Consider the following 144179-nt stretch of genomic DNA (forward strand, 5'->3'; position numbering starts at 1 on the left):
ATGGTGTTTAGCCCTACTGCTATAAACACAGAAGTCATCCATAAAAGCTTTAACACAACTACCAATGAATGGTTCCAACACCCAATTTTCTCTCTCTTGATAGAAGGACGGTCCGTTTGACAACCCAAATGGCAATACTGTGTAGCAATAGCAGCCCCATGGCGTAATAAAAGTGGTCTTTGTGCGGTCTTTAAGAGCAATCTTCAATTGAAAATAGCCTGAAAAACCATCACACACACTGTACCTCTCATAACCTGCCACTGAATCTAAGATCTCATCAATGAATGGAAGAGGATATGGGTTCTTCTTAGTGGCTGCGTTTAAGGGTTTAAAATCTACACAAATTCTCAACTTCCCATCCTTCTTTGGACTGACTACAATTGGACTCACCCATTTTGTGGTCTCCACAGGGACTATGAACCTGGCCTTCAATAACTTGTCCACCTCTTCTCGCAAGGCTTCCATTTGCTCTTGACCCATCCTTCTTAGCCTTTGACGCACTGGCTTAGCACCTTCTTTCATCTCTATATGCATCTCTTCGCCCTTGAACCCTCTGATGTCTTCATATGAAGTAATGAACAAATCAGGAAAACTAGCCAGCATGTGCAAATATATATCCTTCTCCATAGCTGAGAGGTCTCCACTGATCATTTGTGTCATCAATTCCTGCTTCTTTGACAACTCAACCTTGGTTTGCATCAGCCCTTCAATCATTTCATAAGGCCCTTCACTTTCATCTTCAACCTCATTCGCAAATGCAACTAAACCAAACTCCTGGATTTCTTTGTCCATCAAAAGAAATGCAACATCAGCATCCTCATCACTGCTGGTAGTGCTATCACTGTCCTCATCTGTCACCGTGGAAGAGTCTTCATCACTAGAATCATCCTCATCTTCATAAAGCTCCTCTAATCATTTCCTTGTGTCCATATTATAAAGCTTCTTGGTACCTGTCTTTCCATAGAGGCTAATCGTACCATGTCGCCTATCTTGAACAGCTCCCACTGCACGTAACCATGGTCTGCCCAGTATAATAGGATATGCTCCCAACCCTGCTGGAATCACATGAAAATCAACCACTGCCTTTGCATCATATGCCTCCACTTCTAAGATCTTTACAACACCCAAGCATTTTACTTTTTGATGGTTTGCCAATCTGATCCGAAAACCTGACACCCCAGCCACTGTGAGACCCATCTTCTCAATGCATGAGTGTGTTATGACACATATTTGGGCTCTACCATCCACATAACCTTGTCCCAAATTTTTCCTTTATGCCACACATCTACTATTGGACAAATGTCTGGTAGCTCATCCATTGCCAACACCTTTAGTGAACCTCTCTCTAGCTCTTTCTCCATTGGGTTAACCATCCTCTTCCACTGTCACTTTAGCTTAGGCACCATCTCTATAAGCTTCCCAAAAGTAACATCTGCCTTCTTGCTTGTCAGATCCTCCTTCAAGTCATAGCTTAATTGCCCATCCCTTAGTGGAAAATCTGAAACATGAAACTTTCGACGAGCTCTTCTTTTTCTCTTGGCCTTGACATCCTCGCCTTCATGGCTCTTTCCTTTCTTCTTACTAGGACCTGGGGCACTTCTTCCTTCTTTATCCTCTGTGGTCCTCTTCCCAATAGGCATCCCTAATGTATCCTCTAGCTTTGATGCCTTCTCCAAGGTGACTACACTTAGCACTTTTGTCTTTCCATTTTCCTCCTGGGTCAGTCCACTGGTTCCTTCGTCTCCCTTAATTTCAATGCCATAATCATTTGACCTAGTTAGCACCTGTCTTGGCAATGGATACATGTCTCCCCCCATCCTTGGTGGCTTATCACATTGCGGGCTGATGTGACCCAACTCTCCACAATTGTAACATGTGGGCGTCTGCCTCCAAAACCTACCATTGCTTTGTCCAACAACATTCCTAGGTATTTCTTCACCTCTTGGCTGATTTGCAAACCTCCCTCGACCTCGATTATTTCCCACTTGACCTAGCATATTTAGGCTTAGATTCTTCATCAAATCTACCACTTGCCTCATGTCTTGCCTTAGCCCATCATCTTGCACCGATGTAGTGACCACTGCTGGCATAACCTGAGTAGTAACATGAACCACTGTTTCATGATGAACTCCTGACATGCGACCTTGTAAAGACTCTATAGGTTGAAATTCAGACCTCATGGGCAAAGACTCCACCCCTAACTGGCTCATTTTCCTCAACTTCCACTCTTTGTTCCTTGCTACCTCTAGTGCATCTTCATATGTCCTAGGCTTCTTTAGCTCCACTCTCCAACGTATATTCTCCCAAAGACCAGCCAAGAACCTGTCCTTCTTCTTCATCATGTTAGGCGGGGGTACCTGTGGTGCTAAGGCCTTGCACATTCGCTCCCATGCCAATGAGAACTTACGTATGTACACATCTACTGGCTCACCTTCCTTTTGCACCAAACCTTGTACTTCTTGCCATACTTTGTCAGGATCTTCTATCTTCACAAACTCCACTTCCAACCCATGCCTTAGATTGTCTCAACTCAATCTTACAGGTGGATCCGCTGCACGCAACTCCTCTTCAAATGTTTTGGACCAGACTCGTGCATCACTCTTCAAACAAATTTGGAGAAGATGTAACATCTGCGCAGGGTCATGAATCTGGTTGCTAATGCAGGCAACCTCCATCTTTTCCAGAAAGTCTTCCACATGTTCATCACTTCTTCCATGAAACTCCAGATAAGAGAAAGCCATGGCTATCCAAGTTTCAATACTTTGAGAACCCCTTTGAACACACGTGCAAGAACCCAAAATTTTTGACTACCCAATCCCCAGAAACTTCAATGGAGCTCAACTTTAGATAAGGACGAACACATGCACATCAAATGAGTTTTCATAGTTGATCATTGGAATTACAACAGGCAAAGGACATTCCAAGATCTCTCGTAATCTTCTTGGGAACATAAAGACTATGGGCTGCTGGAAAAAAATCTTCCTGGACACATGAACATTTATCTGGATTCTTTGAGTTAAATGAAATGGAGTGAATTGAGGGCCATTTTGATCATCCATTAAAGCCAACCATGCAGCTCCCAAGAAAGCACACCTGTCTTATCCTCTGATTTTGCAAGAATTTCAGTAGCATAACAACATAAATGGCTCAAAAGACCAAAAGACCAGCCATCATAACTTGAAAAAATTTTGGCAGAGTTTCCCCAAAAGTAGAGCAGTAGGAACCCAAAATATAGACTGTATATGTATGCATAAACTGTCAACAATAGAACCCGAGCATCAAATAGGACTCACTAGTACATAGCCTATGGCGAGGTCACAAAAAGGGTGCTCCAGCTACCTGTATCACCGAAAGGATCTCCACATTTGAGAATCCCCCAGCTCAATAAAAACCTCACGCTATCGACCCTCACACGAAGGCTAGTGCAAATTGCGTATAGTCAATTCTCACAAGTGACTATCTTCCAGACCAAGTCTCAGAAATGGCTGGGACTGCCAAATACAACCAAGTATGGCTCCACAAATGCGTACAATGGAAGTTTCCACAAGTAATGTACAATCCAGCAGACAATGCGCTCAAAAAGGCGCCAAGTGATGCATACCCACAACAACTGCAAGTGACATCCTTGCTAGTATATCACTGTACTCCAGCTACTTGTACCTGTGTGAATCACCTGTACTTGTACCTGTCCCTGTAACCTATAATCTATAACTTGTAACCTGTAGTCTGCAACCTGTAATCCCGAATCTCAAAGCTTGAAGCTCGAAGCAGAAGGTACTAGAAGAAGATCCTCCGTGGGGGCGCCAAAAGAATGTGAGCGGGATGAAAACACACACAGCGCCTCTATAACGACTCGACACACACTCTTGGAATGATACACACACACACACTATGGGGCACCACTCGGCTTACACAACACACCTGGCCGAGACAGGGAACACACCTTTGGAGTGAGAGGAGAGAGACTATCCACTTGCCCACTCCACACAGACACACACACACACACACACCCAAAAAACTCAGCTCAAAAGAGGAGAATTTTTTATGTTTAGATACAATTGAGCTTGGGCCAACACCAATGCGGCAAATAGCTTACACAATATTGAAGAAATACACCAGATACAACCACAAAGTTAAGTAGAGACTTCACTCACCGGAGAAGATTACACAGAAAAATAGCAGAAAAAGAGTGAGGAATTTGGCAAAATGGACAGGTCCATTGCGTCCGAAACGGCCTAAAACCCTAGTCTACAATGTCAAAGTGCTCAAATCCGACCTCAGATGAGCAGTTTACGGTCAAAACAGGCTCCAAAAACCCCAAAAACACACCTGCGACTGTTCCTCCTCTCTTCTCCACGTTTTTTTCTGGTTTTTTCTCATTTTTTTCAGTTTCCACACTTAGCTTTATTAGTTGGGCACCCTTGGCTTTTTAGATGACCTCAAACGGACCCCGAATAGGCCAAAAACTGACCTCGCAATGCATAGTTGTCACCTTTTTGCATCATCTGCACACCTGACACTCATTTCTTTTCAATAATGTGTCTCGCAACCACGTGAAGTAGCCCCAAAAAGTGGTCCTATTGACCTGTACACATGTGGGCCCCACGTAACCACCTGGCTCTGAAAAATGGGCAATTCTTTATTTGATGCACCATGCATGTGTATGTACATATGCGCAATCCCTTTCTCAAAAAAACTCCTGACAACTTGCATACAAGGTCACATAGTCTCATATTTGCATAACCTTGTGGCTGCTACATATACATAGTTTTCTCCAAATCTCCATTCAAAAATGCAATATTTACATCCATTTGTTTCAACACCCATTTTGTGGCAGCCACTATAATAAACACATGAGTGGTAGCCATCTTAGCTACGGGCTTGAATGTCTCCTCATAATCAATCCCAAAATTCTGTGCATAACCTTTGGCCACAAGTCTAGCCTTTTACATTCTCACATTTCCATTAGCATTATGCTTTATTTTGTAAACCCACATACATCCAATTGGATTCTTATCCATTGGTAATGGCACCAATTCCCATGTTTCATTCGCATCAAGTGTAGCCAACTCTTCATCCATATCTTGCTTCCTTTTTTCATCCTTGACAGCCTTCTCAAAACATGTGGGTTCTACTTCCTCTATAATCTTAGCGATAAATGCACAATGACGAGCTACACAATTGTCATAAGTCAATCTTTGCACATGATTTCTTGCTCTTTTTGAGCTACATGGTCCGAGATCACTTCCAAGTGCCCTATTCCCTGCTTGCATTCTTCTTGCACCCAGAGTCTTCATAGAGATTGTGCAAAACACCTCATCCAAACTCTGCTCAAAACCATTGTTATCACCATCGTCATAACCAGCACTCGAATTTGGCAACTTAGGGGCATCATCAACTTTTTCCTTTCGTTTCCTTGATACATTTGAAGATTTTGCAAAACTCACATTTTCACGTAACCTGCAAGTCCATGGATTCTCACCATGACCTGCACTAGAGGACCCTTGTGGCCCACTCAAAACTTGTGACTGCACACATGTATTTTTTACAGCCACATTCTCTCTTACTTCAACCCCAAATCATCTTTTACATCAGCATACCAACTTGCCATTTTACAAAAAACGACATCCTTGCTTACCCTCACTTTACTCGTGATAGGATTGTAACACGTATATCCTTTCTGCTCAAGGGAGTATCCAATGAACACACATTTTTCTACTTTTGGATCAAGTTTACTTCTTAGCTCATCAATCACATGCACATAAGCAATGCATCCAAACACTTTAAAATCTAATACATCTAGTTTTTCACCATTGAACTTTTCATCAAGTGTCATATCATGTAGTGCAGTAGTAGGGCCCCTGTTCATAATGTAGACACCTGTAGCAATATCCTCAGCACAATAATAATGAGGCATATTCTTCTCATTTGTTGATGCTCTAGCCACTTTTCTAGTGTGCATGTTCTACTGCTTAGCAACACCATTTTGCTACGGAGTATACGTGCATGAAAACTGCATCTAAACTCCATGATTTTTTAGAGAACCATTGAATTCATTGGAGAAGTATTCTCCACCTCCATCTGACCTCATGCATTTTACATGTTTCCCAATCTGTTTTGCAACCGTAACTTTGAAATTCTGAAAATTCATAAACCAACCTCACTTTTTTGCTATATGAAGTAGACCCATGCCTTCCTCCTATGGTCATCAATGAAACTCACATAGTATCTACATCCACCCATAGATGTAGCCTTTACCAAACCCCATATATCTATATGCACTAAATCCAATGCATTCCTGCTTACATGCTTACCATGAGGAAAGGATGCTTTTCAAATTGACAAGCTTCACATACTTTGTGCATCTCAACAACTCAAAATGTAGGTAAACCTGTAACCATCTCTTTAGTTTACATCATTTTTAACCGCTGCAAATTTACATGAACAATATGTTTGTTCCAAATCTCTATATCTAGAACAACACCTGTATATCATGCAGGTGTTGTGCAAGCGTCCAAATATCTATATCTAGAACAATGCCTGCACATTGTGCAAACATGACAACATTCACCTCGGGCACGTTTACATCCAAAGTAAACATTCTGTCCACTTATTTTCCTTGCACAACAAGCCTTCCATCCTTCTTATGCTTTTTGACAAAGAGACTATCGTCGTTAAACTTGATCTGGAAACCCCACTCAACCATTTTCTTAATAGAAACCAGGCTCTTTGTAATGTTGGATACATGTAGTAAATCAACCAAGTACTTCACTTTACCAATATATCATAGACAATGGCACATTTCTTTTATGCATAATAAGATATGTAGTATCGTTCCCAATTTCTACATAACCAATATTTTGTAAAGTTTACATTTCCTTAAACTATTCACCATGGCTGGTCACGTGATTCGATGCACCAAAATCCACATACCTGACATTATCAATTGATTTTACCACATTTATAAACATAGTATTCAGCATGTGCTGCATCACAAACAATATCTTGAAATTGTCTACATTCTTGCTAGTGGCTGCATAATTGTTTTGCTGCCTCTTATCTGTACAATCACGTTCAAAGTGACCATGTATTCCACAACCCCAACATCTCCATTTATTTGTCTATTTGAATTATTGCACTATGTATTTACATGATGTCTTGGACTCCACTTGGCTTGAAAGTTTCCTCGACCACCACACCTGTGTTATGACCATGATTTTTTTTTCTATTGTGCTAGATGGTTTCCTCTTCCTTGGCATCATCCATGACCTATACCATGTCCTCTTCCTCTTCCTCTTCCTCTGTGTTGAAAAGAAATTGTTCAGAATTATTACCACCCTACATAGAGGAGTCTTCCTCAAGTTTCTTCTCTTTCACAACAATCAATAAGGACATTAAACTTATAAACAAGGAAATGTTCTCTCGAAGGTGGATTTCAGTTTTAAACTATTTGTACTCAGGACCCAAACCTCATAGAAAGACTCTTACTTTCTCATCATCATTCACTGTAACACCAATTGATGCAAGTGACTCACATATGTTCTTTATCTTAAAAAATAGTCATTGATGGACATGCTTTTCTTATGCACAATATTCAACTCAGTCTTCAATTGTTTCTACTTCCTTGCCAAGTTGTGTTGGTCAAATTGAATGAAAACAAAGTGTCCCAATCCTCCTTAGGAGATTGAGCATCTTGTATATGCTCAATACTAAGTGTCATATACTTTGAAAAAAGCTAGTACATGACCTTCTAAGCTCCCTAGTTCCAATCTTTAAATTTTTTTATTTGCACAACAATCGTACCTTCCTCTGGTAGTAGTGGTGCTACCTCATGCATTAATGTAGTCCCAATAAGCTTTGCCCATAATGAAATTGGTCATTCTAGACTTCCAAGCATGGAATTTGTTCTTGTCTAGCTTCTCACTCACAACCTAGTTAAGCCCATCATTGTTGGACGACATGTTTCCAACCCTTTACACAGTCTGCAAGCCGTCTGCTAAAAATAGTCGGTTATCACCTGTAACCACAATCTGCGTACATATACATGTTTCACCGTACTAAATAGTGGATGTGTATATTGCAGCCAAACCAAATCTTTCTGCAACACGTATATGTAGATGTGCAAAATCTTGAACCTTAGCATTTCTACATGCGAACGCACTCTAAATCCAAAACGGGGGTCGTAATGTGCTCGAAATGGAGAGTTGGTTGCAAAACACAAGGAAAAATACAATATAAATGTGGAACTAGTACAACGGTCTAGTGTGAACCTCTAGAGAATGAGGTTAGTAGATAAGTGTGCCATCAATCTAGTAGGTAGACCAGCTCGGTGTAGTCTAGCTATAATATCAATGGAAAAGATATGCGTATCCACCAAGGTGCCAAGTGATGATGATTGCCGGTGATAGTCATCCAAGAGTTGTACATGCCGAGCTTGACATCTCAACACTTATGATAATCCTTGCTATGCCTTCAGATGATTCTTTAACACCCTCAGGTGGTAGCTGAAGGATATGGGATTCAACATGAGCTTGTTGAATATGTGAGTTGAATTTTATTTTCTCATGAGCTTGATCTCCCACAAATTGCTTCAACATATCTCTTCTCTTATGTATTGCAAACTACCTCAATAGTTCTTCTATGGTTTATCAATGCAATCCTTGATACAAGTCCACATGCAAATACTTCAAGTACAACGTTATGCTTGTCATTGAGAGCTTTGATTGTAACAGTGAGGACATGATTCTTATTCCTCAATATGGCTCTTGTAACCCATTGATCTTCTTCAACATCTTTGTCAATGTCTTCTCCATCCACACTTGCATTGTCCAAAAGACAACGCTTCTTGGAATTAATTACATAGCGATCAAGGTTTACAAAATTATTTTGCATGCTGACTAGTGCTAACACAATGGAATGAGCTCAATATGTTCAAGCAACTATTCTAGGCTGGTAGTTAGAGTTAGTTCAGTCTAGATGAAGACATCGAATCAGACTTTGGTAACTAGAAGTCAAAACTAGAATTGGAAATATGAAACACACTAGAAACAACCATTGGAGCTAGCATTGTATTATTCACATTAGACAAGTGTACAATTAAAATCAATATTGAATGAGTATCTAGTCTAATGTGGATTCAATTGGAACTAGCATTGTATTATTCAGATTAGACAAGTGTACAATTGGAGTCAATATTGAATGAGTGTCTAGCTTAATGTGAATACAAAGTACATTAGCCAATGGATCAAGATATAGTTATGAGGCCTGGGATTAGGCCCTTGGATCTAGGTTCTAGGCTCGCAATATCAAGTCGAGTCATCAGGTACCCAAAATGAAGTAGTGGGTCCTAATTATAATCCTTGAAGTAGTGTTTGATTGACTGTGTAGTACTGTGTCAGTTAATCAACAAGAAAAATAAAAAAAGAGGATTTTAAAGACCACCCAAAAAAAATTTAAAAAGGAGAAAAAAAATATTGCTTTGTTTTGTTGATTGATTTTTTATTTGATTTTCTTTATTTTTATTGTTGTTTGTGTCCTTATAAACCAAAAATACTAATAACCTCAAAAACAAAAATTTGCGTTTTTCGCTCTCGATTTTCCCACTTGCTTCACACACTCATCAGACATCTTGTATATACCTTGTTTATGTGTATATGCATGATTAGACACATTAAGATTAGATATGCTAGAAGAGTTTTATTTTGCTAGATTATAGGATGCTATACGTAGGTTTCTTGTAATGAGTATATATACACATCCTATGGCCTTAGGTCCATTGGGCCCTATATGTAGGTGTTTCATGATGAATATATGTACATCCTATGCACTTTGGGCCATAGGCTGCTATATATAGTTGTTTCATGGATGAGCATATATACATCCTACGAATTTAGGGCCATAGGGTGTTCTATGTAGGTGAAAGTAAGGGCGTCACACATCCTAAAGATAGACCCTATGAACCTAGGTTCATGTGCTCATGTTTCATGCGCAAATATGCACACGTTCTTGCCCATAATGTCGTATATGTGATTTATGTTTGAATCAAAAAGTTAATTTTGTAAAATTTTCACAATGATTTCAGAAAAAGAGAGCACCAGCACATAAGAGGGTATGTAAGAGACGCAAAATGTGCCATGTGGTGCATCCACAACCATTGATCCTATGCCACATGTGTTAAGAAATATGATGTAGCTAAGTAGATAATTGAGTATATTACTTAATGGAGAGAGATAATTTACACACACAAGAGATTATAGAGTAGAGAGAGAGAAAGAGTACACACGATATATGTGGTTCACCCAATGTGGGCTATGTCCACGGGAAAGCAGCCACTCAATGGATTTAGTACTTCAAAACAAGAAGTAGTTACAAAGGGATTATACCCTTTTGGAGCTCCCGCCTTGCTTCACTCTCGTCACCTCACACCCACCTTGTTGCATCAACTTCACACTATGAAATTTCTATAGAAATGGCCTCCTTTTATAGGCCAAAAGGGCTGCCCTCTCTCATGAGAGGTAGCCATGTGTAGCCGCCCTTGTGTAGATAAGTCCAAATCGGACCCTCCAATCCACCCATGTGTGGCCGCCCTTTAGAAGACAAGTCCGCTTTTGAACTCGACCATCGGCCATTGAATTTGGCCACCGGCACTGGCCATTGACTTCCAACCACCGGCCAACCGACCGGTTGTTTTCCAGCCACTTTTCGGCCGCCATCTGACCATAATATTCCGACGAAAAGGAATATTCCGGTGAAGCCAGTCTTGAGCTTAGGCTCGATACTGGGCAAAAATTTTGGTTTCAGCTGAGTGATTTTATTTTTGCTGCGAGTTATTTTCTTCATGCACGATGGCTTATCCTCATAATGGGGGCCTTACAAATGTACGTTTTTAACACAGAAAATTACAAGGGGTAAATCAGGCTCCATACTTAACAATCTCCCACTTGGAGACTGATCTCCAAACCAAACATGTGACTGTTTTCCATCCTGGTTTCTTATCCTCGAATGCCGATTGAAGATGAGCAAAAGCTCAACTTCTCCTTGTTGACCACCTTTGTAAACATTTCTACTGTCTGTAGGATTTTCACTTGTATTTTCCTAGCTTTAGCTGTCCCTCTTCCAAAAGAGTGGATATGAAGTGATATCTCACCTCAATGTGTTTTGTCCTTGAATGAAAGGCAGAGTTCTTAGCCAGATGGATAGCGCTTTGGATATCACTGTACAAGACACAATTGTCTTGTTTGAATCCAAGCTCTTCTAAGAATCTGTGAAGCCACATAATTTCTTTCCTTGCCTCCATCATTGCTACATACTCTGTTTCCTTGGTAGAAAGTGAGACCACTTTCTGCAGCTTTGAAGCCCGGCTTACTGCTGTGCCTCCAATCGTGAAGACATAGCCAGTAGTTCTCCTTCGAGTATCTTTGTCACCTACCATATATCTGCATCATCATACCTTCTAGAAAAATATCAGTTCCTCCAAAATACAAAGCATTTGTTGTTGTCCCTTTAGATACCTAAGTATCCACTTCACAGCTTGCGAGTGCTCTTTACTTGGGTTGTCCATGAACCTACTTACAACTCCCATTGCATGTACAATGTCTGGCCTTGTCCAGAACATAGCATACATAAGAGAACCTATCGCTGTAGCATATGGAACTTTAGGTCGCTCATTGTCTTGGCATTTAAGAGATTTGACCCAACGTGATAGTTTCCTTGCTCTATCACCGGCAAGAAATCCTTTGCAACTTGTGTTGTACTCTATGGAAATGTACTTCTTTTGCAACATTGCTTTGCAAAATCTCAGAACTTCAAAGTTTTCATGTGGGTAAGCATTGGGTGGTTCTTTAGCCTGGATGCATGGAGTTTCTTGATGCCTTATTTTCAAGGTTTCATGTTGGAATTTCATGGCACTAATTAGATGCTTGGAGGCACAAACAAAGAAGAACTAAAATTTTTTCATGATTTGGGTTCAAGAACAATGCCACGAGCATGAAACAAACAACATTTATTATCCAGATAAAATGGGAGGGAAGCAATGTTGAAGCCTTTGCAATATGTCTCAAATCAACTCAAAGAGTTGTGTGTGAACACAAGGACTATTCTCATAAGATGACAGCCCTTATAATGGCTATCCAAATTCTATTGAGAGTCATATCTTTCCCAAAGCCTTTGATGTCAATCATGCAGATGTAGTTTTGATGGAGGAATTGCTATCATACTTTATTCTCTTGAGTGAAATATATTGATGCTTGTGGATTCATCAAGTAAATTGGCCATTATTCACAATCACCAGTTCAAAGTGGACATGAACTATATGCACAACTTCAAGTTGTGATTGATGAGTGGGATAAAAAGATAGATTATGTTTCATCTTCTTGCTCGTCAGTGGAATTCCAAAGTATTGAGAATCGGAACGGGAGATATATCCAACTCTCCACTACTTCCGTCTCATCAATGCAATCCAAAAGTCTTGAAAATTGGAATGGAAGAGAAATCCAACCCCCCATTTCTTCTTGTTGCAAAAGGCCTTCTACTTTACAAGGATTGACGTCATCAGATATTTCAACAAAGCACCCATATGTCCCTTTGAATACCTCACAAATTTCCAAGTTTTGGAGTATTCATATGCCCTTGACTATGAAAGATATGGAGGCAATGCATGTAGCTCAACTACTGGGCTATGACAAACAACATATAATTGGTTGCTCTGCTAGATATTTTTTACGAAGTTACAAGCCTTGTATTTACCTCCAAAATGACTAGAATACTCCGCGTATGTAACCTTTTTTAGATCCATCATTTTGTACTTAGAATGTTGATATCTATATCAAGAGTTGTATACAAGTGTTATAATGATTATGTCAATTGGTGATTGCAATGTTTATTGTCAATCTGAATTTTTGTTTCTTGAGGTATTCTCTTTTTTCAAAAAAAGTGATCCAATGGCTTGAGCCTACTTTTTGGTGTTTCTCAAAACCATCAAAATAAATGAGAGACTCTACTTTTCTTTGAGGACGCTTGCTACAACATATCTCTAGTATTTCTACTTTCATGTGTCCAGAAAGATACTTAGACCAGTTTATGTTTCCTTTAATACTCATTGACAAATACCTGCACATAGCCACAACATGATTATCTATCTCTTTTGAATTATATCAAGGAATTCTTTTTTAAATTTTAAGTTTCTCAAAAGTTACAAAGCTTTTATTTACCTTCCAAATTATTGGATTACTCCATGTATAGAACTTTATTCTAGCACCATCAATTTATCCTTTCAATGTTGGTATCTATACCAAGAGTTTATACAAGTGCTATAAATGATTATCTGAATCTATGATTACAATGTTTATTGTCAATCTGAAATTTTATTTCTTGAGGGATTCTCTTTTTTAAAAAAAATCCAATGGCTTGAGCCTATTTTTGGGTGTTTCTTAGCACCATCAAAATAAATGAGAGACTCTACTTCTCTTTTAGGACATTGTTACAACGTCTTTCTAGTATTTCAACTTTCATGTGTCAGGAAAGATACTTAGACAAGTTTATGTCTCCTTCAATACACATTGATAGATACTTGCACATAACCACAACAGGGTTGTCTTGTTTCTTTGAGTTTTAAAAAAGATTTTTTTATATAGTTTCAAATTTTTGATCAAACATTTTGATTAATGGGACACAAGTAAAATTATTTTATTCAACCTCATCATGGAATATCTAAAGAAGTATCTTTCTCTATATTCTATTGTCTTTATTTCTATTTAACCTCATGCATTTCATATAGAAGGTGGTTCATCTACTTGGGATCACAAATACCTACTACCTAAATGTCAATATTTATGGTTGCATTCTAAAATCATGAAAATGCAAGATGCAATTATATTTGTATCACTTAATTTCAAGCAACAATAATCAGTCTTTTTTGCAAGTCTTATCACATAATAACGTAGTTACAGCCTACAAACATGGCTCTTATCCATTTGACATTGTGTGTCATCACACTAGAGACAAAGAGGAATGACATATCTCTATGTACATCATTTTCATAGTTCACCACATTTTTATTATAATAGATTTCTTTTTGTAGTATTTAAATCAATGGTTGTAAAGAGTATAATTTTTTTTCTTAATTTATAAAACACATAAGTATATCGAGAATTTTCTATGTACTTCATTAAAGCTTTGCTCTTACTTTTCTAATATAGCACGACAATAGAGCTATTTTGAATGATAGTTCATGATTTTAGATTTAGTCTTATATAATGTGTTAGTAGAGCTACTCTAATCTCGAAAAAAAATGTGAACCATTTATAGAAAACTTAGGGCCTATATTCACCCAAAAATTTGTTCCTAGCTACTAGGCTACTAGTAAAAGTTTAGCCTTGATAGAGCATTATTATTTATTTAATGGACAAAATAATATAAAATTTTGAAAATGGGACTTGGAGATTTCCAAATTCTCTATTATCATGTTATACACTAATGCACATAAAATTGCCCAAAATTTGATGCACTTAATTTTCAATGAAGACTTGCACATAGATCAACAAATGATTGGGAACATTGTACTAATATTGCATAAAACATTGTACTTATTTACCACTCAAATTGATGCATACAAATATGTATGTATACTTGGCAACAGTTTCGCCGGCGCAAATCACTTACAAGCAATCAATCACCAAATACTTATGTGTAGCATCAAATCCATGGAAACTAATCACATAAAATTCATGCACACGCATCCAATCCTTGATTTATCTATATGTTGTTGTGTTTTGGCATGTGCAAAATGTGAAAAAAAACATTAATCTCAATTTTGACAACTTTTCATGCATGGAAATAAAACCAATCATGTACATATTGTGATATATGTTGAAGCGGCTATTGTGGTCGCTATCATGTGCATACCTATTTAGGGATTTGTGGGCCTGGATATGGAATTTTTTCATGGTCTCCCACTTGTTAAGATGATTAAATTAATTTTATAATGTATATACTACAAGTGTTTCATGGTGGCACACTCATCTCACCTACAAAGATTGATGCGGACAAAAATTGCAAAAATTAGCAACTAACAGGCGTCATTAAAAAAATCGCATGGATAGTGATCCAAATGGAATATTGATAAAAATTGATCCATGAGTACGTTTTTTTTGTGTATGCAAGTGATACCAGAGATGTGGGACGGGTTTCTAACCTCACTCCTATCTTATTGTAGACATAGCAAGAACCACGAAAATAATTGTCAATCCATGGGATGAAGCTGACTCGACTAGTGAATAGAGGCAAGAGGTTGTCAATCTCTTGGAAAACAACTGAAAACTTGCATCTAACTCAAGCTACACTCAAATGACCAAAATCACCAAAAGCTAGTCGTTTATTGACAAACAAATCATAGTCGTTGCATCATCAAACGATATCCAAACATTATGAAACTTCTAGGACATGTTTATAAGACCTAAGCACACATGTTTATGGTCTCAAATCTCACTTTAGGTCAAGTAAAAAAATCACGATTATTAACAGTAGTGAGTTTTTGATCTAGTCGTTTATTACCCAAAATGCATCTAAATGCTTGCAATGATGCCCAAGTACCCGGCCTATGCTAGTTTTATGATTTTCTAGCTTAAATTAATAGTTATGATGAAATTAGCTACAGGTCGATGACGCCAAAGGCTATGGATTACCTTGAAATATTTATGTCAATGCATAGAGCTCTTACCTGCGGTTGCAATGCAACAGACGGCACTGCAAAGTGACAACCACCACGGAGAGAGTAGGAAGCATGAGAAGGAGAGGAGTGAGTCCATTAGCTCACGTTGTGTTCTATTATCAAAAAAAATTACAAAATACTTACAAGAATTGGCTTTTATAACTTAGCCAAGGTTTCTTTGGTCAAAACTAATAATCTGGGAGCTCTACCTAAGGATAGGTTGATACAATCTGGAAGCTTGTAGCCCCGGCTCATCAATTACACTGTTTATCTAGACAATTGGAGTTACAACATTCTCGATTTATCAAAATAATAAGCTTTTTTATAATAAAAGCTCTGAAAGATGTTATTCGAGTTAGCTTGCTGCTAACATTTCCTCCCTCCTAGATTGTGTCGTCCCTTGACACAGCTTCATGGATTGAAGTAGTCTTTGGGTTGACGGCTGGCGAGGCGGTATTTAAGCGCATGTAGGGATTTTTCATATCTGATTCGTCTTTCTTTGTCGGGGACTTGCAAAAACTGCATGGTGACTCTGTTTTTAAGTTCAATAGTTGTAAGGTTACTGATCACTGGCCCAAATATCTTCGTACTCCATGTGAAGAAACCCGTATAGAATGCCTCTTCAAATGCCAACATATTGTTTGATGACAGAAACATACATCTGGCGTAGAAGCTGTAGAGGACCTCATCTGAATGCTGTCCACTTAAATCATAGCATAGACCTTTATTTCCTCCAAGGAAAGACATCCATGGTGCACCGACTTGTTCAAGCTCATGAAATGTTTGAATGCATGTAAGCTGCATTCTGCAGATTTTACAAAGCATTGCACATGAGAGGTTAGGGAGGCTCTTGAAGAAGTTCATGGCACCCGTTAGGGTTTTCACCATGTATTCTTCTGTTGTCCTGGTCCCTGCTTTGGAGTTGGTAATCTTGGGTAATTTAGCCATGTTGTCCTCTTCTTCTTCAATGCATCATGTGCCTGCCATGTCCTTACCCTTGGTACAAGATAGAATGTAGGGTTCTTATGTATGGCTGCAGCAGGTGCTCTTCTGAATAGAATTAGGTATCTAGAGTTCTTGCTCAACCAGTTCTTTCTCCATTTGGGGTGGATATCCTTTTCATGTAGATCCTTGTAAAGTATTTCCTTAACTTGCAATAGCTCCACATTTACCAATAGATAGGGTAGTGATTGCTTTTTTGACTTCATCTTTGTATTCTATTCTTCAAATGGGTTCTCTAGGCTGGCAACATCCAATATCTGTCAATTTTCTTGTCTCAAGTGGACTTTTTAGGTAAGGTGGCAACAATCACGATACTTGTCAATTGTGCCCATCTTTAGCATGATGTGTACCATTTGATTCCCCTTGATGTGTAGAGTCTATTTACACCTTGTATGGTCCATTTGAATCACTCCATTAGTCACCACTTAGTTTTTCCTCTTGTTCAGTTTGCAAAGCAAGCCCTAGTTATGGTTTTGTAGTTAGGTTTAATAGCTTCTTGTGGTCATTTATGTGTTTCTGGAGGGTTGGGTTATAAACTTTGCCCCAAGGGCTAGCCAATCTCCTTGTTTTTTAAAAAAATGCATTGAAAGTTCATATTCCATGATAAGTTGAATTTTGGCTAACGTTTTTCCTTATTTGTTATGGCATTGGTTCCTTATGGTTAGGTGGAGCTTATGATCCAAATATTTGAGGCTTTTGCACACGTTTTGCCTAGTTTTGCAATTTTTGGGCTATTGGACTTTGAAACCCGATAATCTTTGAGTGGAAATTCCTTGTTGGTCCAATTTGAGAAAATGAAGTGTCTATGTACTCCTCATCACCTATAGAATTTGTGATATCAAAATTTTCCTTGTCTGAGCCCTATGGTAGCAACTACGTTGGGTGTGAGTTCAGGCTATTTTGCCCAAAATTGACATAATTGGGCTCCCCATACTAAGGATATCTTGTTGGGGACTTGCACATGTAGTTTGATAACCTAGACTTTGTATGAGGGCCAAATTTGGGTTCCTAGGCACTTGGGTTGTTCCTGTTGATTTTAGGTGTCCATTTGAGGTGAACATAACCTCGTTAGGACCCTCTGGAGGTGGACTACATGTTGCTATGTTCTATTCATGATTTGGCTGAATGGGAGCTACCACGATAGCTTTCACTAGCACCCTCTACTCACTTGGGTCAAACCTTTGCATTCCCCATGCTTTGGGGTTTCTTTTGATGCCCTGCACCTATCATTTGGACTTTTCTACATTGTGTAGTGCTTAGTTTTCTATGTGAAGTGCCTATCCCTGTTTTTGTATTTTTGGTGAGTGGGTTAGTTTTTGACATGCATGCACATGTTCTATAAGCATCATAGAACATACCGCTAGCTCTGCTTGCCATGGGGATGCCTGATTTGTGCGAATGGGATCTCCAAAGTTCATGATTACTCACTCGCTCAGTCTCTCCCAAAAAGTCGCTATGTGGAAATGACTAGAAAAACCCCCTAAGATAGTATATGTGTCTAGTGCTTTCGGAAACTCATTTTCCTCTCTGATCTCATCATTCCCTATGCATACCTTAGATTTGTTATGAATCTTCAATTTTCACGTTTGGACTTTGTATGTGCCAGATACGACAGATTTACCTTTTGGGCCCCCATCATATTTAGGTCAAAATTTGACGTCTTCCATTTGCTTCCAAACTTTTCTATGAGTCCATTTTGTTATGGAGTTTTGTTGTTTGGCTTAAGATTCTCCATTTCTTTTTTGGATTTGCTATTAGAGTTTTTAGAAAGAGAATCCAAAAAGGTACTTACAAAACTACGATAAATTTCAAAAGTTAGCAAAATCAAGCCAATAATTATCCAAAAATTACCCAAAATTAAGGTAAATTATTCTTGGCTTACCAAAATAAGCGTTCCGATATGTAAAAAGTGTTTAAGCCATCATTGGTCTATTTTTGTGTCTTTTTTTAATTTTTTACGAAGGTTGACTACATAATTAGAAACAAAATACGAAAAGCTTTTATGTATGGAGTATATACAAGACTATGAGGTTACTTTTGGCCCTGTCATGACCTAATCCCCCTTTACTTACTTTTCAGACATTACATAGAATTATTTCATGAAAATCAAATCACAATAAAGCACAACAAGGTTTAAACAGTGCCTGGTAGTATATATAAATCCTTTTGATATGAGTTTTTTCATGTCTTTCCTCATGTCTCCCCCCTCTCGTGTCTAAGTCCTCGTGGACAAATTGGAAATTATGGGTTCAAGGTGGTTGAAGCCATCTTTATGGGCCCATATAGCTTTTGTTGGAGTAGTGCAACACGTGTTGTTATAGGCATCTGGAAGAATCAACAAAACCAACCATGTTGAAAACTTGCTAGGGGGTTTTTGGCCGGCATACTTGGTGTTTCTACACTTGCTTATCCTATCAATGGATTTGACAGTTGCCTTGTGTTTTTGCCACTATGAGCCAGATCCAAAGCTGATGTTTTTGTGTTAGTATAACTCTTTGGCTACCCTTACTTGCTTTGTTGACTTGGTTGGTCATTGGTTTCCCAAGTGGTGTTTGGTTGGTTTGTTTGGCTTTGTAGAGAGATTGAACTACTACACTTAGGAATCCAAATAAGCTTCTATTTTTTTGAGCGTGAACCGACCTTTTTGGTATCCATGTTGTTATTTTTGTAGGGGTGTTTCGTATGGGCATGTGAAATAATACTGAAGTCTTTGCTAGCTTAAGGGTTTTGAGTGATTCTTTTGCATATATTTCATATTCCCTTACCCAAACTTGCTTTCCTTTGAGATTGCTTTGGTATCCATCTCTCTCTTTTGTTGTTTTTTTTCTTGTTGGATTTTTTGTTAGTGTTGGTGTGGATTGGGATAATAACATCTTGATTTTGTGTGTTGGATTTTGTGAAGACACTTTGGGAGTCCGTTGCATAGTTTTCCTTTGGATTCCATAGTCTCCCTACATGCAAGGTTATTTTTCCCTTATTAGTAGTCTGTTCCATTGCTTGACTTTTTTAGTGACTTTAGTTAATGGAACCACTTGCCTCTCTGTTTCATTTTGAATTTGTGTTAGGTTGTACTTACAATCTATCTCAACATTGTACATCCTCTCTCATGGCTATCCTAGCAATAACTTGTGCTGGTTTTGATGGTCTTCTACCACATAAAATCTATGTGGATAGACATATTGATCGATTTAAACATATAAGGTTACCAAACCTAATGCTTTGATTTGGTGGTCAGTATAGCTTTGCATCTTATGTGATTTTGTTTGAAGCTATGTGTCTTGACCAAGCTTTTTCTACAAGCTAAGGGAAATGATATTTCCTTAGGCACTTGTATTGAGTAGAGCAATAGTTTCAATCTAGAGCATGATTTTGTACATCCACATTCATATTAGGCCAGTATAGTCCGAGTTTCTTTAAGCATTGGTGTTTCTTTTTTGAGAACAATGTAAGTCTATGTCTTGTACATGGGAGTCCATGAGATAGCACTTATACTCTTCTTGACTAATGCATAGTCGTAGTATTCCTTCAAAGCCTAGATTGTAAAGGCATAGATTATTTTTTGCTTATGGGTTTGTTTAGCTATAGCAAACACTTCATAAGTCAAAAGAGTGACTATCTCTTGGGACCACTTAGGAACCATCTCAATGTTGAAGAGTTAAGCATCAAATATATCATCATCCACTCCTTCGGGTGCTTTTCCATTGGGTAGCCTAGGGAGATGGTTTACCTTGAGGTGTGTTTTTTCCCTTCTTTACCACAACCATAAAATCAAACTCAAGAAATATGACAAACCATCAAACAAGGTTTCCTGTATTGCAAGGTTTGTCTACTAGATACAAGAGTGCTTGGTGGTTTGTGAAGAAGATGGATGTTTTAGCAAAAGGAAAATGCCTAAATTTCTTTTAGAATATATCATTTCTAACCCTTCTTGTTACGTGGTTGTGTAATTATTTTCTGCAATGTTCAACTGCCAACTAGCATAGCAGAGTGGGAAATCCATTGTTCCTTCTCCTTCTTGAGCCAAGATATAGCCTATTGCAAATGCCGAGGCATCAATGTGAACATGGAATATTTTATCCCAATCCGATACTTTGAGTATTGGTGCTGATACAAGTGTATCTTTAAGTTTTTTGAATGACTTCTCACACTCCTTTGTCCAATCAAAGACAATCGTCAGCCTATACAAGGGTTGTGCAATGACTGCATACATGTATATGAACTCTCGGTAGCAACCACAATGTCCCATGAAGGATTGTACATGTTTAACATAAGTCGGCCTTGGCATTTCCACAATCACCTTGACCTTGTCATGATTTGTAGTGATAACATTCTCAAAGACAATATGTCCCAAGATTCTACTCTGTCTTACCACCATGAAGACACATCTTGCATGATTTAGGTAGATTCTATAAGCTTTGCACTCCTCGAATACTTTTTTTGAGATACTCAATGTGATCTATCCTAAAGATAGATTGAACACTAAGGTTATCCATGTTAATTTTCAAGAATATATGCAAGTATTCTTTGAAAGCGTGAGTTATTAGCCTTTGTAATGTGATCGGTGAACTCGTTAAGTCAAAAGGCACTACCTTGTAAGCGTAGATTCCCCATTTTATATTGGTCTTCTATCACGATAGCCAAATGGTGGTATCCTGAGAACCCAGCTAAAAACAAGTAGGCTTGTTTGACGGCCACTTCTTTGAGCACATGTTATGTGATTGTTAAAAGATAGTTATCCCTTATTGTTGTAGCATTCACCTTTTAGAGACCTACACATCCACATTTTTCTTGGGGACACCCACAATGGGTGACACCCAATTAGTGTGTTCAATCTCATAAAAGAACTCCACTTATTTAAGCTTATCAATCTCCTCTTTAATTTGTTTGGAAAATGTTTCATTATAGGTATAGGCACATTGTTTGCACGATTTGGCATCAGGCTTCAAGGAAATCGTATGTTGATATTTGGATTTCTCTAGACCCTTAAGGTCCTTTTATGACCATGCAAACACATCTCTATACTCTTTGAGGAGTTGTATGAGTAGATCCTCTTCTGTGCTCATGTCCATTGCTCTATTGGTCTTGCAGGCTCTCTACATTCTACTAGGTCTATTCATTTTGTATTTTCTCGGCCATCATAGGATTCATTTCTTATTTTCTCCCTTATAGGTGGATTCATCACTATTTTGCGATCTTGGATGGTGATTTTCTAAAAGTGGGAAAGGACATCCATATTTTCTATCTCAATGCTCTCTCCTCCCTCACTTTCTATCTCTATTGTCCATACTTCCTTCTTCTCTTGAGTTCTTGGTATTTCTTTTTACGCTCAACCTTGGTCCATTTTGGTTCTCTGAACTCATTTGCCCCTGGCTCCTTTGGTTTATTTTGTTTTGTTTCTTTTTAGTCTTTTGAGATTGCTTTCTCAAGATCCTAATACCCTCTTTTGTTTTTTTGTCCTGTGTTTTTGTGAAATGGCTCAAAATTTTGTCTTTTACACAATCTCTTGGCTCTACAAGCATCAAAAATGTGTTTTTTCTTTTATTCTTGGCATCGGAATTTCTCTAGCCACGTTTAAGGCTCTTTTGTTTGTGTAGTGTTGCTGCCTCCTAGATTTTTTATTTGGAAAGTCATAAAATCTAACATCAGTTATAGTGTATTCTTAGTTATTGTGTATTCTTAGTCGCTCAGGTTGTTAGAGCATTCATCATCTGCCTCATCATCATACTTGAAATTCTCTGGAGAGTCGTAAAAAAACTTTTCCTCTCCATCCTTGTCTTGTTTTCTTATTCTGGGTTCATTTGAGGCTTGAATCTCACTCTCTTCCTCAACTACCTTGACCATGTATGTTCTTCTTGCCAAAATCAGCAATAGCAAATATATACTCATATTCAATTCTCCAAGATATGACAATTACTTTCTCTAGAAGTCCTAGGGCCTTCTCCATCTATGTATCTGCAAGCTCCAGTTTCATTTGTGTTTCTCTTAAAGCCGGTTTCCCCTATATTTTTAATATTTCTTTTGTAGAAATGGGCACTCAGCTCGATTGTCAAGAATTTCCATGGTGGTGATACCTTGAAATTCTTCAAGAAGATTTTTGTTTCCATCTTCTCCTTCACAATATTCTGCAACTTTGTTGAACACTACCCCCTGGTATTAAGGCGAGGCTTTTCAAGTTCTCAGATTCCCTTTTGAATTCATGATGGAGGGTCCTTCACACTAAAATTTTACAGATAGCCCTCTACCATCATCCACATGTTTGGTTGTATTTGTAACAATTAGTTAACATTATTGTGCAAATCACAGGTGCTGACAAAATGTCTATGAGCCCCTTAGTGTTGTGACATTTGACCTTCTTGGAAAATAGTCTCCGCGTGGTGATGGGACTACCAGTATATCTTATTTGGATGCATGTTCTCCCCTATAGGACAATATTGTTCTTAGTGATTGGGGCTGGGTGTCTATAGATTGAACAGATCCTTGGTCTCCCAATACAAGTGTACTTCTAGATTAGATCGAGCCTCAAATTGCTCTATGGATGGAAGAAACACTCCTCTCCCATCACTGGTCTAATTTACAGATTTTGTCAGCTCACTAGCTTCATTGATCTATTTGACTTGTTTCCACAGTTTGTTAAGGCCATCTATTTCTCTACACTCCTCTAGTATACCTATGTGGATCCCTCAAAAGTGTTACCCGTGGTATTTAACACTACCCTTGGGTCTTTTGCTAGGTCCTTGAGTTCTAGTCCATGCTCGTGACTAGAATCTAGCTCTATTTGCTCCTGGTTTGGTGGGATTATTGGTGCTGGTGGGAAAAGGATCACATCTTTTGGTTTCCCAACTAGAGGTTCTAGTAAAGCTTGGGTTGTCTGAATCTTTTTCTAGCACAATACAAGCCAAGCCTTCGCTTCTCTAGTTCCGTATATGGATATGTCAGCCACCTTTGTTCATGAGTCGTGCATCATAAGCCTTAAGGAGGGTGTCTAGTGGTTCATTAACCTGTTTAACCAAAAACCATTCTCTTGAACTAGCACTTTTGGGTTTTTCAACTATGGCTATCTTTGAAACTCCTCATGCATTCCCTTTTCCTCCTCGTTTTTTCCTACCGATTTTCTTAGTTTTTCATTTGTTCGTTTTAGCTCGTTGGCTAACACTTTATACTAGCCAAATTTTAACAAATTAAATGTCCACAAATGCGACCTTTGAGCAATACATTACTTGAAACCTTACAAATCTCAAAAACTATGTTGTTGATGAGTAGATACATTCTAGTCACAATGATATTATGAAAGTAAGTGGAGGTCATATTTATGTTTGACATTAAAATAAGTGTCACAACAGAAAAAAAACTCGACAATAAATGAAATCTTGATATTAATAACCTACATTTCTCAAAGACTACACAATTTAGAAAGGTAGCAATAGGTTTCCAAACCACATATTGCATTAAAGGCTACTAAACCTTATTAAAACATTTACGACATAACTTTGCAAAATATGAAGACTAAACAAATAGTATCTTCAAAGAAAGTTGTCAAGTATTACTTTAACAACAAGCTAACATGCGGATAAGAACTCCAATACTTTAAGAAAGTACTATTGCTAAATTACTAGAAGCCCAAATGAAAATTGGTGTTCATCCACTAAAATAATGTCTGTTGACTCAATCATATTCATAAAAAATGGTACATCGCCAAAACTTGGCTTATGCTTGTAAATTGATAAACAACACTCGCAAGTGAAGGCAATGAATTTGATGCTATTCAAGGAGACTAGTCCATTTAAGGCCCATCAATTGGACAGAGGCTTCATATGGCATTCTTGGTGCCTAAGTCAATATACTGCCTTTATATTGGGTTGGATCTCATCTTTCGTTGCCTCTTTGATCAGGACTTTGATATTATATTGTATACCAAGATCTTTGGTTTCTAAACATCTTTCTCAAAATCTGATCACACCCCATGGAAAGCAATGCAAATAGAAGAAGACTAAGACTCACAAGACACGACACTAGCTGCAATTTTGACGCTCAAAAGTGTTGGAATTAGGGTTGCAGAGAAATGCACACAGCTTGGAGAAGATGAAGGAAGCTCAAGGCACACAATAGAGAGTGTATTACTTAGTGTGCAGGGGAAAGATAGATAGCCCTGGAGTGATGGGAGTATATACAATTCACGGGGGAAAAAACCTCCTAAAGATGGAAAAAATGCCCCGGTGGTCTACCACATGTATATGGTAACAAATCCCCCCTAGAGTGATGCGATGAACGAGAGCCTGGCACATGAGTAAAGGGAAGTTCCATGCCTTGCGGACATGATCAGTCCTCCACAAAGGGGAGTAAGCCCAAATATTGTTGAAAGCTTGTCGCTTCTCACGAGACAATGCCTTTGTGAAAAAATTTGCAAGGTTGTCCTTTGTTGGCACACAAACCAAGCTAATCTCTCCTATTGAGAGGCTCTCCCTGACATAGTGGTAATGCACCTCAATGTGCTTTGTGGGAGCATGAAAAACTTGGTTCCTTGCAACTGCCAATGGGCTCTAACTATCAGTGTAGATAGTGTTGGCAATGTGTTGTCCAACACCCATATCATCCATAAGGCGTCTAAGCCATACACACTCAACCATAGCTATGAAGACTGCCTTGTACTCAGCCTCACAACTAGAAGTGGCCACAATAGGTTGATTCTTTCTCAACCATGATATACATGAACTACCAATCATGAACCAAAACCACTTGGGGAAACTCTTGTGTCAAAACAACCAACCCAATCTGAGTCCAATCGGGACGGAGGGTGCCCATAGTACATTTCGATACATTTTCAGCCATACCCAGAAATTTTTTGAATCACATAAAAAATTTGGACTTCGCTTTAGGCTATAAGCATGTTAACTTGTCATGCTTTTTTGGTCCTCCTGGACAATGCTAACTAGCACAATTTTGACATATGCTAACTAGTACAATAACATGAGCTACATCTCCAAGATCTATGACATATGATATATCAGTAGAAAGCTCTTGAAACAAGGAATCCAAATGTACAACCTCCGACAAATTTTGATACAAATTGTAAAAAATTTACCGGACGCCCAACTTTTTTAAAACATGCTAACTTGAAACTGCTAAGTAGCACAAAAGCGCGACACGTTAACATGCTTTCACCCTTTAAGCGGAAACACCCATGCATGCCTGGAGTAATCATGAATGAAAGTCATGAAGTAAAGGTAATTGCCCAAGGACAGGGTTTGCATGGGCCCGTAAACATCACTATGCACAAGTTGCAACCTTCATGTGGCCCTAATTGAACCAACCTTTGGAAACTTAGAACGTTGCATTTTACCCAAAATGCATCCTTCACAAACATGTTTGACAAGTTCTTCAAGAGGTGGCAAAGAAGCAACCATATCAGATTGCAAAATTCAAATGACCAAAATGTGCATGCCAAAGTTTTGCATCTGAATAGCGCTTGAATTTGCAACTGCATTTGCAAAATTTTGTCCACACTTGTCATACAAAGTGAGCTTATATAGCCAACAACACAAAAGGCTAGATGCAATAATCTTATCACCAAAACTGAGATCATGAATTGTACATCTATCATCCACAAATTTGACTACAAGTCCAAGTCTAGCAAGTGTAGATACAAACAAAAGATTTTTCTTGATCCCAAGTACATAAAGTGCATCAACAAGTGTGAAAGAACTGCCATTTGCAGCAGTTAGCACAATGTTTCTAACTCCCTGATCCGGATAAGAGGCATTGCTGGCACAAGTGACTGAATTCCCATGAGGGACAGACTCGAGAGAGGTGAAGAATGCCACGATGTGAGGTAATGTTCTTTGTAGCACACACTCTCAAAATACCACACATGTGAATTTATAGCAATTGACATACATGCATCATGGACAGCAGGATTAATAGGCACACTCTGCAATAAAAGCCCATTCTGCATCAACATCAGCATCATAATCTCCTTTCAAAGAAGACTCAACAATGGCTGCATTGGTAGTGGAACCATCATTTGCAGTGGAACCAGCCTCTTTGGCCTTCAACTTAGGACATTGTTTTGATCATTAACTTTATAATAATGGCAATCCATCTTCTTTTTTCCCTTATCACCAGAATTTCTAGAGGAAGTGCTACCAGCAGAAGCATTGGAAACAAAAATTTTGCCACTCGTAGCAGAACCATAAGAAGCGGCTGCATTGCTATTACCACCCTTTCTTTGAGAAACAATAAAAGCCTGTTCAAATGCACGTTGTCAAGTCCCTTTTTTTCTAAAAAGTTACTCTTGCAACAGCAATATGCATAATGCATCAAACTTGAAAACGTCAAGATATCCTTGGGTCATAAGTCTCCAAGTACTAGCAAAAGTCTGGTAAGAATCCGGTAAGGCATCAAGAATAGTCTGCACAAGGGAACTGTCTGAAATGACTTCACCTACAAAAATAAGTTGCTCATTGGTATCCTTGACACCATCAAGGAAGGTGTCCATATCATCTTCCTCATGCATAATCTTCGACTCCAGCTCTTTACGTAGCAAAGGAATTTTACCCTCATTGCGACATGCATAAAGACCAGTCAAAATATCCCAAGCCTCTTTTGCAGATTTTGCTGAACGGATGTGGGGAACAATAGTGCGCTTCACAGACAATGCATGAGCGTGCTTATCCTTTACATCCCAAAGAGATTGTTCTACCGTAGGCAAAACAAATCTAATAGCAACAATTCCTTGCAGCAAGACATGCCACATCCTTAACATCACCTGCATCCTCAAAACTAGGACGTACATCAATGCCCTGCACAATATTCCAAATGCCCTTTGACACAAGAACATGTTGCATCATGTAAGCCCACATAGGGTAATTGTCCCCATCCAATCTGTCCTCATCAGCAAATAGCTTGAACACATCTATGTTATTGTCAGCCATGGTAAATGCTGCACCTGATGCGAAAACTACCCGAAAAGAGGAGAAACGAAGCGGGAACAACACGTACTATATAGCACAAATCGTAGAAGATTGTAAGGCACCTGTTATGCAGAAAACGACATTGACAAAACTTTTGCACAAAATGACAAAATAGCCTATGCAGTACTCCCTGTAGTGGAAACGGAGGCCGAAATGAGTCCGAATCAGAAATCTAAGCAGACTACATATTTATCTATCAACATGACTATGTGTCTCCTTCTATCTCTATCCATCCACTATGTACATTATATCTACCAATATTTATCTATGTATCTAAATATCTATTGACATGTCAACCTTCTCTTAAACTCACTATATCTAAATATCTATTGACTTGCCTATTTCATGTATGATAATGTCTACATGCCTCTCTCTTTCTCTGTCTATTATCCATGTAATGGTCTATCTATGAATAATATGTATCAATCTTTACCTTTGTAGATGATTATATCTATTGGCATATTGACCTATCTCTATACAGTGACTTTCCTATGTCATGTTTTCTCTCTCTATTATCTATCTAATGGTCTATCTATGATATATTACATGCTGGCAAACATATATAGTGACCTATCTATATAATTATCATTATAGTAATATGTATCACTTTCATTTTTTTATCTATCCACTATTTATCTATGTATCAACATATTGTCCATGTATTCACCTTTTAGCACGATAAAAACGATCCCCAAACATTCATATATACACATAACATGCATACCAGACACATAAGGTATACATACACTACACACACACACACTTGATATATATATAATATATATATTCTTATGTTATAATAACATAAGAAATATATATAATATATATATATATCAATGTGTGTGTGTGTATGTGTATGTATACCTTATGTGTCTGGTATGCATGTATATGTGTATATATGAATGTTTGGGGATCGTTTTATGTGCTAAAAGGTGATACATGGACTAAATATGTTGATACATAGATAAATAGTGGATAGATAAAAAATGAAAGTGATACATATAAACTATAATGATAAATATATGATAGTCACTATATATGTTTGCCAGCATGTAATATATTCATAGATAGACCATTAGATAGATAATAGAGAGAGAAACATGACATAGGAAAGTCACTGTATAGAGATAGGTCAATATGCCAATAGATATAATCATCTACAAAGGTAAAGATTGATACATATTATTCATAGATAGACCATTACATGGATAATAGACAGAGAAAGAGAGAGGCATGTAGACATTATCATACATGAAATAGGCAAGTCAATAGATATTTAGATATAGTGAGTATAAAGAGAAGGTTGACATGTCAATAGATATTTAGATACATAGATAAATATTGGTAGATATAATGTACATAGTGGATGGATAGAGATAGAAGGAGACACATAGTCATGTTGATAGATAAATATGTAGTCTGCTTAGATTTCTGATTCGGACTCATTTCGGCCTCCGTTTCCACTACAGGGAGTACTGCATAGGCTATTTTGTCATTTTGTGCAAAAGTTTTGTCAATGTCGTTTTCTGCATAACAGGTGCCTTACAATCTTCTACGATTTGTGCTATATAGTACGTGTTGTTCCCGCTTCGTTTCTCCTCTTTTTGGGTAGTTTTCGCATCAGGTGCAGCATTTACCATGGCTGACAATAACATAGATGTGTTCAAGCTATTTGCTGATGAGGACAGATTGGATGGGGACAATTACCCTATGTGGGCTTACATGATGCAACATGTTCTTGTGTCAAAGGGCATTTGGAATATTGTGCAGGGCATTGATGTACGTCCTAGTTTTGAGGATGCAGGTGATGTTAAGGATGTGGCATGTCTTGCTGCAAGGAATTGTTGCTATTAGATTTGTTTTGCCTACGGTAGAACAATCTCTTTGGGATGTAAAGGATAAGCACGCTCATGCATTGTTTGTGAAGCTCACTATTGTTCCCCACATCCGTTCAGCAAAATCTGCAAAAGAGGCTTGGGATATTTTGACTGGTCTTTATGCATGTCGCAATGAGGGTAAAATTGCTTTGCTACGTAAAGAGCTGGAGTCGAAGATTATGCATGAGGAAGATGATATGGACACCTTCCTTGATGGTGTCAAGGATACCAATGAGCAACTTATTTTTGTAGGTGAAGTCATTTCAGACAGTTCCCTTGTGCAGACTATTCTTGATGCCTTACCGGATTCTTACCAGACTTTTGCTAGTACTTGGAGACTTATGACCCAAGGATATCTTGACGTTTTCAAGTTTGATGCATTATGCATATTGCTGTTGCAAGAGTAACTTTTTAGAAAAAAAAGGGACTTGACAACGTGCATTTGAACAGGCTTTTATTGTTTCTCAAAGAAAGGGTGGTAATAGCAATGCAGCCGCTTCTTATGGTTCTGCTACGAGTGGCAAAATTTTTGTTCCCAATGCTTCTGCTGGTAGCACTTCCTCTAGAAATTCTGGTGATAAGGGAAAAAAGAAGATGGATTGCCATTATTGTAAAGTTAATGATCAAAACAATGTCCTAAGTTGAAGGCCAAAGAGGCTGGTTCCACTGCAAATGATGGTTCCACTACCAATGCAGCCATTGTTGAGTCTTCTTTGAAAGGAGATTGTGATGCTGATGTTGATGCAGAATGGGCTTTTATTGCAGACTGTGCCTATTAATCCTGCTGTCCATGATGCATGTATGTCAATTGCTATAAATTCACATGTGTGGTATTTTGAGAGTGGTGCTACAAAGAACATTACCTCACATCGTGGCATTCTTCACCTCTCTCGAGTCTGTCCCTCATGGGAATTCAGTCACTTGTGCCAGCAATGCCTCTTATCCGGATCAGGGAGTTAGAAACATTGTGCTAACTGCTGCAAATGGCAGTTCTTTCACACTTGTTGATGCACTTTATGTACTTGGGATCAAGAAAAATCTTTTGTTTGTATCTACACTTGCTAGACTTGGACTTGTAGTCAAATTTGTGGATGATAGATGTACAATTCATGATCTCAGTTTTGGTGATAAGATTATTGCATCTAGCCTTTTGTGTTGTTGGCTATATAAGCTCACTTTGTATGACAAGTGTGGACAAAATTTTGCAAATGCAGTTGCAAATTCAAGCGCTATTCAGATGCAAAACTTTGGCATGCACATTTTGGTCATTTGAATTTTGCAATCTAATATGGTTGCTTCTTTGCCACCTCTTGAAGAACTTGTCAAACATGTTTGTGAAGGATGCATTTTGGGTAAAATGCAACGTTCTAAGTTTCCAAAGGTTGGTTCAATTAGGGCCACATGAAGGTTGCAACTTGTGCATAGTGATGTTTACGGGCCCATGCAAACCCTGTCCTTGGGCAATTACCTTTACTTCATGACTTTCATTCATGATTACTCCAGGCATGCATGGGTGTTTCCGCTTAAAGGGTGAAAGCATGTTAACGTGTCGCGCTTTTGTGCTACTTAGCAGTTTCAAGTTAGCATGTTTTAAAAAAGTTGGGCGTCCGGTAAATTTTTTACAATTTGTATCAAAATTTGTCGGAGGTTGTACATTTGGATTCCTTGTTTCAAGAGCTTTCTACTGATATATCATATGTCATAGATCTTGGAGATGTAGCTCATGTTATTGTACTAGTTAGCATATGTCAAAATTGTGCTAGTTAGCATTGTCCAGGACACCAAAAAGCATGACAAGTTAACATGCTTATAGCCTAAAGCGAAGTCCAAATTTTTTATGTGATTCAAAAAATTTCTGGGTATGGCTGAAAATGTATCGAAATGTACTATGGGCACCCTCCGTCCCGATTGGACTCAGATTGGGTTGGTTGTTTTGACACAAGAGTTTCCCCAAGTGGTTTTGGTTCATGATTGGTAGTTCATGTATATCATGGTTGAGAAAGAATCAACCTATTGTGGCCACTTCTAGTTGTGAGGCTGAGTACAAGGCAGTCTTCATAGCTATGGTTGAGTGTGTATGGCTTAGACGCCTTATGGATGATATGGGTGTTGGACAACACATTGCCAACACTATCTACACTGATAGTTAGAGCCCATTGGCAGTTGCAAGGAACCAAGTTTTTCATGCTCCCACAAAGCACATTGAGGTGCATTACCACTATGTCAGGGAGAGCCTCTCAATAGGAGAGATTAGCTTGGTTTGTGTGCCAACAAAGGACAACCTTGCAAATTTTTTCACAAAGGCATTGTCTCGTGAGAAGCGACAAGCTTTCAACAATATTTGGGCTTACTCCCCTTTGTGGAGGACTGATCATGTCCGCAAGGCATGGAACTTCCTTTACTCATGTGCCAGGCTCTCGTTCATCGCATCACTCTAGGGGGGATTTGTTACCATATACATGTGGTAGACCGCCGGGGCATTTTTTCCATCTTTAGGAGGTTTTTTCCCCCGTGAATTGTATATACTCCCATCACTCCAGGGCTATCTATCTTTCCCCTGCACACTAAGTAATACACTCTCTATTGTGTGCCTTGAGCTTCCTTCATCTTCTCCAAGCTGTGTGCATTTCTCTACAACCCTAATTCCAACACTTTTGAGCGTCAAAATTGCAGCTAGTGTCGTGTCTTGTGAGTCTTAGTCTTCTTCTATTTGCATTGCTTTCCATGGGGTGTGATCAGATTTTGAGAAAGATGTTTAGAAACCAAAGATCTTGGTATACAATATAATATCAAAGTCCTGACCAAAGAGGCAACGAAAGATGAGATCCAACCCAATATAAAGGCAGTATATTGACTTAGGCACCAAGAATGCCATATGAAGCCTCTGTCCAATTGATGGGCCTTAAATGGACTAGTCTCCTTGAATAGCATCAAATTCATTGCCTTCACCTGCGAGTGTTGTTTATCAATTTACAAGCATAAGCCAAGTTTTGGCGATGTACCATTTTTTATGAATATGATTGAGTCAACAGACATTATTTTAGTGGATGAACACCAATTTTCATTTGGGCTTCTAGTAATTTAGCAATAGTACTTTCTTAAAGTATTGGAGTTCTTATCCGCATGTTAGCTTGTTAAAGTAATACTTGACAACTTTCTTTGAAGATACTATTTGTTTAGTCTTCATATTTTGCAAAGTTATGTCGTAAATGTTTTAATAAGGTTTAGTAGCCTTTAATGCAATATGTGGTTTGGAAACCTATTGCTACCTTTCTAAATTGTGTAGTCTTTGAGAAATGTAGGTTATTAATATCAAGATTTCATTTATTGTCGAGTTTTTTTTCTGTTGTGACACTTATTTTAATGTCAAACATAAATATGACCTCCACTTACTTTCATAATATCATTGTGACTAGAATGTATCTACTCATCAACAACATAGTTTTTGAGATTTGTAAGGTTTCAAGTAATGTATTGCTCAAAGGTCGCATTTGTGGACATTTAATTTGTTAAAATTTGGCTAGTATAAAGTGTTAGCCAACGAGCTAAAACGAACAAATGAAAAACTAAGAAAATCGGTAGGAAAAAACGAGGAAAAGGGAATGCATGAGGAGTTTCAAAGATAGCCATAGTTGAAAAACCCAAAAGTGCTAGTTCAAGAGAATGGTTTTTGGTTAAACAGGTTAATGAACCACTAGACACCCTCCTTAAGGCTTATGATGCACGACTCATGAACAAAGGTGGCTGACATATCCATATACGGAACTAGAGAAGCGAAGGCTTGGCTTGTATTGTGCTAGAAAAAGATTCAGACAACCCAAGCTTTACTAGAACCTCTAGTTGGGAAACCAAAAGATGTGATCCTTTTCCCACCAGCACCAATAATCCCACCAAACCAGGAGCAAATAGAGCTAGATTCTAGTCACGAGCATGGACTAGAACTCAAGGACCTATCAAAAGACCCAAGGGTAGTGTTAAATACCACGGGTAACACTTTTGAGGGATACCACATAGGTATACTAGAGGAGTGTAGAGAAATAGATGGCCTTAACAAACTGTGGAAACAAGTCAAATAGATCAATGAAGCTAGTGAGCTGACAAAATCTGTAAATTAGACCAGTGATGGGAGAGGAGTGTTTCTTCCATCCATAGAGCAATTTGAGGCTCGATCTAATCTAGAAGTACACTTGTATTGGGAGACCAAGGATCTGTTCAATCTATAGACACCCAGCCCCAATCACTAAGAACAATATTGTCCTATAGGGGAGAACATGCATCCAAATAAGATATACTGGTAGTCCCATCACCACGCGGAGACTATTTTCCAAGAAGGTCAAATGTCACAACACTAAGGGGCTCATAGACATTTTGTCAGCACCTGTGATTTGCACAATAATGTTAACTAATTGTTACAAATACAACCAAACATGTGGATGATGGTAGAGGGCTATCTGTAAAATTTTAGTGTGAAGGACCCTCCATCATGAATTCAAAAGGGAATCCGAGAACTTGAAAAGCCTCGCCTTAATACCAGGCGGGTAGTGTTCAACAAAGTTGCAGAATATTGTGAAGGAGAAGATGGAAACAAAAATCTTCTTGAAGAATTTCAAGGTATCACCACCATGGAAATTCTTGACAATCGAGCTGAGTGCCCATTTCTACAAAAGAAACATTAAAAATATAGGGGAAACCGGCTTTAAGAGAAACACAAATGAAACTGGATCTTGCAGATACATAGATGGAGAAGGCCCTAGGACTTCTAGAGAAAGTAATTGTCATATCTTGGAGAATTGAATATGAGTATATATTTGCTATTGCTGATTTTGGCAAGAAGAACATACATGGTCAAGGTAGTTGAGGAAGAGAGTGAGATTCAAGCCTCAAATGAACCCAGAATAAGAAAACAAGACAAGGATGGAGAGGAAAAGTTTTTTTACGACTCTCCAGAGAATTTCAAGTATGATGATGAGGCAGATGAATGCTCTAACAACCTGAGCGACTAAGAATACACAATAACTAAGAATACACTATAACTGATGTTAGATTTTATGACTTTCCAAATAAAAAATCTAGGAGGCAGCAACACTACACAAACAAAAGAGCCTTAAACGTGGCTAGAGAAATTCCGATGCCAAGAATAAAAGAAAAAACACATTTTTGATGCTTGTAGAGCCAAGAGATTGTGTAAAAGACAAAATTTTGAGCCATTTCACAAAAACACAGGACAAAAAAACAAAAGAGGGTATTAGGATCTTGAGAAAGCAATCTCAAAAGACTAAAAAGAAACAAAACAAAATAAACCAAAGGAGCCAGGGGCAAATGAGTTCAGAGAACCAAAATGGACCAAGGTTGAGCGTAAAAAGAAATACCAAGAACTCAAGAGAAGAAGGAAGTATGGACAATAGAGATAGAAAGTGAGGGAGGAGAGAGCATTGAGATAGAAAATATGGATGTCCTTTCCCACTTTTAGAAAATCACCATCCAAGATCGCAAAATAGTGATGAATCCACCTATAAGGGAGAAAATAAGAAATGAATCCTATGATGGCCGAGAAAATACAAAATGAATAGACCTAGTAGAATGTAGAGAGCCTGCAAGACCAATAGAGCAATGGACATGAGCACAGAAGAGGATCTACTCATACAACTCCTCAAAGAGTATAGAGATGTGTTTGCATGGTCATAAAAGGACCTTAAGGGTCTGGAGAAATCCAAATATCAACATACGATTTCCTTGAAGCCTGATGCCAAATCGTGCAAACAATGTGCCTATACCTATAATGAAACATTTGCCAAACAAATTAAAGAGGAGATTGATAAGCTTAAATAAGTGGAGTTCTTTTATGAGATTGAACACACTAATTGGGTGTCACCCATTGTGGGTGTCCCCAAGAAAAATGTGGATGTGTAGGTCTCTAAAAGGTGAATGCTACAACAATAAGGGATAACTATCTTTTACCAATCACATAACATGTGCTCAAAGAAGTGGCCGTCAAACAAGCCTACTTGTTTTTAGCTGGGTTCTCAGGATACCACCATTTGGCTATCGTGATAGAAGACCAATATAAAATGGGGAATCTACGCTTACAAGGTAGTGCCTTTTGACTTAACGAGTTCACCGATCACATTACAAAGGCTAATAACTCACGCTTTCAAAGAATACTTGCATATATTCTTGAAAATTAACATGGATAACCTTAGTGTTCAATCTATCTTTAGGATAGATCACATTGAGTATCTCAAAAAAAGTATTCGAGGAGTGCAAAGCTTATAGAATCTACCTAAATCATGCAAGATGTGTCTTCATGGTGGTAAGACAGAGTAGAATCTTGGGACATATTGTCTTTGAGAATGTTATCACTACAAATCATGACAAGGTCAAGGTGATTGTGGAAATGCCAAGGCCGACTTATGTTAAACATGTACAATCCTTCATGGGACATTGTGGTTGCTACCGAGAGTTCATATACATGTATGCAGTGATTGCACAACCCTTGTATAGGCTGACGATTGTCTTTGATTGGACAAAGGAGTGTGAGAAGTCATTCAAAAAACTTAAAGATACACTTGTATCAGCACCAATACTCAAAGTATCGGATTGGGATAAAATATTCCATGTTCACATTGATGCCTCGGCATTTGCAATAGGCTATATCTTGGCTCAAGACGGAGAAGGAACAATGGATTTCCCACTCTGCTATGCTAGTTGGCAGTTGAACAGTGCAGAAAATAATTACACAACCACGTAACAAGAAGGGTTAGAAATGATATATTCTAAAAAGAAATTTAGGCATTTTCCTTTTGCTAAAACATCCATCTTCTTCACAAACCACCAAGCACTCTTGTATCTAGTAGACAAACCTTGCAATACAGGAAACCTTGTTTGATGGTTTGTCATATTTCTTGAGTTTGATTTTATGGTTGTGGTAAAGAAGGGAAAAACACACCTCAAGGTAAACCATCTCCCTAGGCTACCCAATGGAAAAGCACCCGAAGGAGTGGATGATGATATATTTGATGCTTAACTCTTCAACATTGAGATGGTTCCTAAGTGGTCCCAAGAGATAGTCACTCTTTTGACTTATGAAGTGTTTGCTATAGCTAAACAAACCCATAAGCAAAAAATAATCTATGCCTTTACAATCTAGGCTTTGAAGGAATACTACGACTATGCATTAGTCAAGAAGAGTATAAGTGCTATCTCATGGACTCCCATGTACAAGACATAGACTTACATTGTTCTCAAAAAAGAAACACCAATGCTTAAAGAAACTCGGACTATACTGGCCTAATATGAATGTGGATGTACAAAATCATGCTCTAGATTGAAACTATTGCTCTACTCAATACAAGTGCCTAAGGAAATATCATTTCCCTTAGCTTGTAGAAAAAGCTTGGTCAAGACACATAGCTTCAAACAAAATCACATAAGATGCAAAGCTATACTGACCACCAAATCAAAGCATTAGGTTTGGTAACCTTATATGTTTAAATCGATCAATATGTCTATCCACATAGATTTTATGTGGTAGAAGACCATCAAAACCAGCACAAATTATTGCTAGGATAGCCATGAGAGAGGATGTACAATGTTGAGATAGATTGTAAGTACAACCTAACACAAATTCAAAATGAAACAGAGAGGCAAGTGGTTCCATTAACTAAAGTCACTAAAAAAGTCAAGCAATGGAACAGACTACTAATAAGGGAAAAATAACCTTGCATGTAGGGAGACTATGGAATCCAAAGGAAAACTATGCAACGGACTCCCAAAGTGTCTTCACAAAATCCAACACACAAAATCAAGATGTTATTATCCCAATCCACACCAACACTAACAAAAAATCCAACAAGAAAAAAAACAACAAAAGAGAGAGATGGATACCAAAGCAAATCTCAAAGGAAAGCAAGTTTGGGTAAGGGAATATGAAATATATGCAAAAGAATCACTCAAAACCCTTAAGCTAGCAAAGACTTCAGTATTATTTCACATGCCCATACGAAACACCCCTACAAAAATAACAACATGGATACCAAAAAGGTCGGTTCACGCTCAAAAAAAATAGAAGCTTATTTGGATTCCTAAGTGTAGTAGTTCAATCTCTCTACAAAGCCAAACAAACCAACCAAACACCACTTGGGAAACCAATGACCAACCAAGTCAACAAAGCAAGTAAGGGTAGCCAAAGAGTTATACTAACACAAAAACATCAGCTTTGGATCTGGCTCATAGTGGCAAAAACACAAGGCAACTGTCAAATCCATTGATAGGATAAGCAAGTGTAGAAACACCAAGTATGCCGGCCAAAAACCCCCTAGCAAGTTTTCAACATGGTTGGTTTTGTTGATTCTTCCAGATGCCTATAACAACACGTGTTGCACTACTCCAACAAAAGCTATATGGGCCCATAAAGATGGCTTCAACCACCTTGAACCCATAATTTCCAATTTGTCCACGAGGACTTAGACACGAGAGGGGGGAGACATGAGGAAAGACATGAAAAAACTCATATCAAAAGGATTTATATATACTACCAGGCACTGTTTAAACCTTGTTGTGCTTTATTGTGATTTGATTTTCATGAAATAATTCTATGTAATGTCTGAAAAGTAAGTAAAGGGGGATTAGGTCATGACAAGGCCAAAAGTAACCTCATAGTCTTGTATATACTCCATACATAAAAGCTTTTCGTATTTTGTTTCTAATTATGTAGTCAACCTTCGTAAAAAATTAAAAAAAGACACAAAAATAGACCAATGATGGCTTAAACACTTTTTACATATCGGAACGCTTATTTTGGTAAGCCAAGAATAATTTACCTTAATTTTGGGTAATTTTTGGATAATTATTGGCTTGATTTTGCTAACTTTTGAAATTTATCGTAGTTTTGTAAGTACCTTTTTGGATTCTCTTTCTAAAAACTCTAATAGCAAATCCAAAAAAGAAATGGAGAATCTTAAGCCAAACAACAAAACTCCATAACAAAATGGACTCATAGAAAAGTTTGGAAGCAAATGGAAGACGTCAAATTTTGACCTAAATATGATGGGGGCCCAAAAGGTAAATCTGTCGTATCTGGGACATACAAAGTCCAAATGTGAAAATTGAAGATTCATAACAAATCTAAGGTATGCATAGGGAATGATGAGATCAGAGAGGAAAATGAGTTTCCGAAAGCACTAGACACATATACTATCTTAGGGGGTTTTTCTAGTCATTTCCACATAGCGACTTTTTGGGAGAGACTGAGCGAGTGAGTAATCATGAACTTTGGAGATCCCATTCGCACAAATCAGGCATCCCCATGGCAAGCAGAGCTAGCGGTATGTTCTATGATGCTTATAGAACATGTGCATGCATGTCAAAAACTAACCCACTCACCAAAAATACAAAAACAGGGATAGGCACTTCACATAGAAAACTAAGCACTACACAATGTAGAAAAGTCCAAATGATAGGTGCAGGGCATCAAAAGAAACCCCAAAGCATGGGGAATGCAAAGGTTTGACCCAAGTGAGTAGAGGGTGCTAGTGAAAGCTATCGTGGTAGCTCCCATTCAGCACCAAATCATGAATAGAACATAGCAACATGTAGTCCACCTCCAGAGGGTCCTAACGAGGTTATGTTCACCTCAAATGGACACCTAAAACTCAACAGGAACAACCCAAGTGCCTAGGAACCCAAATTTGGCCCTCATACAAAGTCTAGGTTATCAAACTACATGTGCAAGTCCCCAACAAGATATCCTTAGTATGGGGAGCCCAATTATGTCAATTTTGGGCAAAATAGCCTGAACTCACACCCAACGTAGTTGCTACCATAGGGCTCAGACAAGGAAAATTTTGATATCACAAATTCTATAGGTGATGAGGAGTACATAGACACTTCATTTTCTCAAATTGGACCAACAAGGAATTTCCACTCAAAGATTATCGGGTTTCAAAGTCCAATAGCCCAAAAATTGCAAAACTAGGCAAAACGTGTGCAAAAGCCTCAAATATTTGGATCATAAGCTCCACCTAACCATAAGGAACCAATGCCATAACAAATAAGGAAAAACGTTAGCCAAAATTCAACTTATCATGGAATATGAACTTTCAATGCATTTTTTATAAAAACAAGGAGATTGGCTAGCCCTTGGGGCAAAGTTTATAACCCAACCCTCCAGAAACACATAAATGACCACAAGAAGCTATTAAACCTAACTACAAAACCATAACTAGGGCTTGCTTTGCAAACTGAACAAGAGGAAAAACTAAGTGGTGACTAATGGAGTGATTCAAATGGACCATACAAGGTGTAAATAGACTCTACACATCAAGGGGAATCAAATGGTACACATCATGCTAAAGATGGGCACAATTGACAAGTATCGTGATTGTTGCCACCTTACCTAAAAAGTCCACTTGAGACAAGAAAATTGACAGATATTGGATGTTGCCAGCCTAGAGAACCCATTTGAAGAATAGAATACAAAGATGAAGTCAAAAAAGCAATCACTACCCTATCTATTGGTAAATGTGGAGCTATTGCAAGTTAAGGAAATACTTTACAAGGATCTACATGAAAAGGATATCCACCCCAAATGGAGAAAGAACTGGTTGAGCAAGAACTCTAGATACCTAATTCTATTCAGAAGAGCACCTGCTGCAGCCATACATAAGAACCCTACATTCTATCTTGTACCAAGGGTAAGGACATGGCAGGCACATGATGCATTGAAGAAGAAGAGGACAACATGGCTAAATTACCCAAGATTACCAACTCCAAAGCAGGGACCAGGACAACAGAAGAATACATGGTGAAAACCCTAACGGGTGCCATGAACTTCTTCAAGAGCCTCCCTAACCTCTCATGTGCAATGCTTTGTAAAATCTGCAGAATGCAGCTTACATGCATTCAAACATTTCATGAGCTTGAACAAGTCATGGTGCCCAACGGATGAACTCTTCAATCCCTTGTGCAGGAAATAAGGTCTAGCTATGATTTAAGTGGACAGCATTCAGATGATGTCCTTACAGCTTCTACGCCAGATGTATGTTTCTGTCATCAAACAATATGTTGGCATTTGAAGAGGCATTCTATACGGGTTTCTTCACATGGAGTACGAAGATATTTGGGCCAGTGATCAGTAACCTTACAACTATTGAACTTAAAAACAGAGTCACCATGCAGTTTTTGCAAGTCCCCGACAAAGAAAGACGAATCAGATATGAAAAATCCCTACATGCGCTTAAATACCGCCTCGCCAGCCGTCAACCCAAAGACTACTTCAATCCATGAAGCTGTGTCAAGGGACGACACAATCTAGGAGGGAGGAAATGTTAGCAGCAAGCTAACTCGAATAACATCTTTCAGAGCTTTTATTATAAAAAAGCTTATTATTTTGATAAATCGAGAATGTTGTAACTCCAATTGTCTAGATAAACAGTGTAATTGATGAGCCGGGGCTACAAGCTTCCAGATTGTATCAACCTATCCTTAGGTAGAGCTCCCAGATTATTAGTTTTGACCAAAGAAACCTTGGCTAAGTTATAAAAGCCAATTCTTGTAAGTATTTTGTAATTTTTTTTGATAATAGAACACAACGTGAGCTAATGGACTCACTCCTCTCCTTCTCATGCTTCCTACTCTCTCCGTGGTGGTTGTCACTTTGCAGTGCCGTCTGTTGCATTGCAACCGCAGGTAAGAGCTCTATGCATTGACATAAATATTTCAAGGTAATCCATAGCCTTTGGCGTCATCGACCTACAGCTAATTTCATCATAACTATTAATTTAAGCTAGAAAATCATAAAACTAGCATAGGCCGGGTACTTGGGCATCATTGCAAGCATTTAGATGCATTTTGGGTAATAAACGACTAGATCAAAAACTCACTACTGTTAATAATCGTGATTTTTTTACTTGACCTAAAGTGAGATTTGAGACCATAAACATGTGTGCTTAGGTCTTATAAACATGTCCTAGAAGTTTCATAATGTTTGGATATCGTTTGATGATGCAACGACTATGATTTGTTTGTCAATAAACGACTAGCTTTTGGTGATTTTGGTCATTTGAGTGTAGCTTGAGTTAGATGCAAGTTTTCAGTTGTTTTCCAAGAGATTGACAACCTCTTGCCTCTATTCACTAGTCGAGTCAGCTTCATCCCATGGATTGACAATTATTTTCGTGGTTCTTGCTATGTCTACAATAAGATAGGAGTGAGGTTAGAAACCCGTCCCACATCTCTGGTATCACTTGCATACACAAAAAAAAACGTACTCATGGATCAATTTTTATCAATATTCCATTTGGATCACTATCCATGCGATTTTTTTAATGACGCCTGTTAGTTGCTAATTTTTGCAATTTTTGTCCGCATCAATCTTTGTAGGTGAGATGAGTGTGCCACCATGAAACACTTGTAGTATATACATTATAAAATTAATTTAATCATCTTAACAAGTGGGAGACCATGAAAAAATTCCATATCCAGGCCCACAAATCCCTAAATAGGTATGCACATGATAGCGACCACAATAGCCGCTTCAACATATATCACAATATGTACATGATTGGTTTTATTTCCATGCATGAAAAGTTGTCAAAATTGAGATTAATGTTTTTTTTCACATTTTGCACATGCCAAAACACAACAACATATAGATAAATCAAGGATTGGATGCGTGTGCATGAATTTTATGTGATTAGTTTCCATGGATTTGATGCTACACATAAGTATTTGGTGATTGATTGCTTGTAAGTGATTTGCGCCGGCGAAACTGTTGCCAAGTATACATACATATTTGTATGCATCAATTTGAGTGGTAAATAAGTACAATGTTTTATGCAATATTAGTACAATGTTCCCAATCATTTGTTGATCTATGTGCAAGTCTTCATTGAAAATTAAGTGCATCAAATTTTGGGCAATTTTATGTGCATTAGTGTATAACATGATAATAGAGAATTTGGAAATCTCCCAAGTCCCATTTTCAAAATTTTATATTATTTTGTCCATTAAATAAATAATAATGCTCTATCAAGGCTAAACTTTTACTAGTAGCCTAGTAGCTAGGAACAAATTTTTGGGTGAATATAGGCCCTAAGTTTTCTATAAATGGTTCACATTTTTTTTCGAGATTAGAGTAGCTCTACTAACACATTATATAAGACTAAATCTAAAATCATGAACTATCATTCAAAATAGCTCTATTGTCGTGCTATATTAGAAAAGTAAGAGCAAAGCTTTAATGAAGTACATAGAAAATTCTCGATATACTTATGTGTTTTATAAATTAAGAAAAAAAATTATACTCTTTACAACCATTGATTTAAATACTACAAAAAGAAATCTATTATAATAAAAATGTGGTGAACTATGAAAATGATGTACATAGAGATATGTCATTCCTCTTTGTCTCTAGTGTGATGACACACAATGTCAAATGGATAAGAGCCATGTTTGTAGGCTGTAACTACGTTATTATGTGATAAGACTTGCAAAAAAAGACTGATTATTGTTGCTTGAAATTAAGTGATACAAATATAATTGCATCTTGCATTTTCATGATTTTAGAATGCAACCATAAATATTGACATTTAGGTAGTAGGTATTTGTGATCCCAAGTAGATGAACCACCTTCTATATGAAATGCATGAGGTTAAATAGAAATAAAGACAATAGAATATAGAGAAAGATACTTCTTTAGATATTCCATGATGAGGTTGAATAAAATAATTTTACTTGTGTCCCATTAATCAAAATGTTTGATCAAAAATTTGAAACTATATAAAAAAATCTTTTTTAAAACTCAAAGAAACAAGACAACCCTGTTGTGGTTATGTGCAAGTATCTATCAATGTGTATTGAAGGAGACATAAACTTGTCTAAGTATCTTTCCTGACACATGAAAGTAGAAATACTAGAAAGACGTTGTAACAATGTCCTAAAAGAGAAGTAGAGTCTCTCATTTATTTTGATGGTGCTAAGAAACACCCAAAAATAGGCTCAAGCCATTGGATTTTTTTTTAAAAAAAAGAGAATCCCTCAAGAAATAAAATTTCAGATTGACAATAAACATTGTAATCATAGATTCAGATAATCATTATAGCACTTGTATAAACTCTTGGTATAGATACCAACATTGAAAGGATAAATTGATGGTGCTAGAATAAAGTTCTATACATGGAGTAATCCAATAATTTGGAAGGTAAATAAAAGCTTTGTAACTTTTGAGAAACTTAAAATTTAAAAAAAGAATTCCTTGATATAATTCAAAAGAGATAGATAATCATGTTGTGGCTATGTGCAGGTATTTGTCAATGAGTATTAAAGGAAACATAAACTGGTCTAAGTATCTTTCTGGACACATGAAAGTAGAAATACTAGAGATATGTTGTAGCAAGCGTCCTCAAAGAAAAGTAGAGTCTCTCATTTATTTTGATGGTTTTGAGAAACACCAAAAAGTAGGCTCAAGCCATTGGATCACTTTTTTTGAAAAAAGAGAATACCTCAAGAAACAAAATTCAGATTGACAATAAACATTGCAATCACCAATTGACATAATCATTATAACACTTGTATACAACTCTTGATATAGATATCAACATTCTAAGTACAAAATGATGGATCTAAAAAAGGTTACATACGCGGAGTATTCTAGTCATTTTGGAGGTAAATACAAGGCTTGTAACTTCGTAAAAAATATCTAGCAGAGCAACCAATTATATGTTGTTTGTCATAGCCCAGTAGTTGAGCTACATGCATTGCCTCCATATCTTTCATAGTCAAGGGCATATGAATACTCCAAAACTTGGAAATTTGTGAGGTATTCAAAGGGACATATGGGTGCTTTGTTGAAATATCTGATGACGTCAATCCTTGTAAAGTAGAAGGCCTTTTGCAACAAGAAGAAATGGGGGGTTGGATTTCTCTTCCATTCCAATTTTCAAGACTTTTGGATTGCATTGATGAGACGGAAGTAGTGGAGAGTTGGATATATCTCCCGTTCCGATTCTCAATACTTTGGAATTCCACTGACGAGCAAGAAGATGAAACATAATCTATCTTTTTATCCCACTCATCAATCACAACTTGAAGTTGTGCATATAGTTCATGTCCACTTTGAACTGGTGATTGTGAATAATGGCCAATTTACTTGATGAATCCACAAGCATCAATATATTTCACTCAAGAGAATAAAGTATGATAGCAATTCCTCCATCAAAACTACATCTGCATGATTGACATCAAAGGCTTTGGGAAAGATATGACTCTCAATAGAATTTGGATAGCCATTATAAGGGCTGTCATCTTATGAGAATAGTCCTTGTGTTCACACACAACTCTTTGAGTTGATTTGAGACATATTGCAAAGGCTTCAACATTGCTTCCCTCCCATTTTATCTGGATAATAAATGTTGTTTGTTTCATGCTCGTGGCATTGTTCTTGAACCCAAATCATGAAAAAATTTTAGTTCTTCTTTGTTTGTGCCTCCAAGCATCTAATTAGTGCCATGAAATTCCAACATGAAACCTTGAAAATAAGGCATCAAGAAACTCCATGCATCCAGGCTAAAGAACCACCCAATGCTTACCCACATGAAAACTTTGAAGTTCTGAGATTTTGCAAAGCAATGTTGCAAAAGAAGTACATTTCCATAGAGTACAACACAAGTTGCAAAGGATTTCTTGCCGGTGATAGAGCAAGGAAACTATCACGTTGGGTCAAATCTCTTAAATGCCAAGACAATGAGTGGCTGGTATAATACAACTCATCTTTAAAGTCATTATAGGAGTTAGCTAGAATAGTCCAAGATATGATATTCTTCTATTTGATGTTAAATCCATAAGGTTTATTTGGAAGGAAAAACGAGCCTTTTATGCTTCAACAAGCAAACTCAAAAAACTAATGCTTCAATGTTTACAGCTTAACATTTGAGAAAAATGTATTTCTTTTATTAAAAAATTGTATGCAACCTTGGAATATAGTGAATGGCAATGTCTTTTTTCCATCTCTAAATTCTAAATATAATAGGTAGCTCTTGATGTTTTCTTGATGTTAACATGTGCTATGATAACTGCATTTATATGCCAAGCATCACTCAAAATGCCATAGCTTTGCCACTACAAGGGCCTTCATGAAGATATATGCAACCTAAACATCCATCACCATGTACTCCAAGTCAATGTCGCCTACTAAGACCCTCTTTGTGATGAAGTGGTAGTGCACCTCAATGTGCTTTTTCTTGGAATGAAACACTGGTTTTTGTGACAATTGTATGTTGTTGAGGTTGTCACAATAAATGACAACCAGCCACTGTACTTGTACTCCAAAGTTGTGAAGTACTAGTCCATGCCATGCTACCTCACAGGCCTCCATTACATCACCTATGTACTTTGCCTTATATTACCACAACTCTTGCCTCATTCTTCCACACATACAATGAATGGTCAGCATCAGACATCTCAAAACCCAATAAAATGAGGAATGCCACAATCCTCTCATACAAAGATCTAAGTACATACTTCAGCCCACACAATGCTTTCTTTAACGTTGTGAGCGAGATGAAAACACACACAGCGCCTCTATAACGACCCAACACACACTCTTGGAATGATACACACACACACTATGGGGCACCACTCGGCTTACACAGCACACCTGGCTGAGACAGGGAACACACCTCTGGAGTGAGAGGAGAGAGACTATCCACTTGCCCACTCCACACAGACACACACGGACACACGCCCCCAAAAAACTCAGCTCAAAAGAGGAGAATTTTTGATGTTTAGATACAATTGATCTTGGGCCAATCTTGGGCCAACACCAATGGGGCAAATAGCTCACACAATATTGAAGAAATACACCAGATACAACCACAAAGTTAAGTAGAGGCTTCACTCACCGGAGAAGATTACACAGAAAAACAGGAGAAAAAGAGTGAGGAATTTGGCAAAATGGACAGCGCCATTGCGTCCGGAACGGCCCAAAACCCCAGTCTACAGTGTGAAAGTGCTCAAATCTGACCCCAGATGAGCAGTTTACGGCCAAAACAGACTCCAAAAACCCCAAAAACACACCTACGGCTGTTCCTCCTCTCTTCTCCACGTTTTTTTCTGGTTTTCTCTCAGTTTTTTCAGTTCCCACACTTAGCTTTATTAGTTGGGCACCCTTGGCCTTTTAGATGACCTCAAACGGACCTCGAACAGGCCAAAAACTGACCTCGCAGTGCATAGTTGTAACCTTTTTGCATTATCCGCACACCTGGCACTCATTTATTTTCAATAATGCGTCTCGCAACCACGTGAAGTAGCCCCAAAAAGTGTCCCTAATGATGACCATTCTGCATAACTCTCACAAGAAAACACCCACGTTGTGTCCGTCCTCATCCGCGTGCAAATATTGACCCCGTTCGCACTCCTGACGCCACTAGATGCCATCTGACGCACCTGCTTACCTCATGTCTTCGGCCCGCAAATAGCTTCCTCGAGAAGTTTTACGCGCTACCAACTCCTCATTATTGTAGAAAAAACACACTGGTACTGATAATAGTGAAAATCGCTGCACTATGTACACATTGTCCTACCTGTACACATGTGGGCCCCATGTAACTACCTGGCTCTGAAAAATGGGAAATTCTTTATTTGATGCACCATGCATGTGTATGTACATATGTGCAATCCCTTGCTCAGAAAAAATCGTGAAATAATTTGCCCATCCCCTAGCCTGCTAGATCATTCATGATCAGCAGCAGCAAAGAGAGATATGAGACTCGCCGCATCACAGGTCTCCTCATCCTTCACCAACATTGCTTGATCCATAGACAGCTCATCTTGCTCCACCATCATTAACCTGGCATGATATAATTTAAGACGCAATCGATTTACCTGACTTATGTAGAATCCCATCCAGGTTAGCCAGCTGATATGTGCCATTTGGAAAACACTCCACTACCTTGAAAGGGCCTTCCCACTTAATTTGAAACTTCTTTTGGAAGGTGTTGTCCAGCTTACTGTTGTAGCGCAAAACCAAGTCATGTTTCTTGATACCCTTACTTTTGACCTTTTCATTTATCTTTGCCAAAGCCTTATCCTGCATCTGCCCATAATGCTCCAATGTGCTCATCCTATCCAACTGGACCTCTTGTAACTCCAAGAGCCTCTCTTTGAATGCATCACTAGGCGGCCCAAGCAACTTCTCTAACATCTTGACCGCAGGAAACTCTACCTCCACAGGCAATAGTGCTTTCTTTCCATACACCAAATGAAATGGAGTAAACCCTGTACCTGTCTTCACCGAAGTACGGTAAGCCCATAATGCACTAGGCAATTCCAAATCCCAATTCTTTCCTTGGTGCTCTGTCACTTTAGAAAGAATTTGTACCAACTCACCATTGAATCTTTCATTTAAGCCATTACACTGCGGGTAATAAGGAGTGGTATGCTGGTGCCTAATCTTCATCTTTGTGCATAAGAAGTCTAGCAGTTTAGCTCTAAATCCTGGCCCCTTATCTGAAAGTAGCTCTAATGGCACCCCAAACTTGCAACATATTTCATCATACACAAATTTTGCCACATCCTTTGCAGTGATCTGTTTTACTGCTATAGCCTCTGCCCATCTAGAGAGATAGTCCACTACCGTCAAGATATAGCTTTTGCCCCTGCTTGTGATAGGTAACGGGCCTATTGCATCAATCCCCCACTTTTCAAACACATCAAATGCGATAATGGTTTTTTGTAGCTCTGGCTTCAACACTCTCTTCCCAAATGCTTGACACCTATTGCAAGACCTACACCAATGTGAACATCCTTGTGCAAACTAGGCCATACATACCCCTCTTGCAAAATCTTATGCAAGGTGATCTTTACAGAAAAATGGCCACCACATGCACCTTCATGATTCTCTTCCAACACTCTGTAAAGCTCCTCCCGCGAAGGTACACGTCTCAACACGAGATCAGCCCCTTTCATGTATAAGACATCACCAATCAATTTGTACCTGTATGCTCTACGCACAAAGCCATACTTCTTAGACTTATGAATATCCTTTGGAATGATTCCTGTTAGCAAAAACTCCTCTTCTTGAGCCAAACTTTCCCGGCCATGATAAAGAGGTAAAGTGGTCCTCAACACAAATAGCTCCCCAATCATGCCTTGAGCTGCTTCATGTGCCTCTCCATTTAGAGCACGTTCAATGTGTCTGATGATCCATGCTTCGAAATTTTTTAACAGGCCTTTAATTCTGAAGCACATTTCCTTCAATAAGGTGTTCTTGCTCTTCCACACACCCAGCACTTGCTTCACTACTAACAAGGCATCACCTTTTATGCTCAACCTTCGAACCCCATGCTTCAAACAAATGTGTAATCCGGCTTCGAGAGTAGCATATTCAGCCTCATTGTTACTATGAGCATCCAATTTGAACCCTCTCTTGCATACTAGCTTCCCCTCTGGATCATAAAGTGCTATACCCCCTGAAGCTGCATCATGGCTCTTTCTGTATGAGCCATCAAAGAACAACACATGTGCATTGCTGATTTGTGGAACTTATTCAACTACCTTTCTCACCACATCTTCCTTAACAATAAGGGGATTCTCCTTGTAGGTCAACAAATGAGCTAGGGTAGCCCTTGTACTATCTTCCACGAGAAAAGAGAACTCAAACTCTTGCAGCTCAATTACCCATTTCTTCACCACATTTGACATGTTAGTACCATTAATTAACTCTGGCAAAAAGGCATAACTCGTCAAGAAAACAAAAGGTCGTGGTAGCAAGTAATGACGAAATTGCCGACAAGCAAATATTACACTGGCCATCACTAGCTCTACTTCCGAGAACTTTCTCTCTGCTACCAACTTCACTCGGCTTGCACAATACACTGGCCTCATATAATGGCTGCCCTTTCCCTTTTGCAATAGCATGGCTCCAATGGCATCATCCCTACTGATGGATTTACATAAAACACTTTCTCCCAATCAGGAGCTTGCATGGCTGACAACCCCCCTAACACCTCTTGAAACACTTCTTCACACTTGTCATGCCATTGCAATGGATCATGCTTTGCCACTTTCTGTAATGGATAAAGAAGCTGCGAAGACAATAGAATAAACCGTGCCATGTACTTCACTTTGTGTATAAAAGTTTCCAATTGCTTCGTACTCGTAGGTGATGGAAGAAGAATAATAGGCTTAACCTTATCTGGATCAGCCTCAATGCCATTTTCTGACACCATATGGCCCAATAACTTTACCCTTGGCTATGCTAGATGAAATTTCTTTGGATTTAGTTGTCCTCCACATTCATCATATCGAGCCAATACCATCTGCAGCTTCTCATGGTGTTTAGCCCTACTGCTATAAACACAGAAGTCATCCATAAAAGCTTTAACACAACTACCAATGAATGGTTCCAACACCCAATTTTCTCTCTCTTGATAGAAGGACGGTCCGTTTGACAACCCAAATGGCAATACTGTGTAGCAATAGCAGCCCCATGGCGTAATAAAAGTGGTCTTTGTGCGGTCTTTAAGAGCAATCTTCAATTGAAAATAGCCTGAAAAACCATCACACACACTGTACCTCTCATAACCTGCCACTGAATCTAAGATCTCATCAATGAATGGAAGAGGATATGGGTTCTTCTTAGTGGCTGCGTTTAAGGGTTTAAAATCTACACAAATTCTCAACTTCCCATCCTTCTTTGGACTGACTACAATTGGACTCACCCATTTTGTGGTCTCCACAGGGACTATGAACCTGGCCTTCAATAACTTGTCCACCTCTTCTCGCAAGGCTTCCATTTGCTCTTGACCCATCCTTCTTAGCCTTTGACGCACTGGCTTAGCACCTTCTTTCATCTCTATATGCATCTCTTCGCCCTTGAACCCTCTGATGTCTTCATATGAAGTAATGAACAAATCAGGAAAACTAGCCAGCATGTGCAAATATATATCCTTCTCCATAGCTGAGAGGTCTCCACTGATCATTTGTGTCATCAATTCCTGCTTCTTTGACAACTCAACCTTGGTTTGCATCAGCCCTTCAATCATTTCATAAGGCCCTTCACTTTCATCTTCAACCTCATTCGCAAATGCAACTAAACCAAACTCCTGGATTTCTTTGTCCATCAAAAGAAATGCAACATCAGCATCCTCATCACTGCTGGTAGTGCTATCACTGTCCTCATCTGTCACCGTGGAAGAGTCTTCATCACTAGAATCATCCTCATCTTCATAAAGCTCCTCTAATCATTTCCTTGTGTCCATATTATAAAGCTTCTTGGTACCTGTCTTTCCATAGAGGCTAATCGTACCATGTCGCCTATCTTGAACAGCTCCCACTGCACGTAACCATGGTCTGCCCAGTATAATAGGATATGCTCCCAACCCTGCTGGAATCACATGAAAATCAACCACTGCCTTTGCATCATATGCCTCCACTTCTAAGATCTTTACAACACCCAAGCATTTTACTTTTTGATGGTTTGCCAATCTGATCCGAAAACCTGACACCCCAGCCACTGTGAGACCCATCTTCTCAATGCATGAGTGTGTTATGACACATATTTGGGCTCTACCATCCACATAACCTTGTCCCAAATTTTTCCTTTATGCCACACATCTACTATTGGACAAATGTCTGGTAGCTCATCCATTGCCAACACCTTTAGTGAACCTCTCTCTAGCTCTTTCTCCATTGGGTTAACCATCCTCTTCCACTGTCACTTTAGCTTAGGCACCATCTCTATAAGCTTCCCAAAAGTAACATCTGCCTTCTTGCTTGTCAGATCCTCCTTCAAGTCATAGCTTAATTGCCCATCCCTTAGTGGAAAATCTGAAACATGAAACTTTCGACGAGCTCTCCTTTTTCTCTTGGCCTTGACATCCTCGCCTTCATGGCTCTTTCCTTTCTTCTTACTAGGACCTGGGGCACTTCTTCCTTCTTTATCCTCTGTGGTCCTCTTCCCAATAGGCATCCCTAATGTATCCTCTAGCTTTGATGCCTTCTCCAAGGTGACTACACTTAGCACTTTTGTCTTTCCCTTTTCCTCCTGGGTCAGTCCACTGGTTCCTTCGTCTCCCTTAATTTCAATGCCATAATCATTTGACCTAGTTAGCACCTGTCTTGGCAATGGATACATGTCTCCCCCCATCCTTGGTGGCTTATCACATTGCGGGCTGATGTGACCCAACTCTCCACAATTGTAACATGTGGGCGTCTGCCTCCAAAACCTACCATTGCTTTGTCCAACAACATTCCTAGGTATTTCTTCACCTCTTGGCTGATTTGCAAACCTCCCTCGACCTCGATTATTTCCCACTTGACCTAGCATATTTAGGCTTAGATTCTTCATCAAATCTACCACTTGCCTCATGTCTTGCCTTAGCCCATCATCTTGCACCGATGTAGTGACCACTGCTGGCATAACCTGAGTAGTAACATGAACCACTGTTTCATGATGAACTCCTGACATGCGACCTTGTAAAGACTCTATAGGTTGAAATTCAGACCTCATGGGCAAAGACTCCACCCCTAACTGGCTCATTTTCCTCAACTTCCACTCTTTGTTCCTTGCTACCTCTAGTGCATCTTCATATGTCCTAGGCTTCTTTAGCTCCACTCTCCAACGTATATTCTCCCAAAGACCAGCCAAGAACCTGTCCTTCTTCATCATGTTAGGCGGGGGTACCTGTGGTGCTAAGGCCTTGCACATTCGCTCCCATGCCAATGAGAACTTACGTATGTACACATCTACTGGCTCACCTTCCTTTTGCACCAAACCTTGTACTTCTTGCCATACTTTGTCAGGATCTTCTATCTTCACAAACTCCACTTCCAACCCATGCCTTAGATTGTCTCAACTCAATCTTACAGGTGGATCCGCTGCACGCAACTCCTCTTCAAATGTTTTGGACCAGACTCGTGCATCACTCTTCAAACAAATTTGGAGAAGATGTAACATCTGCGCAGGGTCATGAATCTGGTTGCTAATGCAGGCAACCTCCATCTTTTCCAGAAAGTCTTCCACATGTTCATCACTTCTTCCATGAAACTCCAGATAAGAGAAAGCCATGGCTACCCAAGTTTCAATACTTTGAGAACCCCTTTGAACACACGTGCAAGAACCCAAAATTTTTGACTACCCAATCCCCAGAAACTTCAATGGAGCTCAACTTTAGATAAGGACGAACACATGCACATCAAATGAGTTTTCATAGTTGATCATTGGAATTACAACAGGCAAAGGACATTCCAAGATCTCTCGTAATCTTCTTGGGAACATAAAGACTATAGGCTGCTGGAAAAAAATCTTCCTGGACACATGAACATTTATCTGGATTCTTTGAGTTAAATGAAATGGAGTGAATTGAGGGCCATTTTGATCATCCATTAAAGCCAACCATGCAGCTCCCAAGAAAGCACACCTGTCTTATCCTCTGATTTTGCAAGAATTTCAGTAGCATAACAGCATAAATGGCTCAAAAGACCAAAAGACCAGCCATCATAACTTGAAAAAATTTTGGCAGAGTTTCCCCAAAAGTAGAGCAGTAGGAACCCAAAATATAGACTGTATATGTATGCATAAACTGTCAACAATAGAACCCGAGCATCAAATAGGACTCACTAGTACATAGCCTATGGCGAGGTCACAAAAAGGGTGCTCCAGCTACCTGTATCACCGAAAGGATCTCCACATTTGAGAATCCCCCAGCTCAATAAAAACCTCACGCTATCGACCCTCACACGAAGGCTAGTGCAAATTGCGTATAGTCAAGTCTCACAAATGACTATCTTCCAGACCAAGTCTCAGAAATGGCTGGGACTGCCAAATACAACCAAGTATGGCTCCACAAATGCGTACAATGGAAGTTTCCACAAGTAATGTACAATCCAGCAGACAATGCGCTCAAAAAGGCGCCAAGTGATGCATACCCACAACAACTGCAAGTGACATCCTTGCTAGTATATCACTGTACTCCAGCTACTTGTACCTGTGTGAATCACCTGTACTTGTACCTGTCCCTGTAACCTATAATCTATAACTTGTAACCTGTAGTCTGCAACCTGTAATCCCGAATCTCAAAGCTTGAAGCTCGAAGCAGAAGGTACTAGAAGAAGATCCTCCGTGGGGGCGCCAAAAGAATGTGAGCGGGATGAAAACACACACAGCGCCTCTATAACGACCCGACACACACTCTTGGAATGATACACACACACACTATGGGGCACCACTCGGCTTACACAACACACCTGGCCGAGACAGGGAACACACCTCTGGAGTGAGAGGAGAGAGACTATCCACTTGCCCACTCCACACAGACACACACACACACACACCCAAAAAACTCAGCTCAAAAGAGGAGAATTTTTTATGTTTAGATACAATTGAGCTTGGGCCAACACCAATGGGGCAAATAGCTTACACAATATTGAAGAAATACATCAGATACAACCACAAAGTTAAGTAGAGACTTCACTCACCGGAGAAGATTACACAGAAAAATAGCAGAAAAAGAGTGAGGAATTTGGCAAAATGGACAGGTCCATTGCGTCCGAAACGGCCTAAAACCCTAGTCTACAATGTCAAAGTGCTCAAATCCGACCTCAGATGAGCAGTTTACGGTCAAAACAGGCTCCAAAAACCCCAAAAACACACCTGCGACTGTTCCTCCTCTCTTCTCCACGTTTTTTTCTGGTTTTTTCTCATTTTTTTCAGTTCCCACACTTAGCTTTATTAGTTGGGCACCCTTGGCTTTTTAGATGACCTCAAACAGACCCCGAATAGGCCAAAAACTGACCTCGCAATGCATAGTTGTCACCTTTTTGCATCATCTGCACACCTGACACTCATTTCTTTTCAATAATGTGTCTCGCAACCACGTGAAGTAGCCCCAAAAAGTGGTCCTATTGACCTGTACACATGTGGGCCCCACGTAACCACCTGGCTCTGAAAAATGGGCAATTCTTTATTTGATGCACCATGCATGTGTATGTACATATGCGCAATCCCTTTCTCAAAAAAACTCCTGACAACGTGCATACAAGGTCACATAGTCTCATATTTGCATAACCTTGTGGCTGCTACATATACATAGTTTTCTCCAAATCTCCATTCAAAAATGCAATATTTACATCCATTTGTTTCAACACCCATTTTGTGGCAGCCACTATAATAAACACATGAGCGGTAGCCATCTTAGCTACGGGCTTGAACGTCTCCTCATAATCAATCCAAAATTCTGTGCATAACCTTTGGCCACAAGTCTAGCCTTTTACATTCTCACATTTCCATTAGCATTATGATTTATTTTGTAAACCCACATACATCCAATTGGATTCTTATCCATTGGTAATGGCACCAATTCCCATGTTTCATTCGCATCAAGTGTAGCCAACTCTTCATCCATATCTTGCTTCCTTTTTTCATCCTTGACAGCCTTCTCAAAACATGTGGGTTCTACTTCCTCTATAATCTTAGCGATAAATGCACAATGACGAGCTACACAATTGTCATAAGTCAATCTTTGCACATGATTTCTTGCTCTTTTTGAGCTACATGGTCCGAGATCACTTCCAAGTGCCCTATTCCCTGCTTGCATTCTTCTTGCACCCAGAGTCTTCATAGAGATTGTGCAAAACACCTCATCCAAACTCTGCTCAAAACCATTGTTATCACCATCGTCATAACCAGCACTCGAATTTGGCAACTTAGGGGCATCATCAACTTTTTCCTTTCGTTTCCTTGATACATTTGAAGATTTTGCAAAACTCACATTTTCACGTAACCTGCAAGTCCATGGATTCTCACCATGACCTGCACTAGAGGACCCTTGTGGCCCACTCAAAACTTGTGACTGCACACATGTATTTTTTACAGCCACATTCTCTCTTACTTCAACCCCAAATCATCTTTTACATCAGCATACCAACTTGCCATTTTACAAAAAACGACATCCTTGCTTACCCTCACTTTACTCGTGATAGGATTGTAACACGTATATCCTTTCTGCTCAAGGGAGTATCCAATGAACACACATTTTTCTACTTTTGGATCAAGTTTACTTCTTAGCTCATCAATCACATGCACATAAGCAATGCATCCAAACACTTTAAAATCTAATACATCTAGTTTTTCACCATTGAACTTTTCATCAAGTGTCATATCATGTAGTGCAGTAGTAGGGCCCCTGTTCATAATGTAGACACCTGTAGCAATATCCTCAGCACAATAATAATGAGGCATATTCTTCTCATTTGTTGATGCTCTAGCCACTTTTCTAGTGTGCATGTTCTACTGCTTAGCAACACCATTTTGCTACGGAGTATACGTGCATGAAAACTGCATCTAAACTCCATGATTTTTTAGAGAACCATTGAATTCATTGGAGAAGTATTCTCCACCTCCATCTGACCTCATGCATTTTACATGTTTCCCAATCTGTTTTGCAACCGTAACTTTGAAATTCTAAAAATTCATAAACCAACCTCACTTTTTTGCTATATGAAGTAGACCCATGCCTTCCTCCTATGGTCATCAATGAAACTCACATAGTATCTACATCCACCCATAGATGTAGCCTTTACCAACCCCATATATCTATATGCACTAAATCCAATGCATTCCTGCTTACATGCTTACCATGAGGAAAGGATGCTTTTCAAATTGACAAGCTTCACATACTTTGTGCATCTCAACAACTCAAAATGTAGGTAAACCTGTAACCATCTCTTTAGTTTACATCATTTTTAACCGCTGCAAATTTACATGAACAATATGTTTGTTCCAAATCTCTATATCTAGAACAACACCTGTATATCATGCAGGTGTTGTGCAAGCGTCCAAATATCTATATCTAGAACAATGCCTGCACATTGTGCAAACATGACAACATTCACCTCGGGCACGTTTACATCCAAAGTAAACATTCTGTCCACTTATTTTCCTTGCACAACAAGCCTTCCATCCTTCTTATGCTTTTTGACAAAGAGACTATCGTCGTTAAACTTGATCTGGAAACCCCACTCAACCATTTTCTTAACAGAAACCAGGCTCTTTGTAATGTTGGATACATGTAGTAAATCAACCAAGTACTTCACTTTACCAATATATCATAGACAATGGCACATTTCTTTTATGCATAATAAGATATGTAGTATCGTTCCCAATTTCTACATAACCAATATTTTGTAAAGTTTACATTTCCTTAAACTATTCACCATGGCTGGTCACGTGATTCGATGCACCAAAATCCACATACCTGACATTATCAATTGATTTTACCACATTTATAAACATAGTATTCAGCATGTGCTGCATCACAAACAATATCTTGAAATTGTCTACATTCTTGCTAGTGGCTGCATAATTGTTTTGCTGCCTCTTATCTGTACAATCACGTTCAAAGTGACCATGTATTCCACAACCCCAACATCTCCATTTATTTGTCTATTTGAATTATTGCACTATGTATTTACATGATGTCTTGGACTCCACTTGGCTTGAAAGTTTCCTCGACCACCACACCTGTGTTATGACCATGATTATTTTTTTCTATTGTGCTAGATGGTTTCCTCTTCCTTGGCATCATCCATGACCTATACCATGTCCTCTTCCTCTTCCTCTTCCTCTGTGTTGAAAAGAAATTGTTCAGAATTATTACCACCCTACATAGAGGAGTCTTCCTCAAGTTTCTTCTCTTTCACAACAATCAATAAGGACATTAAACTTATAAACAAGGAAATGTTCTCTCGAAGGTGGATTTCAGTTTTAAACTATTTGTACTCAGGACCCAAACCTCATAGAAAGACTCTTACTTTCTCATCATCATTCACTGTAACACCAATTGATGCAAGTGACTCACATATGTTCTTTATCTTAAAAAATAGTCATTGATGGACATGCTTTTCTTATGCACAATATTCAACTCAGTCTTCAATTGTTTCTACTTCCTTGCCAAGTTGTGTTGGTCAAATTGAATGAAAACAAAGTGTCCCAATCCTCCTTAGGAGATTGAGCATCTTGTATATGCTCAATACTAAGTGTCATATACTTTGAAAAAAGCTAGTACATGACCTTCTAAGCTCCCTAGTTCCAATCTTTAAATTTTTTTATTTGCACAACAATCGTACCTTCCTCTGGTAGTAGTGGTGCTACCTCATGCATTAATGTAGTCCCAATAAGCTTTGCCCATAATGAAATTGGTCATTCTAGACTTCCAAGCATGGAATTTGTTCTTGTCTAGCTACTCACTCACAACCTAGTTAAGCCCATCATTGTTGGACGACATGTTTCCAACCCTTTACACAGTCTGCAAGCCGTCTGCTAAAAATAGTCGGTTATCACCTGTAACCACAATCTGCGTACATATACATGTTTCACCGTACTAAATAGTGGATGTGTATATTGCAGCCAAACCAAATCTTTCTGCAACACGTATATGTAGATGTGCAAAATCTTGAACCTTAGCATTTCTACATGCGAACGCACTCTAAATCCAAAACGGGGGTCGTAATGTGCTCGAAATGGAGAGTTGGTTGCAAAACACAAGGAAAAATACAATATAAATGTGGAACTAGTACAACGGTCTAGTGTGAACCTCTAGAGAATGAGGTTAGTAGATAAGTGTGCCATCAATCTAGTAGGTAGACCAGCTCGGTGTAGTCTAGCTATAATATCACTGGAAAAGATATGCGTATCCACCAAGGTGCCAAGTGATGATGATTGCCGGTGATAGTCATCCAAGAGTTGTACATGCCGAGCTTGACATCTCAACACTTATGATAATCCTTGCTATGCCTTCAGATGATTCTTTAACACCCTCAGGTGGTAGCTGAAGGATATGGGATTCAACATGAGCCTGTTGAATATGTGAGTTGAATTTTATTTTCTCATGAGCTTGATCTCCCACAAATTGCTTCAACATATCTCTTCTCTTATGTATTGCAAACTACCTCAATAGTTCTTCTATGGTTTATCAATGCAATCCTTGATACAAGTCCACATGCAAATACTTCAAGTACAACGTTATGCCTGTCATTGAGAGCTTTGATTGTAACAGTGAGGACATGATTCTTATTCCTCAATATGGCTCTTGTAACCCATTGATCTTCTTCAACATCTTTGTCAATGTCTTCTCCATCCACACTTGCATTGTCCAAAAGACAACGCTTCTTGGAATTAATTACATAGCGATCAAGGTTTACAAAATTATTTTGCATGCTGACTAGTGCTAACACAATGGAATGAGCTCAATATGTTCAAGCAACTATTCTAGGCTGGTAGTTAGAGTTAGTTCAGTCTAGATGAAGACATCGAATCAGACTTTGGTAACTAGAAGTCAAAACTAGAATTGGAAATATGAAACACACTAGAAACAACCATTGGAGCTAGCATTGTATTATTCACATTAGACAAGTGTACAATTAAAATCAATATTGAATGAGTATCTAGTCTAATGTGGATTCAATTGGAACTAGCATTGTATTATTCAGATTAGACAAGTGTACAATTGGAGTCAATATTGAATGAGTGTCTAGCTTAATGTGAATACAAAGTACATTAGCCAATGGATCAAGATATAGTTATGAGGCCTGGGATTAGGCCCTTGGATCTAGGTTCTAGGCTCGCAATATCAAGTCGAGTCATCAGGTACCCAAAATGAAGTAGTGGGTCCTAATTATAATCCTTGAAGTAGTGTTTGATTGACTGTGTAGTACTGTGTCAGTTAATCAACAAGAAAAATAAAAAAAGAGGATTTTAAAGACCGCCCAAAAAAAATTTAAAAAGGAGAAAAAAAATATTGCTTTGTTTTGTTGATTGATTTTTTATTTGATTTTCTTTATTTTTATTGTTGTTTGTGTCCTTATAAACCAAAAATACTAATAACCTCAAAAACAAAAATTTGCGTTTTTCGCTCTCGATTTTCCCACTTGCTTCACACACTCATCAGACATCTTGTATATACCTTGTTTATGTGTATATGCATGATTAGACACATTAAGATTAGATATGCTAGAAGAGTTTTATTTTGCTAGATTATAGGATGCTATACGTAGGTTTCTTGTAATGAGTATATATACACATCCTATGGCCTTAGGTCCATTGGGCCCTATATGTAGGTGTTTCATGATGAATATATGTACATCCTATGCACTTTGGGCCATAGGCTGCTATATATAGTTGTTTCATGGATGAGCATATATACATCCTACGAATTTAGGGCCATAGGGTGTTCTATGTAGGTGAAAGTAAGGGCGTCACACATCCTAAAGATAGACCCTATGAACCTAGGTTCATGTGCTCATGTTTCATGCGCAAATATGCACACGTTCTTGCCCATAATGTCGTATATGTGATTTATGTTTGAATCAAAAAGTTAATTTTGTAAAATTTTCACAATGATTTCAGAAAAAGAGAGCACCAGCACATAAGAGGGTATGTAAGAGACGCAAAATGTGCCATGTGGTGCATCCACAACCATTGATCCTATGCCACATGTGTTAAGAAATATGATGTAGCTAAGTAGATAATTGAGTATATTACTTAATGGAGAGAGATAATTTACACACACAAGAGATTATAGAGTAGAGAGAGAGAAAGAGTACACACGATATATGTGGTTCACCGAATGTGGGCTATGTCCACGGGAAAGCAGCCACTCAATGGATTTAGTACTTCAAAACAAGAAGTAGTTACAAAGGGATTATACCCTTTTGGAGCTCCCGCCTTGCTTCTCTCTCGTCACCTCACACCCACCTTGTTGCATCAACTTCACACTATGAAATTTCTATAGAAATGGCCTCCTTTTATAGGCCAAAAGGGCTGCCCTCTCTCATGAGAGGTAGCCATGTGTAGCCGCCCTTGTGTAGATAAGTCCAAATCGGACCCTCCAATCCACCCATGTGTGGCCGCCCTTTAGAAGACAAGTCCGCTTTTGAACTCGACCATCGGCCATTGAATTTGGCCACCGGCCACTGGCCATTGACTTCCAACCACCGGCCAACCGACCGGTTGTTTTCCAGCCACTTTTCGGCCGCCATCTGACCATAATATTCCGACGAAAAGGAATATTCCGGTGAAGCCAGTCTTGAGCTTAGGCTCGATACTGGGCAAAAATTTTGGTTTCAGCTGAGTGATTTTATTTTCTGGCGAGTTATTTTTCTTCATGCACGATGGCTTATCCTCATAATGGGGGCCTTACAAATGTACGTTTTTAACACAGAAAATTACAAGGGGTAAATCAGGCTCCATACTTAACAATCTCCCACTTGGAGACTGATCTCCAAACCAAACATGTGACTGTTTTCCATCCTGGTTTCTTATCCTCGAATGCCGATTGAAGATGAGCAAAAGCTCAACTTCTCCTTGTTGACCACCTTTGTAAACATTTCTACTGTCTGTAGGATTTTCACTTGTATTTTCCTAGCTTTAGCTGTCCCTCTTCCAAAAGAGTGGATATGAAGTGATATCTCACCTCAATGTGTTTTGTCCTTGAATGAAAGGCAGAGTTCTTAGCCAGATGGATAGCGCTTTGGATATCACTGTACAAGACACAATTGTCTTGTTTGAATCCAAGCTCTTCTAAGAATCTGTGAAGCCACATAATTTCTTTCCTTGCCTCCATCATTGCTACATACTCTGTTTCCTTGGTAGAAAGTGAGACCACTTTCTGCAGCTTTGAAGCCCGGCTTACTGCTGTGCCTCCAATCGTGAAGACATAGCCAGTAGTTCCCCTTCGAGTATCTTTGTCACCTACCATATCTGCATCATCATACCCTTCTAGAAAAATATCAGTTCCTCCAAAATACAAAGCATTTGTTGTTGTCCCTTTAGATACCTAAGTATCCACTTCACAGCTTGCGAGTGCTCTTTACTTGGGTTGTCCATGAACCTACTTACAACTCCCATTGCATGTGCAATGTCTGGCCTTGTCCAGAACATAGCATACATAAGAGAACCTATCGCTGTAGCATATGGAACTTTAGACATATAGGCTATCTCCTCTTGTGTCTTTTCACAAATATCCTTGGTTATTTTTTTAAAGTGACCAGCCAAAGGTGTAGAAACCATTTTTGCATTTTGCATTGCAAACCTTTCCAGTACCTTCTTGATGTAATCCTCCTGAGATAGCTTTATTGTCTTCTTCCTCCTTTCCCTTGATATCTTCATACCAAGTATCCTCTTTGCAGTACCTAAATCTTTCATTGAAAAAGATTTAAACAGCTCCTCTTTTAGGTCTTTGATGTCCTACATGTTAGCACTTGCAATCAGCATGTCATCAACGTACAACATTAGGACGATGAACTTCCCATCTCCTAAATTCTCGTGTAGACGCAATGATCTGAGTTGCATCTTTTGAATCCATGATCTAACATCCATCGATTGAACTTCAAGTACCATTGTCTTGATGCTTGGTTTAAGCCATAAAATATTTTCTTTAATATGCAAACCATTTTCTCCTTACCTTTTACTTCATACCCCTTTGGTTGAAGCATGTCAATTTCCTCCTCTAAGTCACAGTGAGAGAATGCCATATTTTTACATCCATTTGCTCAAGATTTAGATTATGAGAAGCCACAAGGCTTAAGACAAACCTAATTGAGTTCATTTTTACAACAGGAGAAAATATTTCATTGAAGTCAATACCTTTCTTTTGAGAAAACCCTTTTACGGCCACAAGCCTAGACTTGTACCTTTTCTTCCTACCTTCTTCTTCCTTCAGCTTGTACACCCATTTGTTTTGAAGTGCCCACTTACCTTTAGGCAACTCAACCAACTCCCATGTTTGGTTGCAATGTAGTGATTCCATCTCCACTTGCATGCTCTTCGTCTATTATACTATGGATTCATGTTGCATAGCTTCTTCGTATGATTCTGGCTCTCCAGAATTTGAGATCAAGAGACGGTTGAAGGAAGGAACAAACCTTTCTAGAGGTCTACCAGCTCTTGTAGATCTTTGGGGAAGAGGTTGAGGCTCCTCATTTGGTTGATGTTGTTGCACATTGTTACCGTTTGCAGTCCTTGAGTCTTCACCGTCCTCAAGCTCCATGTACTCATCACCCGTTTCTTTTGTTTGTTTTCTTTCCAAGTAATCTTTGTACATATTTTGTTCGTTAAAAATTACATCCCTACTCCTTAAGATTTTACCATCTTCAGGATTCCATAGGCAATACACAAAGTCACCTTCTCCATAGCCAATGAAGAAACACTTTTTGGACTTTGCATCTAGCTTTGATATTAGGCTTCTATCTATGTGCATGAAAGCCTCACACCCAAAAAATTTAAGAAATACATAATTCACCAGTTTACCTGTCCATGCCTCCTCTGGAACTCCCCCATCCAATGCTGTTATGAGTGACCGATTGATTAAGTACACATACGTACTTACAGCTTCCACCCAAAGCTCAAGTGGTAGGCATGCATGTAGTGGCATTCTTCGTGCTCACTCCATGATTGTCCTATTCATCCTTTCTGAAATCCCATTTTGTTGAGGCGTCCTTGGGGTTGTACTTTGTCTCCAAATGCCATTGCTAGCACAAAAGCTTTCAAGAGCTTGTCTGTAATATTCGCCTCCATTGTTGGATATGAGGCATTTAACCTTGATACCTGTTTCATTCTCCACAAAGGCTTTCCATCTTTGAAATATGGAAAATACATCAGACTTATTCTTCATGACATAAACCCATGTTTTTCTAGCCGCATCGTCTATGAATGTTACATAGTACAATGAGTCACCAAGTGATGGTGTACTTGCAGGACCCCAAACATCAAAATGAACCAACTCAAGTGTTTTGTTTTTTCGTTCATTTCCTGATTTTTGAAATTTTACCCTCTTTTGTTTACCATAAACACAATTTTCACAGAACTCTAAGTCCACTTCTTTCAAACCTGGCAGAAGCTTCTTTTGTTTACCCTCTTTTGTTTACCATAAACACAATTTTCACATAACTCTAAGTCCAATTCTTTCAAACCTGGCAGAAGCTTCTTTATTTGAAGGATTGCATTCCTTTGGCACTCATATGCCCAAGCCGGTAGTGCCACACCGCACTGTCAACTTCTATAGTTGCTGCACAAGCTGAAGGTTGTGTGTTGATAGTACACAAGTAAAGTGTACTGACTTTTTCTCCCTTGGCAACCACCAAAGATCCCTTTGAGATCTTCCCCTGTTCGTTTCCGCATGCAATGTTGTGACCTTCATCATCCAATTGTCCTGTAGAGATCAAATTTTCCCGAAGAGAAGGAACATGCCTAACATCTTTAATTTTCCATTTGTTTCCACTAGCAATTTTGACAAAAATTGTACCTTTGCCGACAATCTCACAAGATTCATCATCTCCCAAGTATACATACCAAAAATTACCTTTGGTGTAATCTTGGAAATGTTGTTTGTGTGGTGTCGCATGGAATGAAGCCCTGTAATCTACTATCCATGAATTAAACACATTGTCTTATGAGAGAATTAGAGCATCTTTCTCTACTTTACCTACCACATTGGCCTCCGATGTTGGCTTGTTGTCTTGAGACTTAGTCTCCTTCTTCTTCTTAGACCAACAATCCTTCTTGACATGGCCCTTCTTGTTGGAGTTCCAACATTCAAGAACTGACTTTGTGCGTGACTTGCTCCGTCTTGAGCGATCATGACCCTTTTGGTTTTTGAATCTCTCCTTAGGCCTTCTTCTTGTTTCCACTGACAGTGCAACACTTGATGATTCTCCTATGCTTTTCCTTCATATTTCCTTGCTTAGGAGAACACCCACAACATCATCAAACTTAATAGTATTTGTGCGAGAAATAGAATTACTTACAACCATCACTAGGGTGTCCCAACTATCTGGTAGAGATGATAGTATAAGGAGAGCTTGCACTACTTCGTCATCAAAATTGATAGTATAAGGAGAGCTTGCACTACTTCATCATCAAAATTGATTTTCACCGATCAAAGTTGACTTATGTTTGTGTTAAAGTCATTTAGGTGTTCAGTAACTAAACCATTCTCTACCATCTTTAGATTGAACAAGCGCTTCATAAGGAATACCTTAATATTGGATGCCGATGGTTTCTTGTAGAACTCGTCAAGTGACTTCATCAAGTCCTCCACGGTCTTCATCCTCGAAACATTGAAGGCCACCGTTGCTGCCAGGCTTAACCAGATTGTTCCCAGTGACTTTTGATCAAGGACAATCCATGCTTCATCTACCATTGTTGCGGGCTTCTTCGCAAGACCACCTAGTGGAAAATAGAGGTCCTTCTGGTAGAGATAGTCTTCAATCTGCATCTTCCAATGTTGGTAGTTTTTGCCATTGAGATTCTCAATCTTGAGCTTCCCTTCCTCCTCCATAACTCCCACTCAATTCAAGGAATCCTTTCCTTGAGATACTTTAGATATGAGCAAACCTTGCTCTAATACTAGTTGTTAGGAAATATGTCGTAGCTAAGTAGATAATTGAGTAGATTACTTAATGGAGAGAGGTAATTTACACACACAAGAGATTATAGAGTAGCGAGAGAGAGAGTACACACAATATACATGGTTCACCCAATGTGGGCTATGTCCACGGGAAAGAAGCCACTCAATGGCTTTAGTACTTCAAAACAAGAAGTAGGTTACAAATGGATTATACCCTTTTGGAGCTCCCGCCTTGCTTCACTCTCACCACCTCACACCCACCTTGTTGCATAAACTTCACACTATGAAATGTGTGTAGAAATGGACTCCTTTTATAGGCCAAAAGGGCTACCCTCTCTCATGAGAGGCAGCCATGTGTAGCCGCCCTTGTGTAGATAAGTCCAAATCGGACCCTCCAATCCGCCCATGTGTGGACGCCCTTGAGAAGACAAGTCCGCTTTTGAATTCGGCATACCGGCCACCATCCATTGACTTTTTACCACCGGCCATTGACTACCGGCCACCGTCCAACCGACCAGTTGTTTTCCGACCACTTTTTGGCGCCGTCCAACCATAATATTCCGGCGTGAAAATTTTGGTTTTCAGCGAGTGATTTTATTTTCTGGCCATTTATTTTTCTTCATGCATGATGGCTTCTCCTCATAATGGGGGCCTTACAAATGTATGTTTTTAACACAGAAAATTACAAGGGGTAAATCAGGCTCCATACTTAATAACATTGCCCATCCACAACCATTGATCTTATCCAGGGCTTCTGTCTCCAGTAGTCCCGTGGATGTATATCCATCTAATATGTTTACGTTTTTGAAGGGACAAAAAAAATGGCAATATGCACATATCGCATGATCAAATGTATGACTGCATTGCATATGTGCACCTTTGTAACCCTTTTCGTAGATGCACATCAGCACTACATGACCACTCTGTGTGTGTCACCACCACCGCGCTCTCTCCCACCTGCCACCCTCGGCCGCTTGGCCTGCACACTACCTCTCACCCCCTTGCAAACTCCCTCTCAACCGCCACTCTCTATTGGCATGCATAGTCCATCTCAACCATCACTCTCTCTTGGCTTGCACAATCCATCACTGTCCTCACTCCCTCTCGGCCCCCTACACACTCCCTCGCCATCAGCTGTCGCTCTTCCCCTTCACATGTTTGAGATCTGTGTTGCTCCTACACCGTTGGTGCCACCCTTTCCCATTCTTCTTTTCTTTTGGCACCAACAAGGCGCTATTTTAGTCCTCAAATGCAAGTATGTTTTCAAAACATATGTAATTAGGCTTGTATAGTGTAAGTAGACAGGTTTTTTCTTTTTCTTAAAGGTTTTCTATGTAAACAAGTTTTTGTTTCTGTGTAAATAGGTTTCTACTTTTGTGTAAACAATTTTCTCATGTAAACAGGTTTTTGTTTATATGTAAGGAGGTTTCTCTGTGTAAACAGGTTTTTGTTTCAACCTAATTTAGTCTTTCTCTAATTCAAACCCTCTCTAGTCATTCCATTAAATGAAATGAAAACAGACAAAACCAAATAAATACCTACCTGTGTATTGTTGTTAACGTGAGAGCAATTGAGGGAGAGGATGCCATTGTTGTGAGAGGTGGTATGAGACATGTCAAGCAAGAGGGCGATGTAGAAACAAGGGATGACAGTGTAGGTGATATCGTGGGAGGACAGATATGTTGGTACATCCGAACATGGTCGGCCCATGGAAGTGCCAATAGTAGCGGTGTGGAAATCAGTAGCCTGATGAGGAAATGCTTGGGTAGGGACTAGATGCAAAGAACAAAAGATGTTATCAAGAATTGTATGCCAAATGTGTTTTTTAGCAAGTCAAGCATGGTTTTTTCGACTCGGCTACTCGAAGTGCCCAAACGGCACCGCCTATCAATGTGTGCGGCTCCTCATGCTTTTTGTAGCATGGTTTTTATAGCTCTACATTTGAAACAAGTGGGGACAAGGCTATTATACCAGAGAGAAGCGACGTGTTGGTTGTAGGAGGGCAACCTTGATGTAATCATAGTCATGCTTCATTATTGCGGAGTTTTTTACGAGTTGCACTTGAGGTGGATATTGACACAAGGGGCTTCAAAGGAAGCAAAGAAGATGTATTTTTAAAAAGTGGAGAATCTTGGGAGTTGAAGGGTGTGCAGGCAGTGTGGTCAAGGGAAAAAAAAAATGTGTTTTTCTGAACTTCAGCAATTGCGGACATGGGAAAGAGAACCAGGTTGCTGAACATAAAAAATTAGCTTTAGGTTTTGGTTTATATACTAAACCTTAGAAAACCTAATTGACCAAAATGACCTGATTTGTCTGAGCTATATCTAAATATCTAGACTCATAGACCACAAAAAATATTAAGACATGAAGCTTGAGTTTGACGCTTGCTCATTTAGTGGCTCAGTTGCCCAACTCCTGACTCTTATGCCATGATTTTTATGGCGACTTGACTTACTCTCGGGAGCTTTCGACCAAGAATAGGTTTTGAAATTCAAAACTCCAATCCTCGAAGAGAGGATATGTAAAGGACCATACTGGCAATATTGGTTTCTTTGCCATACCTGGGTTGTCAAAATTTCTTTTTGTTGTTGTTGGTCCCTTGGTTGAGAAGATTGGCTCGCTCCATTATTCGTAACACTTTGTCTATCATGTCTTGACATTTCTTGAGAGCTAGAGATGACTTCAATCTTCTTCGTTATGTGTTGTTCTTTTGGCACCCATTTGTATCTGCATCGTGTGATTAGCGTGTCTTTGCAGATATCCTTTGACTTGAGTGTGACATTGTCCTTGGTTTTTCCTTCCGTGAAATTGCGAGTGTCTTCAAGCTGAAGTCGTCTGATTGAAGAATGTTTACCTGGCATCTTTGGTAGCCAGATTCTTCGATTTCCTTGATAGTAACCTTGCGCTTAAAGAATTGTAGATGGCGCTTCCCATGATGTTTTTGATGTCGTATTGAGATGTACAAGAGTGCCATTTTTGGGATTATTTATCGATGAAGTCCTATGTTGGTATGAAAGCCAGTTGGATTTGAAATTTCCTGCATCCCTTTGGCGAGCCTTGTTGGTTGGTCTCCTTTGGCGATATAAATATGAGCTTTGTTGCTTTTGGGGATGCTTTTTGAAACCTTTATCCACCACATAAGCCGAGGTCTGTGTTTTTGGTAACCAAAGTTTCTTTTGACCCTCATAATAGCCTTGCTCTACTAAGCTGTAGTGGGAGGCTATCCATCCCATGTGTTTATCTTTCGTCAATTGGCTAGGATCATTTACTCATATTGGGTCCTTGACCTTGATTTCTTCAGCTTTGATGTAGACCTTTGAGGATTTTTATCGACGATTATCTCGCAGTGTAGGGTATTTCAGTTGAAAAAATTTCTTTGGAGTCTGCCTTGGGCATGGAAGCGTATTGAACGTTGATATAGAAGCATTATCTTGAACTTGAGTGGGTTGAACTGAAGACTTTGATTGAAGAGTATGCGTGTGTTGGTAGGACGTTTGTGTGCTAACTTTAGCTTTTCCTTTGTCAGCAGAGCCGATAATCTTGGAGCGGTTGTAGGCTGGCTTTCTTGAGAGCTAGTTGTGATGACCGTTGTTGAAAATCTAGGTTCTTCTTCAATTGCCTTTGCCCATTTCTTGGACAAAATCAAATGTGTACTCATTTTTGATGAATCCACCACTAGGAATTTGTCTTTGATTAACTTTGACTGTAGTTTAAGGGTAGCTTCTACAATCCCTAAACTTGTGACAGCTATTCCATGTGATATAAGAACGTGTACCTGAATTTCATACAGTTCTGGCTTACCTAGAAGTAACCACAACCCATAAGACATGACATTAGTCGTGGCAGTGCAATCTATATCTGCTGTAAAGTTGAATTTTAGTTTCTCATACACATCCAACGAGAATTTAATCTTCTTGTTGGCTGCCAAGTAGCTGATGTCCTCCTTGCTTTCGGTACTTTTCTTGGACTTTTGTGCCTTGAAGGCTTTGCCATCCTCTTGTATGTTGAAATTCTTTGTCATTTGACTGGTTGTAGCATGTCGCAAGTGCTTACTATCTTCTGCTGTAGATGCTTGTTGGTGTTCATTGCTAGTTTCTGACTGTGACGCCTTGATTCTTGATTTCAGAAGCTCTCTGTCAGTATTTACTCTTCTAGCACTTGAAGGTCATTCAATGGTGACTTTTATTCTTGGAAATGTTTTGAATCTTGTGTAGCAAGATGTTGAGGATTACTCTCTTCTTCTGATGCAATGGTCGCCGTGGCCTTTGGTTTCCATTCTTCCATGGGTTTTTGTAGAGTCTCTTCTCAAAAATATTGATTCATATCCTGTATTGCTTGTCCTTGGTAGTCAATCTTGGACTCAGTCATTTCCTGTTCTTCTGTGCATTCTATGTCTTCAGTTACATCTTATTTTAGCTTCTCATACTCTTTGATTTGTTCAATCACCAATGAAGAGTCCACAATAGAGAATTTATTTGGTAGACTTTTAGCTTCATCCATTGATTCTATTTGCATGTCTTCCACTTGTGATGTGGCACTAAGATTTTTTGTTACCTCTGCCACCTCTTCTTGTGTTGGCTCACTATCGTCAGAATCTTGGCTTCTTTTGCTCTCGAACCTTGAACTGCAAGCTTCATCTTCATCACCTTGTGGATGGTTTGACTTGTCCTCAATGAGGTTCCTTACATGATCTTGAATGAGCTGATTCAATTCATCTTTTTTGAAAGCCTGTTTCTCTATGATAATGTCGTTGACACCCTTGACTTCAAGCAACTGTGTCTTGAGCCTATCTTTTGTGCTTTGCGACAAGATCTGCTTCTTTTTTGGAGATCTCGTTGGGGATTCTTGCTTCCGTTCCCTTGTTGTCACTGTCTGAACTTTTCTTTTGGCTTGTTGCTTCTTCTTTTCCATGTAGAGCTTTGCTGGGCAGTCCTTCACTAAATGACCAATGGCACATTGGTTACAATATGTTGTTATCTCAACATGTGCACCCTTTGGATGAGGTAGCTCTCCATAATACTGCTGATAATGGTTTCCTGTGGTATCTAGATACAGATATGACCTCTTCTTTGCATGCATGAACCTGTAGATTACGAGTGACTTAGGTGTATCCACTGGCTTCGTCTCTTTATCCTTCCTCGTCTTGTCCTTGAGAAGCTGAAAATAGCTTCCATTATTGCTTGCATACAAAATCAAATCACTATCCATGCTTTCTAGGAGTTGTAATGCTAATTCTTCCATCGGTATATGGTCTTTGACGTGGGGCTTCTGCATAGCCTTAGGGCTATGTTTCTGAGTGGATTTTGGCGAGTTCTGCACCGAGGGTGAAGATTGAACCGAATCTTTGTTTTCCGTTTCCCTTGATGGTGCTTTTGGACGGGGTCCAAGTATGTGACTTACAGGTTTCCCACAATTGCTAAACTCATCCATATTTTTCACATCGGCTATTTCATAGTGCCTATTGTATTTGCCGACCACAATGACATCTTGACTTGACCTTTTACATTGGGCATTGTGAATTTCTAGTGGTCTCTCCTCCGGCTTGGCATCTTCCAATGCTTCTTGAAATTCCACTTGGACTCCTGAAAAGGACACTGCTTCTTGTAAAGTTGGACTTCTTAATCCCGCTCTTGAAGATATAGGGTCTCTTTGTTGAGTTTGAACTCCCCCCATTTGACTCCCAAAGGTCATTTCATGATGTGGTCTTTGAAAGTTGTGAGCAAACTGTTGTGGTTGAGCACCATTTCCTCGACGTATTCCTTGTTTGTGCAATTTGGTGTGCTTGTGCTTTGTCTTGTGCTGGTGTGGTGCACGAGACTTGTGTCGTGTCTTTCCATGTGGTGTCTTGTGTTGTGCCTTGTTGTGTGTCATGTGGTGTGTCACTCATTTGTGTAGTGACAGCTGTAGGTGTCAATTCTTCCAGGTGCGTAGTTAGAGGTAAACCCATGATGAGATGGTATACATTACCACCTTTAGACATGTAGTCTTCTCCTCTTGAGCCAAACGCTTTTGTTGTAAAGTAATGATTTTTTTCTATAGGAACTTCCTGACTTGTGACAGCCCTGTAGTATCGACCGTCTTTGTCTCCATAGAGAGTACCAATTTTCCGTTTTCCATCTTGTGCTTTGTACAGAAAAATACTTGAAGGATATGCATAGAGTTCTGTAAGTTGATCCTTGTACAACATTTCTATCTCATTGTCGATGTATTTTCCGTGCCTCATGTAAATTGATCCCAGACAGTCTTCCATGAAATTTGGATGTGGGTGTAGTACATTCTTCGTTGTTTCAACCTCCACATATTGAGATGTCCGAGTTTCCTCTATATCTTTCTTTGTCTTGATGTACAAATTCTGATTGACATCCTCATAGCATGGCAGTCCTTTGTAGTGGCCAATCAGATAGATCCAAATTTGCTCTCTTGTAATTTCTGTGGATGTACTTGAAGCTTCATCTCGGTTGGTCTGATTCCTTTGAGATGCCATTGCTTTCGTCTTGACTCCCTTGTTGTACCTGTTCAGTGATAGCTCTAATTGCTTGCCTCAATGCTAATAAAAATTATTAGAACCCTTGTGTCGGTGTTTTTCGCTTGAGGTCCCTCAGCTTTTGTGGATGCCTTAATCTCTGAGTTTTTTGAATTGGGCTTTGCTTGCACTGCTTGAACTTATTAGCCCCCTTGCTTGCCAAGGCTGATACTGACTTGTCTGGATGTTTGCTTTGCCTAGAGCTTTTTATCAGGCCTCGATCTATTGGAAGCACTATGATAAGTTATGCAACTTACCACTATACTACAACGACTGCTCCCTTCGTAGCGATTCTTGATTCGAGCTAACCTGTGTTCAATTTAGCACACAATCTGCAAAATTCTATTTAGCTGGCAAACTTTTTCACAATGAAGCAAAAATTCTTGATGTGCCTTTGACGGTCACACCTGTTCCGTGGGCTCGAAAGTGACCATCAAGTTCGCTTTTAGCTGAACTAATCTTAAGCTAGCACAAGAGAATTATGCACAAGTTGCAGTGATTTGCTAGCAAAAATCTTGTGTTAAAGTTCTCCAAAACTTGCGACTGTTGTTCCAAAATCAAGAGTCCTTGTGTATGATCTTACTACTACCAGATTTGTGTATGGACGCTCAAATTTTACACTAGGCCATAGTTACTTTTACACCTTCTTGCGGGTGGCGAATGGTTTTCCCAAAACATAATTTCAATCTGCTAACTTAGCAGTCTTCAATACCGTGACCGTTTTCCCACAATTCTTTCGAATTATCGGTTTTAGACACACCCGACTTTCGGATGCATTTTGAGGCCTTAAACGATGTTTTTTTCAAAGTTGAACTAAATGGTTGCCATTGGCATACATTTAGTTGAAGTTTTGCTCTAAGATCTGTAGTGTCTCTCTCAAGCTATGTTTTGATATAAAAACTTTTCCAATCCGATACCGTTTGTGAAAGTTATGGCCAAAATAGTGAAATGCAATTTAGAATGGTCAAAATGAGTCCAAATTCAATTTTGAAAAAAGTTATGGAACCCTTGAGACACTGAGAACACCCCTGTATGATCAAAATTACAGTTGGTCCCTAAAACTAGCCTGGAGACATCCTACGCGTAGGATGTCTGTATGCTCAGAATTGAACAAAATTTGGTCCAGAGACTCCCCTTGAGTCCAGCAACACAATGGTATGCTCATAATTTTATTTGGACCTAAAAATGGCCTTGAGACATCCTACGCGTAGGATGTCTTTTTGCTCAGAATGACTTGAAATTTTCACCCCAGCTTCTCCTTGATGTGCTGATCACAGTGCTGTGCTCATAAGTTGGTTTGGAGTCCTAAATCAAGCTAAAGACATACTACGCGTAGGATGTCTAAGTGCTCAGATTTTGTCCAAACCCGATCCCAAAATTCTCCTAGGGCTCATCAACCCAATGGTATGCTTAGATTTCAATTTGGCTGCCAATAGGTCAAGATTTGGGCTACATAAGCTTCTAGTGCACTCCAAGAATAGGATGTCTGACAATTCTTGTCTTTGCTTGGTAAATAGGCCAATTACGGTCCAAATTTACTATTGAAAAAAGACTTGGAATCCTTGAGACACTGGGAAACTCCCCATATGGCCAAAGTAGAATTTTGACCACTTTATGACCCTTGAGACATCCTATGCGTAGGATGTCTTTTTGCTCTATTTCAGCCCAAACTTGCACTGTAGCTTCCCCTTGATGTGCTAAACTCACAGCTACTTTTACTTTTTGATTCTGACACCTATAGGTTGGTCAAATGATCAAGAATCTATTCCAAAAACCTGATGTCTTTTTTGATGAATTCCCAAGTCAAATCAACTCCAAATTTGACCAAATTTTCCTAGGAGGCTTATCTAAGGCTATATGATAGCATGGTATGGTCACAATAGAATTTTGGTTTCAGAATTATGCAGTAGACATCCTACGCGTAGGATGTCTTTTTGCTGAGAATGAACCCAAACTTGGACCAAAGATTCCCCTGGTCTTCAGCAACCCACTGGTATGCTTAGATTTGAGTTTGGATGTTAAAAGACCCCAAAACTAGCTATTCTTGCCTTTTGTCCGTCCAAAAACGCTAAAGTCTGTTCAATCTTCACTTTCACTGACCCAAATGAGATGAAATTTATCACATGCACTCAATACAACATTTAGAACATGCCTATGGAGTCATCCTATGGTTTGGTCTCAAAATTAGGCCTTGGACACAATTTGGGTAGGATGTCTGGCAATTCTCGTCTTTTGGCTTTAATCTGTCAAAATTTGGTCAAATTTTCACTTTCCAGGTGAAAATAGGGTAGAACCTACCTTCTAAACACACTGGTAATTTTCAAAAAAAGTGCCCAGATCACCCTGTAGACATCCTACGCGTAGGATGTCTACTGCTTATTTTTTCAGACTGAAGTGTCTTTGATGCTTCCTTATGCTCTCAGAAAGTCCAAGTATGCTTCACACTTGCAAAAAAGTGCAAAAATCACTCAATTTAAGCCTTTTCTGAAATTTTACGTTTTCTGACTCGGCCTTTTGGCTTTTGGTCAACAAAAATAGGGAAAAACATTCAAGTCAATATGTTACTAGGGGAAAACCTACCCTCTGAACCCACTGGTAACCTCGCTTTCCCCAAATTCCTTGCCAAAAGTACCCTGGAGACATCCTACGCGTAGGATTTCTACTGTCTTAAATTGCAATTTTTTTCTGGCAGTAGTATTCCCTATGCTCTGTAGAGCTCTCAGCAATAATCACAGAAAATTTTGGACTTCATATCAGCTTCCAAACACAATTTACTGTCTTTCCTACTTAGCGTTTTCCACTTCTCTGATGAGACTAACAGCAAATAAGACATGCATAAAGTACTCTAGATCAGCAATCAAGATATCCTACTTACCCTACTCCTACTCATCAATGTGAGATGGTGATTTTGATGTCTTGGTTGCTTCCTAGACTCACACAGATTCTCAAGTCAACCTACCACCACATCTACCACTCCAACTCCTACTCTCTACACCACAACCTACTACTACCTAAGACGGAAGATCCAGGCTAGACACACGCTCCCTAGACTCCTCCTAAGACCTAGAGAGTCCACCACCCTCTGATCCTATCTAAATGTAAAATAGTACTCTCGCAAGCCAGAGGGACCTCTATCCTCAAGGACCAGTCTCGGTCACCTACTTAGGGCCCTTGTCCCCGGCAGCGGCGCCAATGTTGGATGGATACGCCGCGACGGACGTCAGCATAGCGAGAACTCACCTAACATATAATTGTCAAGTGAGGACGGAGCTCGACCCGCAGGCGCGTGGAAGCAAGCAAAGGGTGTCAACCTCTACTCGACCGACTAATGACTACTTCCTACAGAGATATCAAATCTACATGCCATCGGTTCTGTGAATGTGAGAGTCTCCTATGATGCTACCGCAAGCCAAAAGCCCATTAGACGTTCTCAAAACGTTACGAAACTTGAGGGATATCCTATCAGCACCAATACGCCACTCTCCCTAAGGTCCGTGAGACCAAAAAAACCTACCCAATACCCTCCGTGCAAAAAATGCGTAGCATGTCTAGCCGATTTTTGCAGGTCAACGTTTCCAAAAACTAAAGTGCCTAATGTGTAGCTCTACTCACTTTGATCGCGTGGATATGCTGAAATGAAAAAAACGCACAACAATTACTCACTGAAACTCCAAAAGTAGCTCGCGGGTGAATCTACCAAAACAAAGACGAACGCGCGTGTTGTAAGCATCAACGCGTAGCTCTCCTCGTGGGCAACACACTGCTGCTCTCTGTTTGCAATTCCGACCACCGTAGCTCCTGTAGCACACACACACACACTCTCTTACTCTCTCGCAGTCTCCCAACGACACAGAAGATCAGATTATTAGAAGTCTCTTTACAAAGCTTTAGGTTTTGGTTTATATACTAAACCTTAGAAAACCTAATGTCCGACCAAAATGACCTGATTTGTATCTAGGCTTCTATAGAGCTTAATTACAACACTGTGAGCTGGCTTTGCTCATCCAACAAGCATCTCTCACCAAAATACAATTGCCGACTTAAAATATGAAGTTCCCGTAAACATTACAAAAGTGGCCGTAATGGCTCAAAATAATAATAACGGGATATTCGATGATGTCCATGAGCTCGTATCTTCACATTATAGCATCCATCTTCTTCTTCATCACTAAATTAGCATCTTTATTTGGAATCTTTAGAGAATCTTTGAGGAATCTTCATGGAATCTTTGTGGAAGCGTTGTTGAAAGGTTGACCTGTCAACATCTGTTCTTTGGGTTTATGATTAATTGTAGTATTTCTAAACTCTATATGCTCACTGTTTAAGTATATATATACTATCTTCTCATGTATTTTCATGCTTATGGGCGAGTCATGTCTTTGAGTTGCTCCTATGCGAGCGGATGGGTGCTTTCTATTCGAATCTAATGTATGCCAATGATTTCAAAGTGTCAGCGAGTGTCAATGGTTGAGAAAGTGTCGGTATGCGTTAGCCTATTCTTGCTTACATGTTCATGAGATTAGATGCTCTTACGTTGAGGCTTGATGTTATGAGTGCATGCTAGCTGGTTGGGTCAGGGAAGTCGGGGATGATCAGCGGGCCAGTTGGTCGTTTGCCGATTTGGTGTCTATGTGTGTGATTCTGTGTGGTTAGGGGTGCGGAATTTACCTTGGGCTATAGAGAGGCAGCTTACTTGTGTGCTGGGTTTGTTTCTACTTCCCCCTTTCCATTAGTGGTGCCCCCACGGAGGAGCTACTGATTGCTTCTTGGTGAAGTCGAAGAGGGTGTCGCGGTTTGAAGAGTAGGATTTAACAAGAATGGCATGCTCGGGTTTTTCGACTTTTATAGGTGCTGAAGATGCTGAGGTTTGGCTGCAAGACTATGGCCTTTTTTTGATATACAGCGGCTTGTCAAGAGACGAGGGAGTGGCCCAAGCTTTCCCGCTCCTGGTTCGTGGAAAAGCAAAGGTATGGTATGAGGGCTGGTGGCAGGCTGAAGTAAAACAGAATTGGACCACATTGGAGGCGGCATTCGAAGCCAATATGTGCCCAACACGCAGTGGAGTGAAGTGAAGCAGATGATGGACAACCTAAAGCAAAGCCTTGACGGTGATTTTCGAGCATTCGTGTGGGAGTTCGAGGCCATATGGGGCAAGTTGGTTAAGGTAACTTCTGTAGAGAATGCAGATTTTTTGAAGATGATCGACAAAGTTTGTGGACTGCTTGCATGTAAAAGTGCGGGATAAAGTCGAGATAGATGGACCGTGCACGTACAAGGAGGTAGCAGCCTATGCGCAGATTAGGACGAAGAAGGTTTTAAAGAAGTAAGAGGCAAAGCATGTAATGGAATTTGCCTATTCAATTTGAGAATAGCGGAATTTAATGAGAGTACTTTCAAGAAATGATTTTGTGAGCAGAGCGGGTAGACATAATTGAAGATAGCAACATAATCATAGCAATTAGTTAACTTGGCATAGACAATACTTTTGCAAGAGAGAGAGTTTAGAGAACATGACAACAATTGAGGACCGGATTTATGTGGAGCCGATCCCCCCTCCAATAGGCATTTGTATTATGATTTCTCCCATAAAGAGAGACTTGTTACAATACAGTCTTTGTGTTCCTTGTGACCTAGGTGATGCCATGAAGATGGAAGGCTTCATGCACCACAAACATAACATAAACTTGAAGAAAGCTTTAACTATCCCAAGCCTCAGTCCCAAGACCTCAAACACCTTCGAAGGTGGAGAGAGCTAGCAGGGAATGAGGGTAGGGAAGAGGAAGAAGAAACATTTCGTAGGAGAAAGAATTAGTTCCTCACTTATCATACTCTTGTTGCTAGCATACATAATAGCATAGTAATGAAGAAGAAGGAGATGGCAAGCTTAAGCATTGAAGCATGGCTCTTGGTTGGATTTGCACTCCATAGCCAAGAGTGTTGGTGTAGGCTCTCAACCTCTACTTGCTTGGAGAGGGAGCTCTTGCACTTTGCATAGCACACAATGAGAGTGATTGTGAGTGTGTGTGGGTGAGTATACCCCCTAGGCACCCCCCTAGCTTGCTTGGGTCGACCCCCCCTTGTAGCTCATGCCTGAAGGTCATTGGACCCCTCCAGGCCTAGCCAATCACAAGCAGGAGCCATTACAAGCAACATGGGTAGCCTTGGGACAAGTGTCCCCCTTTCCCCTTTGAGAGAGAGGACTTGATAAATGCTAAAACAATTAGATAATTCATGTAATTTATCATTGGACCCCTTTGAAGCTTAGCCAATAGGCTTCAAGCAACACATGAAGGTAACATGGGTAGGGGCCTGACATGTGTCCTTGCTGCCTCTTCAAGTTGGGGCTTCCCTTGTGTGTGTGAGTGGGTGTTCTCTCTCTAGCTCCTAGGAAAAGGGCTCGCCCCCCCTCTTGTAGGAATGATTTTGACTTTAGGTGATCAAGCACCTTACTCATCAAGCATGACAAAGCACTTGAACTAGGGGGTGTTCCCACAAGCATCTCAGGCAAGCTTCTCAAGGCACCTCAAGTACCTTAATCATGCAGCAAGTCAAGCACCTCAAGCATGGAGCCAGTCAAGCACCTCAAGCATCTTAATCAAGCACCTCAAGCATGAAAAACACCTCAAGCATGACAAGCACCTCAAGCAGGACAAGCACCTCGAGCTTGGGCCGGGTTCCCACCTCAAGCTCAGCCCTAGCTTGCTTAAGGTCAAAAGGACTTTTACACACATTTATTGGAGGTCTTCAATGAAGCTAACCCTAAGGTCTTATGCTCCATTGGTTAGCCTTGCTCTTTGATAGACCATCTCCCTTTTGGGCCCCTTTACATTGGCCCCGTGTTGAGATAGATCTAAAAGCACATACCTATATCTTAACACTTGTTCCCGTTTATTCTCCCACATTAAGTGATCAATTTAATATGAGAAAATCATTTGGGTTAGTTAGATATTAGATTTTATGACATTACCTCTCTCTTGAAATCATAGGCGTCCTCGACTATGAGGTAGAAGAGATAAAGTCTTAGTCATGAGTCAATCGTACTTAGCGGGTAAAGGATCCCTTTTTACCCTATGACATCTTTCCAAGATGGATGACTAATCCATTTGGTGCTTGGGAGACATAGCTGCCGCAAGCATGTCTGCTCTTTAGTCCATTTCATTCTCCCAAAGTAGAGTGACAAATTCTACTTGGTGTTTGAGAGACGTGGTCATCACAAACATGATTCTAAGCATGCATACTATTTAAATTTGTGCACAATTAAAAAGAGGACTAGTCATATAAGACAAAAACATGAGTTATTTAAAAGAAATTTGTACATTTGCTTACTCTAATGTAGCATTGTAAGCATTGACAAGGTTCATACTATCCTTAAGTTGTACTCCTTGCATCCATTTAGCATCTTCAAAAGGATAATTTTTGAACTTAATAAGATACCGTCGGATAATCTTACCATGTCGTAGTACCTTGTCTTCATGCCGAAGGATAGCTTCGGGTTGTAGCACCTCTTCTTGGTCTTCAACTTCGGGAGGGTCTTCAATGATTGGTTCAATTGGTGGCTCTCCTTTGTAGGGCTTAAGTAAGCTTACATGAAAGGCATTGTGTATAAGCCAATGGTTGGGCAACTTGAGTTGATAAGCCGTCTCATTGATAGGCTTCAAGATTTGGAAAGGACCATAGTAACTTTTTGCTAGTTTAGCATAATACTTTTGATGGCCCGTAGGATTTTTGCCCGTCGTTTGCCTTAATCGAGCCTTAGGAAACTTGAGTAAGACCCAATCATTTTCTTTGAACATTAAGTCTCTTCTGTGCTTATCAGCAGCAGCTTTTTGCCTTTGTTGAGAGATGGCTATAGCCTCCCTAATCTTTTGAAAAGATTCTTGTAGGTCACGGCTATACTCATCGGCGGCGAAGATCTTCCCATGTACTTTCAGTATCAAGGGACTTTTAGGTCTTCCTTCTATGATCTCGAAAGGTGCTTTGCCCGTAGAAGTATGTACAGTATTATTGTAGGCATACTCTACTAGCGGTAAATACTTTTCCCATTGTGAGCGTTGATCTACTTCGGTAACATAAGTCTTGAGTAGATCGAGTATCGTAAGATTGGCTATCTCACTTTGGCCATCCGTTTGTGGGTGATAGGCCGAAGAGAAATTCAATCTTGTTCCTAGATTTTCAAAGAGACCTTTCCAAAAATTACTGGTCATTCTAGGATCTCTATCTGACACGATGGATGTGGGTAATCCATGGTGTTTGAAAATCTGAGATATGAAGAGAGTTGCCATTTGATGTGCCTTAATAGTCTTTTTGACAGGAATAAAATGTGCGTGCTTGCTAAACCTGTCGACTATTGTCCATATTCCTGTATTCCCATGGATAGACTTGGGTAATCCAAAGATAAAATCCATGGATATACTCTCCCATGGTGAATTTGGAATAGGCAATGGCTGGAGTAATCCAGGTTGCTTCCCTCTATCATACTTGGTCTTTTGGCATACTACACATTTTGAAACATACTCTTGTATGTCCACTTTCATGGTAGGCCAATAGAAATATGTCTCTACTCCTCGGAGAGTAGGTTGAATACCTCTATGCCCTGCATATGGAGGAGCATGGGATTCATACATAACCTTCTCACGAAGGGAATGGGTAACACATAGCCTATTGCCGTGGAGAAGATAACCATCCTGCAAGGTGAATGGTTCCTCTTTCTTCCCCAAAGCAAGGGCTGACATTATGTCTCTAAAGTCAAGGTCAGTAGCATACTCATCTATCATAGAGGATAGATCATTGTGAGTAGCTATAGACACCGCATTAACTTTTGGTCGTCGTGAAAGTGCATCGGCAACTTGATTGTGCTTACCAGCTATGTGAGCAATATGGAAATTAAATTGCGAAAGAAAATTTGCCCACCTCATTTGTTTGTCGGAAAGCTTGGTTTGCGTCATGAAATACTTGAGACTTTGGTGGTCGGTTCGTAGGATAAATGGAGTCCCCAATAGGTAGTGCTTCCATGTGTCTAGGGCATGTAGAACAGCTAAAAGCTCTTTCTCATAAATGCCCAAGACTCGTTCATCACCATTGAGCGTTCGGCTCTCATATGCTATGGCATGCCCTTCTTGAAGCAAAACCGCTCCAAGGCAATCACCACAAGCATCACATTGGACCTCAAATGGCTTTGAGAGATCCGGAAGCATGAGGACTGGTTGGGAAGTAAGCTTCTCTTTGAGTTTTTCAAAAGCATTTTGCTCCTTAGCAGTCCATACAAACTTAACGTTCTTCTTGGTTAAGTCGTGTAGTGGTCCTGCTACTTGAGAGAATTTTGCTATGAAGCGTCTATAGTATGCACACATACCAATAAAGCTTCTTAGCTCATGTAGATTCCTTGGGTTAGGCCATGATTTTATTACCTCTAACTTTGATGGATCCATACGAATACCATCGTGAGAGATAATATGGCCTAGATATTGAATCTCTTGAAGGAAGAATTCACTTTTCTTTTGGTTGAGAAAAAGTTTGTTCTCCCTCAAGGCTTGAATAATCACTTGGAGATGTTGCTTATGTTCCTCCAAAGACTTGGAGTAGATGATGATATCATCGAAGAACACTCCAGTGAATTTTCGATATGGTCTAAAAATTTTCTCCATCAAACGATTGAACGTAGCTGGTGCATTAGTCAAGCCAAAAGGCATGACTAGATATTCATAAAGACCAAATGTTGTGCGAAACGCGGTCTTTAAGATATCCTCATCCACTATCCTTATTTGATGATAGCCACTCTTAAGGTCAATCCTACTGAAGTAGGTAGAGCCTTGTAGCTTATCAAACAGATCTTCTACCCGAGGTACGGGAAATCTGTTTTTGATAGTGATATGGTTTAGTGCTCAATAGTCCACACACATACGATATGTACCATCTTTCTTTTGCACTAAAAGGACTGGAGAACAAAAGGGAGAGGAACTAGGCCTCACCATCCCTTTGTCTACCAGCTCTTGTACTTGCCTCATGATCTCCTCTTGTTGAGCTTGTGAGACTCGATAAGGAGGTTTGTTAGGCGGTGAGCTTCCTGGAAGGAGCTCAATACGATGGTCATCATCCCCTCGTTTTGGAGGTAGGTCCATAGGGATATCATCGATGAACACATCTTGGAATCCTTTTAGAAAAGTAGACAAGTCTAACTCTTCTTGATTCCTATCATTTTCATTTGATGAAACATTATTAGCTTTTAGAGACTCTTTGACATAAATCATGTACGCAGAAACTGAGCTCTTCATTGATTTATCAAAAGAAAGAGGATTTACAAGTGGAATAGTGCGACCACGCTCACTAGCATCTATATACATGTTCTTTCCCCTGTAGATGAAGTAAATTCTCCGTTCAGGGAACTTCATGTTGGCAGCCATGCGATCAAACCATGGTGCCCCTAGGATAACATCCTGATGTTGGAGGGGAGAGATGAAGAAGTCTTCTTTGTCGACATAGCTTTGGACATGAAGCCTCAACTTCCCAATCAAGGGAGTAACGGAAGCTTGTTGTCCCTTGAAAGCTGCATCAGCTGTTACTATATCTCCCATCTCAAAAGCTTGAATGCCCAACTTGGTGGCCAACTCTATTGATATGAAGTTGAGAGAAGAGCCAGGATCAAACAAGATGAAGGCATCATGCTCTCTTACCTTTCCCCAAGCATAGGAGAGTGATGATCCTTTGCAATGAGCATCCTCTTTTGGAGCTTCGATGGTGGAAGCCCTAGGAGTCTCATTGCGAGTATTCTTCTTGGGGCAAGAACGATAGCCATGTCCTTGCTCCCCACACTTGAAACACTTATGGTCCTTGCGAAAAGCTTCAAGCTCTTCAGGAGAGAGTTTGTTTTTACCTTTGTAAACTCCCTTCTCCTTGGACCGATTGTTGTTGTTGTTGTTGGAAGTGCCTTGGGAATTATTTTGAGCATTGGATTTTCCCTTTGCATCATTTTTATCTTTGTTTTCCATGGGCTTGACATTACGTCTAGCCCCTTGATGGAAATTGATGCGTGAAGCAACCATAGTGTGGTGGATTACTTCGGTAATAGTACCGGGCCGTTGAGAGTTGATATATTCGGCCATCTCTTCAGGTAATCCCGCACAGAATTGTTGTCTTTGCTCGGCAAAGTCTATCTTTTGAAAGACAGTAGCTTTGAGATGTAAATCCCAAAACTTATCTACATACTTGTTGATAGACTCATGAGAGAGGAGCTTCAAGCCGCGCCATTCGGTAAGAACTTTATCTTTAGTATCGCTTGGAAGAAATTGCTTCATGATGGAAACTCGTAGAGTTTTCCATGTCTTTGGGGCTTCTCCATTGCCACAAAGGCTAGCCCACCATTGACGAGCTGATTTTTGGAAGTGCATAGCTACATGGCGTAGCTTGGAGGACTCTGTGAAGCCCTCGTCCCCAAAGGCCGCATCAAATTGCTGGATGAAGGCCAACACTTTGTCGGTAGCACCAAAGGTGCCATCGTAGGTGAGAAAAGAGATACTCTTTCCTCCCTCCTTGAACTTCTTTAGCTTTTGTGACCTTCGCCATGCAGGAAATGATTTGCGATGCCCTCCCCTCTTGTATTCTCTAGGAGAATAGCCATAAATTTCATCGGAAGAGAAGGAAGGTGAAGAAGAAGGAGAAGAGGGTGACCTCTTCCTAGCCCTTTTCTTCCTTTGTTTCCTCTCTTGCCTTTGAGAGTGATGAGGAGAAGGACTATGGGTTGCTCTTTTCCTCTTGGGAGGAGTAGGCGATCGTCTAGACCGCCTTCTTCGTGGAGCCACATCTTCAGAAGAACTTAGACTTTCATTGCTTTCTTTCTCTTTGGATTCCTCCTCTCGAATGGGAGAGAGTCTTCTTTTGGGGGTCTCTTCAAGAGGCCTCCTAAGCTCTCTCTCCTCTTGGAGAGGAAAGGAAATTCCATAGGCACGAAGTTGTTGAGTAACTTCGGCTTGCAAGGTAGGGTTGCCCATAGCTTGTTGCAACCTAGTCACAAGATAATTCACAAACATGGGAGCATCATCATTAGCACCTTCATGTGCAAAATCAAAGCTATCAATGTTCATTCTACTCTCTTGATTATTGTCAGCCATGTTAACAAAATTTTATGTATGTACTTAGTGTATGCTTTGGCAATTCAAAACCTTAGTTGCCACTCCTCTTAGCCTTTGAAAATCGGCTCTTAAGTATCTACACCCACGGCTCAAAGTGGTTAATTATAGAGAGTAGAGGAGTAGGTCTAACATAGCAGAGTTGCCAAGGGCTAGCTCCTTTCGGACTTCTTATGGCTCAATAATGGTAAAGCCGTAGGCAAGTCTAAAAAGACTCCATTATTAAGTCCAAAGCTCCCGAGGTGTGCACCATCCCCCACATAGTGGGCTTAACAAAACCGGTATTAGATCCCAGTTCCACTTACTCTATTATAATTAACAACATCAACCATTTATAGGCTACTTAAGGACCTCTCTTCTTAAGCAAGAAAAGAGAAACCAAATGCTCTGATACCAATGTAATGGAATTTGCCTATTCAATTTGAGAATAGCGGAATTTAATGAGAGTACTTTCAAGAAATGATTTTGTGAGCATAGCGGGTAGACATAATTGAAGATAGCAACATAATCATAGCAATTAGTTAACTTGGCATAGACAATACTTTTGCAAGAGAGAGAGTTTAGAGAACATGACAACAATTGAGGACCGGATTTATGTGGAGCCGGTCCCCCCTCCAATAGGCATTTGTATTATGATTTCTCCCATAAAGAGAGACTTGTTACAATACAGTCTTTGTGTTCCTTGTGACCTAGGTGATGCCATGAAGATGGAAGGCTTCATGCACCACAAACATAACATAAACTTGAAGAAAGCTTTAACTATCCCAAGCCTCAGTCCCAAGACCTCAAACACCTTCGAAGGTGGAGAGAGCTAGCAGGGAATGAGGGTAGGGAAGAGGAAGAAGAAACATTTCGTAGGAGAAAGAATTAGTTCCTCACTTATCATACTCTTGTTGCTAGCATACATAATAGCATAGTAATGAAGAAGAAGGAGATGGCAAGCTTAAGCATTGAAGCATGGCTCTTGGTTGGATTTGCACTCCATAGCCAAGAGTGTTGGTGTAGGCTCTCAACCTCTACTTGCTTGGAGAGGGAGCTCTTGCACTTTGCATAGCACACAATGAGAGTGATTGTGAGTGTGTGTGGGTGAGTATACCCCCTAGGCACCCCCCTAGCTTGCTTGGGTCGACCCCCCCTTGTAGCTCATGCCTGAAGGTCATTGGACCCCTCCAGGCCTAGCCAATCACAAGCAGGAGCCATTACAAGCAACATGGGTAGCCTTGGGACAAGTGTCCCCCTTTCCCCTTTGAGAGAGAGGACTTGATAAATGCTAAAACAATTAGATAATTCATGTAATTTATCATTGGACCCCTTTGAAGCTTAGCCAATAGGCTTCAAGCAACACATGAAGGTAACATGGGTAGGGGCCTGACATGTGTCCTTGCTGCCTCTTCAAGTTGGGGCTTCCCTTGTGTGTGTGAGTGGGTGTTCTCTCTCTAGCTCCTAGGAAAAGGGCTCGCCCCCCCTCTTGTAGGAATGATTTTGACTTTAGGTGATCAAGCACCTTACTCATCAAGCATGACAAAGCACTTGAACTAGGGGGTGTTCCCACAAGCATCTCAGGCAAGCTTCTCAAGGCACCTCAAGTACCTTAATCATGCAGCAAGTCAAGCACCTCAAGCATGGAGCCAGTCAAGCACCTCAAGCATCTTAATCAAGCACCTCAAGCATGAAAAACACCTCAAGCATGACAAGCACCTCAAGCAGGACAAGCACCTCGAGCTTGGGCCGGGTTCCCACCTCAAGCTCAGCCCTAGCTTGCTTAAGGTCAAAAGGACTTTTACACACATTTATTGGAGGTCTTCAATGAAGCTAACCCTAAGGTCTTATGCTCCATTGGTTAGCCTTGCTCTTTGATAGACCATCTCCCTTTTGGGCCCCTTTACATTGGCCCCGTGTTGAGATAGATCTAAAAGCACATACCTATATCTTAACACTTGTTCCCGTTTATTCTCCCACATTAAGTGATCAATTTAATATGAGAAAATCATTTGGGTTAGTTAGATATTAGATTTTATGACAAAGCAGGTTCTAGCGAGTCCATTGATGCCAAGGCCAATTGCTAGGTAAGAGCTTCAGGTAATCCGACCCTTTGTTGATGCACATGTATAGTAGCAGCGGATAGGCGTGCTGACAGAGTAGAGACGATACCGTGTGGGCCTAGGAGGCCTCAACAGCTGCAAAGAGGAGTCTATCGAGTACCGCCTGATGTGCTTGACCAAGTGACTTCTGAAAAGTAAGCAGAGGAGAAGATAGTTGAAGTGCCAAAGCGAGTGAGTTTTGTGGAGAAAGATGAGGTGTATTCAAGCTATAGCAGTGCCTTGGATATGGACAACACATGGGAAATGGATTCTGCGTTCTCAAGGTATGAGACATATGATGTTATGCAAGCGCCGCTATGCTAGTTGCTGCAGGTTGTTTTTCTTGAAGACGGTGATGCTATGGAGTAGTCTCTAGAGGATGGCTGGGGAACACAGGATGCGGAAGCTGCACAGGGTGTACAGGATTGTTTTGGGTGGGAAAATGATTCATGCATGCAGTTTTTTGAAGGATGGTGTTATCAAGCTTTATAGGAATGGTTGGCTTACAAATTTATAGGTGCAAAGTAGGGGTGGTGTGCATATGCTTTACAGATGGATGATGATGAGCAATACCATATCCTTGATCCAGGTGGCATTTACACTATGCTTGGGGAAGCCTATGGCTTTCCATTTGATCCGGGCGGGTGCTACAGCCATTGAATCTCTCTCTATCTATCTACTGCTATTTATCTAGCTCTTGTACATAGTATCTATCAGTTTCTCTTATGCAATGATATATTCTCTAAATAATGCTATGGTTCAGCATGAATGCTCAACGAGGGGTTGGGCAATGATGGTACAACTGAAGATGGTCGTCCCATGGAACTGCAAGTAACAGCGGTGTGGAAATCAATAGCCTGATGGGGAAATGCTTGGGTAGGTACTAGATGCAAAGAACAAAAGATGTTATCAAGAATTGTATGCCAAATGTGTTTTCTAGCAGGTCAAGCATGGTTTTTTTGACTCGGCTACTCGAAGAGCCCAAAGGGCACCGCCTATCAATGTGTGCGGCTCCTGATGCTTTTTGTAGCATGGTTTTTATAGCTCTACATTTGAAACAAGTGGGCACAAGGCTATTATACCAAAGAGAAGCGACCTGCTGGTTGCAGGAGGGCAACCTTGATGTAATCACAGTCATGCTTCATTATTGCAGAGTTTTCTACGAGCTGCGCTCGAGGTGGATATCGACGCAAGGGGCTTCAAAAGAAGCGAAGCAGATGTTTTTAAAAAAAGTGGAGAATCTTGGGAGTTGAAGGATGTGCAAGCAGTGTTGGTCAAGGGGGGAAAAAAATGTGTTTTTCCAAACTTCGGTAATTGCGGAAGTGGGAAAGAGAACCAAGCTGCTGAACATAAAAAGTTAGCTTATAGCTAAAGATTATTAAAAAAAAAACGAGTTGGACTGCAGTAAAAAGTAAACGGCGCTGATTGCATGGAGAGGGAGCGCCATCTGTTTGGTTGCATGGGAAGAGGGGTCGCCCTGAGCAGTAGTTGCCAAAACGGGGAGGACCGTGAGCGGTAGCATGGAGTGGAGGTGATCAGAGCGCTGAAGGTTGGGCCTGAAAGGGGGGTGAAGGGAGCCGGGAGCAAGAGGAAAGCCGCCAAGGGTTGCAAGGGCGACCCTTCAAGGGCTTGGATAGCAGAAAAACGGCACTGTAGGGGAGGAAAAGGCCGCCAAGGGGCTTGGCCATGAAGGAGGTTGTCGTATGGGAGAGCAGGAAAGCAGCGCCACCTGAGGGGCCGGGTTCAGGGGAAACTCTTGCAAGAGCTTGGATAAGCTGAGCTGCAAGTCGAGGGAAGCTGCCATCTACACAGGGTGATGAAGGCCGTGAGGTGAGATCAGTCTTCAGTGGTGGGGAAGGGGTGGCAGTTGGAGAAGTGGCGCCATTTTGGGATGACAGGCAGTTAAGAAGCCGAGAACAAGCAAGAAGGGCTGCAGTTAAGGCGCCACAAACGGAGGTCAGTTGAAGCAAACCCGGGTTCGGCAAGGATCATCAAAACTTACCGAGAGGCCTATTATGGAGGCTTTGAATGGTTGCCAAGGAGTCATTGTCTGTGCTTTGGGTTTATGATTAATTGTAGTATTTCTAAACTTTATATGCTCACTGTTTAAGTACATATATACTATCTTCTCATGTATTTTCATGCTTATGGGTGAGTCATGTCTTTTAGTTGCTCTTATGCCAATGTATGCCAATGATTTCAAAGTGTCAGTGAGTGTCAATGGTTGAGAAAGTGTCGGTATGCGTTAGCCTATTCTTGCTTACATGTTCATGAGATTAGATGCTCTTACGGGTCGAGGCTTGATCTTATGAGTGCATGCTAGGTGGTCGGGTCAGGGCAGTCGGGGATGATCACATGTGAGTCGGGCCAGTGGTCGTTTGCTGATTTGGTGTCTATGTGTGATTCTGTGTGGTTAGGGGTGCAGAATTTACCCTGGGCTATAGAGAGGCAGCTTACTTGTGTGTTGGGTTTGTTCCTACTTCCCCCTTTCCATCGTGAAAGACCTCTCAATCTACATGCAAAATGAATGGAAAGAAAAAACTCACCATCAAGATACCTTTTTTATGTATACCCATGGGAGCATAAGGTATGACATGGCCTTAGGTTCATTGGCATTCTAAATAACAAAAAGAGCACCCTATGCGTGTAGGGACATTGAGATTCTGAATAACAAAAAGAGTATCCTTTAGCTTAGGGCCTTAGCTTAGGGCCATAGGGTTTCTAAAGAGCACCATGTGGCCTTAGGACCAAAGGGTTTATAGCTAGCACAAAGAGCACCATGTAGCCTTGAGGACATAGGGTTTCTAGTTAACAAAAAGAGAAACTTGTGGCCTTAGGTCCATATGGTTTCTAGCTTACACAAAGAGCACCCTCTGATCTTAGGGCCATAGGGTTTCTAGCTAACACAAAAAGCACCTTGAGGCCTTATGGCCATAGGGTTTCTATCTAACAAAAACATCACCATATGGCGTTAGGGACATAGGGTTTCTAGCCATCACAAAGAGGACTGTGTGACCTTATGTCCATAGGGTACTGTTTGTGATGGCTAGAAACCCTATGGCTCTAAGACAATAGGGTGGTCTTTTTTGATGGCTCAAAATCCTAGCCATCACAAAGAGAACCTTGTGGCCTTAGGTCCATAGGGTTTATAGACATCACAAAGACCACCCTATGGCCTTAGGGCACCCTCGGGCCTTAGGGCCATAGGGTTTCTAGCTAACAAAAAGAGTACCCCCGTCTTAGGACCATAATATTTCTAGCTAACAAAAAGAGAGTTATGTGGCCTTAGGGACATAGGGTTTCTAGGTAGCACAAAAAGCACCATTTGGCCTTATGGCCATAGGGTTTCTAGCTAACAAAAAGAGTGCCTTGTCACCTTAGGCCCATAGGGTTTCTAGCCATCACAAGTAGCACCCTCTGGTCTTGGGTCTATAGGGTTTCTAGCCATCACAAAGAGCACTCTATGGACTTAGGACACCCTGTGGCCTTAGGGCCATAGGGTTTCTAGCTAACAAAAAGAGCACCCTATAGCCTTTGGGCCATTGGGTTCCTAGCTGAAAAAAAGAGCACCTTGTGGCCTTGGGACCATAGGGATTATAGCTAACAAAAAGAGCACCATGTGGCCTTAGGTCCATAGGGTTACTAGCTAACACAAAGATCTTTTTGTGGCTCTAGGTCCATATGGCTACTAGCCATGACAAAGAGATCCTTGTGGCCTTAGGGCCATAAGATTACTAGCCATCACAAAGAGCTTCCTCTAGCATTAGAGCCATAATATTTCTAGCTAACAAAAAGAGTACCATGTGTCCTTAGGGCCATAGGGGTTTTTTCTATAAAAAAGAGCACCCTTTTGCCTTATGATTTCTAGCTAGCACAAAAAGCATCCTATGGCCTTAGGGCCATAGGGTTTCTAGCTAACAAAAAGAGCACCCTATGTCCCTAAGGCCATAGGGTTTCTAACTTATAGAAAAAGAACCTTGTGGACTTATGGCCATAGTGTTTCTAGCTAACAAAAAGAGCACCTTGTGGCCTTAGGGTCATTGGGTGCTAGAAACCCTATGGACCTAAGGCCAAAGGGCACTCTTTGTGATGGCTAGTGTGTGTAGCCATCACAAAAAGAGCACCATGTGACCTTAGGGCCATATGGTTTCTAGCTAACACAAAGAACACCATGTGGACTTAGGGCCATAGGGCTTCTAGCAACGAACAAAAGATCACCATGTGGCCTTGAGGCTATAGTGTAAATCCATCTAACACAAAGATCACCATGTGTCCTTAGGGAGATAGGGTTTCAAGCAAACAAAAAGAGCATCATGTGGCCTTATAGCCATATAGTTTCTAGCTTACACAAAGAGCTTCCTATGGCCCTAAGTCCATAGGGTTACTAGCCATCACATAGATCACATTGTGGACTTAGGGACAAAGGGGGATCTTTGTGATGTATAAAAATCCCATGGCCTTAAGGCCACATGGTTCTCTTTGTGATGGTTACAAACCCTAGCTATCACAAAGAGCATCCTATGGTCCTAAGGTCATAGTGTTTCTATCCATCACAAAGAGCACCCTGTGGCCTTAGGGCACACTATGTCATTAGGGTCATAGGGTTTTGAGCTAGCTAAAATAGTACGCTAGGTAGGATTCTCTTTTTGTTAGCTAAAAACCCTATGTCCCTAAGGCCGTAGGGTTCTTTTTGTGATGGCTAGGATTTCTAGCCATCATAATGAGGAATCTTTGATCTTAGGGCCATATGGTTTATAGCTTAAAAAAAAGACCCCTGTGGCTTCAAGCCATAGGGTTTCTAGCTAGCACAAAGAGAACCCTATAGCCTTATGTCCATAGGGTCTCTAGCTAACAAAAAGAGCACAATGTGGCCTTAGGGCCATAGGTCTTCTAGACTACACAAAGAGCTCCATGTGGCCTTAGGGCCATAGGGTTGCTAGCCATCACAAAGAGCACCGGTGGCCTTAGGTCCATAGGGTTTCTAGAAATCACAAAGAAAACCCTATGGCCTTAGGGTCTATAGCTAACAAGACTAGCACGATGTGGCGTTAGGTCCATAGGGTTTCTAGCTAGAAAAAAGAGCACCATGTGGCCTTAAAACCATAGGGTTTCTAAATTACACAAAGAGAACCCAATGACCTTAGGGCCATAGGATTTTTAGATAACAAAAAGAGCACCATGTGGTCCATTGGGTTTAGAACTACGTTACATAAAGAGCACCCTGTGGCCTTAGGGCCATAGGGTTTCTAGTTGACAACAAGAGCACCTTGTGTCCTTAGGGCCTTAGGGTCTCTAACTAACAAAAAATCATCGTATGGCCTTACCACCATAGTGTTTCTAACTAGCAAAAAGAGCACCCTATGGCCTTAGGGCCATAGAGTTTCTCTCCATCACAAAGAGGACCCTGTTTCCCTAAGGCCACAGAGTTTCTATCCATGAAAAAGAACATAGTGTAGCCTTAGGGCCATATCGTGCTCTTTGTGATGGTTAGAAACCATATGGCCCTAAACCACATGTTGTCTTTGTGATGGTTAGGCTTTTTGGTGATCACAATGAGCTTCCCATGGCCTTAGGACCGTAGGGTTTCTATCTAACACAAAGAGCACCTTATGGCCCTAGGGCCATTAGGTTTCTAGCCATCACAAAGAGACCAATGTGGCCATAGTGTCATAGGGTGTTGTTTGTGATGGTTAGAAACCCTATGGCCCTAAGGCCGCATGATTTTCTGGCCTTAGGGACATAGGGTTTCTAGCTAGCACAAAGAGCATCCTCTGACCTCAGGGCCATAGGGTTTCTAGATAACACAAAGAGCACCCTGTGGATTTAGGGCCATAGGTTCTGTAGCTTACACAAAGAGCACCATGTGTCCTTAGGGCCATAGGGTTTTTAGCTAACAAAAAAAGAACTATGTGGCCTTAGGGCGATCGGGTTTCTAGCTAACATAAAGAGAACCCTTTGGCCTTATGTCCATAGTGTTTCTAGCTAACAAAAAGAGCACCCTTTGGCCTTATGGTCATAGGGTTTCTATCCATCACAAAGAGCACCATGTGTTCTTGGGGCCATAGGGTGCTCTTTGTGATGTATAGAAACCCTATTCACCTAATACCACATAACGATCTTTGTGATGGATAGGGTTTCTATCCATCACAAAGAGGACAGTGTGGCCTTAGGGCCATATGATTTCTGGATAACACAAAGATCACCCTGTGGCATAAGATCCATAGGGTTTCTAGGTAACACAAATATAACCATTTGGTCTTAGGGCCATAGTGTTTCTAGCTAACACAAAGTGCACCCTGAGATCTTAGGACCATAGGGTTTCTAACCAACACAATGTGCACCTTGTGGCCTTAGGTTCATAGGGTTTCTATATTATCGAAAGATCAACATGTGGAAGTTAAGGCCATAGGACTTCTAGCTAGAAAAAAGAATACATAAATCAACATGTGGAAGTTAAGGCCATAGGTCCTCAGTGACATAAATAATACCCTATGGCCCTAGGGCCATAGGATTCTTGTACAAGGACATTAGTACATAATACTCTTGTATGTATTACCTAAGGCAAATTGACCACCCTATGGTCTTAGAACCATGTGGCCTTAGGTCCATAGGTTTCCTTTTTAATGTAAGGATGCAAAAAAGGTTCCAAAAGGTGCAAATTGTCCACCCTATGGCCTCAAAACCATGCATAGGGTTCCTTTTTAACATAAAGGTGCAAAAAGGTTTCTAGCTAACAAAAATAGAACCTTGTGGCCCATAGGGTTCCTTTTTAACATAAGGATACACAAAGATGAGATTATGATCATGGGGCCACAAAATTCCAATAGAGAGCCATTAGGTAATGTTTGTATGTGGTACATAAGGATTTTGTATGTAGTGCACAATAAAACTTGACCACCCTATGGCATGGGGGCCCTAGGGTTCCTTGCTAACATAAATATGCAAAAAAAAAGAGCATATGGTCCTATGGTCCAATGGTCCTTGAGCATTTACATTGACATCCTATGGCCCTAGGGCCACAAGATCATATGATCTCTCATTACCAAGCTAAGATGCAATTTTTTACATTCTTGTTATTGTAGGGTTATGGTAGAGATCACTGTGCGCTCCTTGCCGCACTGTCGAAGCAAAGGACTTGTCGATACACCGTGTGCGAGCCACAAATGGCTCCAAGCACACAACAAGCCTAAACTAGCAAGCTCAAGAGAGCAAAGGGTGTGTCACTCACCGCTCTACGCTCGCCTTCGTAGTGGATTCCTCGCCGCGATGAAGAAGAAGCTGCAATTGTGCCGCGCTCAATCGCTTCGCCGCCGTCGTGCCTTCGTAATGCTCGATGGCACACACACTTTCCCTCTCTCTCTCACACACACGCACACACACAAGGAGATGGTGAAGGAGAAGGTGGAGATGGAGCAAGAGCAGCTTCTATTGCACAATGAGAGAATGAATCAATTTTAGGTTTAATTGGCTTTTATGTGAGCTCACCCCATTCAAAGTTGGGCGCCCATGCTTAGCCAACTAACCCTAGCATGTTCGTGTTAGAGTGCGCCTCTCATCGGCGATCACTCTACCTTTCCCTATTGGACAGACAAGCCCGGTGCTTGACTCTACTTAAATAAATAATACGGTTACGGTGTCCGTCGTAGGCGATAGGGTGTCCGTGAGCCACGAGGGTTAACATTGCCCCCCTTCCTGATGTAGATTCCGTCCTCGGAAGCTATTGAGTTGAAGCTTGGTATGTCCATGTTGTAGAGCATTTAGATTTGAATCTGCAAGGCAAAGTCACTGTTTTAGCAAGCGGAATTATATTGCCATAAATCATGAGGGGAATGTAAAGTACATGTGGAAATGAGTACATGCAAGATTTATGAAATGTTAGATTGCCATTAAGGACAAATAAATTGCACTTTGAGTAAATTAATTAATCAAGAGTTTTGAGCTTATGGGTGAGTCTATCAATTAGTTAGCTATGACTAAGGTTAAAAAAACTACTCTAGTACTAGCTAAGCTAAGAAGATTATCTAAATGCAAGATTCCCTAATTATGCTTTTCAGCTTTGATTAGCCAACTCGCTCTCACAATTGCAAACAAAAGCTTGAAATGTTAACTGTAAGCTCAATGGAAGTCTTTTAATTTTTTTTTTATTTTTTTATTATTATTATTATTTTTAATACTTTTTTACTTTGGGTCACAATCATGTGACGTGTGTGCTTATTTTGTATGTCCGGGGTTTTTTGCTTCTCAAGGAAAAGCGCCCACACTGGGAACCTCTAGGGCTCTAGTACCATAGACAATACATGTGAGTGAAGTACCAATTCAAGCCAGGATTTCTCTTCCAGCGTAAGATTTTTCATTTGTGGCACTTATGTTTTTTTTTTTTTGCTTCCATTTCCTTGGTATTCGCACTAGTGTTGAAGTAGATGTCCTCAGCCATGTGGATGGAGATCCATATAAGTCCTACCTAACACATCCAAAAACAGGCACTATACCTCTAGGAGGCATGTCAGTGTGAAAAATTAAAACTCCTAAAAAACAAACTCAAAACACAATATAGACCCCTAACCTACCTATCTGTCACCCCTTTTAGAATCAAGGAAAGAGGATATTATATAAACCGGGTGGCCACCCTAAGGCTAGGCATCTATCCTCATCATCTAGATAAATAAAATCGTTGTCCGTGAGGCCATAGTCTTCCTCGGTCTCTATTAGTTCCTCTTCATCATTCTCTTGTGCAAGCATGCTAATCAAGAACCTTGCAATGCGTGGATACTCATCTTGTGCAAAAGAATAAGCATGTGCCACTGGAGACACATTCGCTACTGGGTAGGGATCACTAGTTAGCCATAGACGTATCAGCCATTCTAACTCCTCAAAATTTCTCTCACACGCAAGGCTCTCTATCAAATCCCATTCGCAAGAAAGTATAGGGTAGCATACGTAGAACACTTGAGGAAAAGACAAAGGGTACCTTTCATAAAAAATAGAAGTGCATGCCTCTGGTGAAGTAGCCATTTCTGACAATATAGATAGAGTTGGTTAGGCCTTTAAAACATAAGAGTTGTTTTTGTGTGTTGCTTGAATTGACACGGTGAATTTGGACTTATATGTAAGATCTGATAGGGTGCTCTCTCGTTGCTAGTCGCTCTTGCTCTTTACTATTTTTGTTTTTTGTGAGTATAAGGCTATATATATACATTCCCTAAGATTGGAATTGAGAGGTCAGGGAGGAAGGTTGAGAGGGGAGTGAGTGAATGATTGATGTTAGCAAACACTCCCCCCTTCCTTGGGTAGATCATACCTTTTGGAATGAAGTCGTCACCTTTTGAAACCAATTGTTCCAAGTTGTTATGGGTGAAGGCTTTAACCAATAGTTTTTGACCACCCTATGCGTTTCATCTAGTTGCAAGGGTGGTAAGGTACTCTCCCATGATTTTATTTGCAACATTGTTGTAGGTGGTGAACTTACCCCGGGAGGTGCAAACTCTTTCGTGCTTGTATGGATATGTACAGTGGTAGGTGGAGGTTGTGTCGAAGCTTCTATTTGCGTATAGGAACTACATGAAGAGCAAGAAGCTTCATTTGATTTCCCTGTTCCTGAGCTAGGTAGAACAAATCGTTCTTTCTTTGGTACCCAAACTAGCTCTAGAGCGGGTGTGTAACATTCTATGATTTTTTCCTTTCCGCGATTTTCAATTTGTTTTGGAGCCACAGGATTGGGTTTACATGGGCCAGGTGACAGGTAAGAGTACACTTTACGTTTGGGCACCCAGATTTGATCATTTCCTTCATAGTATCCTTGGGCTTCCAATAGTCGTTTAGGAATCCAACGCAATGTTTCTTTACATTTCTTGGAGTGATTGGGATGGTTCTTACGAGGTTTTCGTTTTTTTGCATCAACCATGCTCACTACAGAAGCTTTAGGGACCCACTTGTATGTTTTCTCTGTTATATTAGGATGGTTCTTGTGTGTCTCAAGCTTTCTTTCAACTACATCAGTTGAAGCTATAGAGAGTTGGGCTATGGGGATGTATGGTTCAACCTCCTGGACATGCAATGTCTTGGGTTTTATTTCCTTAGGCAATATCTCAGGGACTATGGCTTGAGTGGTAGGGCTAAGAGTTGGTTTTTGCGTTGTAACACCCCCAGTCCCCCAATCAATAGTGCATTTGGTGGCTATCATCCACGTGCGGCCTAGGTTTATATTACCCTCCATAGTTCCAGTAGGCATGACCAAAAAGTCTTGAGCTACAATTCCATTGTCATAACTGACAGAAGTGTGCCAGATTCCAAAAACCGTAGTTTTTTTCTTGTTGACACCCTTGACTTGGATAATACTCTCTGATAGAGGTGGCTTCCCTAACTGAAACCACACCCCATAGGATAGCAGATTATATTTAGCACCCGTGTCCAATAAGGCGTTATATAGCACTTTTCCATAGGCACTATTTAACTCAATTGGGTATCGTAGAGGTGTGTTAGAGTCCAACCCATCCTCTTCGATTTCCACGTGGAATGCATTTGTGACTCCAAGGTTAGCCTCTCGTTTTTGTCTTATACGTTGTTGTCGCTCCTTAGCCTCAGCTTGAGCTTGTATCTTGTTTAACTCGGTTTGTGCTTTGGCGGCCTTCTTTTGATGAATGGCCCGTAGTTCTTCTTGGCTTAAAGGATCATAATATCTTTTGAATTTACTCCCATTGAGGAATCCAATGGTTTCAACTCCATCAAGAGTTTCCACACGAAGTGTACCTTATGGGGTAATTTCACATACTCTATATGGTCCTTTACCAGCATATTTCAACTTTTTCTTCTCTTTACGTACTCCATACATAAGGACTTTATCACCAACTTTGATGTCCTTATCCTTCACATGGCGATCAAACCACTTCTTTCTCCTATTCTTTTCCACAAGAGCATTTTGCACAGCCAGCTGTCTCTCTTCGTCTAGTTTTTCTAAGATATACAAACGCTCGGTTAAGGGGTTACCATTCCATCCTTCTTGCGAAGCTACCCTAAGACTAGGAATGACAAACTCCCAAGGCATAACTGCTTCTTGGCCGTATACCATTTTGAATGGCGTACAATTAAGAGCCACTTTATAAGCAGTACGATAAGCCCATAAAGCAGATGTCAACTTCAAATCCCAATCAGGGAGATGAGCTTCTACCGTCTTGGTTAAAATAGAGATTAGAGTCTTGTTGGTGCTCTCGGCTTGTCCATTAGCTTGCGGGTAATAAGGTGTAGACTTATGGTGGGATATCATAAAGGTCGTGGTAAGCTCTCTTATTACCTCATTTATAAAATGGGTACCATTATCACTAACAATTTCAAAAGGGCAACCAAATCTTGTGATAATGTTCTCAAAAAGAAACTTAGCTGTTGTCCTCACGTCAGCTTTTTGTGAAGCCTTAGCTTCAGCCCACTTTGTTACATAGTCCGTAGCAACTAGAATATATCGAGATTGAGTGTTGCGAGCTACGGGACTAATTGGACCTACAAAGTCTAAGCCCCATTTTTCAAATGGTTGGGTTACTTTAATAGGATGTAAGGGCATTCTGTCTTTGCGCTGTGTGGTCTTGTAACGTTGGAACTCATCACACCCTTTTGTAAAAAGTGATGCATCCTTAAATAAAGTTGGCCACCAATAGCCTGATTGCAGCACCTTTCTAGCAGTCAGGTCTCCTGAAAAATGTCCTCCTGCTATGCCCATATGTGCTTCTTGCAAGATATACAAATATTCATCCTCGCGGGCACAACGCCTAAGAATATCGTCCTTGCCTAGTCTATACAGAGTTCCGGCAATCAAACAATAGGGTTCACATTCTTTTACTAGCCTTCGAGCGATATCCTTACGAAGTTCCTTGGGTGGAAAAACATTAACTTAAAAGTTAACAATGTTCTCACTCCATTCAGGTATAGTCTCAACTATGAATAGGGAAGTATCGGGTAATTCATCATCAACTCCTGTAGGGGCTTCACCATTGGGTATGCGAGACAAATGATAAGCCATGACGTGCCTTTTACCGGGTCTCACTACAATCGTGAAATCAAACTCCAGAAGAATTAACAACCATCGTGTGATTCTTCCTGTGGAGCATGGCTTGTTTACCAGATAGAGCAACGCTTGATGATCCACATAAAATACAAACTTGTTTGCCAGAAGGTAGTAGCGAAATTTCTTTACTGCATAAACCATTGCCAAACCTTCTCGCTATGTAGTGGTGTAGTTCCTTTCAGCATCGTTCAATTGACGGCTTGCAAAGCTAATGGGATAGTCCAATTTATGTTCTCCTGGTTGAGTGAGAACACACCCAATAGCAAAGTTTGATGCATCAATATGCACATGGAAAATGACATCCCAGTTAGGTGTCCTTAAAATCGGAGCACTTGCTAGTGTTTTCTTCAATTGTTCATAGGCTTGGTCACACTCTTCAGTCCATTTAAATTCAATGAGAAGCTTGTACAAAGGACGTGCTATCTCAGCGAAAAATAAAATAAACCGTCGATAATAACCCACGTGTCCCATGAACCTTTGAACTCCCTTGTAATTGGTTGGTGGTGGTAACTCTAGAATCACTTTAATTTTTCTCTCATCGGTTGAGATACCATTCTTAGATACTATATGCCCTAAAATAACTCCATGCTTGACCCAAAATTGGCATTTGAACGGGTTCAATGAGATACGATATAACCTACACTTTTCAAACACCTTCCGCAAACATGATAGATGTTCTTTCCAAGAAGAGTAAACACAAAGGTCGTCTAAGAAAGCTTCACAAAACTCTCTCAAATATTCTTTAAAAGCAGTATTTATTAATCGTTGGAATGTAGCAGGGGCATTTGTTAAGACAAAAGCCATCACACGAAATGCAAACACGCCAAATTCTGTGATGAAGGCAGTTTTAGCTTGGTCCTCTAGCGCTATCGTGATTTGGTTGTAGCCTGAGTACCCATCTAGAAAGCTCTAAGCTTCCTTGCCTGCAACTCTTTTGAGTACATGTTCGGAATATGGTAGGGGGTAATGGTCTCTTCTAGTAGCTGCATTAACTTTTTTGAGGTCCACGCACACCCTGAGTTTCCCATTCTTTTTTGGCACGATAACTATTGGAGACACCCATTCAGAGTGTTCAATAGAATATATGAACCCACATTTGATAAGCTTTTCTAGTTCTTCTTGAATGATCTTTGCGTACTTAGGATTCATCGGGTAGGGTCTTTGTTGTATGGGCTTCGCAGTGCTAATCATAGGGATTGTATGTTGGACCACAGAAGGTGGAACACCTTTCATATCATGGTATGTCCAAGCGAATATGTCCTTGAATTCCTTGAGAAGCTCTTTGAGGACCGCCTCTTCAACTTCTGTGAGGTCTTGGGCAATAAAAACAGGTTTTGATTCTTCACCGGGGTCGGCTAATTCTATTTCTTTAACTATTGCCGGACCATCATAGATTCCATTATTCCCATCGATAGGTATTCTTTGGGCTTTTGTGTACACAACCTTTGCTTCCCCTGTGGTGTAAGATTTGAAATGTTCTAGTGCAGGATGCAAGTCTGTGGATTCTGGTTGTGCTTTGGTTTGTGCTTCCATTTCTGCTTTCTTGTGTTGTCGAGCTAGCTCTTGGTTTTGACGCCTCCTTGCAGTGCGGCTCAACTTTGGCTTGTCTATGATCTCTAATTGGGCTATGTCATGGGGTCGTGGTCTACACCACATAACATTTTGGAGATATTCACCCCAATTGTCTACCAACTTTCGATGAGCATCACATGCTCCTATATAACTGAGCCATTCTGCTGAGGATCTCTTCTTTTTTATCCTAGCACGTACATTGGCTCGATATCGACGCCTCTTAAGGTTTTTCTTTTTCTTATTTGAGACCTGCTTTTGATTTGCATTTAGATCTGGCTCACTAAAGGAGTCCTCGTTGGTGTCCTCTTCACTCTCGGAGGAGCTATCATGGGTTGATGTGCTCGGTCCTTCCGAATGTTTTGACTCTGAACTTGCTCCACTCTCTAATTCATGAGATTCAAAATCCGTTTCACTCTGGAAGTCAGTGTCTGAGTCGTGTTGGTTAAAGTCTTCTATTGAGCTATCAGTGTCACTGTCAGATTGGTCCACAATTGCCTTGCCCTTAGAAGATGCATGTATGGCACTTATCATGTTCAGAGGTGCAATTTGTGGTACCTCTTCCCCCTCTGGTGTGACCCAAGTGGTTCCTCTATTTCCCCAGGTATCTATGGTTGCAGCTAAGTGTACCCTGTCTACGTTGTCTGATTCCGTCATACCCGGTAACACATCCATGTAAGGAGAATCTTGGCCAATGTCTGTATCCTTCTTACAAGTGTAACAATATTGTAGTGGGGCTGAGTGAACTGTGGTGTCAGAGCGATGATCAATAATGGTTTTACTCCCTAAGGGGTGAACCTTACCAGTCACCAAATCCACTCTAAGGACAGAGTCTCAGAATTGCAAATAGACATGATTTTTAGACCAATCATGAACCATTTGTGCTTCCCTCATGAATGGTCGTCCTAAAATCATTTCATATGACATAAGGTGTTTAGAGAAATCCATTACAATGAACGTATGTCGTACCTTGTGTCCTAGAGCTTTGATCTTAAGATCCTTGAGCATCCCCATAGGTTTGGCTATGGTACCATTTTCCATCTTTACCACAATGTTAGTAATACTGAGGCGGGGTTTTCCCATGGATTCCCAACAATCTTTTGTAACGATGCTAACTCCCGCACCACCATCAAGAATTCCCTTTATAGTTAATCCCTTGGTAGTGATGGGTAGGGTCGCATTAGACTCGTCGCCTTCAAAATACTGCCCTAATTCGTTAATGGGTACCTCGATCACAGACTCGTGTCCATCTAAGTCAAGTGATTGCACATGATTTTCCTCATCAATCATAATCGAGTCAGGCCTATTTGGTTGCGCAAACTGCGGTAATCCCGTTCGTAGCTCTTCGTTAAGGAATGCTCGAAGTGCAAGGAATAACTCAGGATCTCCATACAGCTTTGCTATGATCGTGGTTCGGACCTCAGAAGACATGAAGTCCACTAGTTTGGCAACATTCATTGGCATTTTGCAGGGTGTAGGTCCTTGACTAGGAACTGGTGAGGATGGAATCTCATATTCCTCAATGGGATCAGGTATTCCTTCGTTAAACATCCTTTCCAACAAGAAGGGTGTATGCTCACTTTCTGATGTCCCGTCCTCACTCCCTTCTTGGATGATACTAGATATGGCTAACGGTCTATGTTTCATGTGGGGTGGATGAACTTGCGTGGGAAACATTGTGTCATGAATTTTGACATGCATGGGTTCTGGTTCTAGTTTCCCTTGAGTCTCCTCCACTAAACCTCTTAGATGTTTCACCTGCTCAATCTCGTCTACTGGGTTTGGGTACGTCCCAATATTCTTTTTACGATTCTTCCCTTTTTGCCCCTGTGGTTTATCTTGGCGGTCTTGGATTGGATTTGGAAACACTCTTGGTGTTTTTAGAGGCTCTTTATGGTTTTCTCTTATTCGGTTTTCATTTTGTTCCATGTTACGGTTTTCTTTGTCGGTCTTTCCCTTTGTGGTATTGGTTCTAGTCTCCATTGTCTCGATTGAATCTGAATCATCCTCGAGGGCATTCATATACACGGGGTCATCTCCTGTTCCTATGTTTGTTTTGGAACTTGGCTTTGAATTTCCCGTATTTTGCGACCTCTTCCTTCGTGTCTTCTTTTTCTTTGCTTGGATAACTGACGCGGTATCTCTCTCTTCGAGGATATGGCCTGGCCCTTGAAGCATGGACCGTGTAATTGCATAAGCGGGTGCGACGGGTGGTATTGGCGATGTCACACTAGCAATTTCGACCAAATTTAGGGGTGTGATTTTAGGCGCATTTGGGTTATAGGGGCATTGGGCAATCAAGTGATCTATGCCACAACGATTACATGTGAGTATTGGCATTGCAGACGTACTCCCTTGATTCATTTGCATCTGTGCAGCATTCTTTTGCAGCCTAATAGGGCACTCCGCTGCCCGATGTGGTCCACCACACTCGTAGCATTGAAGAGGTGGCCTCCTAGCTTGGGTGTTGATATTTTGACCTCTGGATGCGAGAGCAGCAGCTTGATAAACCGGCTTGACTTGCCCCCAACAATCTTCCATGTAGTATATAGGACACTCTTCCAATGTATCAAGTCCGTAGGCAATACTAGTGTCTATTTCCTCCTCACAGCCATCTGCATAAGCATTAGATGGCTCGCAACCCACTTGGTTCATAGGGGAGACTCTTGGATGCGGGGGCTGCGGTCCTAGCACAGGAGGTGGTAGCGGTGTAGCTTGTACAACATTTTGAGATCTAGGGACCATGTGTTGTGGTAGTTGCTCAACAGGTGGAGCAGGCATCAATACAGGAGATCGAGGCGCATCCGTCCAGGCTACAGGTGGTCTATTTGCCATCATACGTTTGATCATTAAACAATCCTTAGCTTGGTGACCATACCTACCACATGCGTTTCAAGTTCCATTAAATTTTACTCTAAACGTAGGGCACTCACTAGTGCTATGTGGACCTAAGCAAATGGAACACCATTGTTGCTCCCTTCTTGGATACATGTGACTATTTTGAGGGGGTCGATTATCCTTAAGAGACTCTTGGATTGCCTTGGTGAGGTCTGTCAAGAATGTCTCAAATACCTTTGGCTCATTGGCAATGGGCTTTGCAGTCATGGGTTCATACTCAAAGGCTTGTGAGCTAGTGGATCTCGTGTCAGTAGACACCCTCATGCCTGCTATCATCAAGTTGTCCTCTAATTGGATTGCATTGGCAGTGACATCTTCCCAGGTTGTGATACCTCTAATCACTAGTCCATTATAGATTCCTTCATTCCTCAACCCTCGAATGAATCAATCAAGCAATTGGTTATTGTTGAAGCGCTCATTTACAGGGCAGCGAGAGTTTAAGTGCTTTAGACGACTAATGAAGTCCCTTACCGACTCTCCTTCCTTACGTTCGGCCTTCTGTAGCTGAGATGCTACACCCCAAAGCACACCTTCTCGTATGTACTCCTTTAGAAACAACCTTCGAAGGGTAGGGTAGATTGTTTTATCGTCCACCCTTAGGGTTCTATACCAATCTCCAGCCTTCCCACTTAATGTCAAGCTTAAGGCATTGCACTTATGTAGTTCGTTGCGTTCCCCTAAGGAATCACATACTTGTTCAAACACTTCAATGTGTTTTCTAGCATCTTCGTCCCCATTGAATTTTTGCGTGAGTTTGGCAATTTGTACTGCCTTACTTCTAGGCTCTCTATCAGATGCATGACGCATATTCCGCGATAGATCGACCTATGGTTTGAGCAAACGCTGCCAAGTCACCTATGTGAGGAGGCAGGGCCGGTGGAGGTACTCTTGAAATCATATGTGGGAGAGGGACGGGTACCGGTCTTGGCATATGTGTGGATGATGTAGGATATGGAACATAACCGGGCATAGGTCCACTCGGATAAGGGCTAGGGAGCGGCACTCGAGGAGCATAAACAAGTGGTACAATTGGAGGTGTGGGGGCCATGTGTGCATAAGGGGCTAGAGGCACATACGGTCGAGGCCCCATATTAGGTACTACGACACTAGGTAGTGGCACTGCGCTAACCGTAGATGTCATCGGTACATTCTCTGTCAAGCTTATCCCTAGAGTGCGCACTGTGTTTTCCTTAATAGAGGGTTGAGCCAAGTTAGGGAAGCTAAAGTTGTCGCTTGGAGGCTCAGATTGCATGGATACCCCAGGTGAAATGACGTAAGATGGGTCCATGGGGCTCATTAGAGGAGTCTCCATTTGTGATAGAGTAGGCTGTTGAGCCTTGCTCGTATCCAGAAATCTCATGGGGCCAGTTGAGAGTATATTTACCCCTCGGTTTTGCCTTTCTGATTGAATAATGCCATGGATAACATTACAGATCATTTGCTGTTGATCTTCGAGGCTCGTGGCACTAGAGGTGGATCGTACAATCTCTATCCATCCTACATGGTAGGCGTGGCCAGAGTGTAGATCCGTCAACACCTCAGTGTGGAGGTCGTATGTCCAATGATCATTAATGAACAATCCTTCTAGAGTCGACGTGTTAACGGTTTCTTGTGAGGTAGAAGCAATGTTGCTCCCCGTGGTTTTACTTGTCAGCAACGGTACTCTAGAGGGAACTTCTGAAGGAGGTAGCTCAACAGGGCCTTCTTGGTAAGAAGTTGGCAGGATATCCACATGGACACTCTTTGGGGGTGTGGGGTCCACGTGCGATGTGAAAGGAAAGTCCACTTCCCCACCCCCTTCGTGTGCTTCATTTGCATCAGGTTCCGAGCAAGTAGCTCTACCTAATGTTTCCATGAAATGGCTAAACATACTAGTACTAGGCTGTGGAGCTTCGGGAGGTGCATGGCCTTCTCTCTCAGTGTTTTGGGTAGGGTATGCTTCCATGATTTCTGAGTCGGAGGAGGAATCACTAGCGGCTATTTTAGGGTCTTGGGTGGTGCTACCTTGTGTCCCCGCTGAGGGTCTAGAGCCTATCGTGGATGGGTAATGGGTGTCCGTATGAACAGAGGCACCCTCAATATGCTCGTGTTCTAGCACCCGCCCAGAGCATAAGTGCATGTGCTTTTGATACCCTAAGGTGTCAAAAAGCTGCTCTAGGAGGCCTTGTGACTAGTTTTTTGCGTGTTTTTGTTTGTTTTTTTGCTAGATTTTTTAGAGCATGTCGTGGAATGGGCCGTGTGATATCTCGAAACGAGCGTATCGCTAGGAGGGACGCGCTGTGCTTTACAGCCCACCGTTTGGTTCTATTTTGCTCCAGAAAAGCCCGAAACAGTCTTTTCCTAGCTGGGGAACTAGGCTCCAAATAGCAAGTCTAAGGGTGCAAGTGGGAAGAGAAGGGAGGAGAGTGGAGGACTTGTCCCACATGCTCTCATTCCCTCTTGAGGAGGTAGGGTATATATATAAGAGTGAGTCTAGTATATATGAGAGGACTGAGGACTGAGGCCTGGGCCTGGGCTTGGGCTTGGGGAAATGATCCCGATCTAACTTTTATACAAACCAACCCGTCCGTTTTTATAACTCACGTTTTTTATTTTCGAAAATCTAACCTCCCCCTCACTCACGTTTTTATTTTTTGAATTTTTTATTTTTTATTTTAAAAGGATTTATTTTTAAATTTTATTTTTTTAATAGTCGCCGCGGCCGCGCTACGTGCACGCACACACACACTTAACCTACACCTAACTTATCTACTTACAGCTAATGGAGATACTGCCACACACACTCTAACACTATTTACACAGTACTACAGTAGCTAACAGATCTACAAAACTAACCTTACAGAACTAACATTGAACCTTACAGAACTAACATTCCATAGCTAATACCTTAATTCTAACAGTACATTGCAAAAAAAATGTAACTCCTTCTTTAACAGAAAACAAAAAAGACTGTACAATGTAACAAAAAACCTTCTCCACACAACCACACACCTTCCGTCTTCACAAATCCTTCTCCACACAACTACACACACTCATTCCCTACCTTTTCTATGATAGAAATTGCACCACAAGAAAGCGTAAAGTGCTTAACCGAGCTTAGTGTAGGGCATTTCCCCGGCAGCGGCGCCAAAAATGTGCGCTCCTTGCCGCACTGTCAAAGCAAAGGATTTGCCGATACACCGTGTGCGAGCCACAAATGGCTCCAAGCACACAACAAGCCTAAACTAGCAAGCTCAAGAGAGCAAAGGGTGTGTCACTCATCGCTCTACGCTCGCCTTCGTAGTGGATTCCTTGCCGCAATGGAGAAGAAGCTGCAGTCGTGCCGCGCTCAACCGCTTCGCCGCCGTCGTGCCTTCGTAATGCTCAATCGCACACACACTCTCCCTCTCTCTCTCTCTCTCTCTCACGCACACACACAAGGAGATGGTGAAGGAGAAGGTGGAGATGGAGCAAGAGCAGCTTCTATTGCACAATGAGAGAATGACTCAATTTTAGGTTTAATTGGCTTTTATGTGAGCTCACCCCATTCACACTTGGGCGCCCATGCTTAGCCAACTAACCCTAGCATGTTCGTGTTAGAGTGCGCCTCTCATCAGCGATCACTCTACCTTTCCCTATTGGACCGACAAGCCCGGTGCCTGACTCTACTTAAATAAATAATACGGTTACGGTGTCCGTCGTAGGCGATAGGGTGTCCGTGAGCCACGAGGGTTAACAATCACAATTTAGAAATAAACTAGAAGGAACATTAGGAAGAGAATGTGGTCTAGGAGGGCCTCTTTATTTGGCAGTTTAATGAATTCAAACCTTTAGCATTAAGAAAGTAATCAAAGGACAACTTTTGAATTCAAACAAGCAAAATGGCTAGTTTATTTGAATTCAAATTTCGCCCCCAAAATGAGATTTAAAATATAGCAAGTAAAATTATATAATGTAGCATATCAATGGAAAGAGCTCAATGTGTAGATTGTATATCTATGATGTCCTCTCAAATTGGAGATCATATGTGGGAGCTATGGAAGGCCGGAAATCATAAAATTGTCCACCTTCTTTTTGGGGAGGAAAGTGCATCCTTTGAACACTCTTACACACCCACCATTCTTGCACACATGGAATACATCCATTTTTCAAAATGTTAATCACATCCATAAGCTCATCAAAAATAAAGAGGCCCTCCTAGACCCCATCCTCTTCCTAATGAAAGGGTTTTTTCTCACTACATGCAGCGTCATGTAGACATGAGTGTGCACGTATGTTGCACCCATGAATATAGGCATTGACCAATATAGACGAGATTATAACCCAATGGTCCTGATCTCTATGAACCTCCAAACCGTGATGTGCAGAGATTGGGCATAATTAGAGAATGTGTGGTAGTTTACAATGTGCCAATGTAGAAGCTAAAGGGACATTTATGCTACTCTAGGGAACCTACTTACAAATCATTTACATAGGAAATCTCATTATATTAGAGTGCACCTTGTGGGCCTAGGGCTGTAGGGTGCCAATGTAGAAGATCCAAAGGGCATTTAGGCCACTTAAGGACACCTAAATGGGAACATGGACATAGGAACTCTAATTCAATTAGAGGGAACCCTATGGACCTAGGGTCCAAAGACTATAGATTAGGATTATGGAAGAGGTCACATGTTCGCAGCAAGCTAACCCATGGAACATTTTTTGGGAGCTTTATTATAGAAACACTTATTTTTTTCATAAATCAAGAATATTGTAACTCCTATTTTCCAAGTGGATATTGTAATCGATGAGCCGGAGCTATAAGCTTCTAGATTGTATTAATTTAGCCTTAGTTAGAGCTCTCAAATGATTAGTTTTTGACCAAAGAAACCTTGGCTAAGGTATAAAAGTCAATTTTTGTAAGTTATTTTCAAGTTATGGATAAGCAATATACAGCATGAGCAAATGGTGCTCACTTTTCTCCTTCTCATGCTTCCTACTCCCTTGTCAGTTGTCACATTACAGTGCCGTTTGTTGCATTGCAACCGAAGGAAAGAGCTCTACGCATTGATGCAAACATATCATGTTAAATTGTAGCTTCTGGCGTCACCAATTTGTAGCTTAATTTTATCATAAGTAGGAATTTAATTTAAAAAATCACAAAGTAAGAATAGGTGGGGCATTGGGGCATCATTGCTAAGCATTTAGATGCATTCGGGGTCAAAATCCCAATGCTGTTAATAATCCCGTTTTTTGTACTTCATCAAAAGTAAAGTTTGAGACCATAAGCATGTCTTTTTAGGTCTTATATACTTGTCTTAGAAGTTTCGTAACATTCGAATGTCGTTTGATGATGTAATCATGTTTTGTTTTCCGATTAGTGACTAGCTTTTGATGACTTTGGTCATTTGAGTGTAGCTTGTGTTAGATGAAAGTTGTCTATTTTTTTCTCAAGAGATTGACATCCTCTTGTAGCCTCTATGCACTAGTCAAGTTAGCTTCATCCCAAGGATCGACAATTATATTCGTGGTTCTCAGGAAACCCACCCACATTTGACGCTGTTTTTGAGGACGATTAGACCTAAACTAGGAAAAAACAAGATCGTCTTGTGTAGTTGTCCTTTAAGTTCCTCTAGAATCACCTAGAGTAAACCTTTGTCTTTAAAACTGCATAGCTTAAGAGTGTCATCTTTTGCTGTGTAGAGGTAGCTTGGAGGTAGATTGTAATTGCTAAGGACCTTTTAGTATTGTAGGATTGTAGGATTTGATTAGGATTTTGAGAATGATTGATGGACAAGAAAAGTCTTAAGATCAAATCTCAGAAAACAAAAATAAACAAGAAAACAAGTGTTTGTGGACACCTTCCACAACTTAGGAGTAGGGTAAGTAGAATCCAAGGTGAAACCTAAAAACATTGCTCACTCTAAAGGAATCTTTTGTGATTTGTTTATGTGAACTTGCATAATTCAGGTCTACAACATGAAACAATACCAAAAGACTATCGACCACTGAATTTAGCTAGAGATTATGCTCATAAAAGTTGTATTTACAAGTGGGTAAGCTTTGGGATGCATTTGAGGTAAATTTTCAAGAGTTTGCAAAACCTCGTCTTATTTACATTTTCTTAAGAATTTAGGACAAATTAAGTTTTAACTTGACTCAGAGGCTTAAAACATGTCACAAAAAGACTGAACATTGAAAAAATTGCAAAAAGTCTTCATTTTAAGCCAAAAGTAAATAATCATGATTATTTACTTTTAACTCTAAATTAACCAAGGTTGATACCAGAGACTCTTTGCATGATTACAAACATCTTTTGTGAAGGCTCATAGAATTTGGATCACAAAACAGACCAAAAACTTGATTAAACTGAAATCTGTACTGATTGTCAAGAAGTTGAGTTTGACTTGATAAATATTGGTCAAATTTGGTGAAACTTGACTCTGAGGCTTAGTTTGAAGTTTTTAACATGGATGTATGCTCAGAAGATAAAAAAGATGCTAAAATTTGTCAAAAATAAATAATCATGATTATTTACTTTTGCCCAATTTTCCAAGTTTTTTTGCCAACCAAGCATACCACAAGTTCTATCATGTTGTATTGATCACTCATATCAAATTTGGTAAGATTTGGATCTATAAAGTGAAAATTGTAGCCTGATTTATAGAGTCAATCTGCAGACACAAAACTGTGGACAAATTGAGTAGAGTTTATCCAAACTAGGTGAAACTTGGCTAGGGAGCTTAAGCTAAGTTGTTTTACCATTTTGTATCAACAATTTGACAAAAAGTCACTTGGCTCAAATTGAAGTGATATACGTAGACCAATCACAGTAGTTAGCAAACATTATACAGTCTTTGAGAGAAAATTGCTAACTTGATTAAAATTGACACAGGAATCAGGTTGCAGGCAAAGAATTGGGAGCTTGAATTCAAGTTAAGTGAAAAAATGGATAACAGTTTAATCCGACAGTAAGTACTCTATCTAGGGCTTAACAAGTCTATATGAATCTTAGATCTGGTCGTATACTAGTAAATCAAGGTATATTTGGAGAGACTGCTAGTAGAGTATCCACCGAAGACATTGTGAATCAAGGTGATCACTTGGACACTATCTTTGAAGAAGTCTCAGACACTTATTCCAACTCAACGTACATCTAAAATGTCTTCCTATTCGACTCAGTCAGGAACTAGAACGACAGTGAGATATAAGCACATACTCACCTTTTATAAGACTAATGTCCATGGAGCTCAGGTTTACCTAGATCCTAATGAGGATTATGCCATTCACATTGATGAACATGACATAGAGTTTGAAGAGGAAATCATAACAAACAAGCAAGGAAAAATGTATATGGATAAAAATGGAACTTAGTTTGTAAAATTTGAAAATCCTGATGTGATAGAAAAATGGGGGTGGAAGTGAGCACAATAATTCCAGATATATCATTAAAAGAAGGCCCACCAACTTTACAATTCAAGGAATACGACCAAGTTGATTTGAAACCTTGGAAACATCTTAGTACTGATAATCCTAGGATTGGAGTCTATTGTTGGGAGGATAGGAACGTCAAGGATCTTTTATGGACCTCTCATGCCAAATTAGGGCAGTTAACACCCATGAAGGTCATCTATATCTTCAAAATCAAAGGCAAGGGTTTAGTCGATCTACCATCTTACCTATTTAGGGATTGTTATAGCAATAACTTTGTTATGATGAGTCCCGGGGAGGTAGAACACAGCAAATACCAAGGGTACTCCATAAGAGAATGGATATTGGGACAGGGACTAGAAACTATTCCAAGAGAGGAACTCCGTGAGAGATCTTTTGGGAGCAATGTTAAAAAACCTGAAACTACCTCATCACAAAGAAAACCGAGTGAAATTAAATCTAGTCCAGGGCTACATGAGTCACTATTTCCAACAGATTGGTTTGAAGGACTCAAGACAGGACCAACTGTCAGAAGAGTTGGAGCTAAGCTAAACAGATGTGTCAGACCAATTGATTTTCAAAAATGGGTCAGGAAATACAGTGGATCTAGGTATCCATATGACCACTTAGTTAGCTTCAAGCAAGTGCTAAGAGCAGAACACATATTTGATTTCCACACTCAATTTGAGGGATTTGGAATGACTTTATAAGGAAAAAATTTGACATGGTTCCAAAACATTCCACCAAGGTGAACCATGGATTTAAATATATTAGCTCATGTATTTTTAACTGCATGTTCCAAAACTGGGATCAAACATAATACGGTAGCTCAAATTTGTAGCTTCAAACAGAAACAAGGTGAGTTTGTTAGGGATTGTGCAACTAGAATGAGGCAATACATTGCAAGATGCCCAGAATTAGAAATACCAGTAGAGGAAAGACTAGTGTCATTATTCTAGAAGAGTGCGTATCAGATGCTATTGACTTGGGAGACAATTGTGATATTTTCAACGAAGAAGATGTCCCTAAGGATACTCAAAGTGAGAAAACAACATCCTCAAAACCAACACAAGTGGGAATGGCTGCTGTGGCACCACTTATAACCATAGAGACATGCTCAGAAGGATAAACATAGTTATGAATAATATGCAAAAAGAACCTATAAGAGGACCAGTGCAAGGGATACCTCAACAAGGACAACTGATTAGGCCGCAAAAATGGTGTGCTATTGAGGGTAAATGGACTAAAAAAATTATGAACAATATGCAAAAAGCACCTATGAGAGGACCAGTGCAAGGGATACCTCAACAAGGACAATTGATTAGGCCGCAAAAATGGTGTGTTATTGAGGGTAAATGGACTAACCATGAGATCAATGAGTGCTATTACCGACCAAAGTATGATGGAAATGTTCAATATGTGCCCATGAGGCCACAAGGACAATCCATTTACAAATATTAGTCTAATATGGCCACAACAAAAAGACCACCGATGGGTATGGAAAGACCCCAACCAATGTTGGGTCAACAACCTCCATATCTTGGACATAATGTAGTGCATGTAAAGTACATGCATTCAGAAGGAGTCATAGATGAACAAGCACTAGTGCCTATTACACGTTATTTTGAGCCTAACCCATCTATAGTAATGGTAGAAAGGGAGTGGTATAATTCACATCCACCTTCAATGGAAGAATTGGTGACTTATGCTACACCAGATCTTATACCGATGTACTTTGTAGCTAAGCAAGGTGTTAGATCTCTAATGGTAAGACCCATGATTAAGCCAAGGACTGAAAACTGTCATAATTACGGTGCAGATGATCATTGGAAAAATGAATGCCCAGAACCTTGCAAGAACATGAAGCCAATTGAAGCTTTTTGTACACAATGTTGCAAGAAGGGTGGACACTTCGTTCAAGACTGTCCAAAAAATTCTTTAAACAAAGGAAAAGCAGTGGTGAATGTAGTCCAAGTGATACCTAGTAGCTCTTCAAATAGCGAACCTATTGTCCTAATCACTAGAGCCCATGTTAAGAAAAAGAAAAATAACTCCTCTAATGAACCAGAGAATACTAAAAATTCCTCTCAAAATACCAAGAAAAGAAGAAGTCAAAGAAAGGAAGAAATTGAGGAAAAAGCCAAGAAACTATTTCAAGAAAAAATGAAAGAAACTAGGAGTGAAATAAAGGAAACCACAATAAAATCTGGTGGATCAATTTTGGTAGACAAAATTTTTGAGCCAATCAATGCAGCCTTGGAAGCTTTCCAAGCGGGACTTAAAGGAAGCCAAAACATGGAAAACAAATGGAAAAATTTCCTTTTTCAGATATTGGAGCAGCTTATCAAAATTTGGTAAGAATTCCTCAAGAGATGCTGGAAAAACAAAAATCCAAGCTTGAGAGTTTAACAAAACCTGAGGAGCTTGTGGTAGAAACCAATAAAGAGAATTCAGAAGTGGTGGTAGAACCCCACCTTGAAACTAAAGAGCCCAAACTCGTAGTGCCTGACAATGAAGATTCTTTAGATGGAATTCTGTTCGTGGAGGAAGACTAGCAAGGATATTTATGGGAAAAAAAATAGAGAGATTAATGATGGGAGCATAACTTTGAAGTCAACTCCTATAGGGGAAGTTTGGTTAGACAATTTACCTCCTGATATGGACATGATATACAATCCTTCTATGGGGACTGCGGTTCTGAAGCATCAGGAATGTTTAAACCAATGACTCTAAAAACACTACCCTCTTACTTAGAAGACAATGAAGATGAGTCCATAGTGTGTAAAACCACTCAGGTAAAAAGAGCGGAACAGACCCTCGAGGTGGAGAAGATCCATTCAATCATGTCAACATCCATTCAATGTACTCTTACCTTGGGAGAATTATTAAAAATCAAACCATATTTATGCAATGATTTACAAACAACTCTAGAGAAGGTGGGGATAACAGGGCTAATCACAAAAAAATTGGGTAAATTAAAACATGAACTGGATAACAAGGAGACTAGATCAACTGCTATGAGCAAACCACACACCAAAGAGAAGATCATCTATCAAGGATTATTACGAGAGAACCGCCAAAAGGGGTAGATAATGATCTACGAGATGCATATCTGTTCTCCATGGAGATGATACCCCGTTGGTCAGAAAATATGGTTTCATTGACGACCATAGCTCAAGTAATTCTCAAATACCACTTCCTATTACACCAGGACTAATTGGGCAATTGTCTATGTACTAATTACTAGCTGGAATGCTATACAAAAGAAATGGAGATGGAATATTGCTTTTGTATATTAATCCTAAGGAAAAACCCAATACCTAAGTCAAGCACACATCACCATAGTAGGACTTCACTTTGCGGAAGACCAAACTATGCAACAGATCTTGAGACCTGGCGTATTTTGTCCAACCATGAGAAGTGATGTTCACTCATTTGTGAAATATTTGCTTCAATGCCAAAACCAAACACCCATACCTCATGTGACATTATTTCAAATGTCACGTGTTCCTAATTGGAGTAACTATCTAGTTACTTACTTACAAGCAGAACATTTCCGGAGGATATGAGTAGACGTCACCAAAGAAATATTGAGACTAAAGCTAGAGACTATTCTCTTATTGGAACCAATTGTATCAGAGAGGAAAGGATCAATATTTGCATCTTTGTGAAAATGAAGTTGAATATATACCCACTCTAGAACAAGCACATGCTGGATTTTAGCTGGAGGTCACTTTTCTAGTGAAACCACCACTAGAGAAATTTTAATGGTAGGCATATGGTGGCTAGGACTTTTTGCTGATACCAAAGAATATGTTTGAAGGTGTGATGCATGCCAATGAGTAGAAATGCCAACCAAGGTAGATAGAATGCCTTTAAGACCAATGATGGGGGCTACAACTTTTGCAAAATGGGGCATATATTTTGTCGGACCAATACAACCACCTGCTTATAGAACTTAATCATTGTAGCTACGGCTTATTTGACCAAGTGGACAAAGGCTTAGGAAATGAGGAATAATGATGTTAGAACCACAAGCACATTCTTGTATGAGAATGTATTCACAAGATATGGACTTCTAATAGAAATTGTCAGTGATAGGGGAACTCATTTCCTCAATGAGGTAATTAAGTATCTGCTAAACGAATTTATGGTCATCCATAACAAATTTGCTCCATGTATCATCCACAAGAAAATGCACAAGATGAGCACACAAATTAAATTCTTAGCTTGGTATTGACTAAAGTGGTTAGTTCAAGATGAACTGATTGGGAGATGAATCTACATGTCACTCTATGGGCTTATAGAGTTTCATTCAAGATAGCGTTAAATGCTACACCCTTTAATCTTGTTTATGGTCTCGATGCCATACTACCGATAGAATTTCTATTGCCAACACTAAGGGAAATTGAAGATCTTGAGTGGACCGGACATGAATTGTCAAAGAGGCTTGAAGAATTAGAAAATCTTGATGAACAAAGGGTAATAGCTGTAGCTCACATCTATGCACACAAACGGAAGCAAAAAAAAGTTTTTGATTCACATCTAGTCACAAAAATCTTCAAAAAAGGGGACCTAGTGTACTCCCTTAAGCAACACATTCCCAGGTTCAAGAAAAAGGAAAATGAACCGTTTATCATTGAAGATGTATCTCCAAGTGAAGCAGTTAAGTTGTCCACTCTAGATGGTGAACCAATGGCTAATTGGATTATTGGATGCCGCTTAAAGAAGTACCATATGCCACTAACCAATGCTTTGCTATAGAAAATGCATGCATCAAAACAGATAAATATTAAATGATAGTAGGTTATTGATGAAGCTCAAGAGGAAGCTCGATTTCAAGTACTCAAGAGGAAAGTTGCTTTCAAATATCAACAAACACCTATCCCCATCAACACTTTGGAACCAGGTAAAAGATTATGGGAATCACACAATGATGCAGTGTCAATAGATGATGAATGTTTGGATGGAATTGACCTTCGCATCAAGGTTCAACTAAACAATCATAGAGAAAATGCATTAGTAGATACCAGAGCTCGAATGAATGCAGGCAGTTATTTCACTTACAAGAAAGCTACGAATCAGTCTTTAGCATCAAAAATATCTGCTATCAAAGGATGCAACAAAAACCCAACACCCACATTGGGAGTAGTCAACTCGAATGTGATAGTAGATGGATTTTCATTCCCACATCAATATTTATACATACCAGATGTACATATGAATGAAATGATGGTTATTGGAATCTCATGGATGGGGACATACAAGGCAGTACCAGAATGAGACACCAACCAACTCAAACTATTACTTAAAGGAGGACAACTCTTAGTTCCAATTGCCCCAAGCAAAGAGAAATGGAAAAGAGGTCGCCCACAAAAGAAACGAAAGAATAATCAATTTACGTCATCCTCTAGACAAGAAAATGCTACAAGTAGCATGCAAGGAGTCAGTTAGATTTGGGTACCAAAGGACAGATCAAGGGTGTCCAAAAACTCATCTACCATAGTGAAGAAAGTCTCATATCTGACAACTCAGAGAAAAACATCTTTCAAAAGAGAAACTAGCACTAGATGGGTTTGGAAACTAAAGGAGCATTTATCTTCTTCACCGTAAACTAAAAATCCAATGAATTAGTGGAAGGTTAAATCTCTAAAAATTCAACCACAACAGTTCATCAACAGAAAACCAGAATACCAATGGAGAGTTAAATCTCACCATCCATCATCATTGATACCTATAACTCAGGAAATCAATGTGCCAAAGCATCCAGATCATACAATCAAGCAAAGAGCACACATATTACAAGATCTTCTATTTAGAAAACAACAACAAGCAACCTCGATCACGGAAACCCTTGAGTTAACTACTCAAGTCCCAACTCTTGCATCGCATACTATTTTGAATTGCATTCACCTTCAAAGCATAATAGAGCCAACCACAACTATGCATAGACACAAATGTTCAACCCATGCACACAGTCGTCCCAGAGTACTCCATCTAGGAGGGGTGGAAGGACTTCATTAGTTAAGGGCAATGTTTGAAGAGGAAGGAAAAAGTTGGATGTTAATGTGTGGTGTTTTCCAAAATTACATAATAATGCTCTTAAGAATCATCAATAGAGGAATTTCAACTGATAACATCTCCTCGATGAGTGTGATTAGTGTATATACTTTTTTAAAATACATTAAAAACTAGCCTTTTTTGCTTCTTTTCATTAATTTTTCTTGATATTGGAGCTTAAAAATAGAGATATCTGCCAAAAAGTAATAAACTAGTGTTCTTCAATGGATTTTCTTAATTGTGATTTTTCAATTTGCTTTTTTAGTGCATTTTATAATTTTCTTTGAATTTTTTATTAAACATGTCATAAATTAATAAAAATAGCAAATGAGCTCAGATGGAGGAACTGAAGGTATACTGATGATAAGAAGAACAAGATGGACAGGCACAAAAATTTTCAATCAAAATGACAAACCGAAGCGAAAAGCCTAAATTAGGCCGCCCAGGCTTGATTTTGCAAATTCTTGCAGAATGAGCTAATGGAGTCCGATTGAGGAAATTTTCGAGTCTAAGGTAGATTTCACGGCCTAGTAGGACTAACAGGAGAATCTGGGAAAAATAGTTTGGGAATTTTGAGTATAGATATCCAAGGTAGCCCAAAATCACCTCATTTCCACTAGTCACTCTTGGAGAAGAGAGCTCTCTACCTTCTTCGCGCACGATTTTCAGAATCCATAGTCGCCCATTTTCAGCACCGTCTCACACGAGACATGAGGGGTAATTTCTAAACTCATCAAAGAATGTTTCTATATAGTCGGGTAGCAGGTCTAGGCCCAGGAAAAAACCCTACAATCCCAACTGTGTACGGATTTCTATGTCATAGAAACGACCCTTGCTGCCTATCAGCTCAACCGAATTGGACGAGACTTGAAGTGTAGCATGCCGTTAAATACTAGAACACTTACATATCATTAGAGGAAAATTTAGTAGGGTTTGAGGGGGTCCCAAGTAAATAATCTAGGTTTTGGCCACATGCCAGAAGTAGATTCTGACTCCACGGGCAACTTATAGACAAGGTCTATACACAATGTACCTAAATGGTTTCAAGAAAATAGTCAAGGCAAGCTCTCAAATAGCAGGAAATAGCTTAAAGACTACAAAGTGTCAAATTTGACGTATGAAGTCAAACTGACTCTCAATGAGCCCAAACTGGATGCGCAACCTCATGACTATATAGTGGACAAGTCCATGGCTTCAAAAGTGACCAAACCAATCTACACACCAAGTAGTAACAAAAATCGGTGATTTCAGAGCACGAAGTGATGCTGACACGACCAAATCTTACCAAATTCATTTTAGGACTTGTTTTAGATGTGTAGGTCATAAAGTTATCTTTTCAAGCAAAAAATACAATTGTAGTAAATAATCGTGATTATTTACTTTTGTGCACAATTGGCTTGAAAATCATCGTTTTGATTCACCTATCACTTGTACACATCTATATCATGCCACATGTCAACTTTGAGCCCAAAAGATCATGAAAACCCCATATTTTGTTCAAAAACGTACTAAAGGCTCTTTTGTCCAAATTTTAAGTTAATTGTCACATTTTTTGATCCAAATCATCCCGTATCCCACACAAAGGCTCTATATCATGTCTATAACCAACTTGCAACAAAAAATGTCTAATTTAATAAAAAAAGTTAATAATCATGATTATTTACTTTTTTTTTACCAAAATGAGTTCAAATTTCAATTTTGACCTTATGGGACCAAAGTACATGATGTGGCAAGCCCACCAATCAAGCTTGATCACATTTTGATCAAAATTCAAAATCCTTTCATATATAACGTTTCAAAGTCTGGCACCATTTCCACCCAGTGCACTCAAATGAGTCTACACTTCACGTAGAGTATCTAAGTCATATGTTTTTCAAGCCTATGATGTAAAAAATGCAAAAATATTGAAAAATTTCCCTGCGTAAAAAATTGCAATTATTTACTTTGGTTGCAAATTTTTCTTGGATTGCAATTTAGACACATGGCATTTCAGAGAGAAATTTGTGGAATTTTTTAACTACGAATTGTATTCTCCTTATAGGTGCAATGCAAGCGGTTGAGAAAGCAAAGAAGAGGATGACCAAAGAAAATCTGCAAGAATTGCCACCATACCAGTTGGAGACGAGTCCAGTGAAAACGGCCAAGGTAACCTACCTATCAAAGGAACAACTTGAAGAACACAACACCACAATCTTCATCGGCAGTTTCAAGAGTGAAGATGGAAACCAGGTAGAGTTGCAGGTGCTACCCAAAAAAATTATGATGTAGCCATGAAGCCAGCCACCACAAAAGAAGCCAACAGAAGGTTAATACTTCGAGAATACTACGATCAAGAGCCATGTGGAGTAGACTTCCAGAGAGCCTATGAATTGTTGTCCACAATCAAAGAGGATGGATCTACTCAGATCACGGATCAACAGGGACAGAAAGTTGAAGTGGCTATTAACAAAGACATAGTGGCTGAGGCATTAAAGCTTCCAGCTGAAGGTCTGACAATGAGGGCTAGAGATAGGAAAACAATTGGTACATTCACCAAGGATACAACTGCCGCCACCTTCTCCGACCTCATTCTGAAGCAAGTGGAGGATCTCGCCCATTGTATCACCAACACTTCCATTTTCTCTCAACGAGACCGCCAAGATACACTACTCTTTCACGCAAGTGTTGAGTCAATAACAAGGCAAACAATGGATCATGCTTAGTACATGCTTACAACACTCAAGAGCACAAATAAAGAAGGAAAAGTAATATATCTGGGCGCTCCAAAAGTTCTAACGTGGATTGCATACCATGCCATTGGGATGGAAGATAACTTGTCGCCAGCCCTAGATCAAAATACATGGATAGTCTCAACTCAACCCTCTCCACGAATCACTAGATCAAAGAAGAAAAGAATATATAAATCAGATGAAGAATGAGCAGAAAGCTCGCCTGAAGCCCAGAGTAGTGAAAGCTCTGACAATGAAGAAAAGAGGGCAAGGAGAGAAGAAATGAAGAAGAAGCAATGGTAGCCCATTAGGAAGAACCTCAGTAGAAAAAATCAAGGTTCAATAGAGAAAATAATTGTATGAAAGAAGTCCCCAAGCTGTAGTAGAGAACCCAGAGTCATGGAGCCCTAGGGAAATCAAGGGTCATAGGACCAAGAATCGTGAGAAGAAGATTGAAGAAGATCCGAAGGATTTTCTCGAGCGAATGTATGCAGAAGCGAAAGCCTTGAAGATAGATGAAGCTTTAGAAGTACAAAGGAAAGCAAGAGAAGGGCCGGCTGTGCAACAAAGGCAATCAGAAGCTACACAACAAAGTGAACCACAACATGAACAAGGAGAGATGTCTCCAAGACCACCTTCACCCACTACTGAAGAAGAAGATCAACCAATGCCGAGTCCAATCCCTTCACCAATTTCCAAATCCAATGAAAGTGAGGAAACAAAAGGAAAAGAAAAACAAGAGGAGGAAGCCAATTATGAACAGCCCAAGGAAACAGACAAAGATGAAGCTGGACCTTCTACAACAAAACAAGCAGAATTAGTTGAACCATCGACAAAGCCTCAAGAAGATTCAACTGAACCATCTACAAAGCCTCATGCAGAATCCATTGCACCAATCTATTGGACCTTCTAAGAAGCCTCATGTAGAATCTGAAGAATGGGAAACAACGGATGAAGTTATCATCTAGGTTAATGAGTATGCAAAGTAGATGCAGCTAATGATAGAAAAGATGCAAACAACAGCTCTTAGCTGTAGTAGCTAAAGCTCGAGAGTTGGAGCAAGTTATTGATACTCTCCAAGGCGAGCTTGAAGACAGAATGAAAATCATTGAGAATCCTCAAGGAAATATCAAAGAGCTAAAAAATGAAGAAGAACAACACCAAATTGTCAAAGAAAGGAAACAAAAGGAGATGGAAGATTTAGGTGAGCTTCTCAAAAAGGTGTCAGATGCATGCAAAAGCAAGGACCAACAGCTGACTAAAGTAACCAACAAACTTTTGAGCACTAATCAGTCAATACAAAACCTCCAAGTACAATTAAATGTAGCCAATGCCTCTTTGCAATATCGAGAGTGGAGAATCAATGACCAAGCATCCTTCCTACAAGGGGACAGATGAAATCTACAAGACTTTGGAAAAGAGAAACGAAGACCTGGAACTTGAGTTGAAGCTGGAACAAAAACAAAGAAGGGAACTCGCCTTAATGCAGGTACAAAGAGGAGAGCAGTTGCTCAAGGAGATAGAGTAATTAAAGAGAGCCAACCAATTGCTGAGAGAAGGGCATGTGGAAGCTCAAGAGGAGGCAAGTACCTCTGGACAACCAAATATAGACATACCATCAATCTCCTTTGCAAATATGGAAACACAACCAATAGAAGGGAAGACAGGAGATTTTGAATTCCAAGTACCAATCACTGAAGAGGAACAAGTGCCAATGGTCCATCTTTCTAAAGCTAAAGAAACTGCACTTAAAGAACAGATTGTCCATGAAGTGGATGCTGAATGGAAAGCGGCAATGGATTGGGAGTTGAGAGTTCTTCATTCTGCCAATGTAACACAACTCACTCCTAACCAATTTAGTTCTCAATGGCATAAATAGTTGTTTCCCTACCTATGATAAAGGTGGAGCTACTGCAAGTAAAAGAGAAATTCTACAAGGATATGCAAGAAGAAGGGTCAGATGCTCTCCACCCGAAATGGAAGAAGAACTAGCTCAACAAAATCTCAAGGTACCTCATTCTATTTACAAGAGTACCTGTAGCAATCCAGAAAGACCCGACATTCTGTCTTGTACCAAGGGTAAGGACCTTGCAGGCAGACGTAGCATTATAGAAGAAAAGACTGATCTAGCTCAATTATCCAAAACTATCATCTCTAGAGCAAGGACAAGCAATTGAGGAATACATGGTGAAAACCCTAACAAGCGCCATGAACTTCTTCAAGAGCCTCCTTGATCTCTTATGTGCAATGCTATATAAAATCTGCAGAATGTTTCTCATATGCATTCAAGTTTTTCATGAGCCTGAGTAAGCAGGAGCCCCATGGATGTCATTCTTAGAAGATAAAAAAGGCTTGTGCTATGATTTGAGTGGACAACCTTCAGAAGAAGTCCTCTACAACTTCTACGCCAAATGTATGTTCTTGACATCCCAACAATATATTGGCATTTGAAGAATATTTTTACATAGGATTCTTTACATGGCATAGAAAGATATTCGGGCCAGTGATCCACAATTTGACAGCAAGGTTTGTCGACTATTCTGCCATCGAACTTAAACACAAAGTCACTATTCATTTTTTGCAAGTCCCTAAGAAAGAACAATGCATCAAATATCAAAAAGCTCTATAAGCACTTAAAGACGGCCTCGCTAGCCATCAACTTGAAGACTATTTCAGCCCATGAAATTGTGTCAAGGGACGACACAGTCAAGGAGAGGGGGGAATGTTAGCAGCAAGCTAACCCATATAGCATTTTTTGGGAGCTTTATTGTAGAAACACTTATTCTTTTGATAGATCCAGAATATTGTAACTCTTATTTTCCAAGTGGAAATTGTAATCGATGAGCCGGAGCTATAAGCTTCCAGATTGTATCAATTTATCCTTTGTTAGAGCTCCCAGATGGTTAGTTTTTTACCAAAGAAACCTTGGCTAAGGTATACAAGCCAATTTTTGTAAGTTTTGGATACGTAACACATGGCGTGAGCAAACGGCACTCACTTCTCTCCTTCTCATGCTTTCTACTCCCTTGTCTATTGTCGTGCATTGTAGTGCCATCTGTTGCGTTGCAACCGCAGGTAAAGAGCTCTACATACTGATGTAAACATATCATGGTAAATTGTAGCTTTTGGTGTCACCAACCCGCGGCCTAATTCCATCATAAGTAGGAATTTAATCTAAGAGATCACAAAGTAAGCATAGGCGGGGTATTGGGGCATCATTTCTAAGCATTGAGAAGCATTTGGGGTAAAAAACGACTAGGTAAAAATCTCACTGGCTGTTAATAATTGCGTTTTTTGCATTTCATCAAAAGTGAGGTTTGAGACCATAAGCCTCGGGAGGTGCACTGTGAAAGGAGGGGTTTTAGATTGCAAACCTTTTAGGAAATTTAACAGAGATAAATTAAAATAAGGGTGTTTTATATTCAATTCTAGAAACAAATCTTAAAATAAGGGGTCATTCTATTCATTCAGATATGTTAAAAGAGGGATTTTCTAAATACCCCATGAACGCACGTTATATAGGAGGGTACTGAATGGTGAACACCACAAGCCATAAGCATGTGTGCTTAGGTCTTATATACTTTTCCTTGAAGTTTCATAACATTCGGATGTCGTTTTGATGATGTAACAGTCATGTTTTGTTTGCTGATTAGTGACTAACTTTTGATGACTTTGGTCATTGAGTGTAGCTTGTGTTAGATGCGAGTTGTCTATTGTTGTCCAAGAGATTGAAATCCTGTTGTAGCCTCTATGCACTAGTCGAGTCATCTTTGTCCCATGGATTGACAATTATGTTTGTGGTTCTTGCTATGCCTGCAATAAGATAAGAGTGAGGTTAGGAAACCCACCCACATCACATCTTACAAAAAAATCATCATGTAGAAATGGCTGTTACTTATGTCACTATCGATCCATGTCTCAACAGTACGGTATAACCCAATCTTCATACCAAAGTCTTATTTTTTCAGAGTTATGAAGTGATGAAGATTATGGTCAAAAACATCATTTTCAATGAGTAGCTAGTCTAGTTATAGAAGCCGAGGTGCAATGTGTAAGGTCCCTCCCTAAATCCTAGAGCCATTAAGAACTTTTTCAGCCTAGAAAATAATTTAGAAAAAGCAAGACCGACAAAGAAGTCATGCGGACAACGAGACTTTACTCCAGAATGAAAAGACAAGGATATTTCGGATAAGAAATTACGTCATCCCTATATTTTTCCAAAAATATTAAGATTATTTTTATACTTCTTCGTCAAAAGCTGCATGGGAACTGATCTAGATCATGAACTCGGAGAAAAAGGGACTAACTTTGTAATTTCACACACATATTGCTAAGCTACTTGCATACTTGCCATGCTCAAGATTATGCTTAAGTAAATCAAGGTTTACAATACACCTTGATCTTGCTCTCTCCCTCTCTTGAAGGCCAAACCCTTGAGGGTTTTGTGAAGAAGCTCTTCTCTCTTTCCTCTTCATCCTCAATCCCTTTCCTTGTTCCTTGAGCCTCACATCTCTTCAAGAAGGACTTCAACCAAACTTCCCTCTTGTTTAGAGGAGGTAATCTTCATTTCTAGTAGGATTAATTAATCCATGTGTTTTTAATACTAGGAAGGTTTATGTGCATCCTTTTAGGTATAAGCTTTAATGGTAACCTTGGAATTAGGGTTAAGTATTAATGGTAGATATGCATCATAAAGTTAAGCTTCAAAGGTAGATTTTCACTCGTAAGGTAAGCTTTAATGGTAACTTTGCACTTAAATGTAAGCTTTAGTGACTACCTTGCATTTTTAGGTTTGAGCTTTAATGGAAACCTCGCAATTAGGGTCAAGTGATAAGAGTATCTATGCATTATTAAGTTAAGCTTAAAAGGTAGATTTTCACTCATAAGCTAAGCTTTAATGGTAAATTTTCACTTAGATGTAAGCTTTAGTGACTACCTTGCATTTTTAGGTTTAAGCTTTAATGGAAACCTCGCAATTAGGGTCAAGTGATAAGAGTATCTATGCATCATAAAGTTAAGCTTCAAAGGTAGATTTTCTCTCGTAAGCTAAGATTAAATGCTAACTTTGTACTTAGATGTAAGCTTTAGTGACTACCTTGCATTTTTAGGTTTAAGCTTTAATGGAAACCTCGCAATTAGGGCTAAGTGCTAAGAGTATCTATGCATCATTAAACTAAGCTTCCAAGGTAGATTTGCACTCTTAAGCTAAGTTTTAATGGTAACTTAGCACTTAGGTGTAAGGTTTAGTGACTACCTTGTATTTTAGGTTTAAGCTTTAATGAAAACCTCGCAATTAGGGTTTCAAAGGTAGATTTGCACTCTTAAGCTAAGCATTAGTGGTAACTTTGCACTTAGGTGTAAGCTTTAGTGACTACCTTGTATTTTAGGCTTAAGCTTAAATGGTATTGAAGAGTATTTCTAAAGTTGTCAATTTCAAGTTTGTTTGCAAATACGGGATGGAGGCAAATTAGATCCTATAAGTAGAAGTTTACTTTCAAAATTTGGAAATAAGATTGGACCATACTATACCTCTTTGGTTCCAATCCCAACTTTCTCTCATCATTGGAACCCGTAAATTATTCAATACTTGTACGCATCTCCATAGGGTTAAACGTGTAACTCAATTCGATCCACATGTTCTCCATTTCTTAGTAGAAATGGCACTTTCCTTAGGAGATAAAATTTCGATAAGGTGTCTCAACATGACTAATGTGTTCTCTGGTTCGACTATCCCCATTCTTTCAAGACTATCCTATTAACTTCTTCTTCTTGAATATTCCAAGCCATCAATAATTTCAAAACGAGTCTTGCTATATATACTTATAGCTTTATCTGTGGCTAATCAAAAGAAATTCTTCATTACTACTCAAAATTATCTTCCAATAAATGTCCAAAAATTAATTCTTCATGTGGTAGCTACCTCACCAATCTTGCTTCTTATTACTAAGCTTAAGGAAGAATGATAAGTAAATCTAAATAAAAGTTTCACTCATGCCACTTTCATATGTCTTCGCACAAGTGCATGCATCTTCATTCATTTATGTCACTTCCATGCGTATTCGCACAAGTGCATTACATATTCTTTCACAAATTTCTATACCGTTCATTTCCAAGTTTACTCACACTTCTTACTTGCTGAAAATCCGAGGGACAAGTATAGGTTTTTGGAAATAAGAGCTACCTAAAATGTTACAGCATAGAGAGCCTTCGCTCTACTGTAGCAGTTTCCATCCTCTCATACATAAGCCACTGAATTTCTTCTAGCAGATCCCAAGCCATCTTGACATTTTTTGAATAATTTATTGGAACATCAAGACTTTATTTTGTAATATAATTGAAATTTGTATGCAAGGCTAGAATAAGTTATTTTTCTCTCATGCATTAATCTTAAATCCAAACTTCTAAATTCCAAGGTCCAAGATTCAATATTAGGCTCTGATACCACTTGTGAGGGCCATACCCAGACTCAGCCCTACTCACCTCCCTCATTCCTCCAAACCGTTCCAGGGAGTGACGCAGATCTATCTGCAAGTATCCCTCCCACTTGGGACCGACACTCAGAGAGGACTCCGGTCTATCTCGAATGCCAACCCAAGGGGGTACATCCCTTCATTCAACGATTCTATCCACTTCTCATAATCAATCTGTCCTTGACAGCTTTCCGCACCCAAAATCGTGGTCCTTAGCCTTGATTCTCTTGATCTTTAGCTTGAGGATTTGCTCTTGTTTTCTTGTTCTCCCTTGGTTCATGGCGATAACCCAAGTTTTTCCTGACAAGGAGGCATGGCAGTTATCACTTTTTCCTAAGAAGAGGGATCTTGCAATCTTGCCTGGTCTCGCTCGTCCTCGATTACCCATTTTTATCCTACGTAGTCCTAGCGTTTAACAAAAAAATTTAAATCAACATCCGGCCATCTGACCCTCCGGATCTACCCACCCACCGAACCATTTCATGAAAATCCCTTCCCGAGGTAGTACTTAACTAATACAAAATCAGGAAGACAACAGTCTATCAGACATCATCAAACAACAAGCAGCATGCAATATGTTCCATACTCCTCGTTCAGAGAAATTCATCTGGTTGTTCCCACTAGATCTTTATTTAGAAACTTTTAATTCATTTCCTTTCCTTTATCTGCTATAATTAGCTTGTACCTAGTTTCCTAACTAATCAGGCACCACATTTATTTTCAACCAATTCATCTTGCCTCCCCATTCAGGCCAAGATAATCGATTACAAGCCATCAAAATGGAAATAACTTCACAATATTTCCCAGAATTAAGTGTTTGGGAAAGGCTCATCAAGTAATTTAATCATTCCTTCCTAAGTATTTTATTTCGAGAGGTATACCACCATCTGCTGACAGATACACAGGATAGCCCCTATATTCCTAGCCTTTCTAGTTACCTTTTAAGCAACCAAGTCAAACAAATTTCCTTAATTAAATTCAAATCATCCTCCCTCAGTATGACCTTCTCATCCAACTATTGGCATCACGCCATACCCGGATTATGGCCGATTTCCAATAAGATACCGCGGGTACTTCACCGGTCGGGCAAAAATAAAACAAACCCATTCATCCCTTATCCCTCGGGCATGAATGACCTAGGTATCAAAACATGTCGTCTATGCTGCCCTAGCCAAAAAGGCCCAATCTCCATTAAGTTCCCCAAGAGAATTCTCTCAATGGGCTGGCCTTTCAATCAAATTGACCCCAAGAAGATCCATCTTGGTTTCCGGTCATTTCCAGACAATCTTCAAAACTCCTAGTTAAATCTATGTTTTGCAATGGGCTATCACTATCACCTCTCAAGATTTCTTTTTAAGTCCTAGTTGGTAATTTCTAGGTTCATTCATTTATCAACTTTAATTCCTAATTTCATTAATTATCTACCAGCCAAGTTTATTTAGAAAATACAAGAAAGTTTTTGCCATAGGCATTTGATGGTTAATGTCTCTTCGAAAATGCCAACTTTTTAAGTTCAATCCCCGTTTTGTCGATTCCCAGGTCTTTGCAATCCTTTGCCATCCATGGGACATCTCCATGGAAGCTTGCAGAGTTTTTAGTTCAAAACAACACGGAGGTCAATTCCGCGAGGTTATCCCCTATCACCCTATGGCCTAAAGGCCATAGGGTGGTTTTTCTTGGTCACCTAAAGACTCTCTAAGTGTCTCAAAAACATTTTTCTTTGGCCTTATTATCTTGCTGAAGATATTAGGGTCATGGTGTGCGGATTCTAGACCAAACTTATGGAAGACTATATGGGAGAAGGTATGCCAACTTATTGCCTTGGAATCATAGGGGTCATATATAATAGGTACATATATTGCTTAGCTTGTGATCAAGGTTTAATATTCTATTGAGAATGAAATAATCTAGAAAAAAACACAAAAGTTTTTAGCCCTCAAAATTGCAAAATGAGAATGTGAATAGTTGATTTGTAATCTTTTTAGGTTGAGTGTAAGTTCCTCTATTGTGAAATGATGGTGTAAGCATGTGAAATAATTATCTTTGTATTGCAAATAACTAGATTACACATATATTCATCACTTGTTGTAAATGCAAATTACTTGCTTAGACAATGAACATCAAGTATCAAAGTGTAAATGGTTTACAAAGCATTTTTCCTTTGGATTATGTGAAGATCTATTCCTTCAATTGCAACAAGATTTTATTCAAAGATAGAAAGTGGGAGTATTTTGGTCCGAACTATGATTTTGTTTTTCTTCTAGATGATGGAGAGAATTGAAATAGATATCTTCAATTTGTTTCAATAGAGGGAAGCTAAGACTAGTAAACTTTTTTAGCTTGTCATGTAGAAATGGGAACATTGTATCAAGGTTTAGTGCAAAGAAATGATTGTATAATGTATGACAATTGTTTAAGTTTGTAAGCTAGATTGTGTAATTAGTGGTTAAATCAAAGACAACCAAATGCATTAAAGTGAAAAGTTTAGACCTATTAATTAACATTGTGGATGTGTTTTCACTTTTGAAAATATTCCTTTGAATTCTGTGACCTTGATTAGTTTCTTGATCATGTTTTTCGGGCATATTAACACTAGGTTGGTAATGGGACACTTTTATGTCCTGGGACACTTTTATGTCCTGGGACACTTTTATGTCCTGTTGAGTGACCATTTTCCTTGAATTATGTCAAGAGTTTCAAAATGGATTTTGAGGTGCTATCTATCTAGAAAGTTGTCTCATGAGCTGAAAAAAATTTGACATTTTTTTGGATTATCAATTCCATCTTTAACCTTGTCCTTGCACAACATTTCACAACCTAAACTGTGTGAAAAAAGGGGTCCTGTTTTTTGCTTTTTTCAACATTTTGCAACTATACCACTCTAGCATTCATGTTTGTGAGGTCTATATTGCTAGAGAACTATCTTTAGTAGTCCTAAACATGTCCTGATGCTTCTAGGGAGAAATAAATGTTTAAGTTGTAAGTTATGACCAAATTACCAAAATTGTCAAATCCTGTTTTTTAGCCAATTTTAGCTCTTCTATGATTTTTTTGGTGGCTTTCATGATATCCAAATGTAGTTTTGATTTTCTGTGTCCCATATTGTAACATAAAGCTAATATTCCTTGAGTTTTGGGGCACCTAGTACCCTATTTTGCATAGTACACAACGATGGTTGATTTTTTCTATCATAGAAGAAAACGAAACATTCTAGTATATCAAGTATAGCTTTTTCAATATTGCTAGTTTCTTGTGATAACTATATGCATTTTGTAGGTAGTAACCATATCTAGTCATAAGGATCAAATTTGGCTAGATATTCAATAGTTTCTATGGGATTCTACAACTCATAATGTTGAACCCATTTTTTTTCATGTTTACTGTATTTAGCACTTTATCTCTGTCCCCAAGATTCCCCTTGGTAAGAGATGTACTATTCTTTTGACATGCTCCATGGCTCCTTATGAACCTAAAGGACAATAGGGAACTAAGAAAACATGCATATATTATTTGTATTCAGCGTGGCTATAGAAACTTTGATGATAGGTTTGCAGAATGGTAAAAATTCAACTTTTTTGTACCTATTTCTTTTTGCAAAACAAAAAATAGTGAGTGAGAAGCAATCATATGTTCTGATCACCAACCCATTGAAGTTAACTAGGGAATTTATCTCAAGTCCTACAAAAATCCCTAATCTTATTTTTATACAAAAAAACGTAAGAAATGACTTTTTTGATGAAAATGTACTGGTCCATCAACTTTGGAGGCTTGGTGTGACCAAAAGATGAGAAATTTTACAAGTCTCTTATTTTTTCCATGTGTAGTAGGCCTTGAACTATAACCTCATGAAAGGATTTTACAAATGAGTGGATCTACTATGGTTTTGGAGGTTTTTTTCAAAACCCTGGAAGGACACTTTTATGTCCTGTTAGGTTACCAACCTAGTGTTAAAGATATGCCACCCTTTCATTTAGTTTAAAACTTCCAACGTCTTATATTTTTGAAGATTTTTTCAGACAACCAAATTTACATACAAGGTTATTAGGAACATTGAGAAAAGTAAATTGTTATTCAATTTAATAATATAATAAAGAATTATTTGTGATCATGAGACTTCAAAATCAAGAAAACCATGCTCTTGAAGACTTGAAAATCTATCAATCATTTAAAATGAGCACCTACAAAGCTTTTGTTGATTCCCGTTTCAATTATCCCATTTTCACTTTGAAAGATATTTCTAGTATTATTTGTACTTTTCTATTTTCATAAGGGCATATGTTATTTTCAAATTCCAAATTGATTTTATAGTCTACACTTGCAAAGGACCCTATGGTCTTGAGGCCATAAGGGTGGCATAGTTTAAGAGTCATATAATTTTAGCTTATTTGGATGTATTTTGTGATGGTCCAAGTGACATTTAAGAAGCAAGATAAATAGGATCTATGTAACACTACTACATACAGACTCTTATGTTCAAAGCATACCATGCTAGTATGGTTAAACCATACAAAGGGCACCCTATTGCCATTGATCCATAGGGTCCCAATATAGAGCCCCTATAGCTATAGTTAGGTCACCAATAGACTTGGGTCCATTGAATACTCTTTGTTTTTAGTGCATTAAGATGTTAAATCATAAGGAACCTTTGCCACCCTATGGTCATAAGTCCATAGGGTTCTATAACTAACATAGAGGGAACCCTTTGGCACTATGATCTATGTTATGTTGAGTAAAAAGAATGAGGGGTTATGACAAGATCACCAAACTGTATTCTATGTCCAAAGGCTATACAACAAATCCATTTTCTCTATAAGGTACTCCATATAATCCCTATATCCATAGGGCTATAGGGTGGTATATGTATAAATCATTCTATAATATTAGGACCATAACTTTCTCTGTTTTTATAACCTAAAAGAAATCCTTTTTTTATGGTACTAATTACATGAAAAGGCATATTTTTGGCTTTCAAAGAGTCTTTAAAATATCTACAAAGAGCATCCTATGGCTCTTAGGCCATATGGTAAAATGTGGGTTTCGTCTAGAACCTATTATCAACACCCTTGTATCAAAGAATAACATGATATGTTCATAAAACCATACAAAGGGCACCCTATTTCCCTTGGGCCATAGGGTCCAAATATAGAGCCCCTATAGATATAGTTAGGCCACCAATGGCTTTGGGGACATTAGGTACTTTTTTAACTTTTTTTGTAGTAGATTGAGATGTTAAAAGGCATTCTTTCCACCCTATGTCCATAAGTCCATAGGTTTGTATAACTAAAATAGAGGGAACCCTTTTGCACTATGATCTATGCTATGTTGAGTAAAAAGATCAATAGGTTGTGGTGAGATCACCAAAATGTATCCTATGCCCAAAGGCTTTAAATTTTTTCTAGTTTCTCTATAAGGTACTCCATATAGGTCCTATAGCTCTATGGCTATAGGGTGGTACATATATATATCATTCTAAAATCTTAGGACTATAGTTTCCTTTCCTTTGATACCTATTGTAAATCCTTTTTGTATGGTCCTGATTCCATAGAAAGTCATATTTTTGGCTTGTATAGATAAAAATACCTACAAAGAGAATCATATGGCCCTTAGGACATAGGGTGAAATTTGGGTCCCTTGATGCTTAGGGTTCCAATATACCGATACATAAATAAGGCCGCAATCCCTTACGCTCAAAACAAAGCATGTTATGGTCATAAATCATATAGAGGGTACCCTATGGTTCCACTACCAAAGAATGTCAGTATAGATTCTCTAGAAGGAAACCTACTCTACCCATTACCCTTGGGGCCTTTGGGGATACTCTTCAAATATATTACATTATTATCTTAATAGGCACCTTGACTACCCTATGGACTTAGGAAAACAAGGCCCTAGAAAACATAGAAGGCACCCTTTGTGTTAGGATCTACATAATACAAGGCAAAGGAGTTGTTTTAGTAAAGTATATAGTTTATCCCAAAGACTATACATTATTTATCTTTATGTATAAATTACTTCATAAATTCCCTATGGACCTAGCTCCATACAATGGAACATGCAAAGCCCACCCTATGGCCCTAGGGCCATAGGGTGCTACAAGAAAAAAGTACCCTACAATGCTGAGGTTATAGAGTTCTCTCTATTCTGTACCTAGAAAAAGTACCCTACAGAGGTTGTGGACTAATTCGTACATGTCCTTTGGACTTAGGTACATAGGGTGACACATGCTGGGGGAGGGCTAATGATAGCCGTTTCTCAGATCTCCGTAAATGCCATAGTGAGTTAACCCACCCTACCAAAATCATCCAAACACTGTGGCTATCCCTACCATTTCACTATATATAGGTGTGTGTGAGTTAGGGGACTTTTCCCATATCTTCTTAAAAACCCTTAATTAACTAGTCACTGGGCTAGTTGAGCCAAAAAAATAAAAAATATAAGTATATTATGGTCCATTTCTGTGTAAATATTTCATTGTATATAGGGCCTAAATAAAAGGATTTTTCATAATTATTTTGGTATTTATTTAAATATTTCTACCTATGGTGTGTTATTTATGCTATGTACATTGAATTACCATTACCATATTTTTTCTTACCATTTTGCATACTCTTTATTCCATATAAAAATAATTTCATGCAAGCTTCTCTTATTTTTGGTGTAACTCCATCCCAACAAAAATCCAAAAAAACTAGTTTTATTTATGTCTATATTTTTTCACTATTGTGATTTTTCCTTCCTACATCTATTCTCTTTTACTCTCATAAATTAGAACACCAAAAATATTCATCTTTTTATGGTAGACTTATAATGATAGAGATTTATTTTGACCCCTTTATATTTTTTCCACCTATATTATTTATATTTGACATGTATATATTTTTTTAGAGCCCTCAATATTTGATTTTCTTAGTTGTACTATTCATTTATATCATGATCTCAACAATATCTTCAATTATAGACCTACCAAATAAGGTCAAGGGTATGTGGAATGCATGCATGCACCATGGGGAGCTCACTCTTGGAGGTATTCAAAAGAATCATCCAAAGAAAGACCTCACAAGGACTTTGTGCAGTGGAAAAAATAGTCGGTTTTGCTGAATTTTTAAAGATCTCATGCTCCCCGAATTTGAAAAGGTGATACAAACAAAATTTGTAGCTCGTGAGCTGAAATTTCACGTCAACTTTTTTCATATTTTTTTGAGCTATGAGTTGTGAGCTATGATTTTATTGGTGGACCCCAATTTGCCCATGCTATGCAGCCACACTCCCTCTTCCACTTTATCATTCTCCTCTTTCACACACACTCCTCCCTCTGCTTCCCACTCCCAAACCTGCAACTCCCATGTCCTAATTCACCCTCTTCACCATTGCCACATCTCTCACACCTCCATTTCTACACCCTAGGTGTCCCCCTTTCTCTCTACATATATGTCCATATTACCATACTCTCTTTAACTTTGTAAAGAACTTCAAAAAATCAGCCAAAATCCAAGGTTAATCTCTGCAAATGAAGGCTTTATCATGAATTTTTCAAGGTTTGAAGATAACATAGCTTCATCGACACGCGTTACTTCGCCATGCTGACCGCTTCTTCTACCGGTGTTGTAAAGAGGTGAATGCCAACTTCTCCAAGCTTCAACCTTGCTTTACAAGCTTATCCCTTCTCTAAGTTTTCTCATCATATATCTCACCATTTGGTGAATGATTTTGTAAATATTTTTTAGTGATAATTACTAACTACTAACCACTAACCTTATTGTAAAATGCACCCTCTACTAGAGTAGGCACTCCCAAATTATTCACTCAATCCCCTCTCCTTTCATCCTCAATAATTCTCTTCCCTTGAGCCCACATCCATGTGACTCAAAGAACAAGAGAGACCCACCCTTATTAAAAAAAATAAAAATATGCATAATCTTTTATTCCTTCAAATAAACTTGATTAGGCTTAATCCTAATCGGGGCTTCTAAAACCTATAAATAGAGCCCTTCTCTCCCTTGTAAATTATCACATGATCACACTACACCACACCATTCTCAACACATAACACACCACTCTTCAAGCCTAGTTGTGTAGAGTGTGTGCATTGTGAGTGCTCTATTCCATCACTACACATAGGTGCATGGAGAAGCTTGAAGTTAGTTATGCCATCTAGAGGAGTGGAGTGATACTATACTCTGCAATCACACTTGTACCCTACTCTTGTCCATAAATAAGATTCATAGTTTTGGGTGCAATTGTATGCTGCAACTACGACTCATCTCTCCAAATTGACTTGATAAGTTGGCTCATCAGGTGGTTGAAGGTATATTGTCCTTGAAGTTTATTGTGCCATTTCATGCTTGGTGGTTTGAGGGCTTGTTGAATTGTTTGCCTATAAGGTAAATTGTAAGAGGGTGGTCGGTGAGAGGGCTCCCGTGACCCTAAGACAATTTGTGTATTGGCAACAAGGTCAAGTTTTGTGTTGTCTCTCTATTTTTCATCAAGCTTTGTGTGCATGTAGTCGTTAAGGCTAAGACTGAGTTGCTCAAGTTGATTTGTGCTCTTTACCTCTCTCTGGCGTGGTGAATGTTTGTGTTTGGTGTGTGTGGCTATCTTGCATTCCCCTCTCTTTGTGCGTTTGAGTACAAGGAGATATCACGTGCGTCCTAGTTCGCATCTACAACTAGGTGGTGCCCCTTTTCTTGTTTGGTTTCTGGCTGTGGGTTGTTGTTGTCTCTGATTTTGCTTGCCCCAGCCCCAATTGAGCAGCACGGGAGCCTCGAAGGGTGTTTAGAGGCCGCTCTTCTTGTTGCCCGGCGCGAACCGCCTCAAATTGGTGCCCCCACTGAGGACGGCTTGTGTATTTTTGGGAAGGCTCAACATTTAGCATAATCAAGTAGCTTGCATGAATCCCGAGAGTTTGTATGATCCCTTCATTCCCATTGCAAGGAAAAAGGTACACATAATTGTTAGTACTAAGTTGCAATTTCAACGTGTAATTCGTAGAATTTTAGGTCCTCTTAGGGTGGCAGAGATAAACGCATCAATAAATCCTTTTATTTTGCCTCTCATTAGGTACGACCTTAGTTTGGACGTCTATATTTTTGTTTTGTTTTAAGAATTAGGTCATGCATAGACCATGGATAATGGCCCAAGAATAGAGGTTTTCCCCTTTCATTTCACTCCACACATTAGAATAAACATTGCAATTAGTAGAAAAATCCATTTTCAACAACGTATGGTGTTCATGTTTGGTGCCCAAAGAGTAAGAGAAATTCTCGCATCACCAAACCCTGTCATCCTGCCTCTTATTGATTATCATGCCTCTTATTGATTATGATAGGTCATTTGATGTGAATATTTTTGTTTTGTTGTAGAACAGATTGCAATTTAGAAAACATTATTGTGTAATTTTTTTAAGAAAGAAAAACAAAAACGTGTTGTTAGTTTGAAACCGATTCAATGGAGGCCCAACACCAAATGTCCGGATATCCTCTTTTCTTTGGAGAACTTGGAGAGGATGCAGAATTATTTTTAGCAAATTTCAATATGTCTTGTCGTATCAAGAGGATAGTAACTGATCAAGAACATGTAGAGATGTTTGAGGTGGTCCTTAGGGAAGATGCTAGCACTTAGTTTGACTCTTTGCCTGAGGAAGTTAAAGGGAATTACACGGAAGTTGTGAATCATTTCAAGGGATACTTCTTTGATCCCCAAAACACTCAAAAACTATCTCAAGAAATTGTTTCTCATAAGAAAAAAGACTTAGATGACTACTACTTGTACAAGCAAGAGTTTCTACGTCTTTGGGTTGTATGGGTGAGAAATATTGCTAACCCTGGTGATGGTGCAGAGTTCCTAAAGAAGGAGAGGTTCATAGCCAGACTCTTTCCTGACCTTAAGATAAAAGTTGAGGCCGGTGCACCTGCTACCTTTGAAGCAGCTGAAACTAGGGCTGCTGAGAAATATACGAAACTCAAGTGCTTAAGGGGGGAGGTTCCAATAGAAGGTCTTAGACCCAAAGGTAAGTCACAAGAATCAACATCTAGGGAGCTTCCTGAGGTAACGACGGAAGTGATTGAAAAGTTAAATGAATCTTTAAGAAGCTTGTCAATTCACCTTGCACAAGTTGTAGGTCCAAAGGGACAAGCAAAGAATTCTGAAGAGCGAGATTCACAACCTAGGAGAGTCTTGCAATGTTGGAATTGCGGAGAGTCTGTACATGGGATGTATAATTGTCCTTGGCCCCGTGGGGAGCCAGGGAGACCTAACTTGAATTACCCAGTGATGAATGCAGGTGAAGGAACTAGTCAGCAACCACGGGTTCTACAAAGGCCAAATGGAGCAAGACCACCTCCACAAGGAGTGGAAGGAGTTCCACCTTTGCCAGACCCAAATGTGCATGTGGTAGAGGTGACAAATTCAAAAGAGGTTGACATGGAAGCAAATGGCATTAAGCGTGGCCGTGGAAAAGGGAAGGAGAAAGAAGGTGTCACATCACAAAGTGATCATGGACGAGAAAAGAAGGCAAAGGAGACCAAGGAAACTAAGAGGACTCGACGTCGTATCAATCTCCAGGACTTCCCTCTTGGACATGGTATGGCTCCATACAACCTATTGGAAGACATGAGAGGTAAGGGTCCTGATATCTCATGGCCTCAGTTTCTTGCATTATGCCCACAAGTTAGGAGGGATTTAACAAAGGCAGTTAGCACTAGGAGAAAGGTAAAAGAGAGTGTGCCTGTTGTAAAAATTGCACATGCTGAAATGAATGAGGATATTACACCTGTGCTAGATTGTTACATCAAAAGAAGATTGGTTAGGAAAGGTCTAGTGGATGGGGGTGCATAAATTTGCATCATGACAGAGGGACTCATGAAAAAACTAGGCATGCACATCCATGAGAAACCTAAAATTAAAGTCAAGATGGCAAACAATAGCAAGGCTAGGTGCGTAGGCATTTGTAAAAATGTTTTTGTGGAGGCCTTTGGCATTAAGAAGGCAGTGGATTTCTATGTGATGTCTACCAAAGGAAATGGTTACCCATTTATCCTAGGGAGACCATGGCTAATGAAAATGCGAGCTTTGCAGGATTGGAAGAGTGGAAAGCTAATTTGCAGGAATGACAATCATAAGAAGGTTGTCTTTGACATGAAGGAGCTACGCCAAGAGGAGCTCCATGAAGAATCATCTCAAAGTGAGACGGAGGAAGGCTGGACCGATAGCACTTCACAAGGAGAAAGTAGCGGCATCATTACTGAAGAGGAGTTTTCCATCGAAGTCATGGGGGTAAGGTTTAAAGGTTTAATCCAAACAACCAAGAGACCTCTTGCCCAGGTTTGGAAGAGGTAGGTTCCCAAGAGAACCAAAATGTGCAAGATGAAGGAATGTTAGAAGGCATGTTGTCTACAACACTTACAAAGGATGAAAGAGAGGAGCTCAAAGGTGTGTTAAGGAAATTTCCTAGGATTTTTGCTAAAGACTACACCGAAGTGCATGGAGTAGATGCTGTTCAACACAAAATTGAGTTGAAGCCAGAGGCCACACCTAAGGCTCAGAAGCTACGAAGGCTAGGAGTCATCAAGGAGTAGGCTTTTCTCAAGGAGGTAAGAAAGCTTCTAGCAGCAGGTTTCATTTATCCAGTGGAGAATTTATAGTGGGTCTCTACCGTTGTTGTCACTCCTAAGAAAAATGGCAAGTGGAGGGTGTGTGTGGATTACCATCCACTCAATGAGGCAACAAAAAGAGATCACTTTCCCCTCTCATTTCAAGATGACATACTAAATGAGGTAGCTGGTCATGAGAAGTACACTGTGTGTGATGGCTACTTGGGTTACTTTCAAATAGGTATCGCGTTGGAAGATCAGTTGAAAACAACCTTCATCACTCCTTGGGGTTGTTATGCTTTTAGAGTCATGCCATTTGGACTGACAAATGCTCCTGCAACTTTCCAACGCTTCATGAACATGGTGTTTCAAGCATTCTTTGGAAAGTCCAGTAGGGTTTTTATTGATGATTTTTGCATTTATAGCTCAAAGTCATTGCATCTACAAAAGGTAGAAGAAGGTTTAAAAAAACTTTACGACATGGGAGGTGAACTCAACCCCGACAAGTGTCACATAGGTGAGGATGAAGTGATCTTTCTTGGTCACAAGGTTTCCTATAAAGGCATTGAGGTGGATTCTTCAAAGGCAAAGGCTCTTATTGAGCTCCCATCACCCAAGAATCTCAAAGAGGCCATCTCATTCATTCAAAAGGTGAAGTATATGTCGCGCTTTATTCACTTAGCTTCGGAGTTGCTTCATCCTTTGCAAAAGTTGACACAACAAGTAGAATTTTCATGGTCTTATGAGATGGAAGAGTACTTTTGTAACATTAAAGTCATTTTGTGAGAGCTACCAACACTCATGCCTCCTTGTTGGGAGTACACATTCTTTGTTAGCTCTAGTGTTGGGAAGGAAACAATTGGTGCAGTTTTATTACAACAAGATCCCCATAGTACCCGGATGCGACCCATCTACTTTGCTAGTAGGGTCATGAATGCTTTGGAGAGAGGCTACACGGAGGCAGAACTCATGATGCTTTCTCTCATGTTTGCGGTGAGAAAGTTTAGATATTACTTGCTACCAAAACCTTTTGTAATTCTCACTGCAGAAAATTTGTTTCCTTGGGTGTCATCTCAAATGAATCTTAGCACTAGGATCTCAAAGTGGATTATGGAATTGCAAGAGTTCCAATACTCTTTCAAGGTAGAAGATAGTGTGCGTGCACAATTGGAAGGGATCCTTACTTATAGGGTTCGTGAGAAGGAGATTAAGGTGCCTGAAGTAAAGACCCTACCATTGCCACCACCTAAAAGTATGCCTAATGCTTTTACCTTGTTCTTTGATGGAGCTTTTCGACGACCGACAGGAAAAGCAGGGGGAGGGCTAGTATTGCTCAACCCAAGTGGAGAAGTGGTCATGAAAGAGAAGGTCAATCTACCAGGTTCAACTAGCAACAATGAAGCAGAATACGATACACTACTTCATGGTTTAAAGATATGCATTGTCCAAGGTATACAACGTCTCATGGTAAAAGGGGATGCACTTTTCATTGTGAAGCAAATTTTAGGCATTTGGGCATGCAAGAATGAAAGCTTAAGGACAAAAGTTCATGCCATTCATAGATTGTTTAATCAATTTGAAGAAGTGCAACTATATCATATTCCTAGGAAACAGAATGAAGATGCCGATTTACTTGCACAACAAGCAGTTACATGTGTTGAGAAAGAAGTGCAGGTCATCATGGTGGCAGCAACTGTCAAGAAACCGAGATACTAGGGATTGGAGTCATTGACTCCCATTATTAGCCACATTTTGGAGGGTGAGTTTCCATAAGACTTTACAAAGGCTCCGAAGAGGAGACTCATGAAAAAGGCAAGCGCGTATCTCTTTCTAGAAGGATCCCTTTATCAAAGAGGAAAGGATCAAGTGTGCATAAGAGTACCAACTATTGAGGAAATCCTAGCCATTCTAAAAGGTTTGCATGAAGAAGCGTGTGGTGGTCATTTTGCACAGGAACTCACTGCAAAAAAGATTTTGCTTGCCGGATATGTTTGACCAAGCTTGCACATTGATGTTCAACATTGGTGTAAAAGCTGTCACAACTGTCAGATTAATGGAAACAAGCGTCTGTTACATGGTCCACGTCAGTTAGTCCTTGCAAATGGTCCATTTGAAAAATGGGGCATTGATGCTATGGGTCCATTGCCTAGGACTAAAAATGGGAAATCGTATATCTTGGTGGCCATAGACTACATGACGAGATGGGTAGAAGCACAAAGTGTGGCAAAGGTAAATGAGAGGACAGTGAGCAAATTTGTCTACACTCACATTTGTTGTCGATTTGGCACACCTTTGGAGATTTTTTCTGATAATGGTCCAGGGTTTAGAAAGGGCTTGCTCACAGAGGTCTGTGAAGAACTTCACATTCTACATCGTCATAGTACACCCTACTATCCCCAATCCAATGGTCTGGTAGAAAAAGCTAATGGTGTCATTGCAGGCATCATTAGAAAGATGGTGAAAAACAAGACAAAGTTGTGGGATGACTTCTTGGATGGTGCCTTGTGGGCGTATCGAACCACATATAGGGAAGCCATGGAGTTCACACCATTTCACTTGGTCTATGGTCAAGAGGCTTTACAACCAATTGAGCTCAACATCCCAACAATACGACTTCATGGCAAAGTAGCACAAGATGATCAAGAAGCATGGATGGATCGACTTCTTACTTTAGCTGAGCTTGAGTGGAAAAGAGAAGCAGCATGCGAGTGCTACAAGAGGAAAGCTACGCAGGCGAAGGAGAACCTTGACAAGAAACTAAAGGACAAAGGCATCAATGAAGGAGATCTTTTGCTAAGGTATGACAATCGACTCGACAATCGTTTTGATGCCAAATTTGAAACTAGATGGCAAGGGCCATACATAGTTAAGAAGGCTTTCAATTCAAGTTACTATAAACTTATGGACTTCAATGAAAAAGAGCACTCCAGGAGGTAAACGGGTATCGCTTGAAGCCTTATTTGAATCGCCTTCTACCAAAGCATCTACCAAAGATCTGTCAAAGGGCGGCTATCTCGTGTAAGTATTGTTACATGAAGCATGAGTGTGACTCGAGCCAAAATGCCGAGGGGCCAAACAATGAAGATCTTGTCAAGGACTCTGAAGTACTCTCTTTGGAAAAGATGCTTTATGATGGTACATGAATATACCATCATCCTGGGGGAGGGCTAATGATAGCCGTTTTTCAGATCTCCGTAAATGCCATAGTGAGTTAACCCACCCTACCAAAATCATCCAAACACTGTGGCTATCCCTACCATTTCACTGTATATAGGTGTGTGTGAGTTAGGGGACTTTTCCCATATCTTCTTAAAAACCCTTAATTAGCTAGTAACTGGGCTAGTTGAGCCAAAAAAATAAAAAATATAAGTATATTATGGCCCATTTCTGTGTAAATATTTCATTGTATATAGGGCCTAAATAAAAGGATTTTTCATAATTATTTTGGTATTTATTTAAATATTTCTACCTATGGTGTGTTATTTATGCTATGTACATTGACTCACCATTACCATATTTTTTCTTACCATTTTGCATACTCTTTATTCCATATAAAAATAATTTCATGCAAGCTTCTCTTATTTTTGGTGTAACTCCATCCCAACAAAAATCCAAAAAAACTAGTTTTATTTATGTGTATATTTTTTCACTATTGTGATTTTTTCCTTCCTACGTCTATTCTCTTTTACTCTCATAAATTAGAACACCAAAAATATTCATCTTTTTATGGTAGACTTATAATGAGAGAGATTTATTTTCAACCCTTTATATTTTTTCCACCTATATTATTTATATTTGACATGTATATATTTTTTTAGAGCCCTCAATATTTGATTTTCTTAGTTGTACTATTCATTTATATCATGATCTCAACAATATCTTCAATTATAGACCTACCAAATAAGGTCAAGGGTATGTGGAATGCATGCATGCACCATGGGGAGCTCACTCTTGGAGGTATTCAAAAGAATCATCCAAAGAAAGACCTCACAAGGACTTTGTGCAGTGGAAAAAATAGTCGGTTTTGCTGAATTTTTAAAGATCTCATGCTCCCCGAATTTGAAAAGGTGATACAAACAAAAGTTGTAGCTCGTGAGCTGAAATTTCACGTCAACTTTTTTCATATTTTTTTGAGCTATGAGTTGTGAGCTATGATTTTATTGGTGGACCCCAATTTGCCCATGCTATGCAGCCACACTCCCTCTTCCACTTTATCATTCTCCTCTTTCACACACACTCCTCCCTCTGCTTCCCACTCCCAAACCTGCAACTCCCATGTCCTAATTCACCCTCTTCACCATTGCCACATCTCTCACACCTCCATTTCTACACCCTAGGTGTCCCCCTTTCTCTCTACATATATGTCCATATTACCATACTCTCTTTAACTTTGTAAAGAACTTAAAAAAATCAGCCAAAATCCAAGGTTAATCTCTGCAAATGAAGGCTTTATCATGAATTTTTCAAGGTTTGAATATAACATAGCTTCATCGACACGCGTTACTTCGCCATGCTGACCGCTTCTTCTACCGGTGTTGTAAAGAGGTGAATGCCAACTTCTCCAAGCTTCAACCTTGCTTTACAAGCTTATCCCTTCTCTAAGTTTTCTCATCATATATCTCACCATTTGGTGAATGATTTTGTAAATATTTTTTAGTGATAATTACTAACTACTAACCACTAACCTTATTGTAAAATGCACCCTCTACTAGAGTAGGCACTCCCAAATTATTCACTCAATCCCCTCTCCTTTCATCCTCAATAATTCTCTTCCCTTGAGCCCACATCCATGTGACTCAAAGAACAAGAGAGACCCACCCTTATTAAAAAAAATAAAAATATGCATAATCTTTTATTCCTTCAAATAAACTTGATTAGGCTTAATCCTAATCGGGGCTTCTAAAACCTATAAATAGAGCCCTTCTCTCCCTTGTAAATTATCACATGATCACACTACACCACACCATTCTCAACACATAACACACCACTCTTCAAGCCTAGTTGTGTAGAGTGTGTGCATTGTGAGTGCTCTATTCCATCACTACACATAGGTGCATGGAGAAGCTTAAAGTTAGTTATGCCATCTAGAGGAGTGGAGTGATACTATACTCTGCAATCACACTTGTAGCTTACTCTTGTCCATAAATAAGATTCATAGTTTTGGGTGCAATTGTATGCTGCAACTATGACTCTTCTCTCCAAATTGACTTGATAAGTTGGCTCATCAGGTGGTTGAAGGTATATTGTCCTTGAAGTTTGTTGTGCCATTTCATGCTTGGTGGTTTGAGGGCTTGTTGAATTGTTTGCCTATAAGGTAAATTGTAAGAGGGTGGTCGGTGAGAGGGCTCCCGTGACCCTAAGACAATTTGTGTATTGGCAACAAGGTCAAGTTTTGTGTTGTCTCTCTATTTTTCATCAAGCTTTGTGTGCATGTAGTCGTTAAGGCTAAGACTGAGATGCTCAAGTTGATTTGTGCTCTTTACCTCTCTCTGGCGTGGTGAATGTTTGTGTTTGGTGTGTGTGGCTATCTTGCATTCTCCTCTCTTTGTGCGTTTGAGTACAAGGAAATATCACGTGCGTCCTAGTTCGCATCTACAACTAGGTGGTGCCCCTTTTCTTGTTTGGTTTCTGGCTGTGGGTTGTTGTTGTCTCTGATTTTGCTTGCCCCAGCCCCAATTGAGCAGCACGGGAGCCTCGAAGGGTGTTTAGAGGCCGCTCTTCTTGTTGCCCGGCGCGAACCGCCTCAAATTGGTGCCCCCACTGATGAAGGCTTTATCATGAATTTTTCAAGGTTTGAAGATAACATAGCTTCATCGACACGCGTTACTTCGCCATGCTGACCGCTTCTTCTACCGGTGTTGTAAAGAGGTGAATGCCAACTTCTCCAAGCTTCAACCTTGCTTTACAAGCTTATCCCTTCTCTAAGTTTTCTCATCATATATCTCACCATTTGGTGAATGATTTTGTAAATATTTTTTAGTGATAATTACTAACTACTAACCACTAACCTTATTGTAAAATGCACCCTCTACTAGAGTAGGCACTTCCCTTGAGCCCACATCCATGTGACTCAAAGAACAAGAGAGACCCACCCTTATTAAAAAAAATAAAAATATGCATAATCTTTTATTCCTTCAAATAAACTTGATTAGGCTTAATCCTAATCGGGGCTTCTAAAACCTATAAATAGAGCCCTTCTCTCCCTTGTAAATTATCACATGATCACACTACACCACACCATTCTCAACACATAACACACCACTCTTCAAGCCTAGTTGTGTAGAGTGTGTGCATTGTGAGTGCTCTATTCCATCACTACACATAGGTGCATGGAGAAGCTTAAAGTTAGTTATGCCATCTAGAGGAGTGGAGTGATACTATACTCTGCAATCACACTTGTAGCTTACTCTTGTCCATAAATAAGATTCATAGTTTTGGGTGCAATTGTATGCTGCAACTATGACTCTTCTCTCCAAATTGACTTGATAAGTTGGCTCATCAGGTGGTTGAAGGTATATTGTCCTTGAAGTTTGTTGTGCCATTTCATGCTTGGTGGTTTGAGGGCTTGTTGAATCATTTGCCTAAAAGGTAAATTGTAAGAGGGTGCTCGGTGAGAGGGCTCCCGTGACCCTAAGACAATTTGTGTATTGGCAACAAGGTCAAGTTTTGTGTTGTCTCTCTATTTCTCATCAAGCTTTGTGTGCATCTAGTCTTTAAGGCTAAGACTGAGTTGCTCAAGTTGATTTGTGCTCTTTACCTCTCTCTGGCGTGGTGAATGTTTGTGTTTGGTGTGTGTGGCTATCTTGCATTCCCCTCTCTTTGTGCGTTTGAGTACAAGGAAATATCACGTGCGTCCTAGTTCGCATCTACAACTAGGTGGTGCCCCTTTTCTTGTTTGGTTTCTGGCTGTGGGTTGTTGTTGTCTCTGATTTTGCTTGCCCCAGCCCCAATTGAGCAGCACGGGAGCCTCGAAGGGTGTTTAGAGGCCGCTCTTCTTGTTGCCCGGCGCGAACCGCCTCAAATTGGTGCCCCCACTGATGAAGGCTTTATCATGAATTTTTCAAGGTTTGAAGATAACATAGCTTCATCGACACGCGTTACTTCGCCATGCTGACCGCTTCTTCTACCGGTGTTGTAAAGAGGTGAATGCCAACTTCTCCAAGCTTCAACCTTGCTTTACAAGCTTATCCCTTCTCTAAGTTTTCTCATCATATATCTCACCATTTGGTGAATGATTTTGTAAATATTTTTTAGTGATAATTACTAACTACTAACCACTAACCTTATTGTAAAATGCACCCTCTACTAGAGTAGGCACTTCCCTTGAGCCCACATCCATGTGACTCAAAGAACAAGAGAGACCCACCCTTATTAAAAAAAATAAAAATATGCATAATCTTTTATTCCTTCAAATAAACTTGATTAGGCTTAATCCTAATCGGGGCTTCTAAAACCTATAAATAGAGCCCTTCTCTCCCTTGTAAATTATCACATGATCACACTACACCACACCATTCTCAACACATAACACACCACTCTTCAAGCCTAGTTGTGTAGAGTGTGTGCATTGTGAGTGCTCTATTCCATCACTACACATAGGTGCATGGAGAAGCTTAAAGTTAGTTATGCCATCTAGAGGAGTGGAGTGATACTATACTCTGCAATCACACTTGTAGCTTACTCTTGTCCATAAATAAGATTCATAGTTTTGGGTGCAATTGTATGCTGCAACTATGACTCTTCTCTCCAAATTGACTTGATAAGTTGGCTC

The sequence above is a fragment of the Adiantum capillus-veneris genome, chromosome 1 (assembly GCF_014529385.1).
Source record: "Adiantum capillus-veneris isolate H3 chromosome 1, ASM1452938v2, whole genome shotgun sequence".
Taxonomy (NCBI): Eukaryota; Viridiplantae; Streptophyta; class Polypodiopsida; order Polypodiales; family Pteridaceae; genus Adiantum; species Adiantum capillus-veneris.